Source organism: Microplitis demolitor, chromosome 5, assembly GCF_026212275.2.
Source record: "Microplitis demolitor isolate Queensland-Clemson2020A chromosome 5, iyMicDemo2.1a, whole genome shotgun sequence".
NCBI classification, from domain to species: Eukaryota; Metazoa; Arthropoda; class Insecta; order Hymenoptera; family Braconidae; genus Microplitis; species Microplitis demolitor.
In genome coordinates this window covers 11,051,916-11,196,094 of record NC_068549.1, presented here as the reverse complement: position 1 = coordinate 11,196,094, position 144,179 = coordinate 11,051,916, and the positions used below count along the sequence as shown (strand labels likewise).

The 144,179-nt window shown below is 30.0% G+C and overlaps 8 protein-coding genes, 2 long non-coding RNA genes and 1 pseudogene across 18 annotated transcripts in view; 6 read left to right on the top strand and 5 right to left on the bottom strand.

Moving 5' to 3' along the window:
* The first annotated feature begins 10,125 nt into the window (after positions 1-10,125).
* On the top strand, positions 10,126-12,313 carry LOC128667788 (uncharacterized). The gene is made up of 4 exons (XM_053739350.1): positions 10,126-10,686; positions 10,789-10,986; positions 11,150-11,501; positions 11,952-12,313. The coding sequence occupies exons 1-4, from the start codon at positions 10,636-10,638 to the stop codon at positions 12,218-12,220; spliced, it is 870 nt and encodes a 289-aa protein (XP_053595325.1). The 5' UTR covers positions 10,126-10,635; the 3' UTR covers positions 12,221-12,313.
* Positions 12,314-24,392: 12,079 nt separating this feature from the next.
* LOC106693120 (eukaryotic translation initiation factor 2A-like) lies at positions 24,393-28,693 on the bottom strand (annotated as a pseudogene).
* Positions 28,694-47,367: 18,674 nt separating this feature from the next.
* On the top strand, positions 47,368-48,361 carry LOC106693937 (transmembrane protein 258). The gene is made up of 3 exons (XM_014443570.2): positions 47,368-47,513; positions 47,881-48,120; positions 48,212-48,361. The coding sequence occupies exons 1-2, from the start codon at positions 47,511-47,513 to the stop codon at positions 48,118-48,120; spliced, it is 243 nt and encodes an 80-aa protein (XP_014299056.1). The 5' UTR covers positions 47,368-47,510; the 3' UTR covers positions 48,212-48,361.
* Positions 48,362-51,230, bottom strand: LOC103570397 (tumor susceptibility gene 101 protein). Of its 2 annotated transcripts, XM_014443569.2 has the most exons (9): positions 50,751-51,230; positions 50,535-50,634; positions 50,260-50,344; positions 50,108-50,173; positions 49,844-50,007; positions 49,625-49,742; positions 49,250-49,488; positions 48,809-49,170; positions 48,362-48,738 (listed from the first exon to the last, which is right to left on the bottom strand). In XM_014443569.2, exons 2-9 carry the CDS (start codon positions 50,586-50,588, stop codon positions 48,552-48,554), a joined length of 1,275 nt encoding a protein of 424 aa, XP_014299055.1. In that variant the 5' UTR covers positions 50,589-50,634; positions 50,751-51,230; the 3' UTR covers positions 48,362-48,551. The 2 variants fall into 2 exon arrangements, with proteins under 2 accessions (XP_014299055.1, XP_008546334.1); XM_008548112.3 differs by having other exon boundaries at positions 50,535-51,230.
* Positions 51,231-60,745: 9,515 nt separating this feature from the next.
* On the bottom strand, positions 60,746-62,568 carry LOC103570398 (uncharacterized). The gene is made up of 3 exons (XM_008548113.3): positions 62,300-62,568; positions 61,894-62,232; positions 60,746-61,826 (listed from the first exon to the last, which is right to left on the bottom strand). Exons 1-3 carry the CDS (start codon positions 62,327-62,329, stop codon positions 61,491-61,493), a joined length of 705 nt encoding a protein of 234 aa, XP_008546335.1. The 5' UTR covers positions 62,330-62,568; the 3' UTR covers positions 60,746-61,490.
* A 147-nt stretch (positions 62,569-62,715) lies between these two features.
* On the top strand, positions 62,716-108,970 carry LOC103570400 (acetyl-CoA carboxylase). 5 transcript variants are annotated; one of them, XM_053739648.1, is made up of 7 exons: positions 63,132-63,452; positions 64,904-65,089; positions 65,350-65,593; positions 100,620-100,743; positions 101,082-106,812; positions 106,880-107,160; positions 108,232-108,970. In XM_053739648.1, the coding sequence occupies exons 1-7, from the start codon at positions 63,425-63,427 to the stop codon at positions 108,847-108,849; spliced, it is 7,212 nt and encodes a 2,403-aa protein (XP_053595623.1). In that variant the 5' UTR covers positions 63,132-63,424; the 3' UTR covers positions 108,850-108,970. The 5 variants fall into 5 exon arrangements, with proteins under 5 accessions (XP_053595625.1, XP_053595626.1, XP_053595623.1 ...); XM_053739647.1 differs by lacking the exon at positions 63,132-63,452 and adding an exon at positions 64,257-64,644; XM_053739651.1 differs by lacking the exons at positions 63,132-63,452; positions 64,904-65,089 and adding an exon at positions 62,960-63,053.
* On the bottom strand, positions 108,775-112,763 carry LOC103570399 (SID1 transmembrane family member 1). Its single transcript, XM_008548114.2, has 11 exons — positions 112,696-112,763; positions 112,480-112,595; positions 112,184-112,374; positions 111,813-112,114; positions 111,577-111,727; positions 111,438-111,521; positions 111,045-111,356; positions 110,428-110,980; positions 110,063-110,331; positions 109,778-109,987; positions 108,775-109,688 (listed from the first exon to the last, which is right to left on the bottom strand). The coding sequence occupies exons 3-11, from the start codon at positions 112,358-112,360 to the stop codon at positions 109,401-109,403; spliced, it is 2,346 nt and encodes a 781-aa protein (XP_008546336.1). The 5' UTR covers positions 112,361-112,374; positions 112,480-112,595; positions 112,696-112,763; the 3' UTR covers positions 108,775-109,400.
* A 272-nt stretch (positions 112,764-113,035) lies between these two features.
* Positions 113,036-115,613, bottom strand: LOC103570402 (26S proteasome non-ATPase regulatory subunit 13). The gene is made up of 5 exons (XM_008548119.3): positions 115,427-115,613; positions 115,229-115,342; positions 114,813-115,139; positions 113,612-113,944; positions 113,036-113,520 (listed from the first exon to the last, which is right to left on the bottom strand). The coding sequence occupies exons 1-5, from the start codon at positions 115,540-115,542 to the stop codon at positions 113,253-113,255; spliced, it is 1,158 nt and encodes a 385-aa protein (XP_008546341.1). The 5' UTR covers positions 115,543-115,613; the 3' UTR covers positions 113,036-113,252.
* A 2,442-nt stretch (positions 115,614-118,055) lies between these two features.
* On the top strand, positions 118,056-123,405 carry LOC128667865 (uncharacterized). 2 transcript variants are annotated; one of them, XR_008403780.1, is made up of 4 exons: positions 118,056-118,349; positions 118,475-118,728; positions 122,080-122,307; positions 122,989-123,405. It is a non-coding gene; the product is annotated as an uncharacterized LOC128667865 (long non-coding RNA). The 2 variants fall into 2 exon arrangements; XR_008403781.1 differs by lacking the exon at positions 122,080-122,307 and having other exon boundaries at positions 118,057-118,349.
* Positions 123,406-126,848: 3,443 nt separating this feature from the next.
* On the top strand, positions 126,849-130,383 carry LOC128667785 (uncharacterized). Its single transcript, XR_008403744.1, has 2 exons — positions 126,849-126,939; positions 127,001-130,383. It is a non-coding gene; the product is annotated as an uncharacterized LOC128667785 (long non-coding RNA).
* A 7,504-nt stretch (positions 130,384-137,887) lies between these two features.
* LOC103578102 (rho GTPase-activating protein 32) overlaps positions 137,888-144,179 on the top strand; it is an 85,802-nt gene continuing 79,510 nt past the window's right edge. Inside the window, exons 1-2 of one of the 3 annotated variants that reach the window (XM_014442931.2) lie at positions 137,888-138,352; positions 142,702-142,814. The gene's annotated coding sequence lies outside the window, so the exon portion shown is untranslated. The remainder of the gene's footprint in view (positions 138,353-142,701; positions 142,815-144,179) is intronic. The other 2 variants (XM_014442930.2, XM_014442932.2) reach the window with 2 other exon arrangements.

The window sequence follows — 144,179 nt, the reverse complement described above, 5'->3', positions numbered from 1 at the left end:
AAAAAAAAATAAAAATATGCACATGTAGAAAATTTAAAAAATTTCAGGTGCAATTTTTTAAAATATATATTTTTTTGTATAATTTATCGGTTTTAAAAAAATCCATTCACTATTGGACGTCTGTTAACTTCAGTATCATGAAAATCAACTACGCAGTTATAATTTATAAGCGTAATAAAAAATAAAAATTTATTCAAGTTCGTACATGTACACTTTACGGGGATAATCAGCCACTTAACACAATTTATGTAATACTTGTAATTAGATATAAAACAACCATTTGCACAATACTTACACATAATTACTTCCTTTTGTAACTCGTGGTTCACCCCCTCCTTCGCATTTGTACTCAACTGAATAGTATTTTAGTTTTTTATCAAAGCCATTAAATTTTTCCAGCGACACAGACCTTTTTTTATTAAAAATATATCCAGATTCGAGCTCGAAAATTCTTTTTTTTTTTTCGAAATCTTGGAAACTCTCGAATGTCGCACCATTTTTAAAATATGACGACATAATTAATAAAAATTGTAGATAACTACAGAGTTGAATTATTATTTTTTTTTTATTTATTATTTTTATTTATTATTTTATAACAGGGCTATGCTGTTACTCTGGTCGTCCTTAAATTACCTTTTTAAGGGCGCCACTGGAAGTGATAACGGCCTCCCAGAACCGGATCTTAGATCATCAGGGTCGGTGTAATTTTATTTAATTGTAAGAGAAGGATGAGGAAGGATAACTTATAAATAATTTACTATTTCAATTCACCAATTAAACCTTTTTATTTTCTCATGACCTAATTGACCTTTATAATTTTAACTTCACTTATAACCTTTTTATAAACCTTATTTTATACCTTTTTAAACCTTATAACTTCTTATCTAAACCTTATGACATTAAACCTTATAACCTTAGAACCTTATGACCTTATAACATTAAACCTTATGACATTAATTGACCTTAACATAAAACCTTATAACCTTTATAACTTCATTAAACCTTATAACCTTTTATTTATTTACCCGCAATAATTTTTATTAAAATCAGCCAACTACCTTTGGCGTTACCACACTCTCACACTCTGGTTAAAAATCGCTTTACCTTCGCGACACTTAATTACTAAATTAGCCAACTACCTTTGGCATTTCCACACACTCACACATACAATGATTAAAAATCGCTTAACCTTCGCGATACTTAATTATTAATATTTCACTAAACAGCCAACTACCTTTGGACTTATAATTAAAATCGGTTACCTCCCGAATTATTTCTTAACTAATTACACATTCAAAAATTTATTTCCTACACTCATACTGCACTCGAGTCCCCTGGACTTTTCTTCACGCACTTCTTAAATTAATTTTCCGCAATTAATAATTTAATTAATTTAGAGAATTATATAATTATTAACTAATTTATTAATTGATTTTTCTTTCCTAATTTATTGAGTACTATTTCCTTCTCATTTTCTTATCACTTATTTTATCTCCTTAATAACACGACCTTGATTCATTAATTTAATACCACGTTACTTCAGGTACTTTTATCACCGCGATAATTATTCTTATATTAATTCTGCCTTCTTTTTAATTAATTATAATTTCTTTAATTGCTTAATTTCCTAATTAATTTTATAACGTCTTCGACCACGGACTTCTCTTATTTTCCCGAGACAATTTTAATTGATTTTCTTAATTTATTATTTTATTAAATTTTATGTATAAGTAATCACTAATGGACTAGCGTCTATGACTAGATTCGACTGTTCCGGTGCGCGCGTCACTCGACCCACCTGGAAACTTCTAGAAGAATTCCGGCTACCTGCCTGGAAATATTTTATACACGCAATGGCTCCGGCTACCTGCCTGGAGTTAATTAATTACTAAATCTTATAATTATCCGAATTTAATTTATTAATTTACTTTTGCAATTAATTTAATTCGCGAGGATTTTCTTTAGGCGCGACGATATTAACGTATGCCAAGTATTTAATAAAATTTTCCGGCTTCCCGCCTGGAATAAATTTTATAAATACCTCTCCAGTAAAAATCTCCAGATCTTTCCGTCGTGTCTCTGTCCGGGTTTTGTCTGATTAATTTCCTTGTTCTCGTAATTGTCTGGTCAAATTTTTGGTTCCGTCTCTCTCTCTGTTTTACTTTCTCTCTCTCTCTCCTTTCTTTCTTTCTCCTCACTCTCCTTTAACCTGTTACAATCAGACGCAATTAGTAATGTTTTATATAAAATACCGGCTAACTGCCTGGTATTTATTATTAATAATCGGGATTTTTATCGCTTGGTTCCACAATAGACTCAAGCTAATTATTAATTAATTACCTGGTTAATTAATTTAACGGCGTCTGTATGGCGTCGGTTGTCTGGTTACTTCGTCTCTCCACCTCTCTACTCGGACGTCCCGGTGGTTAATGCCCGATTCTCGTTCCGGTCCCCGTTTTTAATTGCTCGCTCACTCTTGACTATAGTTGTCCTTTTTCCACTCCTACTTAACTCTAGGTGGGGTCGACGGTCGAGCAAGTGAAATTTCCATTTCCGGACGACTAGTCGCTACCTACCCGGAATACCCGAAGTGGTAATGTCACATGACCGACAGTGCGCATAATAGATTTTATTTTAAACTTAATTGAACGCGGTAAATACAAATTTACCCCGTTACACTCCCCCCTGCCAGACTGTCGCCCGGGTTGGAAATTGCAGATGTTCGTCGTCCAAGGATATAGGAACAGCAAGTTAAAACGAATGATCGGTACACGAAAATAGCAAAATTTGATGAATTTATTTTAGATAAGGACACGATAATTATAATTCCATATTATCATCTGGATCATTTATAACTAGGTCATCATCGGAGTTGACCTCCAGTTCCAGGACTTCTTCACGGTCATCAAATGCCGGAATCTCTTCTTCACAGCCTGAGTCCTCGGAGATGAAACCTCTTCCATAATGCAGGCGGTCTAAATCGTCTGGTACCACCCAGTCCATTTGGGCCATATGTGGACCATTTGGACCCTTCTTCTTTTTATTCTTCTTCTTCTTCTTTTTCTCAGATCCAGTCGCTTGAGCCGCAGAACCACCAACCTGGACAACGGGCCTGGTTTGGACTCGCCGTCCGGTTAAGTCCTGAGCTGCTGCTGGATTAGGCCGGCTGGTTGATGTTGTCGCTGACGATGTTGATGGAACAGCTGGTGTTGTCGGTGTTGATGGTCTCACGGCCTCAGCGACTCCCGCGACCTCCATGGGGCGGTTGGGGACAGTTGGTCGGTCCCTCGACACCACTGGACCCAATCTTTGGAGTGCAGACTGGCGTGGCGTCACTGGTGTTGGATCCTCCGGTATCCACAACCTGGCTGGTGGATTTGAAACCAACCGGCCGGTTATTCTCCTACCTGGAGGGCCATAAGGCCTACCTGCCCACCTGGTTCCCTGGTAAATTCTCCGGGTTGCCTCCGTCCAACCCCGAGCTCCCTCTCGGGACCTTCGTCTTCGATGTTCCATCTGAAATATAAACGGGTTAGTCATACGTCCGGGTTGAGATCGATATTAATTTTTATGAGAAATTTTGTCAGCTAAACGACTACTACGACGCGGTATTTTTAAGTCAGGTATATAATGCGTACCGAGAGATTTTCCGGAATCATTTTTAAGTTCTACTACAAGCGGACTTATGATTTTACTAATTGTAACTGGCCCGAGATATTTCATGCCTAAACTCGCGCTATATTTTTGATTTTTACTACTTAATTTACGATTCGGATAGAAAACCTTGTCGCCTAATTTTACTTCCGGTATTTTAAGTTCTGAATTTTTATTATAACTAGATTGTCTCTCATTTTCAGCCCTCATGATACTCTCGACCTTATGTCTAAGTTCGTCTAATCGTTGGACGCGTTGTTTCCATTCTTCGTTCTCAGGGAAAAAATCCTCCATCTCCAGTTCTGTCAGTTTATCGGACAACCTGGGTTCCTGTCCATGTACCAGGAAATATGGAGACAGTTTTAATGATGCATGGTATGAGCTGTTGTAGGCTAGTTGAAATTCACCTAGATGGTCATCCCATCTGGTCTGGTCTTTGTTGATGTAAGCTCTGATCATCGGTTTTAATGTGCGATTTATCCTTTCCACTGGATTGGCTTGTGGATGTGCGACAGCCAACGGTGTAAATTTTACTCCAACAGATTTCAGATAATCTTGTACAGTCTCATTAACAAACTCCCTGCCATTGTCTGTTACCAGGAACAGCGGGTAAGATCTCAAAGAAAATGTACGTTTGAAAGCTTCCAAGACAGCAGCTCCAGTGTGTCGACGTAACGGATAGAGTTCAATGAACCTAGTATATAAATCTTGTATGACTAGAATATATTGATGACCTTTTCTGGATCGAGTAAAAGGTCCAGTTACGTCTGCTGCCACGATAGCCCAAGGTCTTATGGGTTGTCTGGTTTGAAACGGAGCTTTTGATGACGATTGCTTGTATTTGACTTGCTTACAGATTTCACAAGCTTCCACGTAACTTTCGACGTCTTGATACATACCAGGCCAATAAAATTGGACTTTTATTCGCTCATACATTTTTTCCCTCCCTAGATGTGCAGCATCTGGGTCTTCATGATGTTTTTGGAGTACTTGTTGAACTTCAGGATCTCGTAAAACTGTCTTCCATGCGTTATCATCTCCAACGATAGATTTCAACGGGTCTGGACGATAATATTCAAGTCTGTCTTCAACAATGCGCCAATCCGGATACCTTCCTGGATTGCGACGCACATTGTTGAATTTTACAGCATACCAATTTGACACTTGTAAATGCAGGCAACTATCCGAACCCAGTTGTTCTTTGATTCCCAGCCAATCTTCCGGAACAAAATCTTCATAAATACGAGACAATGCATCGGGACCTTCATTTTCTGTTCCTTTACAGTGTTCAATAGTGATTTGGTGTGACAATAGCTCCATGGCCCAACGAGCTAATCTGCCATTCGGATCTCTTAATGAATGCAGCCATCTTAACGCAGCATGGTCTGTGACGACAGTAAACGGGGTACCTTCAAGATAACAGCGAAGCTTGCGAACCGCCCATACGACAGCCAGGCACTCTTTTTCGGTGGTAGTATACCGAGTCTCGGCACCCTTGAGTTGACGACTGAGACATATGATCAGAAATTCTTTTTGAGTTTCTGGATCTCGTTGAACTAAAATTGCTCCCAGTCCTGTATCACAGGCATCGGTATATAAATAATACGGGAGTCCAGCCTTGGGTACTGATAACGGATGAGCGTCGATAAGAGCTCGTTTTAAACGCTGGAACGATTCTTCTTCCAGATCTCCCCACTTCCACTCGGTGTTGACTCCAGTCAATTTATTTAAAGGACCCTGAGCCTTTGCTACATTTTGAAGATGTCGATGATACCAATTGACTAGTCCTAAGAAGCTGCGTAGTTGCTTTCTGGTTGTTGGCCGTGGATAATTAATTATTGGTGCTATTTTCTCTGGATCCGTATGCAGACCATCTTTATTTACAACAAATCCAAGGAATTTAACTTCAGGTCGACAAAATTTACTTTTCTCGGGATTTATGAGTAACCCAGCATCTCTAAAAACTTCAAACACCAAACTTAAGATTCTTTTGTGTTCTTCTAATGTTTCACTGATGACTATCCAGTCATCTAAATATGCAAAGACTTGTTCGGCCCATTTCGGCGGTAATTCTCGATCAACTAGAATTTTATGGAATCTTTCTTTCAATTCATCCATAGCTTTTTGAAAAGTACTTGGAGCACCTACTAGTCTATACGGCATCCGTAACCACTCGAATTGCCCTCGTCCTTCCACAGAAAAAGCGGTGAGAGGAATCGACGCAACTGCCATGCGGATTTGATGGAAAGCTTCTTTTAAATCCATAGTACTTATATAAACTGCACCGTGTAATGCGCTCAATATGCGTAACATATTAGGTAACGGCTGAGCTGGTGGTATTGTCACTCGATTAATAGGCCGATAGTCTACACAAAATCTCCAGGTGTTGTTGGGTTTAGCTACCATGACCGGTGAACACGACCAAACACTGTAACTTGGTCTTATAAATTTCTTCTCAAGTAACTCGTCGATTTGCCGATTTAATTCCTCGTTGATCACAGGACTGCGTCTATATGGTTTAATCCTGACTGGTCTAGCGTCCGGTTTCAAGACAATTTCGTGCTCGATGATGTTAGTTAATCCTTGATTCGGCATCGCTTCAAATTTTTCCATTTCAGTTTTGATAAAATTTTTGAAATTTGATTCTTCATCAGCTGTCATTGATAAGCACCTCGACGAATTTTCTTTACATGATATAAGTTCAAATTGATGTATTTCAGGATGACCACTGAACTGCCAAGTTTTCTCTTTGCTGTTTATAATGACTCCAAATTGTAATGCAAAGTCCATTCCTAGGACCACAGAATGTCCAAGATCTTCAAGTACACTTAAGTATTGTTCACCAGCGACCGATCCTATCTGTATAATAAACGGGGCACCGCCAAGGCTTTTACACAGAGTATAATTGGCCAGTAAAACACCTCGCTTTTGTGTATCATCAGGTCTTAATTCACCTGACGCGTACTCCTTGATGTCTTCATATACTTTTGCATTGATGTAGGATCTCTCACTGCCAGTGTCCAGGATACCATTGAGTTTTATACCAAAAATCCAAAGTGATACTGGTATTCTTGCTGTATATTCTGGTGGCTTCGGACCTGAACCAGGAATAAAAATTTTTCTTTCCGCTAGACGGTATTTTTGAGCAGCTGACAATGATTTATTTTGAAGAATTCCAGGAATGAAAGCTTCTCGAGATGTAGACGTTGTAAATGTATCCGCTACCTGCGAGTCTGGGGACTGGTTAAAAGAACTACCTAGTTCCAGAGGACGCGGTAACGATACATTGAAGTCGAGATCAACTGGTTCCAATCCAGGTTGAAATTCATCTTCCCATTGGGTTTCAGGTTCATCATCATCTGGTTCTTCTATAGATGTAATTGAATTCAGATTAATATTCTCGTCTGCTTGATTGAGATCTTCAACGATGCAATTTGGATCTTCTAAAAATTGAATTAATTGATTAATAATTTCTGTAGAATTACTTGACAGGTCTGCTTGAGTTAATGAAATTATATCCTCTACGTATATCGTTTTCACGGACATGGTAGACAATTGTAAGTCACTACCTGGAATGGAGTATCGCGGCGAACCTACCTGCGATATATCATTCCGGTCATCAGGTTGAGCTACACTACCTGGTTGAGAATAGTGCGGTGAAACTACCTGCACAACCTCTTGCCGGTTAATTTTATTATCTTGTTTTGGTTTATTTAACCCCTTAGTTACTCCAAAATTATCCTGAGCCGACGGGGAATTCGGTCCAGGTATTAATCGTTTTTTCGATTGTCTTCAGGTACATTATTGTTCTCCTGACGTCCTTGAGGTGGATTGTCAGGTGAGGTTGAAGCATTTGGTCTATTATCATTACTATAAACCGCTAAGTTACAATTATTGCGGGTATGACCAACTTCAAAACAAATATTACAGACTTCCTGTCTGGGGTTTTGACATACCTCGAAAACGTGACCTGGAACTCCACAGTTGAAACACGGTCTGTTGTATCTTGGAGCGACTACTGGATTCTGATTAAAGCCGGATAACCTTCCTGGCTCCTGAATCAGACGAGGTCTAACTTGTTGTTGCTGTCTGTTGTTGTATTGGTAATTTTGAGGTCGGTAATAATTAGTATTATTCCTCATTTGCACTCCATATCTGTTGTTATAAGTTGCTGGTGGTGGTGCAACCATCAGATTACATCTGGACGGTTCCAATTCATCTTCTTCATAAACTGCTTCATCAGACGGAGATTGTATCAAATTAAATCTGGTTTTATCTTGGAATTTTACAGTTTTATTCACGACAGCAGTCGGTTGTTGAGCCTCCTCTATGCACCTTGTAGCTTCATGTAACGCATTTAATAGGTCTTCATACGTATAGACTGATCTGGCGAATACCAGAGTACGTAACTCATCTGTCAGATGATTACGGATAGAGGCGACTTGTTCCGATACTGGTGGAAGTATCTGCATTGACTGATACTTCTGCTGGATTTTTAATACAAACTCAGTCACGTTATCCCCAGGTTTCATCCGCATCTTACTGATTTCCATAATAATCTGGTGGTCTGTGGCTGAGCTGCCGAAAGCTTTTCTAAATTCCGTCTTAAATTGCATGTAATTTTCCCAGCGAAGATAGTTTGCGTCAAACCACCGTGCTGCAGCTCCTTGGAGTATATAACTCATCGCCTTGAGCAAATCCCACTCGGACCATCCTTCACGGTGTGCTCTGGCTTCAGCAGCATACAAGAAATCATTTACAGTCATGTTCTCCTGAGGAAAATGTAAATTTCCCATTTTCAGACTCTGCAAAATATCCTTCCATCGTCTGTCGTCGAAATTCCTGCCTTGGTTTTGTTGGAAGACTGGATTCTGAGCGGGTCTTCCCGGTATGTCGTGGAGATGACCGTCTACCTGGGGTTGACTCCCTACTCGACCTCCCTGGTCGTTATTTGGCACTGGAATCTGGCTTTGTTGTCCCATTTGAAGTTGACGTAATTGTTCTTGCAGATAATTGATACGATCTGCCACTGATGGATCACGATGATTATTTTGCTGAGCTTGTGGCTGATGTTGGTGTTGTTGGGGACCCAAGCTCTGAGGTCTATGAGCAGCTGTTCACTCCCCCCTCGCCAAACGTTGACCCATCGGGGAAATGTTTGCACCACTAAGCTGGAACTCAGCTGCTCTCCAATCCACTGGTGAATTTGATCGCCATGAATTATCACCTGAATTTAGTCTGTTGTTAATTTCCCGTTGTTGGTCTATGAGCTCTCTCATCATTTGGGACAGTTGATTAATCGTCACAGCATTTTCTTCATTTATATTACGTTGATTATTTGACATTCGACGTATTTGCTGTGTGCTGTTGTCCATACGATTAAATATACGTCTCATATCTGATGGAATATTGTCCTGAAGATGATTGAGACTTCCAGCAAAATCCATTTGATTATCAACTACTCTCTCCTGCCTATGGAGATCACCCACCTGCGTTCTGGGTGGAAAATTCCATCCATCTGCGGTTCCGATCGTCCCGTGATTTCCTAGCAGTGTGTTTGTAAGTATTGGATATGGCGGTGGTGGATCCAATGTCAGTGAATTTGTAACCGTACTAGTTGTAGTTGTAACTGTTGGCGTTGTTCTGGTACAAGTAGTGACTGTTGTGACTGTTGTTAATCTTACTGATGCACCAGGATTTGATTGAAGGTCTATCCAGAAATACAAAAAAAAATGAGCAGCCTTTAGCGACTAATATTTCTTGTAATAAACCAAATGTCATCGAAGCTTTTGCACAGTCTTTAATGTTGAATATAAATAAAAGTGAATTAGCCTATGGGAGAGATAACCGGTGGAAAATTTCTGCCAGTTATGAAAAATTTACTTTTATTACTAACAATATTCACAAAGAAGCTCAAAATGTTTATCTATTTGATGCAGATTTTCTAACTGACATAAGTGATTCCGTTGAAAATATTTTTATTGACGCAACATTTAAAGCTGTACCACATTTTCAGAGAAATAATTTACAATTATTGACGATAATGGCCAAAGTTGATGGACAATGCCAAAGTAAAAGTGCTGTGAGTATTATAACATTTTGTGTTACAGAAATATATATGAGATTATAAAAATCCTACATTTATGATCGTATTATCAGATGATCAAGCTACAGCTGTTGAATCAAATTTACATGAACAAATTAATTATAGGCTTCATTCCTAATTACAATTATCAGTAATTAATGCTACTTACATTCAATGAATTAATTATAGGCTATTTATTCAATAAATATTACCAGGTAATTAGACAAGAGCAGTCTATTGAATAAATGTACATGTACAAACTAATTGATAGCAATTGATTCAATAAAAAAAACCAGGTAATTAGACAGGAGCTGTCTATTAAATAAATGTACACGTACAGACTAATTAATAGTAATTTATTCAATAGAAATTACCAGGTGATTCGGGAAGACCTGCCTATTGAATAGATGTACATGTACGAACTAATTGATAGCCATTGATTCAATAGAAATTACCAGGCTATTAGAAAAGAGCAGTCGATTGAATAAATGTCCATGTACGTTCTAATCCTTAGCAATGTATTCGATAAAAAATAACCAGGTCATTAGACAGGACCTGTCTATTATATAAATGTACATGTACAAACTAATTGATAGCCATTGATTCAATAGAAATTACCAGGCTATTAGAAAAGAGCAGTCGATTGAATAAATGTACATGTACGTTCTAATCCTTAGCAACGTATTCGATAGAAAATAACCAGGTCATTAGACAGGACCTGTCTATTATATAAATGTACATGTACAAACTAATTGATAGCAATGTATTGGATAGAAAATAACCAGGTAGTTAGACAGGAGTTGTCTATTAAATAAATGTACATGTACAAACTAATTGATAGCAGTTTATTTCATAGAAATTTCCTGGTAATTCAGGAAGAGCTGACTATTGAATAAATGTACATGTACGAGCTGATTGATAACAATTTGTTCAATAAATGTTACCAGGTAATTAGACAAAAGCTGTCCATAAATTAAGTGGACATATACGAATGACTCTCGATATTTGATTTCATAAGAAATATATAACCATCAGTATAATTTTTTCAGGCTATACCGATCTTTTGGTCCATTATGACGAATAAGGGTGAGGAATGCTATTTGAGAGTTTTTAATTTTATTAAAGAGAAATTTCCATCTTTTAACCCTAAGACCTACATGTCCGATTTCGAGATTGGCATGCATAATGCTGTGGAAACTGCATTTCCAGATATTGATGCTAATCACTGCTATTTCCACTATGCTCAAGTAAATAATCAAAAATACTTTTAAAAAAATTTCGTATCTTTATAAAATAATTAGCTACAATTGTTGCTATTGCCAAAAAATATTAAAAGTAGTAATAGTGATAACTTGCTGATTTATTTTATCGTAGCTATAAAGATTAACTTTTGTTCATTTCTGTTTCTAGGCAATCAACAAAAACGCAAGGGACTTAGGGTTAATAAATAAAACAACCATTAAAGTCACGACACACCCCGAAATCTATGTGACTATAAAGCAGCTAATCGCATTGGCTTTGTTACCACCCAAATTGATTATATCAACTTTTAATAACTTAAAAGAAGTGGTGACGCAGGATTTTGGACAGCGATTTGATCGTTTATTCGATTATTACGAGCGATTTTGGATAAAAACGATTAAACCTCGAGGATTTTCAGTATACAATTTGAGAGAGGACAAAACTGACAACTATGAAGAATCTTACAATAGAAATTTAAATGATTTACTAAAAAAAAACCCGCATCCCAATCAATTTATAGGTAACGACAACTTCTGGTTTGTTAAAAAGCATTCAAAAGACTTAACTTTAATAATAAAAAAAAAAAAAAAACGATCCAAAGCTAATTCCTGTTAAAAGAAAATCGGATTGAATCCAATATATTCTCATGAATTCTCAAAGAGGTTTTATGAGAATGAATGAGTGCTATGAGGTGCTATAATTAAGTATAGGCCCTATACATACAAGAATCTATCGAATTTTTTAAGCACACGGAAAAAAATTTACTGCTGTTGCAACAAGAGGCAGTCACGTTGCAGCCACAGGAAAAATCCTGTTGCAGCAACAGTAAATTTTTTTCTGTGCACGATACCTACTGCTTCCGATTGAAATAAATTATTTTGAATCGTTTTCACCAATCTGAAATATATATTCCCGAATTATAGCCTAATTTGAATAATTGCACTAACATATATTATAATTTTTATAATAGAAGTAATAAAGTACTTGGCATTAGATGCCAGAGTGATTAGGAATTCAATAAAACTGAATAAATATATCGCAAGAAGACCAATCACACAAAGGACGGAAAAAAAGTTAGAAATGGAAGATTTTTGGGACATGTTGGACGAAAAAATTGAAAATGTAGGTGAAGATAATATCAACGGGTTAGAGTTAATCAATGGACTGAGTTCTATCCAACATCTTCGACTTTTGGAACAGGAAATAATGTTAAAAGAGATGGACAAAATCCTAAAATAAATAAATAAACAATATAATATTGAGTAATATCAATACCCTACGTAAAAAATCCCATAGAATCTACTTTGAAAGGTCAAAAACCGCAAAGAAACCAATGCGTCTATTGGATTCTATGCGGTTTTTGACCCATTTCAGTGGATTCTATAGAAACGTTTGGATTAGGTAATCTTGTGCAACAGAAAAAAATAAAATTATTTTTGTTATTTACACTGTTAACCTATATTATTATTATTTTTATTATTATTATTATTATTATTATTATTATTATTATTATTATTATTATTATTATTATTATTATTATTATTATTATTATAATTATTATTATTATCGACAATACATAAAGATTTTTCTCATGACTTGCTAGTATGTATGTGTACTTTGGTATATGTACATTGTATAAGAGATATTCTCAACATTTTGTTTTATATGATAAAATTTAACAAAAGACTGAATACATGGAAGAAACACTCTAGGTAAACAGGAATATTTTTTAAATTTATAACAATGAAAACTAAAATAAATTTTTCGTAATGTAAAACGAATGATTAGGTATTTGTTTTATTTCAATACTATATGCATGAAATGATTTATAGCAGGTTTTATATCAAACAAGAATAATCAGAACATAAGTGACAATAATATTTGAGATTGAACGTTCCTAAATGAGTTAATTGCAAAAATTAAATCTACCAAAAATTATCAGTACTTCAAACGTAGCTTCGTCTACAATTGATCGTACAAGTACAAAACGACTGTAGGATATTTGTTCAATAAAAATTACCAGGTAATTATATAACAGCTGTATATAATTTCAAATAACATGTACGTGCTAATTGTAAGCTCCTTATTGAATAGAAAGTACTAGGTATTTACACGTGACATTATTATTAAATTAAATGTGCATGTTCGAATTTATTGTAGGCTTGACATGTGATAAAATAATTAAAATTTTGTTGTATTTTATTTGGGATGTGCAATTGCAGCCTGAACAAAAGCAATTACTAGGTAATTGGACGGGAGCTGCCTATTAAATAAATGGACATGTACGAACTGAATAATAGCAATTTATTCAATAGCAATTACCAGGTGATGAGACAAGTGCTATGTATTGAATTAATGTGCATGTACGAATTAAACAATCGCAATTACCAGGTAATTGGACAGGAGCTGCCTATTAAATAAATGTACATGTACCAACTAAATAATAGCAATTTATTCAATAGCAATTACTAGGTAATTAGACAAGTGCTATCTATTGAATGAGTGTGCATATACGAACTGAACAATAGGAACTGAGATTATTATTAAATTAAATGTGCATGTACGAACTGAACAATAGCAATTACCAGGTAATTGGACAAGAGCTGCCTATTAAATAAATGTACATGTACGAACTGAACAATAGCAATTACCAGGTGATTAGACAAGTGCTGTCTATTGAATATGTACATGTTCGATCTAATTCTTAGCAATTTATTCGATAGAAAATTACCAGGTAATTAGACTTGAGCTGTCTATGAATTATATATATAAATATATACATATATACATACATACATATATATATACGACCTAAAAAGCAACAATAAGCTAGCTCTCGATTTGTACATATAAATATTATAAAAAAATTACAACACCAAAAATTTAATTATTTTATTGTTTACAATAGATTTGTACATGTACATTTAATTAATAAAAAGCTCTTGTCTGATTACCGGTTGATTTTTTTTTGAATATGTATTCTATATTTACTTCTTACTTGTACATTTATTCAATAGACAGCCCTCGCCTAATTGCCTAGTGATTTTTTATTGAATAAATTGCTATCAATCAGCTCGTCGTGTACAGCTATTCGATAAACAGCTTTTGTCTAATTACCTGATACTATTATTAGAAATGTAGCCTTGAATTAGTTCCAGTATGTACATAGAATTTATAAACAGCTCTTGCCTAATTACCTGGTACTTTTTATTAAATACATTGCTATCAATTAGCTCAGATATTTAGATTCATCTGAAAGACAGCTCTCAACTAATAACGAGGTCATATATTATTGAATTAATTACAATCAATTAGTTCGTACATGTACATTTATGAAGCTCTTAACTAATAACTGGTAATTTTTTATTGATTAAGTTACTATTTATCAGTTCGTACATGGTCATTTTTTTTACAGATAGCACCGATCTCATTGGCTCGTATTTTTTTATTGAATAAATTGCTATCAATTGTCTCGTACATGTACAGCTATTCGATAGACAGTTCTTGTCTAATTACCTGGTACTTTTTATTGAATACATTGCTATCAATTAGTTCAAAGATTTAAATTCATCTGAAAAACAGCTCTCAACTAATAACGAAGCCATATATTATTGAATTAATTACAATCAATTAGTTCGTACATGTGCATTTATTAAGCTCTTGACTTTTAACTGGTAATTTTTTATTGATTAAGTTACTAATTATCAATTCGTACATGTACATTTAATTATATAGACGGCTCTAGTTTAAGTATTCACCATTTTCTATTGATTAATTAGCTATATATTTATTCGAACATGTAAATTTAAATAATAAAAAAAAAAAGAAAATAATAATTACATATAAATAAAAAAAAAATCTGGGCGTTGGTTGGCTCTGCAGGCCAGCCCCAAAACTTCCCGCTGTTTTCGACCTCAAAGAGCTCGAAAACATTAGTGTAGATATATTCTCGAGCTCTTCGAGCTCGAAAATGCTATCACATGCGATTGTTTTTTTACGATCTTCTTAAGCTCTAACAAGTTACCTGTTATGCCGAAGTTTGAAAATTTAAGAATCAAAAATCGTTAATGAAGCGGTTTTTAAAATTTAATCCCTGCTCATGTTCAATAAAATAAGTGTATTGAGGTAGAAATCAATGCCAGGGATTCAAATCAAGATTTAAATAAGTTTTAACTCATGTGAGAAACAATCAAATATGAAATATCCGAGAAAAATATTAAAAACTACGTTTTATCGATTTTATTGTTGGTAGTGTAATTTAAACTAAAAACCAAGTTCGATGACATTATGTATCGAAAGTAACCATATAAAGGATGAGTTGGTATGATTTCAGACACATTTCAGTAGGTTATATTATGATTTATCCGGGAAAAATAACATAAAATGTTATTTTTTTAACTTTTCAACGCCGATATCTTTCAAACTAATTAATCGATTTCGACGTTTGAGGTGGCAATCGACGCGTTTTATTGAGTACTAGAGCTGATTAAATTTTGAAGTCGATCGTATAAGTCGTTTCTGAGAAATTAATAAAAAACTAAAAAAAAATTTTTTTTTTTTCGTAATTCGCAAATATTTTTGAGTCTATTTGATCATATGACCTGGAATTTTCAGGAAAGTTGATGGCCAACAAACTCTTTCAATTGCCGCCTTAAACATCCAAATCGATTCATTAGTTCAAAAGTTACAAAGAGTTTACATACATACACACACACACACACACACACACACACACACACACTCGGACATCATTCCGAAAATAGTCAGAATAGCTTCCTAGGACCTCAAAACGTCGACATCTGATGAAAACTCGATTTTCGAAAATCGGGATGAAAACAATAACTTCTCGAAATTTTCGAAAATCGTCGATTTTCTTAGCGGGAAGTTAAAACAATTAGTAATTATTTTATAAATGTTGTTAGATATAAAGCATGCAATTAAATCGCATATATACATCTGATTTAAACAGCACTAGGGTCTGATTACCTGAGAATCTTTATTGCATAATAAGCTTGAATTCAATTCGTGCATGTACATTCGGCTTAAGAGACGGCCCAACTCTAATTGTCGGATATTTCCTATTAATCAATTAGCAGCTAATAAATTCGAACATGTACATTTGAATTAATAAATGACTCTAGTCTAATTAAATACCATTTTCCATTGACTAAATAGCTATCAAGAAATTCGTACATGTACATTTAATTATATAGACGGCTCTAGTTTAAGTGTCCACCATTTTCTATTGACTAGTTAGCTATCAAATAATTCATGCATATTCATTTGACTTAATAGACGGTTTTTATCTATTTATCTACGATTTTTGTTTTACTACATAGATCCCAATTAATTCGTACATGTACATTTGACTTAAGAAACGGCTCCAGTCTACCATTTTCAATTGACCAAATAGCTATCAATAAGTTTTTACTTGTATATCTTATTTAATTGGCGTTTCTGGTCTCATTACGTAGTAGATTTTTTTAAATTAGTAGCTATTTATCAAATCGTACATGTACATTTATTCGATAGACAGCTCTTGTAACAAATAGCTCTTAACTAATTACTAGGTAATTTGTTATTAAAATAATTGCAATCAATTAGTTCGTACATGTGCATTTATTTGATAAGCAGCTCTTATAGTTGACTAGTTGAATAGTTGTACATGTATGAGGCAATTAGACTAGTACTATCTGTAAAAAAAATGGCCATGTACGAACTGATTAATAGTAATTGAAGCAATGAAAAATTACCAGTTATTAGTTAAGAGCTTAATAAATGTACATGTACGAACTATTTGATTTTAATTATTTCAATAATATATGACCTCGTTACTAGTTGAGAGCTGTCTTTCAGATAAATCTAAATATCTGAACTAATTCATAGCAATGTATTTAATAAAAAGTACCAGGTAATTAGACAAGAGCTGTCTATTAAATAAATGTACATGTACGAACTGAATAATAGCAATTTATTCAATAGCAATTACCAGGTGATTAGACAAGTGTTATCTATTGAATGAATGTGCATGTACGAATTAAACAATAGAAATTACCATCAGGTAATTGGACAGAAGCTGCCTATTAAATAAATGTACATGTACGAACTGAACAATAGCAATTACCGGGTGATTAGACAAGTGCTGTGTATTGAATAAATGTGCATGTACGAACTGAACAATAGAAATTGCCAGGTGATTGGACAGGAGCTGCCTATTAAATAAATGTACATGTACGAACTGAATAATAGCAATTTATTCAATAGTAATTACCGGTTGATTAGACAAGTGCTGTCTATTGAATATATGTGCATGTACGATCTAATTCTTAGCAATTTATCCGATAGAAAATTACCAGGTATAATTAGACTTAAATTGTCTATAAATTATAGATATAAATATATATATATATATATATATATATATATATGTATATATATAAATATGTATATTTATACGAACTAATTGATAGCAATTTATATAATAAAAATTACTCGGTAATTATATAAGAGCTGTATATAAGTTCAATCAACATGTACGTACTAATTGTATACTACTTATTAAATAGAAAGTACTAGGTAATTAGACATGAGATTTTTATTGAATCAAATGTACATGTTCGAATTTATTGTAGGCTTTACATGTGATAAAATAATTAAAATTTTGTTGTATTTTATTTGGGATGTGCAATTGCAGCCATCTGTTCGTTTTCGCAAACAGCGCTCCAACGCGGTCAAAGACTAAACGTCGTATAACCATAAAAATATACCTTTATGGACCAATATTTTTCAACATTGCACGCCTCACAACGCGAAGCGATATGTATGTACATATTTATCAGCCTGGCTAACAGCGCTCCAACGCGGCCAAAGACTGAACGTCATATAACCATAGAAATATACTTTTATTGACCAGTATTTTTTTTATTAATTATAATTAAACGACACTGAATTAAACCATCGTTTTCAATAGCAAATAATTCGATGTAATTCTGAAGCTAATAAAAAAGGATTGGTCCTGATACGTTAAGTTTTTCGGGCGTAATCGTGGCACATCCACACGTACAGACATCCGGACGTCCACGAACAATTTTTTTAAATCAGATTTTTTTTAATATTAAACAAAATATATGTGTTTAAAACACATCGAATATGATAGTCAAAGTATTTCTCTTGATAATAGTGTACTTGTATTATTTTACAAATATGAAATAAATGCCACAGAGGCAATTGAAGTCTGCAAAATTGCTTGAGTTAGACATGTTGAGAGTAATGCACAACCTCAACGCTTCGCGTTATGAGGCGTTCGTGCAATTTATATTCAATAGAAACAGCTATTGATTAGAAACATAATTATTTAAATGAATAATTTATTCAGATATCAATAATTAAACTTAAAATATTACGTTTTTAATTCATAAAATAATTTAGTAACTCACTAAATTATAATTTCGTACATATAATACATAGTGAAAACATTAAATCATTGAATAGCTGGAACGGCATAGTGTTTATAGGAATATTTGATATTTCGGTGCAATAAGAAATTTTATCTCATGGTATGGTCATGTAAATCATACGATAGTTTGTGACCGGAAGGAAGTTAGCGTAGAATATTTTTTTTTTAAACTATATGCCAATTAATTGCTCCTCAAGTGCTCTTCTAGAATCCACAATTGCTCCAGGTGTATAATTAATAGTTAATTAATAATTAATTTTTTTAATAATTGCTAACTTGGAAAATTAAAATTGTTATAATTCAAAAAATAATACACTTTATACAATTTTTTTTTACTCAAAAAATTGCTCCCCACTTGCTCTATTGACTAGGCAAAAGAGTTGTCGGATTTTTGCCGTATTGATAATAATTAATTGCAATTAACTATTTGTACGTGTGAATTGCTGTGCTATGACGTCATCAATTGTCGTTGGAATTTATAAAGGCCATATTTACATGTTCTACTGCTATAGCTATTTCATGTTCGCCTTAATGTTTATTTATATTTTATAAATAATTCTAGTATTATTATAAGAAAAAATCCAAATATATATTTGAATCAGATAATTATTCTATTTTGATTATAAAAATCATTCATATTTATCGTGATCCTGCCCAAAGATTTTGTTTCAAATTGAGTTCTTAAGCTAAGATTGCCAGTCTATAATATTATAATTTATAGATAGTTATTGTTAACCTCCATTTGATATTTGAATGTGCTGTATTTCATCGAATGTTCCATAATTAAGTTGATAATCGAATTATCAAAGAATAATGTAAGTGTACTCAACTCATTTTTATAATTATAACTGAGTTAAAGTGGAAAATGTATAAACTTTTACGGTTATGAAAATGTAATCAGCAAACATATTATAATTTCTTAGGTTTTTTTTTTAATTATTGAATCATTATAATGTACTATTAACACTAATTAATTATTATGAAGTTTTTTACAATAAATAGTTTATTAAAAAATTAGAAAATCGTCAAATGTATGCTAATTTCACTTTTATAAATTTTTGTACACTCATAAAGTAGATTTTAATATTGATTTATGATAATTTTTCAGTAAATTATTACTTGGATGCTATGCCAAAATTGAAGAATATCATTAATTTTCATCAAGCATTTATTATTCCAACAATATTATAGTCAATGATCAAATATACTGACTATTTTCATAAACAACAATCCTCAAATTATTGTTCTGGTAATAAGTATTCTTATCTTTAACTTAAAATTTTTTAAGAAAAATTGATACCCTTTTTTTTTTGTTTCAGGATGTCAAGGAGTAAAAATAATGAGATATATGTAAATTTATTTTTATTACTGAACTTTATTTATAGATATAGGTTTTTACATATAATAAGGGAAAAATAAAAGTGTAAGTTCTGTTTGATCCAGGTGTTATTAAATATTGCTTATCATTACAAATCAAACTCTTTAATTTCTAAACTAGTACATAAAATAATAAAAACGCTTTAACTTCTCTTAATTTTGGTGCAAACTTTTGTGATTTCTGTTGCATATCGTTAATCTGTGTCCATACATTATTTATGGATCGGGTATATGCAATATAATGTGGTATACTTAGTGGATTGTCAGGTGGAGCGAACTCTATGACACCAGACAACAGAAATGACATTTCGAATACCTCCAAACGGTGTGGTATTTCCTCCAAATAATATCCTGTTCGTTGTTTTATACCGGAATTAGCACAGTATATATTCGACTCATAAAAGTGTTCAATATTAAGACATAAGCATGAAGTAACGGTAGTTTGTTTTTTGGCAGATAAAGTTTTACACGCGTCACATAAATAAAGATGTTTTTTTCTAACTTCTTGACGGATACAATGTTCCAAAGATTGAAGTCCATTTTTCCAAACTAATGTAGCATTTATATTCAACACTGGTGCTTTTACAGATTTCAAGTAATTACATTTATTGTTGGTACAGTATCTTTGTTCAGTGTTACAATTTGACTCGTTTATAATCCACGAGAAAGTTCTTGAAACATCATCACGACAGTTAATAGAATAATTTTCTTCTGGGTATTTATTACTATTAAATAAATAACTCAGTCGTTTTTTACTAAAAGATGCATTCGCGCCGAATTCAGTATAATGTAATAAACAAGAGAAGAAAGAGTTGGGTTTGATTTGACAATCTACAAAATTTTTAAAATTACTAAAATTTAAGTAACTAAACGATACAACCTCCATCAAACTATCGAAAAGGCATGGATTGTACAATCTTAATTTCTTCCCTTTTATCGGGTATGCACGGATAAATTGTCCATTGCGAATAATTTGTTTTGTCTTTATTGTCTTGTTTTTAGGTAATTTATTATTTGCTTTAGCATGAAATATTTGCACTTCTGGGAAAGGTGTTACATATTTACCTCGTTTAGACTTAGGACTTGACTTATAAGTAACTTTATCTATTCTTTTCTCTCTTATTTTACTACATTTTAATTGAAAATTGGGTATTTCTGATTCTAATTTTATAGAAAAATTTTCATCAGAATTTTTTTCTAAAGAAAAGTTAGTATCATTAACAGATGACAGTAACAAATATTTAGGATTAATAAGGTCTGTAAGCTCTTCATCAATAATTTTACTTTCAACTTTTAAAGGGGTTGAGACAAATATTGGTTTAGATAATTCATCTTTGTCAAAAATTAAATTAAGATCTGCATTTAATTTGTGAACTGGATCGAATAAACCATTATTATAATTAAAAATTGAGTTTAAATCTTCTGAACTATGAACTAAGTCGAATAAATCATTATTATTATTATTATTATATTATTATTATTATCATTAAAAATTGAGTTGGAATCGTCTATTCTTTGAACTGGATCTGATGAATCATCATTTGAATTTTTGTTCAAATCTTCTGAAACTTGAACTGGTTTGTCTGGTAAAATATCACGAAAATGTAAATTTGAATCATCTTGTTTCGTAAATGACGTGTCGCTTTCTTCAGAGCTTAAACTAATAGGCTGGACTTGATTTCTCCAATTTTCCTGTAATTTAAACATACTGTCAATGTTTATTTTATTCTGTTTTTTACCTTTATCTTTTTTTAGCTGTTTTTCTTCCATTTTTAACTGTTCAAGTGCCGCTCTTGCTTCTTTGATTTTTGAAAAGATTGATCTTAAATGCTTAACTAGAAATTTATCCACTCGGACTGGCTGATAATTTTCCAATTGATTGCTTTTAATCAAATTAAAATAATTTTCAGATCGTGCTGATGTTGGAACCAGATTTTTGCAACCATAAGGACCTTTCATAACGTTTGACCACGATGGAAACTTTTTAAATATTATCTTCAAACTAGGTAAAATAGGACAGTAGTAGCTATTAATATTACTATAGTTTATGGATGCATTGGAAGATTTATCTATGCAAGTTTCGATAACCAATCTCTCAATTTAGTCATCAAGTTCATTAGGTTCTTTTAAACGACATTCAATGTCATCCATTTCGATGAGCTCTTCATGACAAGATAAGTGATCATCACAAAATTTTTTTTCTTCACAGGGAGTAGCTTTTTTTAAATTCTTATAATTTATACTGTCATCAAATTCAAAAGTTTTAATTTGATCTAATAACGATCTAATATCATCTGTGACATTATAATTATTTTGAGAAATCTTTAAAACGGCTCTCATTAATTTTTCTAATACTACCAAATTTTCTGCCGTAGTCATCAGTCCAAAAGCACGTAGATAAAAATCCTTAACTGCAGCATTAACGTTAGCAAAGCAACGCAAACGCGAAACCCAATGAATAAAATGGGCTATGTCAATCCGCAAATAAGGTTTTAATAAAATTTTAGTTTTATTAGTTAGAAAGCGATAACACATTAATAAGTATTGATTATAGGTGATATTATTCGTAGCTAAGCAGATGGCATTTTGTAGTGGTTTCGACATGTCTGTTACGATCTCCAGTGGAATATTAGCATTATTCGAAAACCAATCTTTCAACCAGAACTCTATGATAGCAGTATCATGTCGCTCAGACAGCATTTGAGAGACCGGAACGATTAATTTATCAATGTACGTCACGATCTGATACAAAAAAATCGGACCATTAGAGTAATTGTCTTGCCGGGGAATTCGTCTAGCTATGCTTCCTGTAGCATCGACGGTAACGCAAGGATTCAAGCTCAATAAATCATTAAAAACATCTATTTGTTCAGGTGTCCAATAAAATTGAAAAAACTTGTCTTTTCCAAACTGTTGAAGGGCTGATTGAAACTCTACATTTTTTTTAATCTGTCCAAAGATTCCCATAATGTACCTTCTATTCCTAATTCTTCGTTAATTGCTTCCTGTCTAATTTTATTACAAACAACAGTGTTCGAGATAATCGGTGGCATTTGTTGCCCATATTCATGGAATTTGTCTATTAATTTCGCTCTAAAATTTTCTGTTTTTGTAGATTTTAGTTTTTGTTTAAATTCTTCACGTAGAGGTCCTGAAATGTGTCTTTTTTTTTATGAGGAACTTTTTTTGTGTCTAAGGTTATTATGTTCAAGGTGATGTTATCTTTTTGACTAAAATTAAATATTCCTTCACCATAAATAGCAGCTTTGCAATTTTTGTCGGTGCAAAATCCATTTATTTTAATAATAAAATTATTGTTATCAATTAAATTATCTTGAAAGATATTATGAGTTTTTAAATTAAATGCGCATGGTAATTTTTTACTTAAATATATTAATTCACAAACAATATGTGCCCAACCTTTCTGAAAAGTCCAATATGATTTTTTGTTTTTATCTATTTTTTCATTCGGTTTGATTGATGACCATTGTGTTTCCGAAAATGTAATATTAAAATTAAGAATTTTATTTTTGCAAGAATGATTATTATTTTGTGGGTAGAGAGGGAAATCTTCTGATATAGGTTCATGCATTTCATCGGAATCTCTTTTTTCATCAATATTATCCTCTTCAATGGAGTCTATATTTTTTGTTTTGAAAATTTCATTTCGATACTCTTTATAACTTTTGTAAATTGCATTTCTATTTTGGCTAACATAGAAATATAAGTTGAGCGGTTTCATTCGATATTTCCCAGTATCATATAACCAATTTGAACAAATTTCCACCCACATATGATTTTTTTTGACTTCAAGTTATCATGACTAGTACATAATTCGAAATTTTTGATCACATCAAAAATTTCAAAATGAGACACAGCTGCCCAAGACGTCATTTTTAAAAACTATCTTTTTATAATTAATGCATCACTTATTATTTAACAACACAATTTTTAATGATCATTCATCAAGTTACACCAATAATTGTTTTTCTTTATATATACTCTCTTATTATAACTGTTATTTTTTAAATAAAAATTAAACAATCATTATTATTTAAGAAATTATTTTTTTATTATTTAATAATATTATATTTCACAATAACACATCGAAACAGAGTAATCATTGTTTTTATCAGATGTACGTTATTCGCGACTGTCAATTGATTCGTTGCTATTATAAAAAGAAATATTTTTTAATAATTAATGCACTTTTAGTTAATAATTCTATGATATTTGACGAGAATAGCGCATTAAAACACAGCAGTCATTTTTTTGGGGTACATTATGTTTGACTTTCAATTGTTTCATTATTAATCAATATTATTATTATTTTATAAAACAAGAAAGGGAAAATTTTACAACGCAAAATAATAATGTTAAGCCTTTGTTACTTTTTTTTTTAATTTATTTAATTAGAATTTAAAATTTGCCTTAACTGAAATGAGTAAATCTAATATTTTGTGGCATGTTTTTCAAAGAGAACTATTCCAAACTTACACATTTATTATAAGAAGTTGAAAAACTTTATATGAAAGTTTTGTATTTAATATTATTCATCATAATTTATTTTATTAGGTTTATCTGTCCAACAATAGCCAAAAAATGTTCGGATGTCAGCTTATTTTATTATTAACATTATAATAAATTTTATTCAAAAAATTTTTCTACAAAAAGTAGTGAATGCAATTTTAACATCTATATAACAAAATGGATTGAACAATGGATAATATTACTTTAAACTTGGTAAATTTATTAAAAGAATATTATTTTATTCTTTGGCAGCTCCATTTTTACTACACAGCTAAGTGTCTACATTAAGAAGTTGCATAAAAACTTCTGAAGCATCAATTCTTAAATTAATAAAAATTTTTTTTATAGTTGATCTATTTGTATTTCGTAGTAAATTTATAATAATGCGAAGAACAGAAGAAAAATTAACGTTAGCAATAACGTTAATTACAGATTGAACTTATTGATGTTGATTAAAGATGAGACACAGCAGATGATGATAAACTTAATCCAATCGCACGATGAACTAAAACAGAAATAATAAAAGTAAATTATAAAGAAAAAATACCGAATGCTTATTATAAATAATAAAAATGTTAAAATTAGTAAACATAATATGATCCTTTTTAATGAATAAAATATCAACTTTTTTACCAATTATTTTAACTTTTAACTTCTAATTTTTCGCTACATTACTGTCATCTTGACATTTTTTAAATATTCGCATTAAATACCAGCTCAAATAATCTTACAGAAAATATATAATTGTTCTTTAATATATCAGCTACTTACATGTTGCTAGATAGATTAGCTGTCGTATACTATTAACACCGTTGATTTTCAATTAATATACATTTATTGATCCGTGTAAATTTAAGCCAAGTATTCGAGGAGTAACTGCAAAAAAAATGTGTAAAGCAATCAGTGATTAAAATGTTTTTAAAGATACAGAAAAATACAATTTTTGCTAATTGAAAAATTTTTTTTTACTGAAGAATTTTATTTCCTTGTAAATTTTTTTGAATCGATAAAATGTTTTTTTTTCTCTTGCAAAAATTCTTTTTTTCTGATGTATAATGAAAAAATATTAACACAAAAAGACTTACTACATTTTTTTTCTGCACATTAGCTTCCAACTCTTTTTTAACTTTTTTAAGCTTCGCACTTCTTCTTGGCCTTGAGCGCGGCTTTTGACGACGCGTTGGTGGTGTTTTTCTTGGAAGCATCGTTATCATCGTTATTGTCATTCAATTTGAAATTTATTGTACGACTACGAGCCGAGGAGGGTCTGTATACTTGCTTAGAAGCCTGGGTACTAGGTGCAATACCTTCAACAGCTTTGTAACTAATTGCTTGTTCCGGGAAGGAATTTACCGGAAGCCGTTGCCAAAGGACTTTTCACGATTCTTCTTGCTTGTTTCAAGGCTTTTAGTACAATGGAGTACCAGTGTAATGCCAAATTTTAAACCCATTAGCCTTATAGAACCTCGATGCAGTGGTAGCAGTCATAAAATCGTGACCGTCTGGTGACAAGTGAAGCAGAGTAACAATGGCCGTGTCACCCTTCGTATTGAATTAAAGCAGTGCTTGCTTACTGTAATACGAAACTCCAGTTTTGTCAATGTCTATACTGGTCAGAATCAATACACTTGTACTCTGACTTCCAGTAAAAATCAACTCTATCAAGCTGGAAAAAGCTCTTGGTTGCTAAAGATTGTAAACTGTCCAGTTTTGGGTACTCGAAGAGTCTAGCTAACGATTGTTGTCTAGTTTTGCCCGGTGTATAGATTACAATGTGCTAAGAAGCGTTTCCAGGTGCTATTTTAAATCTTTCGGCTTTGGTTACATCTATACGATGAACAAATTTTTCAAAATCTGCATTTTCGTAAATTACTATGTCCGTGTTGATCAAAATCGCGCAGATTTATTCATCGTCTGACCAATCGGGCTCCCAATCAATTTATTGTTTTTGGTTAAAACTTTGAACATGTTCGCCGTCTTTTGACCCAGATGTGGAGTTGAGGGTTTCCTTGAGGATTAGCTGCTGATACGATGAAAGGCTCCCTTATTATTTAAGATGTTTCAAGAGTTGAAAACTGTAGAGCACATACTTTAGGCTTTTTGATGACGGCGACCACAGCTCAAGTACTGCACGAAACAATTTTAGTAGTAGCTCCAGAATTGCAAACCGGGATGTTTACCATCTGGACTAAATGTCTTACCCTTGCAATTTTTACCGTCGTCTTTAACAAAGGAAAACACTTCCTCGTACCTTTGAGGACTTTAGCTCAAGCAACAACTCCATTATCTGTATCGGTGATGGTGAGATTCTGAGAATTTTCCACAAGACGTGTGATGAAAAAGGGAAAAATCCCAATTGCACTATTTATTATATCCACTACCTCCATATCTATCAAGTCGGACGGTTTGCTCGCAACATGAAAATGAATTCCTTAAATATTATTCTATTCAATATGCAATTTATTTCCAACTTACACATCAAATACTGACCAGTAATGTTCAATATTATAACGGTGACCTTGGCTACTTCGTGTCCAGTAGCCACGAACCACAGTTACAAAATAGCCCGATTAAATAATTAATTATTAATTATAAATATGAATTTTAATTATTATATTGCTGGTTCTGAACGCGGGAAATAGATCTCAGGGATGGGTCGACTCGTCTTGACCGGACACGCGGCTGAAATTTAACTTATTCTAAAGACACTGGTGATGAAAAGTAATTTCTTTCAGACTTAATTTAATTATTATATACAAATTTTATTTAACCAAATTCCCAATATATACAAAATTTCCCCTTGCTTATAAATTAATAAATGTTCAGCGACAACAAATAAATTTATTTAACGCACCAAGCTTAATGAACACGGGAAAATAAAGTCTAATAATCATTTACGCTAAATCGCGTTGAAGAGAGATAAATGTAAATAAATTTATTATAAATCTTATCTGGATTTTATTGAGTAGGACGTACTGCAGGAACTGGACGCCGCTGCATCATGGACCTCCTCTTCTAGATCCTGACTGTTGATATTTTGTAAACCAGTTTATATAGATAATAAAATTAATTTAAAATTTACAGTTTTCACAAATAAGGAAATCGAGTGAACCGAATGGCTAATCGCGAGGATGTCGTTGTCACTGCTTCGACTTGAGTGTCTCTTAAATTGATTGCCTGCACTTGAATCTCGAGTCGATCGCTTGGACTTGAATCTCGATTGAAATCTTGAACTTAAATTGATTGCCTGCCCTTGAATCGCCTCTTTTATCTAGTCGTCTTAGGCCCCAACCTCCGATGACCCCTACCTAATTATGCGCACATGACCAATTTACGGTCACCTGCTGCGTGGAATCATCCCCTGTGGTCTAACGCCTAGCTCAGCCAAACTCGGCAATCAGGCTGTAACGAGAGAGAGAGAGAAAGACCAAAAACCAACAAGGACAGCGAGAGAGCCACACTCTCACGTCGTACCAATGCTGCCCGGTTATAATATATTTTCCATTTAATATTGCCTTGCGTGAACATTATAAATTATGATAATGGTCAACATGACAATATCTGGTAGCAGAAACGGAGATGGTTTAAATATATAAAATTATTGAGCCACAATTCAATTACTCTTAAGAAATATCGAATTGCCAATTTATTGTTAATAACGGAATTAAACATTTATTTATTACAATATCTGGATACATTTAAACTTCAAACGTAAACTGTGGTTGCACTTGATCTAGTCTTGGGTAGTTCGCGAACGACCTAGGTCGGAAGAGCGCTCCTTTAGGTGAACTATGCGAACTAGTTCGTCGATGATCTCGCTCTTAGTTCTTTTTATATTTTTTTAGCGTCGGTTTAACTAGACACTGGCGCTATGTGACCAACCGAGTTATTTACTTTTTCTGTGCGCGCCTTGATATTGCGAGAGACTATTTTTATATATTAGATCATTACTCAACGAGACTAGCTGTTGACTAATGATTAATATAAATTATTGAATTTTTTCATTTTTACTTAAGTAAAAGATTTGATGTGCTATAAAAAAATGTCAACTTTAATTGTGATAATTAGCATTTTTTAAGTATTGTAATATAATTACGCATTATACTAGAAACGAGACTAGCTGTTGACTAATTATTAATATAAATTCTTTTATTTTTTCATTCTTATTTAAATAAAAAATTTTATGTTCCATAAATAAACAGAACCAGCATTAATCATAAATATATTTTTTTTCTATTTATTGTTTTTATTAAATTATTTAAACAAAAGAACTAATGAACTAAAAGAACGAACTAGTTCGCCATTGGATTATGAACTAAATTGAGCGCTCTCAGTGGTGACCGATTAGGCCCAAGACTAACTTGATCCTGGTGACAATAACCTAAGTTTAATATGTAAATAATAAACATTAGGGCGAACACGAAATAGCTATAGCAGTAGTACATGTAAATATGGCCTTTATAAATTCCAACGACAATTGATGACGTCATAGCACAGCAATTAACACGTACAAATAGTTAATTGCAATTAATTATTATAAATACGGCAAAAATCCGACAACTCTTTTGCCTAGTCAATTGAGCAAGTAGGGAGCAATTTTTTGAGTAAAAAAAAATTGTATAAAGTGTATTATTTTTTGAACTATAAAAATTTTAATTTTCCAAGTTAACAATTTTTAAAAAAATTAATTATTAATTAACTATTAATTGTAGCAATTGTGGATTCTGGAAGAGCATTTGAGGACCCGAGAAAAAATGTTTATATATAATCATACATAATTATATATGATGATATATATAATACAATATTTAAACGGAGAAAGTCATATGTCGCGTCATATATAATTATATATGATTATATATAATACTATTCCGAGAAATTTTTTTCATATAGAATCATATATAATTATATATAATCTTATATATATATCCATATATAATTGTATACAATTATATATGGATATACATAATTATATATGATTATATATAATGCAATATTTTAACGGAGAGTGTCATGTGTAGCTCCATATATAATTATATATGATTATATATAATACTATTCCGAGAAATTTTTTTCATATAGAATCATATATAATTATATATATCCATATATAATTGTATACAATCATTAGGGTGTTTAAAAAAAAAATAATTTTTTTTTTCATGGTATTCAAAAATTGAAAGTATCCAGTTTTTCAATCGGTTGAATTTCAAATAATTTTGTGAAATTATTCAATGTTTCCCAAAATTTTATATAAGTTTTTTTAAATTCCACATCACAACAGAAAATCAAAAAATTTGAAGAAACTTAATAAAATTTTATATAATTATCATCGAGGCCGACAAAAATTAAATTTCATATAAGTTCATGGAGTTTTTTTAAATTGTGTAAAAATCCATCACGAAAACTTATGAACTCGGTCTTTACCGGCATTTCACTCTAAATACATCAATTAAGCACATGACTTGAACTCTCGTGATGTGGACCAGTGATCAACGTTCAGGATTTCCAGCCGAAAGGAGCCGTGTTCGAACCCAGCAGACGCCCAGGAATTTTTCATCATTTACTGCTATCAATTCTTGTTTCTGAATTTGTAATGCGTTCGCGCGGTAATAACCAAATCAAAAATTTGGTATTTAATTTTTTTTTTTTTTTCAAAAATATTTTTTAATTATATATAGTTATATATAATTATATACAGTTATATATAATTATATATGATTATATTTGGCCATTTTTCAAATATGATTATATATAATCGAGTTATATATAATTATATATAATTTTATATGATTATTTATAAACATTTTTTCTTGGGGAGCAATTAATTGGCATATAGATTTAAAAAAAAAAAAATTATTCTACGCTAACTTCTTTCTGGTATATAAATTAGCGGCATGAAGCTTTCAAATTTACCCTGATAGCCAAGTTGGCGAGAAACTGACGAGAAACTTGCAGCCGCAACTGGAACCAAGTTGGGTGTCATCTTTTTGTCCTAACAACCAGTTCTTTCGAGTCGAAAAGTATTTCGATTGAATATTATTTCCGGTATAGTTAAGAGTCAAATGATCTTAATAATGACTGTATTTATTTCTAGTGGATGTTTGAGACAGATTTGTATTTAGTCAGTTGCATTTAATGTTGTTTCCTTTAAATACAGATGGCTGATAGTAACAGTACGAGATGGTGACTTAGTAATGTAGAAAGATGTCAAATTATGAACAGTTGTACATCTAACTGATGTTATGTATTTGCATACAGTGATTAAGTCGGACATAAAATGTTACATGTGTATTTGTTGCTATCATGAAAAATAGTCACTAATCTATTAAAAAAACGATAATTTAATGCATTAGTATTTTATACTTTTTTTAAAATGAGTCAAATAAATTGCGAGCAGTTTGCTGATAATGCCAGTTGAATTTTTGTCTAGCCTTATTTAAGTTTACAATAATTTCGAGTCAGCGATTGTATGTTGCCAACATACTTGGTAGCATCGAAAGTTGTAGCAAGTGGAGGTTTATGCTCGTGCAATTTAGTGGTAGCAGTATATTATACCAAATTAACTTTATACTAGAGTATACAGCGGTACCAACTTTTTTAATTTTTAAATCTCTGAAGGTAAGGTAGATCTCGAAAGGTAACTCTAACATTATACGCGGGTAGGGATCGGAATAAGAAAATTTAAATTCATATAAAATTTCTATTAAAACATTTATTAACAAAAATAAAGACATTAAAATTTACGACTATCATTAAAGATTGTTATTTTGATAACTGTATTTTATATTTTCTTAAAAATAGATAATTTAATTAACATATTTTTTAATAATTTAAAATATTTTATTGTCATAATATAATTTTTACTTTATTTGAAAAATTTAATTATTTACACATAAGTTACATAACAAAAAAATAATAGTTAATTGAAAAAAAGAAAATTATAAATTATAAAATAATTAATTTACTAATTATATCAATATTATTCAAATAAAATATTAGTCTTCACTTTCTATCCATAAATAATAAATAAATTATTTAAAGAAAAAAAAAAATTCGGCAACAAAATGCCCAACATTATCAAAAAAATTTACTTAAATCATTCCTTTAACGATACAAAAACATAAAATAAATTTCACAAAGTGTAACATTTTAATTTCTTAAATTATTCGATTTGGCGTGAAATACGCTAGAATTGAACACTCTCCAAAAAAAGTCTCTTATCGCTTTTTGATACATCCATTCTTTTAAAAGTTATTTAAGCTTGATGTCTAATTTATATTAAATTTTTAGATGTTTTAACTTTTCCGGCGAAACTATCAGACTTATTACAAAATATAATGAAACCTTCTTTGTAGACAATTTTATTCTCTAAGAACTATTTCTAATGAAGTTCTTCGGATTCCGCATTGTTTTCTACTTCTTTTTATTTTAATGTCAAGCACGTAAAAAAATAGTCTTCTGTTCGATTTTAAAAGCTTGGCATAAAAACGAAAATAACTAGGAAACAATGCGGAATTCGAAAAAACTTTATTGGAAATAATTTGTAAGGCATAGAATTGTCTAAAAAAAATGTCCCGTGATATTTTGTGATAAATCTGATACTTTCGCCAAAAAAATGACAAAATTCTGAAAATTTAATTTAAATTCGACTTCACGCTCAAATAACTTTCGAATAATTGGATTTATAAAAAAAAAATGATAGATTACGTTTCTTGTAGAGCATTCAATTCTCAACAAAATTATGTCTGCAGATTTTTCCTACGGCGAATTGTTAGCTAGTAGGACTGCACATCTAAATCAGCATAACCGATTAAAAAAGTTAAGTAGGCTAATTAGCTGGCTTGCTCGTCAGCTTAGCTAATTTAACAGATTAACTTCATTAGCTTGGCTAAGCAGCCAAATGCTTCACCGGTTGATGTATTTCCAATAGATTTTCTAAAATAACTCTTAGCTAATAAGCCATGGAAATTTGAGTTAACCGGTGAAGCATTTGAGCGTGAAGTCGAATTTAAATTAAATTTTCAGAATTTTGTCATTTTTTTGGCGAAAGTATCAGATTTATCACAAAATATCACGGCACATTTTTTTTAGACAATTCTATGCCTTACAAATTAATTCCAATAAAGTTTTTTCGAATTCCGCATTGTTTCCTAGTTATTTTCGTTTTTATGCCAAGCTTTTAAAATCGAACAGAAGACTATTTTTTTACGTGCTTGACATTAAAATATAAAGAAGTAGAAAACAATGCGGAATCCGAAAAACTTCATTAGAAATAGTTCTTAGAGAATAAAATTGTCTACAAAGAAGGTTTCATTATATTTTGTAATAAGTCTGATAGTTTCGCCGGAAAAGTTAAAACATCTGAAAATTTAATATAAATTAGACATCAAGCTTAAATAACTTTTAAAAGAATGGATGTATCAAAAAGCGATAAGAGACTTTTTTTGGAGAGTGTTCAATTCTAGCGTATTTCACGCCAAATTGAATAATTTAAGAAATTAAAATGTTACACTTGGTGAAATTTATTTTATGTTTTTGTATCGTTAAAGGAATGATTTAAGTAAATTTTTTTGATAATGTTGGGCATTTTGTTGCCGAATTTTTTTTTTTCTTTAAATAATTTATTTATTATTTATGGATAGAAAGTGAAGACTAATATTTTATTTGAATAATATTGATATAATTAGTAAATTAATTATTTTATAATTTATAATTTTCTTTTTTTCAATTAACTATTATTTTTTAACTTCCCGCTAAGAAAATCGACGATTTTCAAAAATTTCGGGAAGTTATTGTTTTCACCCCGATTTTCGAAAATCGAGTTTTCATCAGATGTCGACGTTTTGACGTCCTATGAAGCTATTCTGACTATTTTTAGAATGATGTCCGCGCGCGCGCGCGCGTGTGTGTGTGTGTGTGTGTGTGTGTGTGTGTGTGTGTGTGTATGTAAACTCTTTGTAACTTTTGAACTAATAAATCGATTTGGACGGTTGCGGTGGCAATTGAAAGAACTTGTTGGCCATCAACTTTCCTGAAAATTTCAGATTATTTGATTGAATAGACTTGAAAATATTTGAGAATTACGAAAAAAAAAAAAATTTTTTTTTAGTTTTTTATTGATTTCTCAAAAACAACTTATCCGATCGACTTCAAAATCTAATCAGCTCTAGAACTCAATAAAACGCGTCGATTGCCTTGTCAACTATCAAAATCAATTGATTACTTCGAAAGATATCGGCGTTGAAATGTTAAAAAAATAATATTTTATGTTATTTGTTCCGGATAAATCACAATATAACATACTAAAATGTACCTGATATCATACCAACTCATCTTTTTTATAGTTTCTTTTGATCATATAATGTCATCGAACTTGGTTTTTAGTTTAAATCATATTATCAACAAAAAAATCGATAAAACGTAGTTTTTAATATTTTTATCGGATATTTCATATTTTATTGTTTCTTACATGAGTCAAAACTTATTTAAATCTTGATTTTGATCCCTGACATTGATTTCTGCCTCAATACACTTATTTTACTGAACATAATCAGGAACTAAATTTTAAAAACCGCTTCATTGATGATTTTCGATTCTTAAATTTTCAAACTTCAGCATAACAGGTAACTTGTTAGAGCTTGAAAAGATCATAAAAAAACAATTGCATGTGATAGCATTTTCGAGCTCGCAGAGCTCGAAAATATATCTACACTAATGTTTTCGAGCTCTTTGAGGTCGAAAACAGCGGGAAGTTTTGGGGCCGGCCCGCAGGGTCAACCGACGCCCAGATTTTTTGTTATGTAACTTATGTGTAAATAATTAAATTTTTCAAATAAAGTAAAAATTATATTATGACAATAAAATATTTTAAATTATTAAAAAATATGTTAATTAAATTATCTATTTTTAAGAAAATATAAAATACAGTTATAAAAATAACAATCTTTAATGATAGTCGTAAATTTTAATGTCTTTATTTTTGTTAATAAATGTTTTAATAGAAATTTTATATGAATTTAAATTTTCTTATTCCGATCCCTACCCGCGTATAATGTTAGAGTTACCTTTCGAGATCTACCTTACCTTCAGAGATTTAAAAATTAAAAAAGTTGGTACCGCTGTATACTCTAGTATAAAGTTAATTTGGTATAATATACTGCTACCACTAAATTGCACGAGCATAAACCTCCACTTGCTACAACTTTCGATGCTACCAAGTATGTTGGCAACATACAATCGCTGACTCGAAATTATTGTAAACTTAAATAAGGCTAGACAAAAATTCAACTGGCATTATCAGCAAACTGCTCGCAATTTATTTGACTCATTTTAAAAAAAGTATAAAATACTAATGCATTAAATTATCGTTTTTTTAATAGATTAGTGACTATTTTTCATGATAGCAACAAATACACATGTAACATTTTATGTCCGACTTAATCACTGTATGCAAATACATAACATCAGTTAGATGTACAACTGTTCATAATTTGACATCTTTCTACATTACTAAGTCACCATCTCGTACTGTTACTATCAGCCATCTGTATTTAAAGGAAACAACATTAAATGCAACTGACTAAATACAAATCTGTCTCAAACATCCACTAGAAATAAATACAGTCATTATTAAGATCATTTGACTCTTAACTATACCGGAAATAATATTCAATCGAAATACTTTTCGACTCGAAAGAACTGGTTGTTAGGACAAAAAGATGGCACCCCCAAGTTGATCGCCAACAGTTGGTACCTCCAATAGTTGATGGACATTTTCTGAGAAAGTTGGTGGCAAAAGTTGTAAATCCAAAAAGTTGACGATCACTTTCTGAGAAAGTTGGTGGCAAAAGTTGCTTGCAAAAGTTGGTGATCATAAGTTGAAGGTAAGTTTACTTTCAATTTCCTCAGAAACTTGCATTCCAGTTGCGGCTCCATACTGCCGCCAACTTTCTGAGAAAGTTGGCGGTAACTTGTAGCCAAAAGTTGCAAAAGCTGAAGTTGTCGATAACTTGTCGTCAAGTTGGTCATTCATTAGTTTCCGACCAACTTGACGACAAGTTATCGACAACTTCAGCTTTTGCAACTTTTGGCTACAAGTTACCGCCAACTTTCTCAGAAAGTTGGCGGCAGTGTTACGTCCCAGCCTGCTCGTCAGATGTCTCTGACTATTTTTAAATACTAATTATTAAGAGACCGATCTGAGACCTAACTAATTAATTAAGATGTATATTGATAATTTAGCAAGTTGCATAATTAATAAGTTACTCTATATTATAGGATATAATATAATGTAATAATATAGCATAACATAATAATATAAAATAATATGATATTATTTAGAATATTTGAAACATATTGATAAAGTTATTTTTCTCTTAATATTTGTTATGTATAAATAAACGCTGACGCCTCGAGTAAATCCTCGAGACGTGCAGCTGCACAAACATCTATTTTGTTCTAAGATAACTTTTGTTCATAGATAAGTGACTCATTTGTTAATAATAAAAACGGAGAGAGCGTGAGAACGGAGAATGGATCATTCGAGAATATTGCTTATCACGATCCACCCCTCTATATCGAACGATGCGCGGGCCTGATGCCCAAGCGCCTCGTATTGATAAGAGACTTACTCTAGTTTTTCTCGATCTAGAGAAGTCAGTCTAAAATATAGAATCATAGAGAGCAGTCAGGCTCAATATTAAATACTCAACTTCTTTCTCACCCTTTCGAAGTTATTGTTAGACGAACTTTAACAATTTATAAATTGATTCAATTGTATATTTCCACATTATTGAAATTATTCTTTTACAATTGAATAAATCGGATTGAGATATAAAATAATAACCAGTTTATTTCAACCACCGAATGGTGGCTGTTCAACCCCTACTAAATAATTATTTATAATTATATGTAAGTTCTCATTACGTCCAATTCAAATCGACCGCTCAACCACGCCAGCGCCAAAACATCAACCAGGACGTAACAGCTTATTATATAATTAAAATTGGTGGCAGCGACGGATTCGAACAGCCCCCGAATACACTGGTAAAATCTCAACAATCCGAAAATTTTTTTTTACAAAAATTAACATCAAGTTCTCAAAGTGAAATTGAGCAACACAAAAAAAATATATTACAAATTTTTTTTGTCGACATCGGAAATTTTTTTTTCCTAAATAAAGAAAAAAAAAGAAGTAAAATTGTGAAACAGAAGTGAAAAGTTAAGTGAGAATTGAAGTGAGTGAAATAAATAATAATAAAAATCTAAATAATTGAAATTAAAAAAAAAAAAAATTCAAAAATAATTAAGATAAAATAACAAATTTTTTTTTCTCGTCGAACATTTAAATTGAAAATTGAATTTTTATTATTCAAGATCTGAAATTAAATTTTTTTTCTCTGCTCTCAAATAAAATAATAAACAAAAAAAAAGTATATAAATTTATAAAAATCATATACATCAAGAAAAAAAAAAAAATAAAATTTTGTGAATTAAAAATAAAATTCATAATAAAATTCAAGTGAGTGAAGTTAATGAAGAATTAAAATTTAAAATAAAATAAAACTACCAATATCATTCACGACACCCGACGGACGCAGCTCAACATCAACTACAGCTGAGAAATCTACAGTTATCGCACATTCTGCTCAACGTGTTTCCATCAACCTTCCGACGGCAACGAAGATCTCCATATCAACTACAATTACCGATTCATCTGAAATTCAAACCTGTAAACAACTAAGTAGTAAGTCAATTATATTGTTAAAAGTTTTTTTTTCTGTCTTTCGAAATATCTACATAAACAATAATGAGTCTTGAACAAATGGAAGTTTCCCTTACGGAAACCCAAAATGAAGTACTAGCGTTAAAAGCTCAAATCGAACAATTACTAGCAGAAAAACTTGAAATGAAAAATAAATTTGAAGAAAATTGTCAAGCAGCTATTGCTCAACAATTAAAAACACATTTCGAAAGAAATCCACCCGTGGGTACTTCACACCAATTACCTCCCAATCTTAATTTAACGAATAATTTAAGTGCAAATAACAAATTCGATTACAAAGAATTTTTCAAAACTATACCAGACTTTGACGGTATAAGTTATCCAGTAGAATCATTCATACAGGCATGCAAAGACGCGAAAGAATATCTAAGAGAAATAAACGAGGACGCGCTCGTTAGAATATTAAAATCCAAATGTAAAGGCGAACCTTTAATTAGAGTAAGCGGGTCAAACGTAAAAACAATAGACGAATTTATTGCATTTTTAAATTTAAATTTTAGATTAAGCAAACAAGTTTCAGTTTGGTTAAAAGAATTTAATGACTTGGAGCAAAAATCGAGTGAACGCGTAATGGACTTTTACCATAGAGTGAATAAACATTTACAGGACACTTGCTCAGAAATCGCGGATACAGGCGGTAATAGTAAAGATGAAAAAATAGTTTTGGCTAAAGAAACTGCGGTACAAGCATTTATTTCGGGTTTAGAACCAAGACTTGCTTTATTTTTACACAATGACGAATTTGCGGATCTTGCTACAGCCGCTACCGCAGCAATTAAAGCGGAACAAAAATTACAGCAAATGAAAAATATAAATAAACTTTTCAAGCCATTCGATAATAATTCAAATAAAAATTGTTTCGCAATCCAAGACCCAAACCCACACAACACAATTAACCCAAATAATCACCACATTCGAAATTTGAATCCTTATCAGCAATTTAATAAAAATTATAACAGAAACAGTCGTGAAAAATCGGAACAGGTTAATAATCAAAATCGAAACAACCCAAATAAGTTTTGTAATTTTTGCAAAAGAAACAATCATAATATTGAGGAATGTAGAATTTTAATTCAAAGAAAGAATATTGAATCTAATCAAATTATAAATAAAAATATTCTTCAATGTGATTACTGTAAAATGAACGGTCATTCAGTAAACAATTGTCGTAAAAAAATTTATAACGAAGGAAAACGCGACGGTTTAAATGCAAAGCCGAGTACAGGTACGGGAAACGACCAAGCGTTCCCTCGAGTCGGCGCTCCGATGGGAAACGTAGCAATTCAGCGCCAAAATTTAAACAAAAACTAAGAATACCGACAAAAACTTATTCCGTGGGTGCCATGTCAATTGATTATAAACCTACGTCAATTATGTTCAGATCCAAAGATATAATATCTAGCTATGGGAAAATTTTAGTAGACACCGGATGTAATTTAAATTTAATAAAATATGGGGAATTAAAATATAAAAAATTAATCGACGAATCATATTGTTACAAATTAAACGGTGTTTCCGAAGCTATCACTTTGGGTAGAATAAAAATACAAATTTTTAATAAGGACACTTATTTTCATATAATACCGGACGAATTTCCTTTAGATTATACGGGCATACTTGGCATGGAATTTTTACGAGAACACGGCGGAATAATAAATTTAGTAGACAATACGGTAACATTTCAACATTTAAATAATCTACGAATATCATTAACAGAAGGAGAATATTTCGTTTTAAAAGCTCGAACGAAAACGGCAATGTTTGTTCGAGTAGATAGTAAACTTAAAGAGGGTTATACACCTCGTATCGAATTTGAAAACGGTATTTACGCGGGCGAAGCTTTAGTGAGTAATAATAACGGAATTGCTTATTTGTACGCAATAAATACTCTTGACAAAGATGTAAAAGTAAAAGTACCCGTAATTCCTCTGTACCCATTCGGGACAAGCGAAGACGAGGATACTACTTTGACGCATGACGACACAGACAATTACGATAAAAGTACCACGGCCGGGGAAAATCGTGTCAACAAAGTGTTAAAACTCTTGCGTTTAAAACATCTGAATGAGGAAGAGCGTAAAGCAATAGTTTCTCTAGTAGAGAAATACGCTGACCTATTCCACATTCCAGGAGAACCACTGCGCGCTACAGACACTGCGACTCATACTATACCCACTACCGATGACGTTCCCGTAAATACTCGACAATACAGACACCCTCCAGCACAGAAAGACGAAATAGAAAAACAGATAACAGAACTAATGTTAATGGATATTATTGAACCTTCGACCTCACCATATAATTCCCCTTTATGGATCGTACCCAAAAAGGCTGATTCTAAAGGCAATAAAAGATGGCGTTTAGTTATAGATTATCGTAAATTAAATGATAAGACTGTTAAAGATGCATATCCACTACCGTTGATAAATGATATTCTTGATCAATTAGGTGGTGCGATTTATTTTTCAGTATTTGATTTAAAATCGGGTTTTCATCAATTAAAAGTAGATCCTAAAGATAAGCACAAAACAGCATTTACAACTCCTCATGGTCATTATCAATTTAATAGAATGCCATTTGGACTTAAAAATGCTCCAGCAACGTTCCAAAGGTTAATGGATTTAGTTTTACGCGGGTTACAAGGAGCAGATCTCTTTGTTTACTTAGACGATATAGTCATTTACGCACGTTCTCTAGAAGAACATAACACTAAATTCGAAAAATTAGCCGAACGTTTGCGAAGTGCGAATTTAACTCTACAAGCCGATAAATGTGAATTCCTAAAAAAAGAAGTAATTTATTTAGGCCATCTTATATCTGCCGACGGTGTCAAGCCTGATCCCGATAAAATTAAAGCGATCAAATGTTTCAAAACACCTGAAAACACAACACAAGTGAGAGAATTTCTTGGACTTGCTGGTTACTATCGGCGATTTATCAAGGATTTCGCAAAAATCTCTAAGTGCCTATCCGATCTTACAAGCAAAAACGCAAGATTTTCATGGGCGCCTGAACATCAGATAGCTTTTGAAACCTTGCGCGATAAACTATGTACAGCTCCGATATTGCAGTATCCAGATTTTTCGAAACCATTTATTTTAACGACCGATGCTTCGGGCTATGCAGTTGGAGCAATTCTCTCACAAGGCAAAATTGGCGAAGACACAATTGTTGCAGCAGCTTCTCGTGTGCTCAATAAACACGAAAAAAATTATTCGACCACCGAAAAAGAAATGGTCGCAGCCTTATTTGGTATGAAAACATTTAGACCGTATCTCTATGGCAGAGAGTTTACTCTTGTCACCGATCACAGACCGCTGGTGTGGGTAAATAATATGAATGACCCAACATCGCGTGTAATGAGATGGAGAGAACGGCTTAAAGAGTTCGAATATACCGTGTTATATAAGGCGGGAAAAATAAACACAAACGCGGACGCTTTATCGCGTAACCCAATAATTGAAAACCGCGAAGTTTATCCAATTAAAATTAAATGGCGACCTGGAAAACCCGGAATCGCTAGGTTGAGGACTTCAGATCCTTCAGACGATGGTAAAGTCTTTAAAAAGAAACCTAAATACAAAACTAATTCAGAGTCAATTAGCTCGAATAACGATAAAAATAAATTACCTACAAATTTTAACAAAAATAATAATTCAAGTTCAGAGGAAATTACTCCAAGTAAGAAAATAATTCGCGATAAAAATAAAATTGCGACTAACTCAGTCGACGGAGTTAGAAAAATAAATTTAAAAATTCAAAATCTTGAGCAAAATACTCAAGCGGTCGGTCTAGAAGATTCGGTCGAAAAACGTCAAATTCTTGAGCCAAAAACTCAAGCGGTTGGGCCAGTCAGTAACAATACTATGGACCCAGTCGTCAAATCTGCTAGCGACGGCAATAGGATTAGCTACCCTAGCGACCGGCGATTAGTTAAAAATAATAAAAACGGATATATCGGTAAAAATAAAAATTTTAAAATGAAAAGATCTGACGTCAGACGATATAATCCATATAAAAAATTTTCTAGCACTGAATCACTAAGCGAAGATGATTTAAGTAAAAATAAAAATGATAAAATATTCACAAACTTGGAAACAAATAATCCTCAAGAACTAAATTCAAATTCAATCAATAAAAACTTCAATTCTAAAAATCAAAATGAAAATAATAAAAATAAATTATATTCTAACGGAAATTCAAATCGCATGCGTAATTCTAACGAGAATGCAAAATTAAATAAAAATTCTAAATGCAAAGTCGTATCAAATCCAGAACCAGATAAATCAATAACTCTTCCTGATTATTCTGACGAATCGTCGTCATCAGGAGACATGTATGATGCTGTAACTCTGAGGAAAAAACTCATTAAAGACAACCCTTCGTATTTAAGTGACGAATCTGATATGACAGATTTCGGTTTGTCTTATATTTCTAATAATTCTATAAACTCTCCAAAACATAAAAATTCACGTAATTTAACACCATCACCTCAATCTCCAAATCCGCAAGTTGAAAGTGGTAAAACCACGAAAACTCCATTGTCATTACCACCCAACGTACAAACACAAGCTACATCTACACACCCAAATCCAAAAATACAGACAGATAAGAAAAATGTAAAAATTAATAAAAATAAATTTAATCCTTCTCAAATCAAAAGGACAACTAAAATGGCAGAGTTTACACCCTCTCCTACAATACGTTCACGTAGAAAAATAAATAAACAAAGTAAGAAAATTGAAAAAATAATTATTCCAAAAACTTCTGATGACGAATCAAACACTGACGAGACAGAAATGACTTATTCAAAAATATATTCAGAAAATTCAAATGACATTAGTACTGAATCACCTGTCGAAACAATCCCTATCACTCCAAGAACTCCTATCACACCCAAATCCGTAAATAAAAAAGACATGGGAGTTGCAATTCCTTGGTCTTCTGACGAAGGAGGCGATTATCCAAAAATTATGGACGTCTCTGCGGTAATTCATAATGAACCAGAAAACAACATAAACATGTCAACTAACGACATAGGAGAAAATTCTTTTGTAATTGAACCCATGACAGTAGAATCACCCGACGAAACAAAAACCATAAAAACTAACACAATAACACAGAAAAAAATAGCCAATAAAAATACAGAAAAGACAAAAACAAACACTACAAAAATAAACCCAAATTTAACAGACGCAGACAAGAACAGACCTCACGGTACTGATGCAGAACAAACACATACTAATAAACTTACACCAGAACTACGTAGATCGACTAGAAAACGTAAACTCAAAACATGTTCATGCTGTACAGACTACGACGAACATACACATACACAAAAACAGATTCCGAATAAAATACAACATCTTGCGAAAAATTTTAAAAATAAAACAAAAAAACCAAATAATAAAAATTCACAACCCAAATTACCAGACATAATGGTTACTCTAAAAGCAATTAAACGTCAACAAAATTTAAATAATAAACGAACTAATGATAGATTGTCAATAATAAACGAAAATACAAGCCCAGAAAATTCACAACACACTACATCACGTAGAGAATCACAAAACCCTACACTAAACTCACCTGCTGATCGAAATTCAAAATCGCCTGAACGAATAAATTCATTCAACGACCTGAACTTCGATCAACAGATAAATTCAGCTGACGACGAAAATTTCGAACAGATAGAACAAATAAATTCATTTAATGACCAAAATTTTGACCAAATCGAACAGATAAACTCATCTGATAATGAAATAGACATACGACAAAATTCGACACAATCAAATTCGGACAGAAATCAAAACAAATCAAACGACAATGCGATCATAATAGCAAACGACAATTTATCTAACGAGGAAATAGACTCTGACGGTAATATATCTATAATTTCAAATACTTCAAACGACTACAGTAACGAGAACGTACACGAAACAAGAGATAACTTAGAAATGCAGAAAAATTGTTATTTATGTTTCATTAACGCTGATGGTACCGTACCAAGCGAAATCGGGAAACAGTTTTTAGTGTCAGGATATTTAAAATTGAGCCCTTTAACTAATTATAAAACAGGTCAAGTAATCAAAATGGGAACATCTAAAAAGAAAGTACTCGCGTTGGTAACTCAAAGTGATAGTCGAGATACACCAACTGAAAAAGATTATTGTAAAGCTTTCAAAAATTTAAAGTTATATATGGAAAAATCAAAAATAAAATCAGTTAGTATTTCTCAAGGTAGAAGCAATTTATCAAAAACAATTTGGACGAAAATTAAAAATATTATTGCTAAAATTTTCAAAGGCAGCGATTTAAAAATAATTATTTGCAAAGATGAAATAATAATACCTCCAGTAGAGGAAAGAGAAAAGATAATAGCCGAAAATCACGAAACTTCAATAGCAGGACGTAAAGGAGTAACTAAAACTTATAATAGAATTAGACAAAAATATTTTTGGGACAATAACAAAAAGCATGTTGAAGATTTCGTTAGGAAATGTATTAGTTGCCAGAAAAAGAAATTAGTTAGAATAAAAACAAAACAGCCGATGGTCATTACAGACACATCCGCAGAAGTATGGGATAAATTAGCATTAGATATAGTAGTACCAAATAAAACTTCAGCTAACGGATATTCATATATTTTAACGATGCAAGATGATCTTTCAAAATACTGTTTTGCAATACCTTTAGTGTCCATGACGGCCAAAGATATCGCGATAGCATTAGTCGAGAATTTTATATTAAAACACGGTTGCCCGAAAGTAATTTTAACAGACCAAGGTCAAGCTTTTATAGGTAAAGTAATGGGTTGCGTAGCCAAAATTTTCAAAATGAAACAAATTAAGACAACAGCTTTTCATCCTCAATCAAATGGTTCTCTCGAGAGAAGCCATCAAGTTTTAACTGATTATATTAAACATTTTACAAGTCACGATGATTGGGATAAATGGTTGCCTCATGCCACCTTTGCTTACAACACGAGTGTACATGAAGGTACGAAATTCACGCCGTATAAATTAGTTTTTGGTAAAGAAGCACGATTACCATCAGAATTTTCCTATCTAGACGAGATTCCTACATACGCAGATTTTGTTAAAGAACTTGCAACTAGATTATTAGAATCACGGAAAGAAGCAAGACAAAATTTAGAAAATTCAAAGCAAAGATCCAAAGTACGGTATGATAAAAAAATTAATCCAGTAAATTTCAAAATAGGCCAAAATATATTCTTAGTAAAGAATCAGAGAGATGGTAAATTTGATGATAATTATTTAGGTCCGTATAAAGTTACAGAAATATTTCCTGATAAAAATGATATAGAAATCGAATGTAAACCGGGAAAGAGAAAAATCATTCATTGTGATAGAGCCAAAATTGCTTATAAATAAATAGTTTTTTTTTCCTCCCAGACACATGCATCTTTTTGTAGATACATTGAAATCTGTACCTCTCATATTTCTTTCTTTCCTGTTCTACTCTTTTCTTTTTTTTTGCCTTCTCACACAATATATATATATAAAAAAAAAAAAAAACATCATGTTAATAACTTTTATAATTAATGAATGAATTTACTTTCTATACAGAAATTTTAATAAGAATGATAGTACCAATATTATCTGCTATGAATTGAAATTGAGTAATAATGCTAAGAAAAAAAAATAAGCTTCCAGTCTATAAACCTCATCAAAAAAATTAAAAATAAAAAAAAAATAAAAAAAAAAGACAAAAAAAAAATAATTTTTTTTTAACAATATATAGACTCAAATAGAATTTTAATATAAAATTAAGAATTCGTAGATTAAGTTTTTCTTTATATATTATTTAATAGATAATTTTAATGCAAATGTATATAGAATTTTAAGCAAAAAAAAAAAAAAATAAACAAGAAAATATGCAAAATGCAGGAAAACAAAAAAATTATATGCAAATACACAGGATTAGCACATGAAGGCAGAAAAGTCGTAAGTAATACTAAGAAATAAATATATACAAACATTTAGATATAATATAGATACATCATTGTAATAATATAATAATACTTATTAACATTAATAAACAAATTCAGAAAACAATACTAAAAACTCAAAAAAAAAAAAAAAAAAAAAAAAAAAAAAAAAAAAAAACTAACTAAATAATAGAAAGAAGAAGAAAGAAATAAAGGAATTTTTATAAGCTACGATAAAATAATATATTTTAAACAGTTAAAAAAAAATTAAAATCATAGTAATAATTACACCAAGAAGACCGAAAAGAAATCACATTCAAATAATAGTTTGAGGTTTTGGAATTTCTTTTCTCCTTAGCATAAACTTCTTACAAACATTATATCTTAAAGTTTTTTTTTGAAAAAGAACATATTAATAATTTAACAAGAAAATTTTATGAATTTGTCCTATTCGTAAAATCTTTTTTTTTATATACGCATATAGTCTACTTTTAAATAATTTGAAAAAAAATTAAATTCAATAAAGAAAAAAAAACACGGTAAATAATTTTATGAATATATAAAATATTTTTTTTTTTACAAAAAAAAATATAAATTTTTACATAATTTTTTTTGGCCACAGATGCGGCATACGTGACGCATAATTTATCTCAATCGTCAAACAAATAGGATTAGGAAAAAAAAGAACATCGTCATTAAAATAAAACCATAAAAATGTTTACCATGGTTTACAAACAGACGGATTAGAAAGAGAATGGATTTTTTTAAATGTCGACACTAAAAAGGCAGGCGTCGAGTCATAGGTCACAGGTCGGTACTTAGATTTCTTAAACTCGAAGATGGGTAAAATAGAGTTACAAATAAAACAATAAAGAAAATAAACTACATTTACAACAAGAGCTAAGGCCCAGAACAAGCGGGGCGCTTGTCTACCGGGTGGGGAGGTGTTACGTCCCAGCCTGCTCGTCAGATGTCTCTGACTATTTTTAAATACTAATTATTAAGAGACCGATCTGAGACCTAACTAATTAATTAAGATGTATATTGATAATTTAGCAAGTTGCATAATTAATAAGTTACTCTATATTATAGGATATAATATAATGTAATAATATAGCATAACATAATAATATAAAATAATATGATATTATTTAGAATATTTGAAACATATTGATAAAGTTATTTTTCTCTTAATATTTGTTATGTATAAATAAACGCTGACGCCTCGAGTAAATCCTCGAGACGTGCAGCTGCACAAACATCTATTTTGTTCTAAGATAACTTTTGTTCATAGATAAGTGACTCATTTGTTAATAATAAAAACGGAGAAAGCGTGAGAACGGAGAATGGATCATTCGAGAATATTGCTTATCACGATCCACCCCTCTATATCGAACGATGCGCGGGCCTGATGCCCAAGCGCCTCGTATTGATAAGAGACTTACTCTAGTTTTTCTCGATCTAGAGAAGTCAGTCTAAAATATAGAATCATAGAGAGCAGTCAGGCTCAATATTAAATACTCAACTTCTTTCTCACCCTTTCGAAGTTATTGTTAGACGAACTTTAACAATTTATAAATTGATTCAATTGTATATTTCCACATTATTGAAATTATTCTTTTACAATTGAATAAATCGGATTGAGATATAAAATAATAACCAGTTTATTTCAACCACCGAATGGTGGCTGTTCAACCCCTACTAAATAATTATTTATAATTATATGTAAGTTCTCATTACGTCCAATTCAAATCGACCGCTCAACCACGCCAGCGCCAAAACATCAACCAGGACGTAACAGCAGTATGGAGTCGCAACTGGAATGCAAGTTTCTGAGGAAATTGAAAGTAAACTTACCTTCAACTTATGATCACCAACTTTTGCAAGCAACTTTTGCCACCAACTTTCTCAGAAAGTGATCGTCAACTTTTTGGATTTACAACTTTTGCCACCAACTTTCTCAGAAAATGTCCATCAACTATTGGAGGTACCAACTGTTGGCGATCAACTTGGTTCCAGTTGCGGCTGCAAGTTTCTCGTCAGTTTCTCGCCAACTTGGCTATCAGGGTCAGGGATAATAAACAAAAATATTACTATTTGCTGCTTCTTATTTATCGCGCTTGGTTTTTACTTTCAATTACCTATAGAGTACAGATCCAATCTCTGTAGAGTATTGAAAATTCATCCAAATGCTTCGGGAAAGCTGATTGGTAGACCAGCATTTATCCCTAGAAAAGGACCAGCGACAAAATTTAATATTGGAATAATGGTTGACCCAACCTCCCTATTCTAGTAACCCAGAAAAATGGCCAATACATATCCGATCTTCTGTATTTTATTAATTTAATGTTCTATTCGTTGATTCCGTGTCGATTTGTATAAATACATATAAATACGTACCGGCCACGTCAAAAGATAATTTAAAAAAATGGTAAATTAATTATTAATATTTAATTATTTTAAAGTAAAAAATGAAGTTATTTATACTTAATAATAACATCAAAATTATAAAATATAAGTAATATTAGTACCAGTACAAATTTTTTATCCTAATAGTAAATTTGTTGTCACAGATTTTGATCATTGATCAATTTATTTATATTATTTATAATATTTATAATTTACTTGTCATAAGATTAGTGAAAATTTGATCTTCAATCATAAATTTTATGTTATTAAAATATACCATCATTTCAATCCCAATAATTTTTTTTTTTATTTTTTTTTTTCACTTACGATTACTCTTTATTGAGTTTTAAGAATGATATCGTTTATTCAAATAAAATTAATTATTTCAGATTGAGATAGAATCAATGACCAGGTATGTCTCACCAATTAATCCAACTGTATTTCCAGTATTAGCACTTGTATTACTTGGAATCGGAATTTTTTTCACTGCCTGGTTTTTCGTTTACGAAGTAACGAGTACGAAATTTACTAGAGATGTATACAAAGAGTTATTAGTATCTTTTGTTGCTGCATTATTTTCTGGTTTTGGAGTTCTATTCTTGATGTTGTGGGTTGGAATTTACGTATAGGTAAATATCAAATGTATTATTAGTACTTGAAAAAATTAAATCTCATTAAATAATTTTCCTTCAATAATTGTTTTGTTTTCTTCGTTTTCAGTCTCAACTTTATTACTCATTGCCAAATGATTTTTTTTCTCTGAAATACTGTTGTTTCAACATTCCATCGCTAATATATAAAAATGAAATGCAATAAAATATATTCTAATCTTAATTTTAATACACAGAAATAAATGTAATTATACCATGATTAATTGTATTATAACTTTTTATCCTGTATTTATTGGGCACGTGAATTAATTACAATCTTTATAATTTTTGTTTTATTTTAATACAATTTTTTTAGCTAAATCCATATTTTCTGATAATAAAATAAGATATGAAGTGTAATTTTAAAGCAAGTTTGTTTCAGTAATATGTAAATAATAATATTTTGCGGATCAACCAGCTAACCCGGCTTTTTGTCGGCAACGTAACATCAATGCTCGAAGCATAAATTGTCTCCGAGATAGTTGTCGCACATGTTTTAAAAACACGTCTAAATCTATCGAACCTTGTCGAAGACCTTCACCAAGATAGTAAATTGCATCTTCAGTTGCAGCCTCTTCAGCAAAGGCATTGAGCATTCTGTAAATAAAAAAATAAAATAATAATTTAAATTCATATATTTAATAATTAATATAATTGACAAACGTACTGCTTATATAAAGGTGCAATAGTTGTAACAGCCTCATCAACATCAATAGATTGATTTTTCGACAATTTTTCAATTTCTTTCTCCAATTCACTTTCTTTGTCTTGAAGAATACTTATATTTTTCTCAAGTTCTTGTTTTTCTTTCTGTAATTTATTAAATATTTCATTAAGTCGTGATGATCCACTCATTAATTCTTGTTGTGTACGACGTAATGTCTCAAGCTCAGCTTGAAGTTGCGAAAATTGTTCACAAAGCCGACGACGAAGTTGATCACCAACAGCAGATACCAATGATGCTCTTATATGCTCTTCAGTAATCGTATCTGAGTTACCACTAGTCATTACCCCTCCTACTGGTGGTGACTAAAAAAAATACATCTATTGACTATTTATACTTGAATTATTTTAATTTTACTTGCAAATATCATTAAAAACAACTTACGGGTTGATTTGCGGGCGGATATGGAGCTGGAAATGAACTCGGATATCCTGGAGTTGGATACGATGATGATGGAATTCCAGGCATCGAAGGAAATCCTGGATAACCACTAAATCCTGATCCACCTGCTGGTGGATATGGACTGTATCCAGAATTGCTACCAGAATACTGAGAATTTGTTGGATATGGTGGAAATGAACCACTTGCTGAATTAGATGCAGATCCGGGAACTGGCATAAAAGCTGTAAAAAAAATCAAAATTTATTTTAAAATTCAGTTTTTTTATATAATTTATAGTTTAAGTAAACAAGTAATTTTATTTAATCTTTGTTACTTGATTAACAATATATATCATTAACTATATAGTTATGTACTTACGCTGTGTAGGATAAGGAGTTGTTGTTTGAGTATTTGGATATCGCTTGGCAAATACTGGTGGATTTTCGCCGAAAGTTACAATCATAATTTGAATCAAACTTAATAAATCAGAAGAATGCTAAAATACGATAAAATTTTGTATTGTAACTTTTTCAATATGAAATAATTAATTAAATTAATAGATTTTTTCAACTATTTTAATGAATACGTAAAACTCACAGGTACCCAATCATGTAAATACGGTAGATAAATTTTCCCATTATGATCTACATACATACTGACTTTAATTGTCATATCTGCTGTTGGTCTGACATAACACATTGGAGCATTATTTGGATGAGTGTCCATTAGCCATATGCATATTGGAATGTTATATACATTGCCTGAAAATAATGAACATTTATTTTAAAAATTCTAAATATACTCAAGTTGTAGAACATTTATAATTTTATATAAATATTAATTCTTATAAAATTTATTTACCTTTATAATTCACTGGTATTGTTCCTTGTAAATTAAATAAATCTTGGCAAGATCCATCATTGAAAACTATCAACAAATACATTAATCAATTAAATAAATAAAATGAAATATTAAATTGTAGTTTTAAATTATTAAACTGACAAAAATATTACCAAAACGTTCGCTAGCAGGTTGTAGACCTTTGTATTCTTTTAAAACATTTATAACTTCTCTTCGTGTTACTACTGGATTTTGATACTAAAATTTTAATTAAAAATATGTATTACTCAATAAAAATATAAAACTAATTTTTATAAATTTAATACTGTTATGTGATAATTAAACATAGTTATGAAATTAAATATTAATTTTCCTAAAAATAGTTCAATTATTTATTAAGAGTTGCGGTGTAATTAAATATGAAATAAATGTTAACATATTAATTTACCTTATTTAAATACTGTTTTATCTTTTCTTCATCACTATGATTCATTTTCACCATTTAATCTTGAGGTTAAGTTAATGATTTGACAATAAAAATGGGTTTACTAGCAAAAAAAAATATAATATATAAATATACTTTGTTTACCTATACAAAAAATGATTAGTCTAATAATTTCCACTCAATTGTTAAGTGGATTTAATTAATGAGATATGATAGTACTTTGACACAATAATTGTCTAGCAAAATATAAAACTATATTAAAATTAAAAATAATATGTTTATCAGTGTTATCGCCACCTCCGAGCAGTTGGCCGGAGGTTTTTTTTTTAAGTTTTAAATTTATCGACGGAGTCGATTCACTCGGGAATATTAAAATATTCGGGTGCCATCATTTTGTCCTAACAACCAGTTCTTTCGAGTCGAAAAGTATTTCGATTGAATATTATTCCCGGTATAGTTAAGAGTCAAATAATGTTAATAATGACTGTATTAATTTCTAGTGGATGTTTCAGACAGATTTGTATTTAGTCAGTTGCATTTAATGTTGATTCCTTTAAATACAGATGGCTGATAGTAACAGTACGAGATGGTGACTTAGTAATGTAGAAAGATGTCAAATTATGAACAGTTGTACATCGAACTGATGTTATGTATTTGCATACAATGATTAAGTCGGACATAAAATGTTACATGTGTATTTGTTGCTATCATGAAAAATAGTCACTAATCTATTGAAAAAACGATAATTTAATGCATTAGTATTTTATACTTTTTTTAAAATGAGTCAAATAAATTGAGAGCAGTTTGCTTATAATGCCAGTTGAATTTTTGTCTAGCCTTATTTAAGTTTACAATAATTTCGAGTCAGCGATTGTACAATATTGGCCATAAATTCACGACGGGTGGCGTTCAAATCGGTAAAATAAATAAACTAAAGATAAATAAACATTTAGAAAATTAAATTTAAATAGATAAAAAAGTAGATAATATAAAAAATTTATAAAAAAAACAAACAGTAAAAAAATACTTAGGTAATAATTTAAATGGATAAAAAAATATATCGGTAATAAAAATAACAGAAAAATGAAAACTACTCTAAAAAAAAAATTAGCCAATTACAACTGAGGATAAAAAAATAGCGCGCATTTTAAAAATCGGCTAACAAAAAATTGGTATAATTATAAATATTGATATATGAAAAAAACAATATAAAAAATACATGATAAAAAAAAACATATGGTAAACAAAGAAACGGATAATTTAATTTAAGAAAAAAAAAAAATTTACAAATAAAAAAAAAGATAAATATACATTAATCTATTCGATTAAGCTAATAATTATAAAAAATTGCAAAAACAAAAATTTATAATTATATAAATTGATAAAAAAAATTCTGTATAATTAAAAATATAGATGAAAAAAAAAAAATAAATAATTAATTTCCTGAGTAAAAAAAATTGCGGATAAATATAAATAAGAATAAATATATGATTGTAAAAAAAAAAACACCAACTTTTAAACATTTGGATGAATATAATTATCTATATTTAAACATATAGATAAATAAACAATTGCACAAAAGATTTGATTTCAAAATAAATATTTATAAAATTAATCTGCTGGGCTTGGAATCTGTGTCCTTCCGATAACAAGTATACTTTTTTCATAACAAGTATACTTGTTATGAAACCCAGTTTTCATTTTTCTGTTATTTTTATTACCGATATATTTTTTTATTCATTTAAATTATTACCTAAGTATTTTTTTACTGTTTGTTTTTTTTTTATAAATTTTTTATATTATCTACTTTTTTATCGATTTAAATTTAATTTTCTAAATGTTTATTTATCTTTATAGTTTATTTTACCGATTTGAACGCCACCCGTCGTGAATTTATGGGTGCCTAAGAGAGATCCGAACGAAAATGTAGCCAACGCAACGAATGCAAGAAAATTTAAAAGCAAAATTGGTCAATGTCAAAATATATACATTCCACAGCTTATACAATACTGGCCAATAATTCTTGAGGGGTAATGTAGAATCGGGAAAAAAAAAATGTCACAAAATAAAAATGTATATGACTACTTTCATACAAATGTAAAAATATAAAAATAAAAAGTTGTAAAAAAAAATTCAATAATTAAAAATATATATACAAATAATAAAATGTAAAATTATGAATATGTTTTGTAAAATAAATAAATAAAAAAAAATCCCTATAAAAAATGTTGTTATGTCCTGGGAGGTTACTAGGATCGGAGCTGACGCCACCTCCTGGACAGTGGGCAGTTCGTTGTCACGCGGGACCAAATTTTGAATTTGAAAACAGTGGATAAATTTATTGTTTACTACGATGATGATGATTATGATTGTTATTTAATGAAATAATTTAACTATGATTAAGGATAGATGTAATTGATAAAATAACTTTTATCTGAAGACTGAATTTTATTATAAAGTATGGATAAAACTTGATCAGTAATAACAGTTGTATTCGTAAAGAGTTCTCAGAGAGAAGTAAAGTTACATCAGACGGCAGAGAGATCTCGGACCTCCACTCTCCAACTTCTCCCCACTACTCTCATGTTCACACTCATGCTTATATGTATAAATACTTATATATCTATGTTCTTTACTAAATATTATACTTATACATTTATACTTTCTACTAATACGAATTTGAGATATAAGCTTATACATTTACGTTCTTTACTTTATCCATTCTATATCTTCTTATTACTTATATTATTTATATTCTATTTTCCCGTACTTGGATACAATCATTCGGTTAAATATTCTAGACTATCAGAGGTGTGTTCTATAATTATTCTATATTTAGTTATTCGTTACAATTGACATTATCATTTATCGTGAAACATCATTATAATTATTCTAATGCTATATTTCAATATTTCTATTAATTCATTTATTATATGAATCACTCTTTATTTAATATAAAAATATATATATTAACAATAATAGTTAAGTTCCTGTGATATGGTTTTCATTTATAAATAAGATTTATTTATTATATATTTCCTTTTCTTGTTTGCTTATAGAGTATGTATTTGTTTATAACCATATTTACTGTGAACTATAGAACGAGGGCCTATTCATGATTTTTATGCGTGTGTTTTGTTTAGGTTTTAAGTATCAGGTGACAGAAAACGTTCCAAGACCACTCAAACTGTATTTATGTTTCTCTAAATATAAAATAAAGTTTATCCATCTATTTATTTAACTTTCTTATAATAAAAATATATAATTTAATGAGTATGTGCCACGACGATTTGTGATTTAATTTATTTACTTCATATTGTTAAGACGCAATAAGTGTTGTAGGATATTAATATATTATTTCAAATGGAATTTAAATGCGCGTTTCTTATATATCTTGAGTTTACTAATGAATTAACAGGTGGAGGCACCTGAGGCTGTTGAGGACATAACAATGTTTTTATTTTGATTTGTACTTCATTTAGTATAATATATAAGCTGTGGAATGTATATATTTTGATATTGACCGATTTTGCTTATAAATTTTCTTGCATTTGTTGCGTTGGCTACATTTTAGTCTTGGGTAGTTCGCGAACGACCTAGGTCGGAAGAGCGCTCCTTTAGGTGAACTATGCGAACTAGTTCATCGATGATCTCGCTCTTAGTTCTTTTTAAATTTTTTTTAGCGTCGGTTTTACTAGACACTGGCACTATGTGACCAACCGAGTTATTTACTTTTTCTGTGCGCGCCTTGATATTTCGAGAGACTATTTATATATTAGATCATTACTCAACGAAACTAGCTGTTGACTAATGATTAATATAAATTATTTAATTTTTTCATTTTTACTTAAGTAAAAGATTTGATGTGCTATAAAAAAATGTCAACTTTAATTGTAATAATTAGCATTTTTTAAATATTGTAATATAATTACGCATTATACTAGAAACGAGACTAGCTGTTGACTAATTATTAATATAAATTCTTTTATTTTCTCACTCTTATTTAAATAATAAATGTTATGTTCCATAAATAAACAGAACCTGCAATAATCATAAATATATTTTTTTCTCTATTTATTGTTTTTATCAAATTATTTAAAAAAAAGAACTAATGAACTAAAAGAGCGAACTAGTTCGCCATTGGATTATGAACTAAATTGAGCGCTCTCAGTGGTGACCGATTAGGCCCAAGACTACTACATTTTCGTTCGGATCTCTCTTAGGCACCCGATCCCACTGCGTCACAAGTATTAATGCGCATGCGCGACATAGCTACACTGGTAATGAGATGTTAATTAAAAAAATTGATAATAAAAGGCGATAAGACGTTAATTATGATCGTACAAACGAAGATTATGAAAGAACAAACGAAAATGAATATTAATTGATTGATAACAGGAAGAAATGAAATGACGATAAGTTAAGGGGGGCTAAGTTGAGGTTGAAGATTTAATTATTCAATTATAAATAAACAACAAGCGAACAAACAACAACAATCGACGGACAATCACGAACAAGCGACGAACAAACGATTAGAGCATTGAAAACTTAAAAAAGTGTGAAAATCAAAATTGATGGGGGCCAGCTTCAGCAAGCCGCTCTACGAGTGTGTAGCGAAACATTTGCGGCTAACTTAACGAGGAAGTTTCTGGCAAACCTTGGCTGGATAATACCTTCCTTTAAGTTGGCTTCAGAATACGGCAGTAGCTTAAATGTAACTTGCCCGAAAAACTTGCCGTCAATTTGAAGTGAAACTTTCAATCAACTTAACGTCATTGTCTGACGTTAATACTTGTAGTCAAATTGAATCAAAAGTTATAGATAATTTACTGTCAACTTAAAGGTAACTGCTTGCTCTACAACACTTTCCTTTAAGTTATCTTTAAAATACGGCAGTAGCCTTGAAAGCCAGTTGAGCTCAACCAACAATCAAATTACGTGTAAATTCGACGTCAGATTAAAGCCGCTATTTAACGTACTCGAGACATCAAAAATTGAGTAGCAAAATTCGACTGCAGAAGTAGCTCAAATTGACTTAAATTGTTTAGATTCGATTTTACCGTTTGATACATATTAAAGAAAAGTCAGCTCGTGACATCTAGCAACTATTCAACAAAGTTAATTCAGTGATCAAAAAGTAAAAAATATCTCTTTAATTGAGGTCTTGTTGACGTCATTTGTTGACGTCGTTTTTTGCGTCTCAAATTTTGATGTCCCACAGACGTTAAATAGCAGTTTTAAACTTACGTCAAATTTATATAAAATTCGACGTCAAAGAGAGCTCAAAAGTCGACATTGAAATTTTTTATGTATACCGTACGTCACTGAGACAGCAAAAGTTTCAGCTCAAAAATTGCGCTGAAGCTCTGATTATCTGGGAGTTTGTAGTTAACTTACGATTAGGGTGGCTATCAAGGAATTATCAATCGCTCAATTAATCATTGTGGCTAAATGTAAACCGTAGCCTATCACAAATGTTCTACATAGAGAAGCGGTAACATTTTAAACTGACGACATATATTGTAGGTACAGCCAGAAAATGACAGGCAATAAAAAAAAGGACCAGCGACACAAACTTGTCCCAACCTCCCTATTCTAGTAACCTTGTATGTTGCCACTTTAATATGTTGCCGCTTTTCCATGTAGAACATTTGTGATATGTTACAATTTACATTAAGACACAATGATTGGTTGAGCGATTGATAATTTGTACATTTCTCATAGTTCCACTATAAAACTTACCCTAATAGCCACTTTAGCTTGAAACTAACGGTAATTCGATGTTGAAATTACCTGAAATTTGCTGCCTGAATCTGCTGGCAATTTGACCGCAAAAAGTTGAAAATAAAAATTTGCGGTTAATTTTCCTTCAATTTAATGGTAGCTTTTTACGAAAAAAGAAAAGTCGGTAATGTTCATTCTTACCATTGGGTGTCATCTTTTTGTCCTAACAACCAGTTCTTTCGAGTCGAAAAGTATTTCGATTGAATATTATTTCCGGTATAGTTAAGAGTCAAATGATGTTAATAATGACTGTATTTATTTCTAGTGGATGTTTGAGACAGATTTGTATTTAGTCAGTTGCATTTAATGTTGTTTCCTTTAAATACAGATGGCTGATAGTAACAGTACGAGATGGTGACTTAGTAATGTAGAAAGATGTCAAATTATGAACAGTTGTACATCTAACTGATGTTATGTATTTGCATACAGTGATTAAGTCGGACATAAAATGTTACATGTGTATTTGTTGCTATCATGAAAAATAGTCACTAATCTATTAAAAAAACGATAATTTAATGCATTAGTATTTTATACTTTTTTTAAAATGAGTCAAATAAATTGCGAGCAGTTTGCTGATAATGCCAGTTGAATTTTTGTCTAGCCTTATTTAAGTTTACAATAATTTCGAGTCAGCGATTGTATGTTGCCAACATACTTGGTAGCATCGAAAGTTGTAGCAAGTGGAGGTTTATGCTCGTGCGATTTAGTGGTAGCAGTATATTATACCAAATTAACTTTATACTAGAGTATACAGCGGTACCAACTTTTTTAATTTTTATATCTCTGAAGGTAAGGTAGATCTCGAAAGGTAACTCTAACATTATACGCGGGTAGGGATCGGAATAAGAAAATTTAAATTCATATAAAATTTCTATTAAAACATTTATTAACAAAAATAAAGACATTAAAATTTACGACTATCATTAAAGATTGTTATTTTGATAACTGTATTTTATATTTTCTTAAAAATAGATAATTTAATTAACATATTTTTTAATAATTTAAAATATTTTATTGTCATAATATAATTTTTACTTTATTTGAAAAATTTAATTATTTACACATAAGTTACATAACAAAAAAATAATAGTTAATTGAAAAAAAGAAAATTATAAATTATAAAATAATTAATTTACTAATTATATCAATATTATTCAAATAAAATATTAGTCTTCACTTTCTATCCATAAATAATAAATAAATTATTTAAAGAAAAAAAAAAGTTCGGCAACAAAATGCCCAACATTATCAAAAAAATTTACTTAAATCATTCCTTTAACGATACAAAAACATAAAATAAATTTCACAAAGTGTAACATTTTAATTTCTTAAATTATTCAATTTGGCGTGAAATACGCTAGAATTGAACACTCTCCAAAAAAAGTCTCTTATCGCTTTTTGATACATCCATTCTTTTAAAAGTTATTTAAGCTTGATGTCTAATTTATATTAAATTTTTAGATGTTTTAACTTTTCCGGCGAAACTATCAGACTTATTACAAAATATAATGAAACCTTCTTTGTAGACAATTTTATTCTCTAAGAACTATTTCTAATGAAGTTCTTCGGATTCCGCATTGTTTTCTACTTCTTTTTATTTTAATGTCAAGCACGTAAAAAAAGTCTTCTGTTCGATTTTAAAAGCTTGGCATAAAAACGAAAATAACTAGGAAACAATGCGGAATTCGAAAAAACTTTATTGGAAATAATTTGTAAGGCATAGAATTGTCTAAAAAAAATGTCCCGTGATATTTTGTGATAAATCTGATACTTTCGCCAAAAAAATGACAAAATTCTGAAAATTTAATTTAAATTCGACTTCACGCTCAAATAACTTTCGAATAATTGGATTTATAAAAAAAAAATGATAGATTACGTTTCTTGTAGAGCATTCAATTCTCAACAAAATTATGTCTGCAGATTTTTCCTACGGCGAATTGTTAGCTAGTAGGACTGCACATCTAAATCAGCATAACCGATTAAAAAAGTTAAGTAGGCTAATTAGCTGGCTCGCTCGTCAGCTTAGCTAATTTAACAGATTAACTTCATTAGCTTGGCTAAGCAGCCAAATGCTTCACCGGTTGATGTATTTCCAATAGATTTTCTAAAATAACTCTTAGCTAATAAGCCATGGAAATTTGAGTTAACCGGTGAAGCATTTGAGCGTGAAGTCGAATTTAAATTAAATTTTCAGAATTTTGTCATTTTTTTGGCGAAAGTATCAGATTTATCACAAAATATCACTGCACATTTTTTTAGACAATTCTATGCCTTACAAATTAATTCCAATAAAGTTTTTTCGAATTCCGCATTGTTTCCTAGTTATTTTCGTTTTTATGCCAAGCTTTTAAAATCGAACAGAAGACTATTTTTTTACGTGCTTGACATTAAAATATAAAGAAGTAGAAAACAATGCGGAATCCGAAAAACTTTATTAGAAATAGTTCTTAGAGAATAAAATTGTCTACAAAGAAGGTTTCATTATACTTTGTAATAAGTCTGATAGTTTCGCCGGAAAAGTTAAAACATCTGAAAATTTAATATAAATTAGACATCAAGCTTAAATAACTTTTAAAAGAATGGATGTATCAAAAAGCGATAAGAGACTTTTTTTGGAGAGTGTTCAATTCTAGCGTATTTCACGCCAAATCGAATAATTTAAGAAATTAAAATGTTACACTTTGTGAAATTTATTTTATGTTTTTGTATCGTTAAAGGAATGATTTAAGTAAATTTTTTTGATAATGTTGGGCATTTTGTTGCCGAACTTTTTTTTTTTCTTTAAATAATTTATTTATTATTTATGGATAGAGAGTGAAGACTAATATTTTATTTGAATAATATTGATATAATTAGTAAATTAATTATTTTTTAATTTATAATTTTCTTTTTTTCAATGAACTATTATTTTTTAACTTCCCGCTAAGAAAATCGACGATTTTCAAAAATTTCGGGAAGTTATTGTTTTCACCCCGATTTTCGAAAATCGAGTTTTCATCAGATGTCGACGTTTTGACGTCCTATGAAGCTATTCTGACTATTTTTAGAATGATGTCCGCGCGCGCGCGCGCGTGTGTGTGTGTGTGTGTGTGTGTGTGTGTGTGTGTGTGTGTGTGTGTGTGTGTGTGTGTGTGTGTGTGTGTGTGTGTGTGTGTGTGTGTGTGTGTGTGTGTGTGTGTGTGTGTGTGTGTGTGTGTGTGTGTGTGTGTGTATGTAAACTCTTTGTAACTTTTGAACTAATAAATCGATTTGGACGGTTGCGGTGGCAATTGAAAGAACTTGTTGGCCATCAACTTTCCTGAAAATTTCAGATTATTTGATTGAATAGACTTGAAAATATTTGAGAATTACGAAAAAAAAAAAAATTTTTTTTTAGTTTTTTATTGATTTCTCAAAAACAACTTATCCGATCGACTTCAAAATCTAATCAGCTCTAGAACTCAATAAAACGCGTCGATTGCCTTGTCAACTATCAAAATCAATTGATTACTTCGAAAGATATCGGCGTTGAAATGTTAAAAAAATAATATTTTATGTTATTTGTTCCGGATAAATCACAATATAACATACTAAAATGTACCTGATATCATACCAACTCATCTTTTTTATAGTTTCTTTTGATCATATAATGTCATCGAACTTGGTTTTTAGTTTAAATCATATTATCAACAAAAAAATCGATAAAACGTAGTTTTTAATATTTTTATCGGATATTTCATATTTTATTGTTTCTTACATGAGTCAAAACTTATTTAAATCTTGATTTTGATCCCTGACATTGATTTCTGCCTCAATACACTTATTTTACTGAACATAATCAGGAACTAAATTTTAAAAACCGCTTCATTGATGATTTTCGATTCTTAAATTTTCAAACTTCAGCATAACAGGTAACTTGTTAGAGCTTGAAAAGATCATAAAAAAACAATTGCATGTGATAGCATTTTCGAGCTCGAAGAGCTCGAAAATATATCTACACTAATGTTTTCGAGCTCTTTGAGGTCGAAAACAGCGGGAAGTTTTGGGGCCGGCCCGCAGGGTCAACCGACGCCCAGATTTTTGTTATGTAACTTATGTGTAAATAATTAAATTTTTCAAATAAAGTAAAAATTATATTATGACAATAAAATATTTTAAATTATTAAAAAATATGTTAATTAAATTATCTATTTTTAAGAAAATATAAAATACAGTTATCAAAATAACAATCTTTAATGATAGTCGTAAATTTTAATGTCTTTATTTTTGTTAATAAATGTTTTAATAGAAATTTTATATGAATTTAAATTTTCTTATTCCGATCCCTACCCGCGTATAATGTTAGAGTTACCTTTCGAGATCTACCTTACCTTCAGAGATATAAAAATTAAAAAAGTTGGTACCGCTGTATACTCTAGTATAAAGTTAATTTGGTATAATATACTGCTACCACTAAATCGCACGAGCATAAACCTCCACTTGCTACAACTTTCGATGCTACCAAGTATGTTGGCAACATACAATCGCTGACTCGAAATTATTGTAAACTTAAATAAGGCTAGACAAAAATTCAACTGGCATTATCAGCAAACTGCTCGCAATTTATTTGACTCATTTTAAAAAAAGTATAAAATACTAATGCATTAAATTATCGTTTTTTTAATAGATTAGTGACTATTTTTCATGATAGCAACAAATACACATGTAACATTTTATGTCCGACTTAATCACTGTATGCAAATACATAACATCAGTTAGATGTACAACTGTTCATAATTTGACATCTTTCTACATTACTAAGTCACCATCTCGTACTGTTACTATCAGCCATCTGTATTTAAAGGAAACAACATTAAATGCAACTGACTAAATACAAATCTGTCTCAAACATCCACTAGAAATAAATACAGTCATTATTAACATCATTTGACTCTTAACTATACCGGAAATAATATTCAATCGAAATACTTTTCGACTCGAAAGAACTGGTTGTTAGGACAAAAAGATGACACCCATGGACCCTATGGATGCGCGCATACGCGGGAGAATTTAAATAAATTAATCTTTGTTAATAAGTAATACATTATATTTATTTCAACTTTGTCATAATTACTGCTGTGAAAATCAACATATAAAAACTATTTTCTTAAATTATTAGTACATAAACTGAATTTTTTTAATTAAAAATAATTTTAATTACCGGTTATTTTTAAATTCATAATTATTATTAAACAATTCAAATAATTTAATCGTCATAGCACTATTTAAATTGCCACTTTGCATAGTACCCAGTAATTTAGAACATTCCAGACGAAATTCATCATTAATACTTGATATGATAACCTTTTCAATTGCAGAACTCATCAAGTAACATTGACTGAAAATTTCGTCCAAACTCACGAAATTGTTGTACAGTAACTGATCATCACATTGTAATGTATATTTTAAATTCGAATAAATTTTATTCAAATTATTAAGCTCTTGCGGTAACTTTATTTTAAATAATTCATATTCTTCTTTTTTTAATTTATGCTGTAAAGATAAAAAAAAAATTTTTTTAATTAAATTCCAATAAAAATAGCTTAATTATTCAGTTTACCTCAATTTTTATCCCTAAATATTCTTTTAGATGAGGATGACGTATAAATGAAGAAATTTCTCGATATTGATTTAATTTATGTATATTATAAGTAAATTCATGATTACTATGATTAGATTTGAAGAAAATTAAAGTTGATGTATTTTCAACTGACGATTGACATACAGCTTTACATAGAACATCAATCCAATCAGAATGGTATAAATTTGTCAAACTACAGTGTGTTATTTGAACCCAATCAAATTTATCATCTTTTATTAATTCAATGTCAATATGCTTGTATTTTTGAATTTTTGATTTTTCGACATCAAAGTTAACCTCTGAGAGTTTAATTACGAACTGCAATTATAATAACAGAATAATATTTTATTTTTTTTTTTTTTAATAAATTAAATCATTTTATTACCTCTATTACATTATTTATTAATTTTTCCATAATAAATCACTTTTAATTATTTATTGCTTGAAGATCAAATAACTTGTCTTTTGTCTTAATACTACGTATCGATAAACTTAAAACTATAATAATGTATTATTGATGTATATCATGTTTAAATTTAATAATTTAAAAGCTATTATTGTCGTGTAATGCCCTCTAGAAAAGATAGTCCGGAATAATTTTGTTCGTCTCTATCGATAATGTAAAAGAATTAGATGTTTCTCTCTCACAAAACAACTTACCCTTTCCTAACGTTTTTTTTTTTTTTTTTTTTTTTCCGTGACAATATACATCTATACATGTGATTCATATATGTATATACCTAGAACCTAGATTATATACACGTAACTATCTATAATATAATAGATACTGGCACATGGCACTTGAGGGCCGTTAGCCAATAAAGGAGGAAAAAAACTATCTATAAAGAGAAGAAGAAGGTCATAGTAAACAGCGTGGATAAAAAACAATCGATATAAGAAAAACTGTTTAGATAATTATTTACTAAAATTGTATTACTGCTAATGTTAAGTTTAAATTTATTTTCAATGAAATATCAAATGTTTGATTAACATATTACTACACAGATATTAAATATTTGTCTTTAGTATATGTAGTGGTAAATAAAACAAATATATCGAATGTCAGCAGACGAGCACAACACTTATCCTAACCTCCAGCAGGAGCGAGGGACTCAACCTCAACGAAAAATTCGTCACCGGTAAGTTAAATTTATTTTAACATGATGCAAAAATTAATTACTTTTATACTTTATATTAATCAAGCAACATTAACTAGGTCGTGTAAGCTTTTGGTTATTCAATTTTTTTTTAATTTATACAAAAAATAATTTTATTTGAGACGCATGTGCTTTTGATGTTATCTCATAGCAATGATCTGGACCAATCGCTGCGTTTCTTTTTGTGGCCTGACGATTTCATTGACCAATCACGTTATTCTTCATATAAAACTATTTTTTTTTCTTATTTCACTATATTTGATTTTTTATTTTTTTTTTACTTTAATAATAGCCTTTTTTTTTAATTTTTAAATACATAAACATGTAATATAAAAATGATAAAATAATTATAAATGGGACAAATTATTAGCATATTCAATGGTATGTAATTATAATGTTTTAACTATGATTTTGTGTATCAATATAGATTTTTGTTAATCTTATAATTTTATAAAATTATAATAAATTAAAATTTTATCCAAATTATATATACAAACATTAAGGATAAAGGTCACGTTGATATGTAATTGATAAAAATATATTATCGTTAACACGTGTTTTCATCTATATTTTATTAGACGTTATTCGAATTTGAAAAATAAATTTTTGGAAACAATAAAAATTAACTATTACCGAGATATTTATGGGTAATAAAACTAAAAGATACAATAATCAGTAATCAAGTATACAAATAATTCCTGGTATGAAGATATTGATGTCCTAAAAAAGTAACGCCGTCGTATATTATTTACGAAATATAATATACAAGGTCAAGTGTACTAAACAGAACTTTTTTTTCATTGTTAGATAAGACGTTAACTTATTTTCGATCAATTTAAATAAATTTATTCATTCGCTTATCTCATTTTTCATGAGATTAATATCATTAATTTTGTACAACTATTTAATTATTATTAATTGTTGATTTTAAATGAAATACTAAAAATATCATATGAATTACAGGCTACAGTAATTACACGTGCTTATGAATATGCACATAAAAATACATAATAAAATATTTAACTTATCTTTAAATAAATGTATATTAATTAATTTATTTTTTTAAATGAATAAATTATTAGTTATAATCAATAATAGAGTTGCAATTAAAAAGTAAAGTTAATGTCAGTTGTTATTATATGTTAGTTTCTGATTGTCTCTAGACAAATGTCTCTCTATGTATCCAAATTAATTAGTGTCATATAAAATGAACAAGTGTTAAGCTATTTATCGTTTTGTACACACATTAAACGTGAACGTTAAAGAAGTAAAGTTTCTTCCCGACCCTTGAACTATATTCCGGTCATTCTTTTACAGCCGATCAGTTTATCATTTCGTTGAGTAGCTATTTATCTGTGCTACAGACAACTACGTTTTGTCCAGAAGTATTTTTTTTTATACTCATAGCATTATTTTGTCTTTTTTCTTTCTCCTTAAGATTTTTTAAACAAATAAATTAATCAATAATAATACCAAAACATTGACTAAATTACGTGAATCAACTACTAAAGATAAAGTGCTGAAATAAATTACATCGGCGGTATGTTGAGAGAACTTTTCGACTTTACTATTGGTACAAAAAACTATTTTCAAGTCAATTTTTTTTTTTTTTTTAATTATATTCAAGTTTAAGAAAATTTTAATCATTCAATATTTCAACTAGTTTGATAAGTTTGATAACTATCTTTTTTAGAAAAATATATTTTTTTTTTGTTATTTTATTGTACATGAATTATTTAAAGAAAATAATGAAGTTATTAAAAACGAATGGGAGTAATAAAAATATATTGAAATAATACAAAAGAACCTGTAGCTGCAAAATTTAATTCAAGGTTTTCGTACGTGTTGTCTCGTGATTGTACTTGCTGTTTGGTCATTTCAATTCATCATTCAATTTGAATATGATGTCAAGCAACTTTTAGGTTTATTGGCTTCTCTACTATTATTGTTATTTCTGTCATCTTGTATAATTTATCTAAATTTAAAAAAAAATTATTCTAATTTAAACACTGATTTAGGTGAGTATAAGAATATTGAAACATATGAGATAAGCTTTACTTGGATTCATAACTAATTTTCTTTTCATCTAATTGTCATTTTAATAAAAATTAATTATAAGTTTGATTCTCGTGACTAAAATTGCATGGGGATTTTACAATAAATTGCATCTCTTGCGTTACACTCAAGAAGCTTTCGTATAAAATAAGATTTAACCTGCTAAAGAGATCTTTAAAAAATATTAAATTAAAATTTTATATCGACTACATTCATTTTGAAGGTAATACCGACAACGAGAACAAAACGCTGCAACAAAAATTTTTAATACAAAAAAAAGAATTACTAAAAAATTTAAATAACGGTGACAAGATGTCCGAAACACCTGTAAGTTTTGTTGTTGGTGGCTCAGATCCAACTGAAGAACTTGAATTGGAAACTGAGGACAGTTTTCCTATTGAAGGATTTGATGGATATCAACAAATGCCAACGATGCCAAGTATTAATGAACATCGAAAACGGTTAAGGTGAAGCTGTTTTCTTTTTTTTTTTTTTTTTTTTAATTTAATTTATTTTTTATTGTCTAAATTTATAGTTGGATTAGCGAGACTGCGTTTCGGATATTTTCGGTTTTTACCCCTACCATAAAAATTTAATACCTAAAGCATGCGCCTTGATGGTGAGGGTAAAAACCGAAAATATCCCAAACGCTAAGTCTCGCTAATCCAACTATGATACTTTTTCATTTATTTTTATTTTCCTTTATTAATGATTATACATAATTTTTAATCGCGATAATTTTGGGTTTAGTACTCAGGCTACTAAGCAAATTTGCTAAAAATATTGAAAATAAATTACATTAACGTATTCATTTTGTTGACCTGGAAGCGCCCTCCTACAACCTATAAATTTCAATATTCGAAGGACAAATGAAGATAAGGTTAGGCTCAATTCTAGTCTACAAATTAAATAAACATATTGACGTCAATGAATATTGAAAATATAATCGAGTTTCAATGATAATTATTTATCAAAAATGCTATTCATTATAAAAAAAAAATTAGTAAATCCAAAAGTGCACGACTCTTGATGCTTATTTCATCGTGGAAAAATATATAAAAAACAAAAAAAAAAGTCGTGCAAAAAAAGAAAATTATACGATAAAAGTTTCAAGGACAATTTTTATTTCTTTCCGTTACACTAGAAATTTAAATTTTGCTCCGAAAAATAATTAGATATATTGTTTCGCGCAGGCACGACTGGTGTGATGAAAGTATATGTAAAACCATATATAGATATATAAAATTGGTTAAGTTATTTTTATTAATTATAATTAAACGGGTCCGATTTTGATGGCCATTTGTGACATACTTCTTCTTTGGCTCTAAAATAATCTTTAAAAAAAAAAAGGTGATCCAAACAATGGTTTTTTTCTCGAGTTTTTTTGTTTACGGGTTACGGACACTTTCTCGTGCTTGACGGGAAATTTTTTTTTTACATTTTGATCTTTTTTTAGTTAATTAATACATCAACTTGGTCTTGATAAGTCATAGAATTAATCCTTATTAAATTCTCTATCCGATAATGTGTAACTTGGTTAAGCTCTGTGGACTAACAAGAGTGGAAAAGTAAAAGCAATAGCAAAAAAAAGTCAACCAGAATTTTTCGATCGTAAATCACACTCTAATACTTCGCATTAAGAGTCGCGCACTAAAAACTTTAAAAATTGTACAAGTAAATAATCAATCATAAAAGGAATTAATTATTTTTCAACATAATTTTATGTTCATTAACTCATGCCAAAAATAAAAGGAACAGAAAAATTTTTTAATTTTGTTAGTGTTTTTTGCACGGCTGTAACTTCGTAAAAAATAATCGTATCGAGATTTTTAAAAAAGTATTTTATAGCTTGAAATCTCTAGTTTCGGTGCATTTTGATTACAAATTTTTTACACAGAAAAAAAAGGAAATCTTGAGCCAAAAAATAAAATGTCTTCGAAATTTTTTTCTTGAACCAAGCGAAATTTCTTACTTTATTGATGTAAAAAATTATTTGGATCGAGAAATTATTTCTTTCGCGGAAGACATAATTTTCTTAGTTTGAAACATAAATTATTTAAACTAAGAAAAAACTTTCTTGGTCCAAAAAAATTTTTTTTTTTTGGTTTGAGAACATTTTTTTTTCAAACCGACAAATTTCTTTCTTGGCCAAAAATTGTTACGTTTTCGAGTCAAGAAAAAATGTCTTGAGTTGAAACGAAAATGTTTTTGAACCATGAAAAATCATTTTTTAAACCAAGAACAAACTTTCTTGGGACAAGAAATTTTTTTTTGTCGCAAACAAAAAAAAAAGTTTTCAGCCAAGAAATTAATTTCTTTAATTGAGCAAATAAATTTATCGAGTTAAAAAAAATTTCTTTTTTTTTGTCATTTTTTTATTGAAACAATTTTTTTTTTTATTTTAATATTATAAACAACGCTATGAAGCAAATAAATACTTTATCAGAAGCATTTATTAGGTATAGGGAAGTTTCGAAATAAGAATAGTATATTCTACAACTAATGCGGTAAGTTGTCGATTGCCCATGAGAGCGGTTGAGCGCTCGAACGAAGTGAGTCATTTCTTAAGTTATGTGCTTATGAGAAATGATATTCTACATAAAAGAATATAATTTCGTACAAAAAAAAGTTATCATTTTGCTTTTATTCATCTAAAAAAAAAAATGTTAAAGAATTTTTTTAGTTCAATTGACCCCACCCTCCCCTACATTAAGCTACAAAGTAGTGGTTTATTTACTAAAAAACCAAAGAAAGACATTTTTTAGTGCTTCTAATGAATGTTAAAAATAAAATTTTCCAAAAAATGATACAAAGGTCTTGTAGAGAATAATTCAAGCTTTTAACGTCGCCCTCTAATTTACTGTGCGATTATTGGTACTTGAAGTATCGATGATCAAAACGAAAAGAATCATTTTTCGTTTTAAGGCTGGTATCTCAGCGATAAGTTGTCGTACAAAACTCTAAAGAAATGCATATTAAAGCTGAATAAATTTTCTAATCGACCTGTGCGTTGGTTTAGCTGAAAAAATGTTTTCACAGCCCGCGGACTCTGAAAGAAAATCAAAAATTTCTGTCTCGCGTTATTTCTCATGTTTGCGCAATAGCCGTAGCCCTAAACAAATTTTAATCAGAATGCCCCGAAACTAGAGATATCCAGCTATAAAATACTTTTTTCAAAATTTCGATACGAATATTTTTTACAAAGTTACAGCTTTGCAAAAATCATTAAATAAATTTCTAAAATCTTTCTGTTCTTTTCATTTTTTACATGAGTGTATTATTATAATTAAATATGTATTCTGATAGTTTTATTAAATAATAACAAAAATTCACGAGTAAAACATTTAAAAATAATAGGGGCGTGCGAATCTTGTTCGAATCGAGTCGAATAGTTAGATTCGAGTCGAATATCGAACAGCTCGAAGGATTTAAATAGTTCGAAGGATTCAAATAATTCGAATAGTTCGAAGGATTCGAATAATTGGAAAGATTCAAATAATTCGAAGGATTCGAATAGTTCGAAATTTTTTCGAATCTTCGGTAAATAGTGTTATTGCATCTAAGAAATTTCGTATTTATGGCTTTATTAAATTAACAAACTATTAGGGGAACCTGGAGCACGAAGGCCCCCTTCGAAAATTAGCTAAAAAATTTTTTTTTATTTTCTGTCGTGATGACCTTTATAATTTTTTAATTATATTTCAGAGCAATATGTAGGGTAAAATGGACCAATTAAAAAAAATTGCAACGAAAAAATTATTATTTTTTTTTTATTTTCCAAATTAATTTTTTCGTTACAATTTTTATTTTTAATGGTCTATTTTACCCCACATATCACATATTGGCTTAACATACAATAAAAACATTATAGAGGTCGTAACGACGAAAAATTAAAAAAAAAAAATTTTCTATAATTTTATGGGGAGTTCTTTCGAGCTATTCAAACCTTTTGAACTATTTGAAGCATTCTAACTATTCGAATCTTTCTAACTATTCAAATCTTTCGAACTATCCGAACTTTTCGAATTATTCGAATCTTCGAGGCGAATCTCGAATCGAATGTTCGATTCGATTCGCCTCGAATAATTTGAAGTTTCGAGCATTCGAGCACCCCTAAAAAATAATAAAAACAAGTTAATTTACAATTAATAATTTCATTGATTTATATCCTATACATTTATATATTATATATAAATTTTATGAGGAACACAAAATTTTCAACTGTGCACTTATTCTATGGGCGATTATCGCGGTCAAGTTTGAAGATGGGTTAAATCGGTCGATTAGTTTAGAAGTTATGGCTGTTTGAAATTTCCACGATTTTTCAAAAAAATCAGTTTTTATCCATTTACAAGTTCATATAATTTTAAAACTAATACTCACAGACAATTTCCGTAAAAAATATCTGAAAGCTTGTCTGAAGAGCTTTAATTTATGACCTTCAACTTTATGTTTTGACCATTTCTTCCAATAATTTGATAGCCTTGAAAGTTCTAATGGAATCAAAAAATGTTGAAAATATGGTGTTTATCTCACATAACTTATCCATGTCCCATTATAATCCAGTTTCATCAGTTGTATTTTATTGTGCACATAATAACCTGTAAATTTCACAGCTATTTTATATTTTAAAACTATTTCTTTTATTACTTATACTACCTCTACCTTCTATGATTATCACTGGTCTTGTCATTACGATGGCACTCACAGTTCTTTTCGGATCTTAATGAAATTTTTCACGCTTATTCTATAGACGATTACCTTGATCGAGTTAAAAAATGATCTGAATCATTTGAATAGTTTTGCAATTATGGCTGTTTGAAATATTCATGATTTTTCGTGAAAATCAGTTTTTACTCACTGTTGAAGGTTTTATAACTATTAAACTAATATTCATAGACAATTTCCGCAAAAAGTATCTGAAATCTTGTCTAATAATCTTTTATTTACGACCTTAAGCTCCATGTTTCGACCATTTCTTTCAATAATTTGATAGCCTTGAAATTGCTAAGTAATTTAAAAAATGCTGAAAATATGGTTTTCATTCCACATAACTTAGAATAGTAATGGACATATTTTTGATGATATATTAGCCAGGGAATATTATATATTTCTTCGGCCATAATTTCATAAAAAAGTACTAAAATTTTGGATAAAACAGCGATATCTCAATTTTCGAGATATTTAATTATATTTATCTCGGAAACTACTAGCTCGACGGTAATAGACTAAATAACCTTTTTTGTAGAAAATAAAATTCTCTACAAAAAAAAAAATCCTGTACAATTTTGTTCTAAAATTAGTGGTTTGCGAGTAAATTAAAAAAAAACCATGAAATTTGAGAAAAAATTGGCTTAAAGATTTTTTACCAGTGAGGCCGGTTACAAAACGTAAATTAGCCACAAGCACATTCAAAGAGAAAAGATTCCTCTGTAATTTCCGCCTAACAGAGACTAAATATTATAAAATGCCGCGGAGATATTGATAATTGGAAAAAAAAAATCAAAATTTACATGTTAATTAAATGGGAAAATTTCAAATTCGTTTAGCGAGTACTTTAATTAAAGTTAAGAGCTCATCTTTGGTGAGAATTTTTTTTTACATCTTTAGAACATTATTCCGTCAATAGATTATAAAAAAAAAATAGTCCTGTTAAACGAAGCACCCTTATATATATATATATATATATATATTATAACAGGGCTATGCTGTTACTCTAGTCGTCCTTAAATTACCTTTTTAAGGGCGCCACTGGAAGTGATAACGGCCTCCCAGAACCGGATCTTAAATCGTCAGGGTCGGTGTAATTTACTTAATTGTAAGAGAAGGATGAGGAAGGATAACTTATAAATGATTTATTTCTCCGATTAACAAATTATACCTTTTTATTTACTCAATAACCTATTTAAGCTTTATAAACCTTATTCACTTATAACCTTTTATAAACCTTATACATTATACCTTTTATAACCTTAAAACCTTTTATAAACCTTATGACCTTTTATAAACCTTGTAACATTATACCTTATAAACCTTAAAACCTTAATTAACCTTTTATTTATTGACCCGCAATGCTTCACTTAATCTACTAATTTATTTATTACCCGCAATAATATCTTTAATAAAATCAGCCAACTACCTTTGGCATTTCCACACACTCACACACACAATTGTTAAAAATCACTTAACCTTCGCGATACTGAATTACTAAATTTTTCCACTAAATCCTTATCTATTTTCTCTCACACACTCACTCAGTCCCCTGGACTTTATTCTTTTCACACACACTGAGTTAAAATAATTTTCCCACAAAATAAATTAATTAATTTGGAAGTTTAAATAATTATTAATTAATTTATTGTTTACTTTTAACTTTTCTTAATTTATTATTATTCTTTTATCACTTTTATTACCAATAACTTATAACTTCACTACCACACGACTTTTTCTCAGTCATTTCCTCGCGACGTTACCAAATTTATTCGAACTAAAGTTCCGCCATTATTTTTTTCCGCTTTTATCACATGTTCCTTTTCAGGTACTGGCTCATCGCAATAATTATTCTTATTTTTATTAATACTTTTTTTTTAATTATTTCCTCTATTTAATTAATTATAATTTCATTAATTAACTTAGTTTTCCTTATTTAATTTTTTCGTGACTTTGACCGCGGACCTTTCTATAATTTTTCCAGAGACCATTACTTATTAATTTTATGTAATTTTAATTATTTTATTAATTTTACTTCTAATTAATTAATTTTTGACTAGCGACTATGACTAGATTCGACAGTTTTCCGGTGCGTGAGTTCCACGATTTACCTGGAAACTTCTAGAATAATTCCGGCCACCTGCCTAGAAATATTTTACTAACGCAGTGGCTGCGGCTACTTGCCTGGAGTCAATTAATTACTTAATTTTAATAATTACGTCCGAGTTTAAATTGTGAAATTTTATTTACGAAATTATTTTATTTAATTTGCGAGTAATTGGTTCCGAATGTTAAGACGCGACGCTACTAGACGTATACTAAGTATTTAATAAAATTTTCCGGCTCACTGCCTGGGATAAATTTTATAAATACCTCTACAATCAAAACATTCCAGATCCTTTCCTCGTCGTGTCTTTGTCCGGGTCTCGTCCTAGTAATTGTCCTCGTAAAATTATAGGCCTTGTTGTCGTCTCGTCTCGTCTCCTCTCTCTCTCTCTCTCTCTCTCTCTCTCTCTCTCTCTCTCTCTCTCTCTCTCTCTCTCTCTCTCTCTCTCTATCAAAAAATAATAAGATACTTATCTTATCTTGTGAATGGTATCTTGTGAATGGTTGAATTTATGGAAAAATCATAAAAGACCTTTTTTGTAGATCAGTAAATTTGCTCTCAAATGTTTGAGGAGAAGTTTTTTGTATCTTGATTTTTTCGAAAGTTATGTATTTTTTACCATGTTACTACATGGAAAATCGAAAGTTATTAACAGCCACCTCTAAATACCATTATTAAGAGCTCAAATATTAACTGTCACCATATTTTAAGATACCCTTTAGATTTTTCAATGTTCATCAAAAAAATAAAAATAGACCCCTAATTTGAAACAGTCTAATATATACATTATAACGACAAAATCTAGGTACGCTAGTATGCTAAATTTTGCGTTACAACTTCGTTCTCTGACCTTAGCCTCCAGTCTCAATACGAATAGGGCGCCAGATAATTTTTATCACTGGAATCACCAAACCAGTAATCATGAAAATTAGATAATTTTTGATTTGTGGAATTATCTCAAAACCACGCATGAAATTTGGATAATTTTTAATTTGTGGAATTATCACCAAAACCACGCAGAACTAAAAACTAAAACTAAAATGCTCAGAACTTATAAGCAAAAACAAAACAGAGACTGAAAAACTAAAAACAGAGTTACGGTATGCCATGGTGTCGCTCAGTGTGTAAGTTTATGGAGAGAGGGTGGTCCGGGTTACATCACTCCAAATTCATGTAGATTATTAGCGAATTTGCAATTTTTATTAAACAACAAATTAACTCAAAATCTCTATTTAACAATAACATAATACTGTAGCATCGTACAAATAATTTTACTTTATAGCAAAATAATGAATCTAATAATAATGAAATTTAATCTTAATAACAAGTAAATTGGCATCTAAATGATACGTATGGATAGATTATAAATTAATCAATTCATTAACTAAAACTAAACGGTAATCAAGTAATATTCGGTAACTAGAACAATAAATTATAAAAACCGATACTCTAGAACATTTTCTTTAACAAACTAGTAAAACTAACGTACATGGGCCTCATATTGATGTTAATTAGACAGTAATTGATTTAATAATTAAACATAATTCTTATAATTATTTTATAGAATAATATTAACAATAAAGCGTGAACATGACTCTAAACTTTAACAATATTCTCATAATTCTCTTAGTTCTTAAATCTTTTCTTTAATTAAACAGTAGCATATTCTCTCAAGACTCTGACTCGAACTCAATTATTAATAATTATAATAATTATTTCATACCTGATTACTGAGAAATAAAATATCAAGTAACGTCTTATCCTGTTTTAAATAATACTTCTGTAACAATAATCTGAATCTGTAGCTTTCCGCAATGCCATGAACTTGAGCGCCATTACTAGACACATCTACTCGCTTCGAGCGACCAGCGCTGAATGCTCACGTCCGTACTCTTCGAAGGTCTCCCTTCAGCTTCCTTTTCCCAATAACCCAATATCCAAAACTTAATCTTATCATTATCAATAACTGACCTATATATTCTAAATCCATAAATCAATTCCCAAACTCTACTATATCAGTAACTGGAGGCTTATACCTCACCAAACGTACTCACTAAAGCTGATTCTGAGTATGGAATCCTTGGTAGTTACTCTCCTGTAACAGACTTTAGCTAGGATCGTAAAACTTATAAACTAAGTGACCTATGACTTCCTCAGCGGTACAAGTGGTCATAGCTTGTCCTCTGAGGCCTGTCAGACTAAATAATTAAAAATGACCAAACGGCTTCCACAACAGCAATGGTCACAAAATTACTGTTGAGGCCTGCCAAACCAAAACTCCAAAACTGATCCCATTCTGTATCCATCAGATTTCTTATATACTGGAGCGCTAGCATTTCAGGTAGACCTCTGCAATCTACCAAGAAGTCTCATAGGGATAGAACTAGGTTCTATCAACAGATGATACCGGGTGACTAATTCAAGTCCCGCTCCACGGTAATACTGACTTCTCCACATACTCAAAATTCCAAAACTGTAAACCAAAACTTTATCATTATCTCAAACTTTAATCTTAAACGATATTCCATATTCAATTTCCATATTTCTGATTCTAATTCTTAATTTTCTTATTAAAAGCCCATAACTGTAGATAGACGTTACTCCATTAAATAAGAATTAAATATTCTTAAACTATAACTTAAAAATCTGTATAAAAATCGTTAACTACTGTAAGCTAAACTATAAATCTTGAGTTACCATGCTCGCAAGTACAATAAAATCAGTTGGTGCTTGTAACGTTCACTTTGATTTGATCCCCATACGAAAAATAACGTATATATATACATATATATTGTAACATGATGAAAAATTCGACATCGACTCGTGGTTTGAATTTATTTCGAATAATAAATAGTTACCGGATGAGCAAATCCTAGTGACATTTAGAATCGAAAATTTCGACTTCGACCGAGCAATAGATCGACCGCATGGACGGTGACGAGAGATCCGGGATAGACTTCGTACTGAACGGATGCGTTTTTGTACTTTGAACAATTCGACTCCGACCAAACGACCAATTTCGATTCCGAGTTTTGAACAATTCGATTATTGATCAACGATTAATTAAAGTGACCGACAAATAAATTCCGAGTGAACGATAGCCTAACGACTGTGAACAAGCCGAAGCCTCGGCGCGAAACCTGAACAAAGTGTGCAACCAATTTGTAGTGAACGAGTGAACCGTGGTCGTGTAATAATTATTAATTAAATAGTTAATTACTCGTGACAACTGTATGATAGTGAAATTACGCGTTACCGAAATAAAATATTATTTTATATTTTATTTTATTTCAATCGAGCAATTCTGAGAATTACAGATTATCTCTTTCTCATTCGTTGCGGCAGCCGAGTCTTGCTATGTAAAATACTCTGACGTCACCAGTCGAGTATTTCGTTAAGAACTACGTCGTGTGTGTTTGTAAAATCAAATAAGTGTATTTCTATTTCGACAACTGACTGTTATTTTTTTTTTTTTTTTTTTTTTGAGCAATGAACTGACTGTTTTCGATCAACTACGTTTTTTTTAATTTTGTTTATATCGAGTCAAGCCGACCACGGCATTTAGTATTTTTTTTGTAACCGATAATTTGTGTGAACCCGATCAATTATTTCTTCTGTTCAATATACGATTAATTACTTTGTTAATTCTGATCAATTAGTTTATCGTAATCTTAAGTACCTGTAAACCCGTTACAATATATATATATATATATATATATATATATATATATATATATGTATTGTAGTGACTGGTATCTTAAATTAATATCACTTATAAACTACAATAATAACACACTTATATTAGAAATAATAACACCACAATTAACAGCAGTAAAAGAAAGCAAAGAGATATATAGTTTAGTGATATACAGATGTTTGCTGTTAAGATGTCAATATAAGACTGACTGACTTAGTCGCGCATCTATATAAAACAAGAGAAGAAGGCATTTGTTTTCTAGTTATTCAAATATTTTAAAACATCAGTTTCACATTCGTTACACTACCCCCTTTTCAATAAATTATCGTCCCGATAAAAATTGTATTGGGCGAATCGAACTTAATTGAAATTAAAATCATTTGCAATTTTGGTTCGATTCCACTATGGTCCCAGCACACCCTATCTATCACCCTACAGGGGAAAAAACACCATAGCAGAAAAAACAACCCTGTAGGCTAACGCAAAGATAAAAAAATAACAAAATAGTCTATAATTTAATTGAGCTAAGAATTGATAAAATAAATTAAATATTCTGCTAAGAAGTTAATCGATACGCGTGACTCTATTTTCCTAATCAACGAATCAAATAAATAAAATTACAAATGTAACCCTCCTCTTGAATAATGGATCCTCAATGGGAATGGGAACAGGAACTCCTTCCTCTCCTCCTTGAAGGACTAGGAATGAACTCCTTCTCTCCTTCCCCCATGAAATTGGAAATATTATCTGCACATAATAAAGGAAACAAAACGAGTATCTCTAAAATTTTATTAAATTTGATATTTAAACATATTTCATCGTTACATCTTATTATTTATTAGTTGTTAATTTATATACTTTTAGTGTGCGATAAGCTAACAGGAAAAGTGGTAACCATTTATCCCAGTCTTTATGATTTTTTGAGATAAATTTTGAGAGGTATTGAAGAATCGTCCTATTCAATCTTTCAACCAAGCCGTTTGATTGAGGGTGCAAAGGAGTAGTTCGAGTTTTCTTTATTCCTAAATATTCCATCAATTCTTTAAAAATTAAAGATTCAAATTCTCTACCTTGATCTGAATGAATTTACAAAGGAAGACCATGACGACAAATAACATGACAAACTAATGCTTCAACGATTGTGGATGTTTGATGATTTGGAAGAGGAATTGCTTCTGGCCACCTAGTAAAATAATCTGTGACAACTAAAATAAAACGAATTCCTGAAGAGGATTTGGTAATTGGACCGAGGATGTCAATTGCAATTCTTTCAAATGGTGACCCTACATTATAAATCTGATATTCTGCTTTAGTTTTACGATGAGGACCTTTTTTCGAGAAACAAACTTTACAATTTTTACACCATAACTCAACATCCTGCTTACAAGTTGCCCAATAAAATCTTTGACGAATTTTGTCAAGGGTTTTATTGATTCCAAAATGTCCACCAGACGGAAAGTTATGTGCTTCATGAAGAACGTCGTTAACTTTATTTTTTGGAACAATAATTTGCCAAACGATTTTCGAGAGATTAGGAGATTCCCACTTTTTATAAAGTATATCGTTTTTCAATTCTAAAGAATCTCAATAGAGTAGATAAAATTTCAAGGTGGAGTTGTGATGAGAAATAGACTGTCAATCCGGTACAAGATTTTTTTTCTTAAAATCAATGATAACTTTCAGTAATTCATCTTCGATTTGGGGTTTATCCCAATCAATAGGATCTGCAATTCCTAAATTTATTTGTTTGATATAAAGACAATCTTCTGAAATTTTTGAATTTAATTTTTGATATTTTTTACAATCGCAAGGACGGCGAGATAATGCATCAGCATTTTGATGATTTTTACCGGGGCGATGAACAATCTCAAAATTATATTGAAATAGAACCTCTAACCAACGAGCCATCTGACCTTCAGGATTTTTAAAAGATAAAAACCATTTTAATGCAGCATGATCTGTTCTAATGATGAATTTTTCTCCTATTAAATAATGACGAAAATGTTCAATTGATTTAACAACAGCTAATAATTCTTTCCTAGTAACACAATAATTTCTTTCCGCCTTATTCAATATTTTGTTATAATAAGCTACTACTTTTTCAACCTCTTACTCCTTACCATCAGGAGTCTTAATTTGATGAACTTGAGACAAAACTGCACCTAATTGGAAGTCGGAAGCATCAGTATCTAGAATGAAAGGAAGGTTCGGATTTGGAGGTGTTAGGTCAGGGGCAGTACTTAAAGCTTTCTTTAAGTTTTCAAAGGCTTGATGAGCTTTATCATCCCAAATAAATTGTACTTTTCCTCAGTTAATTTATGGAGATCCTTAGCGATTAGGGAAAAATTTTTTATAAATCTCCTGTAGTACGAGCAGAGTCCTAAGAAACCTCGAAGATCGGTTTTATTTTTTGGAATAGGCCAATTGGTAATTGACTCAACTTTCTTTGGATCGCATTCGATTTTATCTCCGGAAATTACGTGACCTAAAAATGGAACTTTGTGTTGGAAGAATACACATTTTTCGTATTGATCTTTAGGCCTGCTTGAAGAATTCTGTCAAATATAATTTCTAAATGTTCGAGATGCTCTGAGAAAGTTTTGCTACGAACGATGATGTCATCAATATAAACTTCACAAATTTTTCCTATTAATCCTTCTAAAACAATATTTATTAATTCGATGAAAGTAGCTGGGGCATTACATAGCCCGAATGGAAGAACTAAAAATTCCCAAAGTTGACCTCCTATACAAAACGCTGTCTTTTCCCTGTCCTTCTCATTCATACGAATCTGCCAATATCCGCTTTTAAAATCGATGACTGAAATCCAAATTGTGCCTACTATAGAATCAATAATTTCCAATTGATGAGTAATTGGAGTAACTTTTTTCTTAGTCACTGAATTTAATTGTCGATAATCTACACAAAATCTAAGAGTTTCATCTTTTTTCTTTTTAAATACGACTAGAGATACCCATAGATTAGAACTAGGTTGAATAACACCTTGACTTTTCAGATTTTTTAATAATTCGAAAGCTTCTTTCCTATAATGTAATGGAATACGTCTAGGTGATTGTTTAATGGGCTGAGCATTTCCTGTGTCAATATCATGTTTAAGAACGGTTTTCAAATAATTTTGTCCCAGCTTTTCTCTGAAATAAAAGCTCTAAACGCAAAATAAAGACACAGGCCCGATGCTTTACTCTATGAACTAGCGAAGTGCACTTGAATTTTTTGATAACTTCCATTCGTTTACAAGAAAAGCTTGGACAAAGTTCCTATTTAATGTACAAGTGCAACAGAGATAGTACCGTTTATCCAGTTGAGTGCGAATAGAGAAACAAATGAAAACGCGTCTTAATATAATTACAAACGCCAATGTCATTTGTATTTTTTTGCAAAAATATTTTGATATTTTATCAGAAATTTATTAAATTTTTCTTTTTGTGAATCATTTAAATTTTTAATTGATGAATCGTAAATTTCTTTAATATCTAAATCAATGGAGAAATTCGAAATTTTAATCTGAGTTTTGTGAACAAATTTATATGAAAATTCGTCACCGGATGCAGTAAAAATTTTATAAGGTTTATATTTATTGTTTGGTAAATCTTTAAATAAATTAACATTAGCAATAGTAATATCAGCTGCAGTATCAATATTCATTTCGCAAGGAATTTTATTAATAGTCCCATGTAATTTTGAATTTATATTAGAATCTAAATTATTTAATTTAATTTTTTTAATAGAATAGGTTGATTAATTTAATTTCCCTGACGCTGGATAGTCGTATTATTTTGGTTAAATCTAGGTCTCTTATTTTGTTGATTATTAATTTGTGGACTTCTACCATCTTTCATAAAGTGACCTTGTTTATTACAATTCCAACATTTGCGATTATTATTATCAAATTCTAGTTTTCTTTTTAAATTAGATTTATAACTATTTAATTGTTTAAAGTTATTATTTGGCTGAATTGTATTTTTCTTTTCTCCATAAACTAATTTTGATATTGATTCTGATTCTAAAGCTCTTTCTAAAGCTTTATTTAAAGTAAAAATTTTTTCGAATCATAAAGAAAATTGTAATCTCTTATCTAATAACCCACTATTATAATGTTGAGAGGATTGACGGTCAACTACACTATCTGTTAAATCAGGAAACGCGAGGCGAGCGAGTTTGTCTATTGTTTCAGCAAAGCTGTCAAGAGATTCGTCAGATTTTTGTTTCTTATTTTGTAATTCATTTAAATAAACATAAGAAAATTTGCTTTCTCCAAATCGCCATATTAACATTTCTTTATCATAATTTTTTAATTCGTCTGTTGATAATTTTTCTAATATTGTTTGAGCTTTTCCTCTTAATGAAGCTCCTAAATATGACGCTTTAATTCAATCTGTCCATCCATTATGATTTGAAACGATTTCAAAATGTTTCAAATATCTATTGGCAGACATAGAAGCATCAAATGTGTCTGGCTTAATTGAATCAATTGGTCTGAAAATAAATGACGGGTTGGATGTCGCGATTATTCTCGGTTTATTATTATTAATTTCCTCATTTGATTTATTTTCCGAATTTTTGTTTATTTCCGCGTCTATATGAATTTCCGCGTCAACATTGATGTTCCGAAGAGGAACCGTATCAAATGTTGTGCCATTATTATTATTATTATTATTATTATTATTATTATTATTATTATTAATATTATTATTATTATTATTAATAAGGGGTACATCACAGGATTTAGTTCCTCTTGGTGTGTCTTCTAATTTATCCGTGATTCTTCCGAAGAATCCTTCCATTCTGGAGAATTTGGATTCTAAGCTGTCGAACCGCTTTCCGTCCTCCTCCCTCTTCTTCTGTAGATAGCACGCAATGTGCTCGCGGAACTCCTCCAGTTTGTCATTAAGCTCGTTCCTTATTTTATTATCCCGAGCGTCTCGATGATGGCCGAAGTATCATCGGCAACCGTTTGCCTTGTCCGTCGCGGCATTTTTTTTTTCTTTTTAAATATTCACTTATCACTTTTCACACACTTATGACACCAAATTGTAGTGACTGGTATCTTAAATTAATATCACTTATACACTACAATAATAACACACTTATATTAGAAATAATAACACCACAATTAACAGCAGTAAAAGAAAGCAAAGAGATATATAGTTTAGTGATATACAGATGTTTGCTGTTAAGATGTCAATATAAGACTGACTGACTTAGTCGCGCATCTATATAAAACAAGAGAAGAAGGCATTTGTTTTCTAGTTATTCAAATATTTTAAAACATCAGTTTCACATTCGTTACAATATATATATATATATATATATATATATATATATATATATATATATATATATATATATATATATATATATATATATATATATATATTTATTGGGCCTATATACATAATTAAATATTTATAGGTTTCATATCAATGAAGTTTGATCAAATCTGATCATACATAGACATATATAACTACATATAAGTTTATATCAGTCATGTCTGATCAGATCTAATTATATAAATATACCTATATCTGATTATATATGGGTTTATATCAGTCAGATCTGATCAGATCAAGAACTGTAAATAAATAAATTACACTCAATAATTTTATAATATTTAATCCATTTTGTAACGAAAGAAAAAAAATAAAAATTAAAAACTAAAAGTAAATAAATAAATTTTAGTTTAAAAGAAAGGGAAATAATTTATTTTTGCAACAAAATTAATTATTTCTCTTTCTTGTAAAATTAAATTTGTTATTATATATATATATTTTTTTTTTTTGCTAAAATTAAAAATAATAAAAATTGTTTTTAATTATTTATTAAAAATAAATATGTCTTATGAAATATTCAATGACTTATTACTTAAATTAGTAATTATTCTATTAACTTATTAAAAATAATACTTACATAAAATAAACTTCAAATTTTTAAAAGACTTTTAAAGTTTTGACACAATTTTTATCACTGATAAATTTTTCACACCATAATCTAGGAAAAATTCATAAATAATATTTTTATTTTTATATATAAAATTCACAATTTATAATTAATATACATGAAATGTTTTTCATAAACTGGCTTTTCTGTCGATTTCAAAAATAACCACGTGTTTTGTAATAAGTGTGATAGTTTATAGTGATAAGTATGACAGTTTTGCCGGATGAGTTAAAAGATTTTGGAATTTACTACAACTTGTCTTCAAGCTCCAATAACTTTTGAACAGATGGATTTATCAAAAAATGATAAGAAACTTTTTGTAGAACGTTTAATTTTCTACGAAATAATATCTCGTAGTTCTAAATGAAAATTATGAAAATCTAACTTATTATACACGTTACTCAGACGTAAATAATGGAAAAAAAAATATGTGGTGTTTAATCCAATAAAATATGTTTTAGTTATAGAATGTAATTATAAGAATAACGATTACTGATATTAGTATATTGACTACTGCTTAAGTTATTTAATGACTTAAATTTAACCTAAATATTGTAATCTTTAGCATTATCAATATAATTAATATTATTATAAAGGCTGTTTTGTAATGTTTTTATGTTTTGATAACGTGGATATCGTAAAAAAATTGGAGTTTAGCTACACAGCGGTGTATGGCTGCCTGAATTTCATTGAATGTTTCTACGGTGAATTTATCGCATAATAATTGCGAAACTGTTGAATTATCATTGACAAACTTCTACTAAACCGTGGTATATTTAGCATATTTTCAGCATTACTACACCATGTGTTTGTCGTAGAATGACTGTGGGAACACCATGGAAACACATCAGGAAAATTGGGGAAACGTAGTCAAATTGCTATGGAACTACTGTGGTTTCGTCGTGGAAAAATGGAACAAATCCACGGTGTTCCCACCGAGCATTTACGGTGGGTCTATAGAGTTTCCACGGTGTTTCCACGGTGGGCTCAAGATTGCGAGGGTATTTATTAATTCAATTTTTTACAAAAAAGTTAAATTAATAAATAATAAAAAAAAATAATTCCACGCGAGTATGATTATTACCATGTTAATAAATAAAGAAAATGAACAAGAAAAATACTTTATACTTACGATTTTAAATTGCAGTACATGACAACCACTGAGCCCGGGCTTGCACGCGCCCTTTAGCTCAGTTTCTGCAGCTCTGTTACTGACAGCGTGACTAAATGTAAACAACTAATTATTTTGTTTTTTCAATTAATTTTTTTCGCGAACATAATAAACCCCGGGAGATTGGTTTGTGACTTTTCTTATTCAGAATTTATTGCTTTTTGATTTAATACCAGTCATCATAGGGCTTTACATTAATAGATTGAAGTTTTTTAATAAAAATACACGGTGTCTCGGCATCCCTATTGTTATTTTATTATTTATTTTAAAAAACGCGACCGAATTGAGCTTTTTTATTATTATTTTTGTAATCTATGGATTTTTTCACATATTATCAATAAAAAAAAATCCATTTATTAATTTCCCCTAACAATGGTTAAGAGTAAATTAAGTGGACTATATTGTGATCTTGTGTCTAAAAATTCAATGTAGTCTAGTCAAGGAATGAGTTTTCTGCGAAAAATCGTTAGACCGCTCTTAAAAATATAGCGATTGGTGCATTGGATTCAGAATTTAATTCTGAGAAATGGGTATTTTTTAGTTTATCTGCCATTAAAAATTTCATTTGTTATAAACAAAAAAAGAAGAGACAAAAAGGGAGTCTCCATTTTGTAGTTATAACTTCAAAAATATTAAAAATATCTAAAATTTTAAAAAAGACCCTAATAGAGGAGAAAATTTCAATAATATAAATCTTGACTCCCCGAGTTGTAGCTCCATTATTTATAATTTTAATTTAACGTTGAAAGTTTGGCTCCGTGCGGCCGTTTCGGTGCCTAGGTGTGTCGCCGCCAAGCAAAGTATGCAACACAAAATAATTTTTTTATAATATTCAATATTAATTTAAAAATCTGAAGAAAAGTTATTTAATTGTTAATTAACTAATTTTTCGGAGTTTTTATAAAATCTCTTAAAAAAGTTTAAAAAAGGTGTTTATAAATTTTGTTTCTTTTGAGAGCTCTTGTTATATAAATAATGAACAAGATTCCGTTGTAAAAGCTCATAAAAGTTTTTTCATTTGTTTATAATGATTTTTCAAAGTCATCAAAAGATGAAATATCCGGCTGTTATAAAAAAAATTGTTTTTCCTAAATCTTGAATATTGGTTGTTTTTGTACTAATATATTGCTCAGTAGCTTGGCTACAAAATTTTTAACATTAATTGTTTCGAAATTTGATATAAACAAATAGACAAATTGAATATTTTTGAAATATTTTTTTTGTCATTTTGTTGTCTTAATGAAAATAATGATTTTTGAAAAAAAAAATTTTTCTTTAAAAAAATTTTTTAATTGTTTATAATTGTTTTTTTCATTTATCCACCATTTAAATTATTCATTAAGAAATCTTTTTTTTTAATTATCATTTACAATTCTCAATATAATGAGGGCAAAAATTTTTTTTTTTATTTGAATTTTCATTGTTTATTTTATAAACAATTTGTGTTATAAACAAATTTCTGTTTTCATTATAATTTTTTTCCGTAGCTTTGAAAAATTACAAATACAACCATGTGCATAAAAGTTGTAAAAAAAATTGTTCTATATTTTATATTGAATTTTAAAATACTTTACCCCACCAAAGTTAAAGTGATTAACTATTATATCAATTTATAAATTGTTATAACTTTTAAACTATTGATAAAACAGTCTTTGACATTCAAGACGATCTTTTTGACAATTTATTGATTTATATAATAAATTTTTTACATCCTCGATATCTATTATGGTTCAATTTTTGTAAACATTTGTTTATAAAAAAATGCATTACTTGAATTTTTAAATAATTGTATCTTGTAAAAATATTGAAGTTACGGCTTTTATGATTCAAAACAATTTTATAGTGTAATTATTGGACTACTCAAAAATATTTTTTTTATATTTTTAATTCCATTTGTTTATCATTTTTTTTTTTTATTTATTCAAATTATTACATGGTTAAGGGTACATTTTCTGGATTCCATTGACCTTATATTCCTACCTAACGCTGAAAAGCTCGAAAATGTATTCACAACAATTTTTTCGAGCTCAACAAGCTCGAAAACAGTAGGAAGTTTTGGGACCGGCCCGCAGGGTCAACTGATAGACCGATTTTTTTTAGAAGGATATATAATAATTTAACTGTAACTCGAATTGTTTTATTCGTGTCAACCACGAAAGTTCATAGTTTACGAGTTGTAGAAATTATAATAGTTTTAAAATAAGATATCTTGTTTGACAAAAAAAAAAATTTTAATTGTTTTAATTCTTGTAATTCGTAAACTATATAAACTTTTGCGGTTGACACAAGTAAATAGCTCGAGTTGAATTTACTATAAACTTTTTTGAAGAACACAAAATTCCTTACAAATTGTGACAAACAGCTCTTTAATGAATAAAATGTGGTAGTTATTGTATAAAGAATAAAAAAAAAGTAGTTTGATTTGTATTCTATTTCAATAGAAAAGCTTTAAGACTTTACTGCTGGCAGTATACGGGGAAATTATTATTGTTTAAAATTCCGTGGTATCATAGGAATATCGGATTATGCTGGCCACCTGTCGAAAATTGAAACAAACATGTTTCAAAAATTAATGTGAATGTAGCCGACATATGATAATTTAAAAGTTTAATGATCGATAACTCTGCGAGAAAAAGAAATTTAAAAAGCGATAATGACGCGTATTCAAAATATCTTTTCATGTATCTTTGACTCTTCATCCATTGTTTTTCTATTGCTATAATTTTCAAATTAAAACTTCAATAGGTTCTCTCATATATATATATTTATATATTTATATATATATATATATATATATATTGTAACATGATGGAAAATTCGACATCGACTCGTGGTTTGAATTTATTAGACATAATCAATAATTACCGGATGAGCAATTTCTAGTGACATCTAGAATTCCAAAATTTCAACTTAGATCAAGCAATCGATCCACCGTATAGATTGAAAAGAGAGATCCGGAATAGACGCCGTACTGAACGGTCACGTTTTTACGATTCGAGAAATTCGACCCGACTAAATGAGCAATTTTGATTACGACTCTTGAACAACGTGAATTTTGTTCTTTAAGAACAATCCGAGTGATTAACGAACAAGTCATTGCGATAAGTAAATTTTTGTGAACAAATAACCGCCGTCGTGAACAAGTGAATAAGCCGAAGCCTTGGCACGAGACTGATCAAGTGTACGACCGATTGATTTGGTTTAATGAACAAGTGCAACGCGTTTTGTGGAAATAATAATTAATTTACTAATTGATTATACGTACTAACTGTATGATAGTAAAATTTCACGCGTTACCGAAATAAAATATTGTTTTATATTTTATTTTATTTCAATCGAGCAATTCTGAGAATTCCGGATTATCTGTCTCTCATTCGCCTCGGCAGTCTTGTAGCTTTGCCGTGTAAGAATACTCTGACGTCACTAGTCAAGTATTTCGTTAATACGTATGCTGTATGGGTGTCTCCGGACAATAAAGTTATTTTATTTTATATCGTCAACCGACTTTTTTTTGAGCAATGAACTGACTGTTTCGATCAACTACGTTTTGTTGTACTTTGGTTTATCTCGAGTCAAGCCGATACCGGCATTTATTGTTTTTGTGTGACCGATAATTTGTGTGAAACCGATCAATGATTTTGTCTATTGAATATACGACTGATTTGTTTAATTCTGATCAATTATTTTATCGTAACCTTAACTGTCTGACCTTTCCCCGATCTACCACCCTGAGCCGACATTTTATTAATTCTTTATTTGGTGACTATAAAATCACCTGGCGTCCAACTTGAAAAGTTCTGACCAAGGTTGTCAAATAGTAAGTGTACTCGGGCTTCACTCCGGTAGATCCCCGGTGGTGAAAAACCCGTTACAATATATATATATATATACATACATATGGGTCATTCCATGTCAAATCGACCAGTAGTTGGAATCGACCCCTTCCAATTTGCACGAAATTTGGTCAAAACTTTTCTTTTGCCATAAAACAGAGATTAGCCAAAGGAAAAAAATCAGAAAAATTTTTTGCGAAAGTTATTCAAAATTCAAAATTTTACTATTTTTCTAATTTTTCAACTTTATTTTTTGAATATCTCGAAAACTATGATAGGTACAGCAATGGTCTTGGTTTAGTTTTGAATAAGACACTTGGGGCTATTGGAAAAAAATTTTGAAAAATGAGAAAGCTTACGAATATAAAATTTTCAAAAAATCGTCAAAATCATATGGCGACATGAAATTTTGGGCTCAAATTTTTTACAACATTACCATTAAACAATCTTACGAGATCCTGAAAATTTCAGAGAAGTGTTTTTTTTTTGTTTCAAGATTATGAATTTTTTAATTTTGGTAAAAAAAAAATGTTTTTTTCACCCCTGAGTCTAGCATAGTTAAAAAAAAATGTCATTTTGAGAAAAAAAAGATTATTTCACCACGTTTTCATTAACGCGCTGTCATGAATTGTTCGGGTGGAATTTTGTCATCGTTTTTAAACTAACTTTCTGACAAAACATAAATTTGAAATTTGAAGCATGACACAGAACTGAATGACAGTGCAAGAAAAAAATAATGAAAAATAAAAAAACGAATAAAAAATTCGTATCCATTTGTTTGTATGCTCGGTATGAAATTTTTATAATCATTTTAAAACTAACTTCTGGATTTGACTTATATTCTTGAATATAACTCACAATTGGATGACCGATAAAAAAACACCGTTTAATGAAGATTTAATGAAGGAAATGGAAAGAATGCGACGACTAGGACCTCCAGATGTATTTAAAATTTTTAACTACAAAGATCTGACTTTAATTTATTTTGATATTTTTAAGAACAAGTTTCATAAAACATGGTTTCGTTTGCTTCTTAATTTTATTTTTCAGAAAAAAAAAAAAAACAATTAACTAGTTTGAATGTTTACTGGTAGGTAGACATAACGATTTCCTATTTCAGATATATTAGGTGTACAAAAAAGTTCTACCCGTTTTTCAAAGATGGAGTTATCTAACAGCTATTTATAGGTTAGCTATGAATACGTATATGTACATGCACAGCTGTTTGTACTCTTTAAATTCATCAAACTTTTAATATATTAATCTTCGATATATATATTTTTTTATTAAGTTAAAAATGGAAGTAAGTAATGAGCATATCCGCCATTGTCTTTTATATGAATTTCATCAAGGAAAAAGTGCTGCTGAAGCTCAAAGAATAATCTGTGCAACTTATGGTGACAGTGTTATTGATGACAGTACTTGTCGAAGATGGTTTCGGAAATTCACAAACGGAGATTTTAATTTAAATGATAAACCACGCTCTGGAAGACCTTCAACAATCAGTGACGAGAAATTGGAAGAATTACTGAATCAAGATTCTGCACAAACACAACAAGAACTTGCGAAAAAGTTAAACGTTACTCAACAAGCTATTTCTGAAAGACTACATGCTTTAGGTAAGATTCAAAAAGAAGGAAAATGGGTACCTCATGAATTAACTCCAGAACAACGAGAGAGACGAGTTGACACCTGCCTGTCGTTGCTTTCACGACATAAAAAAAAAAGTTTTTTGTGGAAACTTGTAACAGGGGACGAAAAGTGGGTTTACTATGAGAATCCTAAACGTCGAAAACATTGGGTAGACCCAGGAAAACCAACGACATCAACACCAAAACGTAATTATAACGGTGGGCCCTGGCTACTTCGTGTCCAGTAGCCACGAACCACAGTTACAAAATTTCCCGATTAAATAATTAATTATTAATTATAAATATGAATTTTAATTATTATATTGCTGGTTCTGAACGCGGGAAATAGATCTCAGGGATGGGTCGACTCGTCTTGACCGGACACGCGGCTGAAATTTAACTTATTCTAAAGACACTGGTGATGAAAAGTAATTTCTTTCAGACTTAATTTAATTATTATATAAATTTTATTTAACCAAATTCTCAATATATACAAAATTTCCCTTTGCTTATCAATTAATAAATGTCCAGCGACAACAAATAAATATATTTAACGCACCAAGCTTAATGAACACGGGAAAATAAAATCTAATAATTATTTACGCTAAATCGCGTTGAAGAGAGAAAATATAAATAAATTTATTATAAATCTTATCTGGATTTTATTCAGTAGGACGTACTGCAGGAACTGGACGCCGCTGCATCTTAGACCTCCTCTTCTGGATCCTGACTGTTGATGTGCGACTTGCTAACTTGATCCTGGGTGCACTCACACAATTCACTTATATATTCCTTAATGAAATTTGGTTTTATGAACCAGTTATATAAAAAAATAAGATTAACTTAGAATTTATAATTTTCACAAAATCAAGCGAATTTAAAGACGAGGCTGTCGTTGCCGGCACTTCGACTTGAGTGTCGATCGCTTGGACTTGAATCTCGATTGAAATCTTGAACTTAAATTGATTGCCTGCCCTTGAATCGTCGGACTAAATGACTAGATATCGTTAGGCCGACTCAAATAAATTGTTATGAGTCCTGGTGCTAGAGTGGGACCTCGCTAAGCGTCCTCAGTCCACTCTAGCTGATGGCCAGGGCCTAAGTCTCTGAGCAAGTGCTTGCTGGCCCTTTTATATCTTAATTTTGGAGGGGTGGAACTACCCCACTGTCGTCTAAGTTCGAATTCGATCTAGGTGGCCTCTAACATGGCCCCCAAGTGACTAAGGAAGTGTTAATTAATATACAAATTATTCTAATAGATGGCCGTAGAATCAGTTAGACTTTGCGCTCGATTTTCAAATCGTAAAATCAAAACGCACGTTTACACTCCCCGTCGCCAGACTTGAAGATCGGGCGCAATTTCACAACATGGCTAGTCCTTCAAAATGTACTCATCAGTCTTCACTTGAACCTTTTTGATAAAATCTCCAACCTAATCCTTCAGTGCATTAAATATTACAATACAATTTATAATACAATGATTATCGCCGATTACAATACAAATTTACACATTTTAAATATACAATAGTCAATTTACAAAAGCCAAATAACAATATACAATATACATTTCACAATAACATAATTTAATATACAAAATTTCAAATTCGTATTACAAGTTTATTCTAAATATCATACAATTTTATTTTAAATATTATTAATAGAAATTCAAATCACCCAAATTTCCTAGACTACATGGCATACCGGGAACGTCTACGAAACTTGGTTCTTCGGATTCGTCTGAACCAATTGACACAATAAAATCGCTAGTAGCCTCTAAAGTCTCTAAGATTTTCGGATGTATTTCGTTCGGATCATTTTCAACCGAAAGAACAGAACGATCAAGACCGGCACAAATTTCTTCAAATAAATTATTAGACATTGGTAAATTAACCATGGGCGGTGCTTCTTCCCTCAAGCCTTCCCAGTGATTAATTTCGTCAGAATTCAAAATAGAATAAATATTATTTGAAACGGACAATTTATTATTTACAACAGACAAATTATTAAAAATCGATAAACCGTTCGTATTATCATATATATCGCAAAACTGCGTAAATGGATTTTCTTCAACATCCAAATTTTCTAAATTACTACCACTACTAAATTCATTATCAAAGCAAATTAAATCTTCAGTAACATAATTTAAATTATTTTCAAACGATAGTGGGCTGCGCAGGTCAATTAAATTGACCTCAGTCCCAAATTCATTTTCATTATTATTTGAAACGGAGCTCGCTATTTTCGCTATTTGATTTTCTAATACTACATCACCTATCAGTTCACCATTAGTTGACACGACCGGACCGATAGTACGCTCTAAGCCGCCATCAGGTCTCGAAAATAAATTTTTCTCAATTTCATAATTAAATTCTTTATCTGGACCGACAGTACGCTCTAAGCCGCCGTCAGGTTCCGAATTAAAAATTATTAAATTATTCGAATTACATTGTTCGATCTGACCGACAGTACGCACCAAGCCGCCGTCTGGTTCCGAACTAAAATTTATTACATTATCTGAATTGAATTGTTCGTTCTGACCGACAGTACGCACCAAGCCGCCGTCTGGTTCCGAACTTAAATCTATTAAATTTTCAATATTACTATCTACAACTGGACCGACAGTTCGCTCTAAGCCGCCGTCTGGTACCGAAATTAAATCATTTACATTATTTGTTGAAATTCTTTTAAATTTATTTGGTTTGTTCAACCAGAACTGATGTGAACGATAGCTACTAGGGCTCCGATTTCCCCTTCTTATTTGTTTTAACGATTTTCTAGCTTTCACGCCCTTTTTCCTCGGGGAATAGGAGGGCGAAGCTAGTTTTTTGACAGATCAGTGCGACTAATCTCGCCAGCACTGGTCGGTTGTACCTCGACACAATGGTTGTTTACATTATCAATATTATCATAATTATTATTAACATTATTATTATTACGAACAAAATGATTAGAACGGTTTCCACGATTATTACGATTATCATTTCTTTTAAAATTATTTGGATTTGAATTCGGGTTTCCCCTATTAAGATTATTTACATTTGGTTGCCCACGATTTAGGTTATAATTGTTGCCATTATTATTAAAATTATTATGATTTGAATTAATATTTGACCGAACGGGAACGTTTGACGGACGTAAATTTGAACCTGCCGTAAACCCGGACCTAAATGAATCGGCATTTAATTTAAAACAATTTTGTCTTACGTGTCCTATTTTAAAACAATAATTACAGACATCTACTCTGTTATTTATACACTGTTCAGATAGATGACCATTTTGCCCGCAGTTAAAACAAAAGTATTGGTCGAAATTACGACCAGCAGTAACTTCACTAAACGTACGCGATATGACATTTGAGTTGCCACTATTATTCGCGTTGTAGGAATAACGTACTCGATTCTTTGGAGATTTATTTGATGAAAAATTATTTTGAGGAGTTTGGACAGTAGCTGTCGATGCACAAACAATTAATTTGCCGTCATCACCCTCTCTAATTTCCTCGATAACGAGTGGTTGTTTATCATTCATCATATCAACCAAAATTGGAGTACGCGGGAACGAATGCACTGCTGAGAATCGCGATCTTTCTTTTGTCTTAGCGTGCGACCTATCGGATGGCTCAGACACACGTTTATTTTCTTCTAATAGCGCGGCAGCCTCATGTAATACCGATAAGAGGTCATCGTAAGTGTTCACTGACCTAGAGAATACTAAGGTGGAAAGATTTCTAGGCAAGTGATTACGGATGCACGTAACCTGTTCCGATTCAGGGGGTGGGTTACGCATCTCACTATATTTTTGTTGAACTCTAAAAGTGAAATCAATTGACGATTCACCAGATTCTGGTCTCAACTGACCAATTTCCATCAATAACTGAGTGTCCGTCTTTTGTGAGCCAAATGCTCTTAAAAATTCCCGTTTAAAATGGTCATAATCAGACCAATGTCTGCTGTACACGTCGTACCACTTAGTAACTTTCCCAGTAAAAACATATCCAAGAATTTTCACGAAATCCGTTGTGAGCCAACCTTCACGAAACGCCATGGCTTCAAATGAAGTCAAAAAACTATTGGCCGTTAAATCGCCTTGCGGAAAACGTACTGGCCACGCTCTGACAATTTCTCTTATATCGCGCCATTTACGTAGCGGAACCGCAGCGGCGTTTGGTATTAACAGATTATTCGCCCTAGGTTGGTCATAGTATTCTTGGTGTCTTTCCTGACCATTATTAATCCGATATCCAGCGTTTCTTTCATCAAAATTATTATTATTACCAGCAAGTGAATTATCCCGTAATATTTCGAAATTAATATCATAATTATTACCGTAATTATTTATTGGTGGATTATTATTTTGAATTTCGCTGGGGGTATTGCAACAATAGTTATTGCCGTTTAAATTATTATTTAAATTATTGTTATGCACTCCACTAGGATTAATAACGGGGTGATCGTTACTATTATTGTTTAAATTATGATTATAATTATTGTTACTGAGACCGACCGTATTGTTACGAACATTATTAATTCCACTGGTACTTGGTTGTAAATTTACCGAGAGGGCTGAGGTCGTAGCAGCCCTATTTTCATGATTCAAGTGACCTGTACTACACTCCCCGTCGCCAAAACTGTGAGTTACCTCGCGAACAGTTTGTGTATTTTGTTGTACAGGCACTTGTGAATTGTTTACCGGTTGCGCGCTCATAGCTAAGGTCAGATTTTGTAGACAATTTAAAATCTGAGCCAGGACAGCTTGAGTTGTCGCTTGATCAGCCTGTCTGGGAACTGAAACGGTGCCAGGAAGAAAAACGGATCCCGTATTAGGCTGAATTTGTTGAGAAAGTACCGGTGGGGGGTTTTCTATGGGTACTTCACCCATAGACGCCCGTAAATTATCATTAATATTTGTCGAATTAAAATTTGATTGTTCATTTGTATTAACGGCCTGTGGGTCGCTCGTTTGAATTGACCCAGACGAAGTTGTAACAGTAATAGGTGTAGTAACGACGGTACTGGGTAGAGTCGCGGTAGTGATTGGTATAGTGGTGGTCATTGTCGTGACCATAGACGTAGTAGTTGCTACCGTGTTCCCCAAGCTGCGCCTTACTGGCGGTCTAACCTGTTGTGGGGTGTCTGCAGTCACGGTCAGATTTGGTATGACGGGTAATGGACTAGGATTTGACATCGTCGAGTTCGCTGACAAAACCGTAGTGCTTGACGTTATCGTACAGGTAGTCGAGGGTGGTGAATGCACTACCCTGTTCTGATTCCTGCCGTTTGAGGAACTAATTCCTTCGAAGATTATCTCTTCACTTTCCCGCCTACCCGATTGTTGGACCGAACGCTTTGAATTTTGACGCGTCAGTGGTCGAGTATTACTCATAGTATGATTATTGGGACTTAATTTAATTTATATTGGCTGGTAAGACAAGCAGCTTACGAGCCCCAACAATATTTAAATATAAAATTTAATTACCGGTAGTAAATTCAAATAAGTTAAAATATTTCTTTTGTAACTTATTAGGATTAAAATTTATTTACCGGATTAAGAATTTATTGTAATTACTAGGTGACGACTGTTATGACTCGGTAATCCCTAACAATGACAGTTTTTTTTTTTTTTTTTTCCAAATAAAATTAAATTTAATTTAAATTAACTATAATGGTTTAAGTAATAAACCACAAATCTATTGAATTTTAATTTGTTTAAAATTATTATAAAGAAAATTTTAGACGATGGCTAAAATTTTAAGCTACTGTTTTATTTTATTTATTAGCTGATAATTTCTAATCTTTCCGACGCTTAAAGCTTCAAGCCCTGCGTTCTATATTAAACGATAAAGATTTTAACTATTTAATTTAATTTATTTAATTAAAAGATTTACCCAGACTTAAGTCTAGTGAGTAAATTATTTTAAAATTTGAATATAGTATTATTTTTATCAACAATTTTATTGCAATGACTCATTCACTTAGTAAATTTTACTTAAAACTTATTTTAATAATTCAAACGGTGGTTTATTTTAAACCAAAGTAATTAAAATTATTTGTCTTTGTTTTATTAAAAATTTAACTTGTAATTTTACTAATGAATTTTCTTTTACGATTTTAATTCAATTAATTTTATTATAACAAAAATTTACTGTCACTGTTAGTCTAAAATGTATAAATTTTATTTACTAATTTATTTTATTTTACTTAGTTTATTTTACCCGAGAATTTACAGCAAAACTAACAAGCGATTTTATTTTATTTATTTCTCTGGGCTTAGTATTGTACCTATTGTTTGTACTACGAGTAACGCGTACGACCAACGCGTAAGACGATGACCTTGTCTTGGTCTTCACGAGACCACCGGAATTCTTCGATTTTTTTCACTACCACGATTTCAATTTTAATTTTATTCTTTTCACTCGGTATTTTATATTTTAAAATTTAAGTATTTTACGCACTATTTAGCCAGTAAATATTTAAAACAAATTATTATAATTTTTATAGATTTAGTTTAAATAATTTTGGGCAACCAATATATATATAGTTTAGCACAGTCAATCCAATTTATAATTTATAATACCAGTATTTCTCTCTTCAACGGTAAAATATTTAATTAATTTAATTTTTCAAAATTTTCAAATTTAATTTTTTTTTTTTTTTTTTTTTTTTTTTTTTTTTCACCAGGTCTAGAATTTTCCAAAACGAGGAACACGAGTTGGGCGCCAAATATAACGGTGGGCCCTGGCTACTTCGTGTCAAGTAGCCACGAACCACAGTTACAAAATTTCCCGATTAAATAATTAATTATTAATTATAAATATGAATTTTAATTATTATATTGCTGGTTCTGAACGCGGGAAATAGATCTCAGGGATGGGTCGACTCGTCTTGACCGGACACGCGGCTGAAATTTAACTTATTCTAAAGACACTGGTGATGAAAAGTAATTTCTTTCAGACTTAATTTAATTATTATATAAATTTTATTTAACCAAATTCTCAATATATACAAAATTTCCCTTTGCTTATCAATTAATAAATGTCCAGCGACAACAAATAAATATATTTAACGCACCAAGCTTAATGAACACGGGAAAATAAAATCTAATAATTATTTACGCTAAATCGCGTTGAAGAGAGAAAATATAAATAAATTTATTATAAATCTTATCTGGATTTTATTCAGTAGGACGTACTGCAGGAACTGGACGCCGCTGCATCTTAGACCTCCTCTTCTGGATCCTGACTGTTGATGTGCGACTTGCTGACTTGATCCTGGGTGCACTCACACAATTCACTTATATATTCCTTAATGAAATTTGGTTTTATGAACCAGTTATATAAAAAAAATAAGATTAACTTAGAATTTATAATTTTCACAAAATCAAGCGAATTTAAAGACGAGGCTGTCGTTGCCGGCACTTCGACTTGAGTGTCGATCGCTTGGACTTGAATCTCGATTGAAATCTTGAACTTAAATTGATTGCCTGCCCTTGAATCGTCGGACTAAATGACTAGATATCGTTAGGCCGACTCAAATAAATTGTTATGAGTCCTGGTGCTAGAGTGGGACCTCGCTAAGCGTCCTCAGTCCACTCTAGCTGATGGCCAGGGCCTAAGTCTCTGAGCAAGTGCTTGCTGGCCCTTTTATATCTTAATTTTGGAGGGGTGGAACTACCCCACTGTCGTCTAAGTTCGAATTCGATCTAGGTGGCCTCTAACATGGCCCCCAAGTGACTAAGGAAGTGTTAATTAATATACAAATTATTCTAATAGATGGCCGTAGAATCAGTTAGACTTTGCGCTCGATTTTCAAATCGTAAAATCAAAACGCACGTTTACATAATGTTTTTGGGAAAAAAATATTGCTTTGTATTTGGTGGGATGAGTGGGGCGTGCTATATTATGAGTTACTCAAACCAGGAGAAACCGTTACTGGAGAACGCTACAGTTGTCAATTAAAAAAATTAGCAGATGAAATCAACAGTAAAAGACGATTTGCGGGACAAAAACCTCGACCAGTGATACTGCAGCATGATAACGCCAGGCCTCATAGAAGTTCAATCGTCCACCACACTATAAATGATTTACAGTGGGAAGTTTTACCGCACCCGGCGTATTCACCAGACCTTGCACCGTGTGATTTTCACCTATTCCGTTCATTGCAAAATTACTTGGCTGACAAACACTTACAAAATGAAAACGAAATGCAAAAAACAATAGATGATTTCATTTCGACAAAAGATCAAGCCTTTTATCGCCGTGGGATCCATCAGTTGCCTGAGCGTTGGCAAAGGGTAGTAGATGCTGATGGTGGTTATTTTGATTAAAATTTGTATTTTATTTAAAATTTTTAAATATATTTTTTTTTGACAAAAAACGGGTAGAACTTTTTTGTACACCTAATAATTAGGTGTTATCAAGGTATTCAAAATCATTCGAAAATTTCACACATATAATATTAAAAAGCAGAAAATAATGATCGAAATAAAAAAACTTATTAATATACCACGTTTTTAAAACAGACTCACAACTGTAAAATAATATCTCTGAGGCTCATCAAGATTTTGAACCACATGCAGATTCCGAATTTCTTCCAGATCTTCCTAAAAATTTATGACTGTGAGTTTTATGAAAATACTTGTAAGATCTAAAAAGATAAATGTGGGACACATACAACCGATAATTGATACATTAATAGTTTGACTAACAATTTCATTGCACTGCAAATAAATTGAATCGATGTGTGAGTTTTCTCATCATTTGCTCCACTCTTAACTCTTACAGTTATGTATAGCATGCGTTCCACAATTTCGTTTTAGATCGTACAAACTTTCTTTTACATAAAATGACATTTTTTTTCTTCCCGGGAAAAAATGATCAGACCTGATCAGACATGAACAGGCATGAGTATTCAGGCCTGATCAGGCATGTTTAGGTCTGACCAGGTATGTTCATGTCCATTCGGGAAAAAAAATTATATATAAAAAATGGCCCTATATAGTTATATATAATTATGTATAACTATATTATATTATATATAATTATTGCTATAAAAATAACAAAATAAAAAATTCGGGCGTGTGCAGGATTTGAACCGTGGAACTTGCGCTCGAAAGTTTAACACGCTACCCACTGACCTAAGAGATTTAGTTGAAAAGTAAGTTTCGTATGAACTTTAAGTAATAAAAATCTTATATGTGATAGATTCTTGGCCAACAAAATTTTATATCTATGAGCAGACATGAACAGGTATGATCAGGCCTGATCAAGTCTTATTTCAGACCTGATCATACATAAACAGGCATGATCAGGTCCAATTTCAGGTCTGATCATAGATGAATAGGCATGATCAGGTCTGATCATTTTTTCCCGGGTTAACTATGCTAGACTCAGGGGTGAAAAAAAAAATTATTTTTTGCCAAAGTTAAAAAAATCATAATTTTAAAATAAAAAAAAACACCGGTCTGAAATTTTCAGGATCTCTTAAGATAGTTTGAAGGTAGTGTAGTAAAAAATTTGAGCCCAAAATTTCATGTCGCCATACGATTTTGACGGTTTTTGAAAATTTTAAATTGGAAAGCTTTCATTTTTTAAAATGTTTTTCCAACATATTTTTTTTTCAATAGCCCCAAGTGTCTTCTTCAAAACGAAACCAAGACCATTTCTTTATATCTCATAGTTTTCGAGATATTCAAAAAATAAAGTTGAAAAATTAGAAAAATAGTAAAATTTTGAATAACTTTCACAAAAAATTGTTCTAATTTTTTTCCTTTGGCAAATCTCTGTTTTATGGTAAAAGAAAAGTTTTGACCAAATTTCATCCAAATTAAAAGGGGTCGATTCCAACTATTGGTCGATTTGACATGGACCCATGTATGTATAAATTTTTTCACCAATAACATTTTTGGAACCTATTCGAGTGAATTAGATAGAAAATGTTACAATTTTTGTAAAGTTGTGTCATGAAGACAAATACAATAGTTAGATTCTTATGAAATTACTAATATTCATTTTCGTAGGATAGAAATTGTTAATTTGTAAACAATAATATTAAATAATTTTGTCAAAATATACATTAAAAAATTGTAAGTATGAAAACACTCAAAACGGGATCCGAAACATTGTTTTCGAGCTCAATGCAGAGAGTAGCAGGAAGTTTAGCAACTGGCCCGCAGGATCAAGTTCTTAGCAAATTTGTTTGTAGATCATTTTGGTGTATTGGAATGATTACCATAATATTATGGTAATGTTGACTTCAATATTACGGTGATCATTACGATATCGTTATGGTAACGATTCCCATAAAATTATGGTAGCCATTAGCATATATTATGGTAATCATTACTATGCATTACGGGAACTAGTATCATAAAATATGGTAATGGTTACCATAATTTTATAATAATGGTTAACATAATATGATGCGAACGATTACCATACTACTACAAGAACAATTACTATAGTGACATAGTAACGATTACTATAATTTCATAGGAACTATTCCGATGTATAGGAATGAAGCCCATATTAATAGGAATGATTACCATAATTTGTATGGTTGCTGTTCCTGTATGATAAATTTCTCTCCGTGTACAAATTGTTTCATTACTCCAAAATCTTAAAATTCTACTAAGTTATAATCATTAAAAAAAAGTAATTGGATCCACTATTTCGACATATATTTTGTAAATGGAAAATCTTCGACTCGACCGAAAGCACTTAAAATTGAAATTAAGAGTTGAAATTTCCCAGGAATTTTGATTTCGATGGAAACAAACAAACTCTAGTCTGTCAGCGCAGAAAAAAAAAATTGTTCATTTCAAAAGATGAACGTAAATATATATATACATATTTTTTATGACTGAAAGTAATCAATTATGTCTTGAAAGAATGTTTTTTTTATTAATTAATTTTTTTATTAATACATTTATATATATAATGCCTTAATTGATTATTATGGAATAATCGAACAACACTAGTAATGCATTTTTACTGTATTGGTCCTTTATTCCATAATTGCGGTAAGATTACAAATTAACTTTCGTTATAAAAATTAAATTAGCTGGTATGCTGGTACCTCAAGAAGCTTGACTTTCTCATGTCCAACGTCATAAAAAGTTATAAGAAGGGGAATCTGTTGTCACGAGGAAAGTTTTGCTGGATATCCTGACAGTATTTAACATTCTTTCCACCTATCTGTTTCTTTTATTATTTTAATGATTTTATTAGTTTTTATGAATTAAAAACGATTGTTTTGGATATTAATAAGCCGACAAAATATTTGTCCGTTACTAAATGTGTGTTGGATATTTTCTAAAGTTCTCCAAATTATTAAGAACAAATCTAGATTTTTCAATTGATTGTTTAACCGTATTTCGAATTTCTTATACATATTGGATATTCTTAATAATTACTTTATCATTTGATTATTCATCATACACTATGAGAAGAATAAAAAGATTCGTTTTGGCTCAAACCAACGCAAAAGATATAACTTGGAAGAGTTCTGATAATTTCTGTACTGAATCTACAAATGGTAACAATGAAAAGAATGATTATAGAACATCTTTCGAAGGCTGTGATGCAGTATTGATCCCAAATGAAAGTCCAAAATCTAATCTCTCAGTGTCACCGACATCACTTCAGTAATTTCATTTCACAATCATTTTTATAGAATATAATTTCATTGATAAAAAAATTTTTTTTTTAATCCAAAATAAGTATAATATGAATAAAAAAATGTTAATTAATATTGATCTTTCAGGATAATTTTTTATCTTTATAAATTTAAATATATTTGAATTTTTTGTCGTTTGAAAATATTAAAAAAAAAAAATTTTCTTTTTCTTCAAATAAAAATGTAATTAATCTAACTATAAAATAATAAATTATTGATTTTTAATAATTGTAGGTATTAAGATTTCATGTAACATAAACAAAATTATTTTATTTGCCTATGATGACTCAATATGACCACAGATTTTTCCAACATGTATAAAATTTCTGCCGATCAATTTAAATTGCTGTAATAAGTTCCATTGAAAGTAGAGTATTGACATAACTTTTTTTTTTTATTCAAAATTTGTCCCAATAATTTTTGGACAGTACTAGTTTTTGCTTAATAATAATCATCTAAAATAAATACTATTTTGAAAAATTAATAAATTAGAAATTAACTAATCAAATACAGAATCGGAAGTGAAGAAAGTAGTATATAAAATATTTTTGTTTAATTAATTGGTTAACTTTCTCTATTGCGTCGTTTCAGCGGTGTATTGCATTGTTATTTAGTGCGTTTAAAAATTTTTCAACTTCAATAATTTTTATTTAAATGTTAAAAGAGACCTTAAAAAATTTAGCGTAATAATATTTTGTTTCCTTTTTATTACAGGCCTAGCATGTCGCAGGGTACGGTAATGATTATGACGCAAAATCGTTTACAAGAAAAAGATTTTACTGTTGCTACGCCTGAAGAATTCGTTCACCGTTTTAATGGTACCAAAGTTATTAATAAGGTACATACTTTTTTTTTTTTAAATAAAAAATTTTCATATATAATAATTATTATCACTAATTTGAATTATTATAAATTCTATTGATGTTTTGTTGAATTGAAATTTAACGTTTGAATCCAATGTGCTGTATTTAAATTTAAAATTATCCATACTGATCAGTTAAACGTCTTTAAAAAAATGAAAACATTAAATTATTCAAGTTTTATAATCAATGCTTAGTTTTTTTCCATTTAAATGACTTTGAACCTTGTACTTTGTCTACCTCAATATTACTTTATAATGTAAGCTAATATTTAAATGAATGGAATTGTGATGAGTATTTTAAATAATTTTTACAGATTCTTATAGCAAATAATGGTATAGCTGCAGTAAAATGTATGCGTTCAATACGAAGATGGTCATATGAGATGTTCAAGAATGAGCGAGCTATAAGATTTGTGGTAATGGTAACACCTGAAGATCTTAAAGCCAATGCGGAGTATATAAAGATGGCTGATCAATATGTACCTGTACCTGGAGGAACTAACAATAATAATTATGCCAATGTAGAATTAATTGTTGATATTGCTTTACGTACTCAAGTACAAGCTGTTTGGGCAGGATGGGGTCATGCATCTGAAAACCCTAAATTACCAGAGCTATTGCATAAACAAGATATCTCATTCATTGGACCATCAGAGCGAGCAATGTGGGCTTTGGGAGATAAAATAGCCTCTAGTATCGTCGCTCAAACTGCTGACGTTCCAACATTACCATGGTCTGGATCCGAATTAAAAGCTCAATACAGTGGTAAAAAAATAAAAATATCATCAGAGCTTTTTAAAAAAGGTTGTGTATCAACAGTAGAAGAATGCATGGCAGCTGTCAATAAAATTGGATTTCCTGTTATGGTAAAAGCTAGTGAAGGAGGTGGTGGTAAAGGTATTCGTAAGGTAGAAAATGCTGAAGAATTACCATCACTTTTCCGTCAAGTTCAAACCGAAGTTCCTGGATCACCAATATTTATAATGAAACTTGCTAGATGTGCACGTCACTTAGAAGTTCAGTTACTTGCTGATAATTACGGTAATGCAATATCTTTATTTGGTCGTGACTGTTCTATTCAGAGAAGACATCAGAAAATTATTGAGGAAGCGCCGGCTGTTATTTCAAAACCTGAAATATTTGAAGAAATGGAAAAAGCCGCAGTAAGACTTGCTAAAATGGTAGGCTACGTTAGTGCAGGAACAGTAGAATACCTTTATGATACCTCAGGATCTTATTATTTTTTAGAATTAAATCCTCGATTACAAGTTGAACATCCATGTACCGAAATGGTATCAGATGTTAATTTACCAGCAGCACAATTACAAATAGCAATGGGTTTATCCCTTCATCATATTAAAGATATACGTTTGTTGTACGGTGAAAGTCCTTGGGGCGATAGTCCAATAGATTTTGATCAGCCACAGCATAAACCTCATCCTTGGGGACATGTAATTGCCGCACGAATTACTAGTGAGAATCCAGATGAAGGATTCAAACCAAGTTCAGGTACAGTTCAAGAACTTAATTTTAGATCATCAAAAAACGTCTGGGGATATTTTTCTGTTGGTGTATCTGGTGGTCTTCATGAGTTTGCTGATTCACAATTTGGTCATTGCTTCTCATGGGGTGAAGATCGTAATCAAGCACGTGAAAATCTTGTAATTGCACTAAAAGAATTGAGTATACGAGGTGATTTTCGTACCACCGTTGAATACTTAATTACATTGTTAGAAACAGAATGTTTTCAGACTAATAACATTGATACCGCATGGTTAGATGCTTTGATTGCTGAACGTGTAAAAAGTGATAAACCAGATGTTTTACTTGCGGTAACTTGCGGTGCTCTTCATATTGCTGATCGTACTATTAATGCAGCATTTACTGGATTTCAAACAAGCTTAGAACGAGGTCAAATTCAAGCAGGCAATGATTTAAATAATATTGTTGATGTTGAATTAATTAATGATGGTATTAAGTATAAAGTTCAAGCAGCTAAAAGTGGTCCAAACAGTTATTTTCTTGTAATGAATAATTCTTACAAAGAAGTTGAAGTTCATCGTCTTTCTGATGGTGGTCTATTACTTTCACTTGACGGTGGAAGTTTTACAACATATATGCGTGAAGAAGTTGATCGTTATCGCATTATTATTGGCAATCAAACATGTGTTTTTGAGAAAGATAATGATCCTTCTCTTCTACGTGCACCAACTGCTGGTAAGCTTATAAGTTTTCTCGTTGACGATGGAGGTCATGTAGAGCAAGGTCAAGCGTATGCTGAAATTGAAGTTATGAAAATGGTTATGACAGTAACAGCTAGTGAAGCAGGAAGTGTATTTTATGTTAAACGACCAGGCGCTGTTTTAGAAGCAGGAACATTAATTGCTCATTTAGAATTAGATGATCCATCTTTAGTCACAAAAGCACAAGATTATACAGGTCAATTTCCTGCTCCTGTTGTTCCTGCTATACCAGAAAAGTTGAATCTTCTTCATTGTAAGTACCGTGCTGGTTTAGAAAATACATTAGCAGGTTATTGTTTACCCGATCCTTATCATTTACCACGATTACGTGAATTAATTGAGAAATTTATGAATTCATTAAGAGATCCTAGTTTACCACTTCTTGAACTTCAAGAAGTTATATCAACAATTTCCGGAAGAATTCCAGTATCGGTTGAAAAAAAAATACGTAAATTAATGACACTATATGAACGAAATATTACATCCGTTTTGGCACAATTTCCAAGTCAACAAATTGCTGCTGTTATTGACAGCCATGCTGCAACTTTATCTAAAAGATCTGATAGAGATGTATTTTTCCTTACAACTCAAGCAATTGTTCAGCTAGTTCAACGATATAGAAATGGAATTCGAGGGCGTATGAAAACTGCTATGCATGAGTTATTACGACAATATTACACAGTAGAAAGTCAATTTCAACAGGGTCATTATGATAAATGTGTTTCTGCACTTATTCAACAGTATAAAGACAATATGGCTATGGTAACTAATACTATATTTAGTCATAATCAAGTAACAAAGAAAAACGTTCTTGTTACAATGTTAATCGATCATTTATGGGCAAATGAACCAGGTCTTACTGATGAATTAGCTAGTACCTTAACTGAACTAACAAGTTTAAATCGTGCTGAACATTGTCGAGTTGCTTTACGAGCACGCCAAATACTTATTGCTGCACATCAACCGGCTTATGAATTGAGACACAATCAAATGGAATCAATTTTCTTATCAGCAGTTGATATGTATGGTCACGATTTTCATCCAGAGAATCTTCAAAAACTTATTCTGTCAGAAACATCTATCTTTGACATACTCCATGATTTCTTTTATCACACTAATCGAGCTGTTTGTAATGCTGCTTTAGAAGTTTACGTAAGAAGAGCTTATATCAGTTATGAATTTACTTGTTTACAACATCTTGAACTCTCTGGTGAAATTCCTTTAGTATATTTCCAATTTTTATTACCAAGTAATCATCCTAATCGTCAAAATCAATCACTAATAAATCATCGAACTGGTGCAGTTGCAGCATTTCAAGACTTGGAACAATTTAGCCAGTATGCTGATGAAGTTTTAGATCTTTTAGAAGATCTTTCATCACCGAATTCTATTTCTGCAAAAGTTCTAGAGGCTGTTGATGCTGCAGGCAGCGAATCACGTCATAGTACGTCAATTAATGTATCACTGAGTATGGCTGAAACTGGTGGGCCAGCAGAAATCGGAGAAAAATCAGCAGAACCAGTTCATATTTTGAGCATCACTGTACAAGATAACGGTAATCAAGATGACGCAGCAATGGCAAGACTTTTTGGTGATTGGTGTGCTTCAAATAAAGAAGAACTTGTATCGCGTGGTATCAGACGTGTTACTTTTGCAGCTCTTCAAAAACGTCAGTTTCCAAAGTTTTTCACATATCGTAACAGAGATGGATTTGTTGAAGACAGAATTTATCGTCATTTAGAACCTGGTTGTGCTTTTCAATTAGAGCTTAATCGAATGAGAACATATGAATTAGAAGCATTACCTACATCTAATCAAAAAATGCATCTTTATCTTGGCAAAGCTAAAGTTGCAAAAGGCCAACAAGTTACAGATTATCGTTTCTTTATACGTTCGATAATTCGTCACTCAGATTTGATCACAAAAGAAGCAAGTTTTGATTATCTTCATAATGAGGGTGAACGTGTTCTTCTTGAAGCAATGGATGAGCTTGAGGTTGCTTTCTCTCATCCTCTAGCGAAGCGTACTGACTGCAATCATATATTTTTAAACTTTGTACCTACTGTAATAATGGATCCCGCACGAATTGAAGAGAGTGTTACAAGTATGGTCTTGCGTTATGGTCCAAGGTTATGGAAATTACGAGTTCGTCAGGCAGAAATTAAAATGACTATTCGTCCAGCACCTGGAAAACCAACATCAACCGTACGTCTTTGTATTGCTAATGACAGTGGTTATAGTATTGATTTACATTTATATACAGAAACTACTGAACCTAAAACAGGAATTATTCGATTAGAATCATACAGTTCAGCCAATTCCAATAGAAGGCCTGGTCCTATGCATGGTATGCCAGTTTCTACACCTTATTTAACAAAAGATTATCTTCAGGCAAAAAGATTTTTGGCTCAAAGTGTAGGAACAACTTATGCATATGATCTTCCTGATATGTTCCGTCAGGAAATTGAAAAAGCATGGATAAAATATTTTGAAGAACGTCCATATATAGAAAATCAATCAATTCCTAGTCCTGTAATGGACTGCGTAGAGTTAGTTTTAGATGGTGAAAATCTTGTTGATCAAAAACGATTGCCGGGTGAAAATGATGTTGGTATGATTGCTTGGAAATTGACAATTTTTACACCAGAATTTCCATCAGGCCGTGAACTTATTCTTATCGCAAATGATGTAACACATTTAATAGGTTCATTTGGACCTCAAGAAGATCTTGTATTTTATCGGGCGTCTGAACGAGCAAGACAACTTAGAATACCACGAGTATACTTTTCAACAAATTCTGGAGCACGTATTGGACTTGCTGAAGAAGTTAAAGCATTATTTAAAATTGCATGGGAAGATGATTCAGTACCAGAAAAAGGTTTTAAATATATATACTTGACTCCAGATGATTATGCTCGGTTATCACCGCTTAATTCAGTAAAAGCATCACTTATAGAAGATGCTGGTGAGGCACGTTATAAAATTACTGATATCATTGGTAAAGACGATGGTCTTGGAGTTGAAAATCTTAAGTATGCAGGTTTAATTGCCGGTGAAACATCTCGGGCTTATGATGAAATAGTTACAATATCTATTGCAAGTTGTCGTGCAATTGGAATTGGGTCATATTTAGTACGACTTGGACAACGTGTTATTCAAATTGAAAATTCTCATATTATTCTTACTGGTTACCGTGCACTTAATGCAGTTCTTGGTAGAGAAGTTTACGCTAGTAATAATCAACTGGGCGGAGTACAAATTATGCATCACAATGGTATATCTCATGTAACTGAACCAAGGGATCTTGATGGTATTGCTACAGTTTTGAGATGGATAAGTTTTGTACCAAAAAATAAAGGAGGGTCTCTACCAATTATAACACCAGCTGATCCAGTTGATAGAGAAATTGGATACATTCCAACAAAAACGCCTTATGATCCCAGATGGATGCTTGAAGGTAGAAAGAGTACGGTAGATGCTACAGTATGGGAATCAGGATTTTTTGATTTTGGTTCCTGGGAAGAAATAATGAGGCCATGGGCTCAAACTGTTGTAACTGGTCGTGCTAGATTAGGTGGTATTCCTTGTGGTGTTGTCGCTGTCGAGACTAGAACAATGGAGATTCACTTACCTGCTGATCCAGCAAATCTTGATTCTGAGGCGAAGACAATATCACAAGCTGGTCAAGTTTGGTACCCGGACAGTGCTTACAAAACTGCACAGGCAATTAAAGATTTTAATAGAGAAGAATTACCATTATTTATTTTTGCTAATTGGCGAGGATTTTCTGGTGGTATGAAAGGTAAATATTGATAATAACTAACTAACTAATCAGTAAATATAATCTTAATTCATATTTTCTTTTAAAGATATGTACGAACAAATAATGAAGTTTGGAGCATACATTGTTGATGGTTTAAGAGAGTACAAAAAGCCAGTATTTATTTATATTCCACCGAATGGAGAGTTAAGAGGAGGTGCATGGGCTGTAGTAGATCCTACAATAAATCCACGTTTTATGGAAATGTTTGCTGACAATACAAGTAGAGGAGGAGTTTTAGAGCCAGAAGGAATTGTAGAAATTAAATTTAAAACAAAAGATATTTTAAAAACTATTCATCGACTAGATCCTGTTATTCAAATTTTGAAGGTAAATTCTTATCAATCACAAAATATTACTTAATAAAAATTTATTATTATTATTATTATTATTATTATTATTACTATTATTATTTTTTTATTTATTATTGTTAACAGTGTATAGTATTTTCTGCCTTTTACACTTCTTGCCTTTAATCGCAATTACTACCTTTTCCATTCCCTCCTCTTTTTTCATGCGGCTGTGGCCTGACTTGTGCTTATACTGTACTTGACCATTACGGTGATACCCTACCTCCCACCTTTGGCTGTGGGAGTATAGGGGCAAGGGAAACCACAGAGAAATCCATTGCCAGTACAGTTCGGTTTGAGTGAGGCTCTAGTGATCGATAAACTTCCCATTTTACCGATCACTAGATCCTCATCTCGCGCCTAACGACCAGAGACCTCCGATCGAGCTTAACGCGTGGCTAAGCGGTCACCCATCCAAGTAGCAATCATGCTCGATGCTGCTTAGCCTGGGTGATCGCCCGAGCCACTCGAGAACCGATCGGCTGCCTCTGTCCCCTCCTATTATTACTATTGCTATTATTTTTACTATTATTATTATTACTATTATTATTATTATTATTATTATTATTATTATTATTATTATTATTATTATTATTATTACTATTATTATTTTTGTGTTAAATTTAATAAAACGATCAGACTTTTATATTATTTAAATGAAAGAACAACGGCTTTACTGATCTACTTAATTGACATCAATTTATTTTTCGGGTAACGTTTCGTTAATGGTAATTAACATCATCAGACCCATATATAATTTTGTTGATGTCAATTTTTCTAATAATTTAACAATTATTTATAAAATTTATAATATATTTGAGGTTATATATGTTTCTTTGGTAAAATTTTAAGTTAGTATGAGTTTTTATAAGTGCTGACAATTTTGTTTTTAATGTTTTTATTTATCGACAGGTTTTTTTTTATCCATTATTAACTTCATAATTATTATAATGTTAATATTGTTATTACAGAATTTTATAAATAATTTCTTGTCTATAAAATTGTGTCATTATCATTATCATTAATTATTTATTATTATTATTTATTGTAGGAAAAATTGTCACACTCATTATCAGCAGAAGAACGAGCGAAAATAGAAATGGAAATTCGTTCAAGAGAGCACATACTAGAGCCAATGTATCGTCAGGCAGCTGTACATTTTTCAGATCTTCACGATACACCGGAACGTATGTTAGAGAAAAATGCAATAAATGATATAATACCATGGCGAAAAGCACGTTGTTTACTTTATTGGCGTTTACGTCGTCGATTGTTAGAAGAAGAATTCAGAAGTGATATTTTGTCAACACAACCAAGTCTTGATGTAAGGCAAGTTGATGCAATGTTGAGACGTTGGTTTGTTGAGGATAAAGGTACAACTGAATCTTATCTTTGGGACCAAGACGAGAGTGTAGTTGATTGGTTACAAAACCAACGTAATAATGAAAATAGTCTTGTAATGCATAATATTAATTGTGTAAAACGTGGCGCGGTAGTTACCCACGTTAAAGATTCTCTTGAAAAGTGTCCTGAAGTACGACTTGAAGCAGTACTTGAAATTGCTCATCGACTTAGTTCTGCAGAACGAACTGAACTTCAACGCACTCTAGCACAATTAGAATCATCACCAGTTCAAGAGCACCACAATGACTCGAGTGCCTCATCGTAACTGTTTTTACGATAATTATCATGCACACACGAGTACCTGTTGAATAACAAATTCAAAAATATTCTTCAACAATTAAATTTATATTTTTTTTTATCTAATAAACTTTTTAATCTTTGTCATATCTTCTCGTGAAAATGCCATAAACTTAACAATATTTAATCTCACCATTTATTTGTAATTAATCTTTTTTTTTGCCTATTTTTACTTGTTATTGTAAATTTGTGTGGGCATATTGTAAATTATGAAATCAAGATTTAAACCGTAAAAATATTGAATAAATTTGATAATGCTTACAATACATTGTTCAGTAGTGGAACAATAGATAAATATTTATTTTTAGATACAAATATGGTGTTTCATTATAGTTTGTTATTGTTATCAAGTGCTCATTAACCATTAATGTAAAAAAAAAAAAAAATGAGGATTTATAATTATATAAAAATTTATTTATAACTAATCAACTATATACTGCCACGAAAAATGTTATGAATATCACAATAAATATTAATTATTTTTTCATTATAAATTATAATTTAACGAACTTTTTTAGATTAAAAAATAGGTATTTGACTTCTATGAGTATCTTCTAGATCGTCATCAAGTGTCAATAATACCATAAATGAAAAGAACATTGCAAGAGCAGAAAGAAAGTGCCAGATATCATGAAAATCAAAGAAATTTAATAATTTACATGGCATATTAAAGTGCCGTGACTGTGCCGGTAATAATGACCATGAGACTGATTTGTTAATAAAAAAATAAAGAGCAAATCCCCATGTTATAAATGACAATACTATATAACACAATGGTTGAAATAAAATTCGTTCGCGATAACACACCTGTAATAAAATTTTTTTAATTATATTTTATTGACGTTTTTTTTATTATTATTATTTTCTGCAGTATATTTTTTAAATTAAATACTTACTTTCATAACAATATAAAAAAATGTATAGAGAAGTAAATTAAGCATGAGTACAGCTAATAAAAATGTTGCGAAATCTTTTTCATGATGCATATTACCCAATACAGCTATTGCAACATTACAGAAATTTGCAATTACAAGTAATATCAATCTTCCAGCGTACATTGGTCTTAGAAGATGAGTAACACCAGCTCGTGCATCATGTTTGAATGTCTAATGAAGTGATTGAGCAGTAGATAATTAATAATAAACTCATAAATGAACAAAGAAAAAATTATGTATACTCACCATTATTACTCGTTGAGTTAAACCTCTATCAAATTTCCATCTACCCATATAATAAATTTGAGCCGTTAATAAAAGACATATTAATAAATGTAAAATTGTGAAAATAATCCAAAAATAATCAGAGCCATTTAATACACCAACAGTTCCCAAAAAAATCATTAAAGCAAGTACTGCAAAAGTTACTGTAGCGCGAGCATTTATATCGGGATGTCGAGTTTGATAAATTTTTACCATACATAGTACAGAAATAATATACATAAAACTTGTATCTTCAAATAAAAAATAATTTGGTTATAAAAAATTTTTGTTTTACTTGATTAATCATAAAATTTATAAAAATATTTAAAAATAAATTTTATAATTACCAAATTGAAAATTAGTATGATTTGGACACACGTGATAACAAGCAGAAAGTAATCCTTCCATCATAAGAGCTGTACCTATTGCATAAAATAATCCATAATGTTGTGGGATACCATAACTTTTTTTCTTCTCTTCATGTTCAAGATCGTTTTGCTCTCTGACGTACGTCAAAAGAATAAACAGTAGACCCAATAAAACATAAGCGAAATTTGAGAAGACATGATTAAAATCGGAAAACCCAAAAAATGGATGTGAGCAAAGGAAGTTATAATAACACAAGTCTTGATTTCCAGTAACGTGCAAAACATTTTGATAAGTCGCGACTAATTGAACTACAGGTAAAGCATAAAATACCGCTATTGTACCAAGATAATACAAGTAAAGTCGTGATTTATGTCGAAGAATCTTTGGATCTTTTCGAGCTAAATCAGATACAGCCAACACTCTTTTTGTACGAATTATTTCTTTATCTGAAAAAGCATCATCTAACATGTCTATATCATCTTCATCTAATGATGAATCCTCGTCAAGGGTATCATCATAACGAGGACCAGCCTATAAATTATTATTATTAGTATTATTATAATTTTACTTTAACAATAATTAAATTAAAAATCACCTCTTCTATTTCAGGAGTAAGAAGTTCCTCTGGTCGGGGAAGAGTTTCTGACTCGCTTGTTAATTGTCGACGTAATTGTCGGCGGAGACGAACATTGTGCGTTACAACACCAATTATGTAACAACAACAAAAAGCTATTCCAATAATCAAAGCAATCGATGCGGCTTTTATACCTTCTTTTTTTGTTATATTAGGTGTTATTGATAATTTAAATTTTTTATATCGCATTATTGATCCTATTTGACCAACACAATCTATGTCATCCCCTTTCAATACAAGCACCACAAAAAATCCATTTGGATAAATTTCTTTCTAATAGGTATAAATATTTTTCTGTGAATTAATTTATATAGAATTATTTAAAAAAATAATAAATAAATTAATCAGACTTACGGGGACTGTTATACCACCTAACTGTGATACAGTTTGCCAGTATCGAGAAAATTGAATATTTCTTTCTAAATCAAAAACTGGACACTGTAATAATAATAATAATAATTTAAAAGAAATTTTAATAATTGTTAATACATACAGTTGTGTCTTGTATCGAAACAGTCATACACGTATCACTTTCGGATTCAATTTTCATTAAAACTGATCCACTTTCAACTTGATCAGAAAAATTATACCCATAATATCTTGGTTCAGACGGAGATATAGTTACTTCTCGACTCTCTCCCAAACTTAAAAAAATAATAAATTATATGACTAAATATAAAAACATATTTTTGCACATCTCAAACGTTAATTTTTTATTTATAAACTTACGTCAAATAAAAATCATTTTCTAGTACAACAGTAAGATTAAAGTGTAAAGGTAATTCACTACTAGTAAAAATACTGACAATAACATTATCAATATCCAATTCAATTTCATTTAATTGATTGTAATATTTTGATGAACATAGTGTTCGGCTAGTTTTATTGTACCATAGTGGATTAGTATTTTTGCTGTCAATCAGTAGTGGTATTTGCCATGATAAAATACCTTTTTTTTGTTTTACAACAACTAATAAAGGCTTTTCGGAAGTGGCATTACTTTGTACATTTATTCTCGCCGTATCATTATTCTAAAAATAAAATAAAATGAAATAACAAATTTAATTATTTATATATTATAAATTATTATTTACACTTACATCTGTATCAGGGTAAAGAAAGACATACTCTAGTGATGAATTTATTACTTTTATATTTTGATCTCCATAGTTTGCTGTAATAACTTCAGGATTAAGTGATGATATTAAATTTTTGGAGGTAACATCAACTGCTCCAACCAGAAAAAATAAGCTGGTGAGCATCAAGAAGATATACATCTTGATAATTTAACCTATTACAAAGGGACATAAATATATAAGTATATATATTGATTTTTAAAAATTACCATTTAGTATTTATAATAACTATTACAGTATATTAATTGCTTAATAATTACCATTCGAAATTTAAAAATGAATTAACAAATAAACATGTCAACATTATATATTTTTGAGTGAATAAGAAATAATTACTCCTTTTTAAACATTATTTATATATAGATAAAATAAGAGACTAAATTGATGAAAAATAATTTTATTAGTATTTATTACTTATTATTTTTTCACACACTATTATTATTATTTTTTTAAATTCAATAGTGAATTATAAATACTTTTACTCAGAGTTAATTTGTAGAGAAATAAGATATTGTATTAACTTATACAAATGACATTTATGTCAGCTGACCGAGTAAACATCCGACTAGAAAATACTAGTTGGATTAACGAGACAATACGATTCGGATATCTTCGGGTTTGCAGTACAATGTTCGGGTTCAATGTTACTTGATGTTATCCCGTTTTTTTTCTTTTATACACCTTAGACACAAAGCATTGATAGTACGATATATTTTTGATTCAGAATACAAAACTGCTGATGAATAAATTTTTATAAAAATATAATTATTTCTATAAATACTTATTTTAATAATTAAAATTAAAAAAAGAAATAAATTATTTTTTTAACATTTTATTATGAGAAAAATTTTCAATACATCAAAATTGGCCATAAAACATTTTTGCTTCATGATCTGTTAATATTAAATTAAGTATTGAAATGAGTTTTAAGCTCGAGTACTTTAAGATGTTAGTATTAAGTTATTCGATGAAGAAAAAAAAGTTTCACAATGAATGAACTGCATTTATTAATATTAAAAATTATATATTTTTATTAAAGAGTTAAGATTTCTGTTGCACGGGATTCAAGTAGATTTTCCATTGTATTTACGTCTTTACACCAATGATCTAGTTTTTGAACCATACTAGCAATTTGAGTACGATCTAGTACACGTGGTTGAACCCAAGTCATATTGACAGTGCCTGCTACCTGATCAATAGCACCACGAACAAGACCTTGAGCAAGTGCTTTCATAACTAATAATTCAACTTCATTGATTGGTAATCGAGTCTCTTGAGAAATTTCAGCAAATGTAAGTTGACTGATATTAAAAAAAAAAAAATTATAATTACTATTATTACAATATAACTTTAATCATAACCAATTATATCAGTAAATATGTTGATAGTTACCGATTATTGGCCTGTCTTTTAAATGTCATTTCCATAAGACAAAGAAGTGAGATTTTTTGCCTTAGTTTTAATTCTTGTGCTGCTAAATCGGCTACTTTAGCCCATTGTGACTTTAATTTTTCTAATGCCACAATGTCACCAGCATTAAATGCTTGAAGAAGATCAACAAGCCAAGAGTTTGGTGTACCTTTGAGTGATTGTAACACTGGATGAGCTAATAATTCACCGATATTATAAACTCCGTCTCCTAGAAGAGCAGCTAGACCTAAGAAAAATGCGTGCTGCTCTTGTTCTTGTTTGGTTAAAGTACTTAAATCAATACAGCCTAGATATCTAAATAAAAAAATATTTTTTATAGTAAAATCTTATTTTATTCAACACTAGTTTTATTTTTAAAATATATTGTCCAATACTAGTTCAGGAACCTTAAAGGATTGGATCGCCTAAACTCTCATTTTGAAAGGGAAAAATCATAGAAACTGTGAACCGAATTTCAAATCAAAATATTGAAAACTTTCTAAGTAATAAATTTTCAAAGTCGAAATCACAAATTAATAAACAATAGATCATATCTATAACAATTATTAACATTTTTGTATGGTTATGCGCATATTTTCGAGGCAATAAAAAGACGCTTCTTTTGAGCGGTGGCTGAAATCAATAGCTCAATTTGTACAAAATTTATTGCAAAAAAACTTTTTTTTACGAATTTGTAACTCCTAGAGAAAAAATTGTAGCGACAAAAAGTTTTTTTTTACAATAACTTTTTCGCAAATTCAGATATCGAGCTCAGCCAGAGCTCACAAGAAGCGCTTTATTCCCTAGAGAAATATTAATAATTGTTATAGACATGATCTATTGTTCATCAATTTGATTTCAACTTTAAAACTTTATTACTTAAAAAGTTTTCAATATTTTGATTTGAAATTTGGTTCAAAGTTTCTATGATTTTTTCCCTTTCAAAATGAGAGTTTGGGCGATCCAATCTGATGAATAGTTTTGATTTTAGAGCTGTTTGTTTACGCGGTCGTGGTGAAAAAATCGGTTTTTGTTTACAAAAAATAGTCGCACAGGATTTTTTCCGGTAACAATTCTTTTTCGCGTTATTTATATTATTAAGAACGACTCTACAAAACTTCAAAACGTTTCAAATTTATCCACCTCAGCACGCATCTGATATCCTTATTTGACTGGACTATACCTTAGTGCTGTGCGATAATATTCGGCATGTTTTCCTTGCAATCGATATAATCTGCTAGCTAAGAGATAAAATCTTCCATGAACTGTAGTAATACCATCAGCGTTATCAAGCATTGTCTCAACATCATCGATTATTTTTTTAGTTCTATCTTCATCATGAAGTTTATCCAAAAGAATTTGTCCTTGTAATACTTTACATAATGCAATTGCTTCATTATTATTGGTTACTTTAGGCTCAGTTTTTTCTAAAAATTCAACAGCTTCTTCTTTATTTGTAAATTGTTCAATAACATGGGCTAATATCTCCACAAAAGATAAAGCATTTATTCTGAAAATAAATTATTACATTTTATATAGTTTTGTTTTTAAAGGTCATGGTATTTTTTATAACAATCAAATTAACTGTAAAATTCTTACTTATTTTCGAATGTTGATAAGAAATTTTTATACAATTGTACAAGACTGTCGCCTTTGTGGAGTGCTGGATGCTTGACAAAAGTCTCTAATTTTAAAGTAAGCTGGTGCCAAAGCCTAAAAATTACCCATCATATTGTTTACTGGTTACTTAACTTAACTAGTATTATTATTATTTCATGTAATGCATAAGTTACTTACTTTTTATTATAAAGCTCTTCTAATTGAGCCCAATCAGCGGCTAATTCTTTATCTGTGACATTTTGTCTTTGATTTAAAAATGTATTAACATCTTTAGACGCTGAAGCGACTGCCATGTTTATGTATTAACTAACGATGACCGGCACAATCGTCGAAACTATCTGTACATACCGTTGCGTACCGTGTATTGTGATATCTTATCGTGGTTTGTACGAGCGATTAAAGCGACACCGCGTAGACTACGAGATAAACAGGATTCCGCGGGATTATTTAAACATATCAATACTTAATTTAATAATGTAATATACTCAATCCTATTTTATTTGTAACGTATTATATTTTTGGGAATTTCCAAACCATTTATTTAAGCTAGGCCCTGGTGGGAGCCAGAGACGTCTCTTCCCGGAATGTAGATTAAAGGGTAATTTACATGAAAGGAAAGCAGCAGACGTATACTGTAATCAAAAATTGATTATTCAAATAGATTTAATGTAAAATTGAATTAATTACAAACTTTGGTCTATAGAAAACGTTATACAATACTGGCTAATATTTCTTGAGGGGTAGCATAGAATCGGTAAAAAAAAAATGTCTCAAAATAAAAATGTATATGACTACTTTCATACAAATGTAAAAATATAAAAATAAAAAGTTGTAAAAAAAAAATTCAATAATTAAAAATATATATATATTAATAAAATGTAAAATTATAAATATGTATTGTAAAATAAGTAAATAAAAAAAAATCCCTATAAAAAATGTCTCTCTATTAGAAAATCACTAATAAAAATATTGTTATGTCCTCAACAGCCTCAGGTGCCTCCACCTGTTAATTAATTAGTAAACTCAAGATATATAAGAAACGCGCATTTAAATTCCATTTGAAATAATATATTAATATCCTACAACACTTATTGCGTCTTAACAATATGAAGTAAATAAATTAAATCACAAATCGTCGTGGCACATACTCATTAAATTATATATTTTTATTATAAGAAAGTTAAATAAATAGATGGATAAACTTTATTTTATATTTAGAGAAACATAAATACAGTTTGAGTGGTCTTGGAACGTTTTCTGTCACCTGATACTTAAAACCTAAACAAAACACACGCATAAAAATCATGAATAGGCCCTTGTTCTAAAGTTAACAGTAAATATGGTTATAAACAAATACATACTCTATAAGCAAACAAGAAAAGGAAATATATAATAAATAAATCTTATTTATAAATGAAAACCATATCACAGGAACTTAACTATTATTGTTAATATATATATTTTTATATTAAATAAAGAGTGATTCATATAATAAATGAATTAATAGAAATATTGAAATATAGCATTAGAATAATTATAATGATGTTTCACGATAAATGATAATGTCAATTGTAACGAATAACTAAATATAGAATAATTATAGAACACACCTCTGATAGTCTAGAATATTTAACCGAATGATTGTATCCAAGTACGGGAAAATAGAATATAAATAATATAAGTAATAAGAAGATATAGAATGGATAAAGTAAAGAACGTAAATGTATAAGCTTATATCTCCAATTCGTATTAGTAGAAAGTATAAATGTATAAGTATAATATTTAGTAAAGAACATAGATATATAAGTATTTATACATATAAGCATGAGTGTGAACATGAGAGTAGTGGGGAGAAGTTGGAGAGTGGAGGTCCGAGATCTCTCTGCCGTCTGATGTAACTTGACTTCTCTCCGAGAACTCTTTACGAATACAACTGTTATTACTGATCAAGTTTTATCCATACTTTATAATAAAATTCAGTCTTCAGATAAAAGTTATTTTATCAATTACATCTATCCTTAATCATAGTTAAATTATTTCATTAAATAACAATCATAATCATCATCATCGTAGTAAACAATAAATTTATCCACTGTTTTCAAATTCAAAATTTGGTCCCGCGTGACAACGAACTGCCCACTGTCCAGGAGGTGGCGTCAGCTCCGATCCTAGTAACCTCCCAGGACATAACAATATGGTCACTATTTAAAAATTTCTAAATAATTTTAGTGTGTATATTAAAATATGAATAATTAAAAAAAACTAAATTAAAAAGTCAATAAAAAATGATTACTATAAAAAAAAATATATCTCTATATAAATTAATTTATAAAATTTAATTTCAACAAATAGAAACATAAATAATTAAAAAAAAATAAAATTAAAAAAGTATAAAATCATTTAAATCTATTTAAAATATACTCTGTAATTAAATAAATGAATAAAAAACGGAAGTAATTCCAAATATCACTAAAAAAAAATTACTATAAAAATGAAAAATCCTACAAACCAACATTTGCATAACCAAACGGATCCGTGACGATTTGCACAAAACTAGACTAGTGTTGGTAGCTGGTAGTCGTAGGCATATAGTACAAGTAGGGACTAAGAAGGGAGAACTAGACGTCATATAATAATACAAGTGCTGCCATCCAGTGTTTACATGTTATAGATTAAAAATATTACTAACTATAATTCTTGTTACCGAATAATGTTAAGATAAAGTAGAGGGTTTATATTAATGTCACGTTTTTCTGAGAGATGGCAACTAATCCTTGAAATTGACTAATTTACAAAATTATTTAGATTTTGATGTATTAAGGTATATTGTAACTCTTTTCTGTTTTTCATTTGAAAACAAAACGATTTGATGGTCAAATTTGATTAAATAAATAATAAATATGTTGAGAAGACATTGTTAATGATGTGTTAATAAAAAAACAAATTTTCTCTAAGTAATTAACATAATGACTTAATGGTTACCTTTTTAAATATAAGTAGTCAAGTTAATAAATCTTAAATAGTAAGATAATTATAATTTAACAATTTTGTAGGCGTTAATGTGGAAAATTTAGTTTTAAAATTGATAAATAATGTGAAGGTAAGTAGATAAATTAAATGAATTGCATGATTTTTTTTAAGTATTTGATGGTAGAAACATCAATGAATATAATTTCAATTAATAATAAATTTTGTAGTTATCTTGACAAATGAAAAATAATAAAGTTTTTCAGATGCCATGATGATGAACAATATCATTTTGTTAATTAAAATATAGCTGCTATAATAAAAACAGTGAAATGACTTTCTTGGCTAATTTAAACTAACAAAAACATGTTTAAGGTTAATGCGATTAATTATGCAAATTATATATCCTCTATTCCTATGCAAAAATTTATATTTAAAAAATGACAATACAAGTGAATGTGGATGTAGCTAATGATACGGAATTTATTTATTTTGAGATGAATGAATAAAATGTAAGTATAGTAATATTAAAAAATGCATCTTTAAATAAATGTATGACTTGTAAAATCATTGTTTCCAATTCCATTATTTTCATTAATTGATTTGTTGGAAATTTAGAAAATTTTGGAAGTCTGCAATAGTAACACTTATCCATACATAAAATACTTTAATAGAAAAATTCATTTCAAATAGTTCTCATTTTAATGGTTAGTTTGACTGATAATTATTGTTAAGTTAAAAATTCAATTTTACTGGAATGTATGTTCGGAATATGAGATGGTAAATTGGATGCGAATATTTAAAGGAGAAATTTGTCGTAAATTTTATCTTGTTTTGTATTACATATATTTCACTTTTCATCTAGCCACATTTGAAATTAAAATCGTGTGTAGGTGTAGAGAATACTTTAAAAATACATTATATTTTGTCTGGGATAAAATGATAGAGTAAAAGTTATTGAAATTTTTTTTCTTCTAACCAAATAAACTTACTGTATAATAATCTATATCGAAACATAAAAATTGTTAATTCAGTAGCAGCCTAAAAGTAGGCTGGAAAACTTGAGTTGATTCGAATCGAAACGAAAAGACAAGTTTACCCCGTTACTGTAGAAATGCTTGGCAAAAGTTATTTTCTGAGTTGGGGTATAGAAATGTTCTCGGCGCAAATTAAAGATTTTCACAAATTGTTTGAAATGAAACCCGTTTGAAAGTATTGGAATGCAATGTCCATGATACGGTGAATTTGGTTCTATGAAGTGAGAATTTTATGATTAATGATATATATCGATTAGCAATAGCTGCGAATTCTAAAAAAGCTAGTGAAAAATCTAGAAATTCTGATTAAAGTTAAATAAGAAAACAAAACCGCATATGTAGTCCATTGATTCAAAATTATCTGCTAAAAGTTTACTCCTTAGCACAGTTTCTTCGTAATGAAAAAAGTTTCAAGGTATATAATAATCTTATTAAATATCAATATTTTTAAAAATTCTACAATGTTTTTGTGCAGTGAAAATTAAATATATTAATGAAAAATAATAACTGTAAATGCGTTAATAGAATATCAATAGACTATAAATCCTCATTCAGGCTGAAACAAACCAAAGTCCGTTCTAACACTTTCAAATTAGCTGTAAACAATTCGTACACCACTTAGCATTCAAAAATGATCAACGACAGAAATAAAGCTTTGCAGAGATTGTCCGTCATGCAAATCCTGTAAAACTATATAATTTATTTATTATATTTGAATATGTATCAAAATAATAGGATTTCTCAGTCATTCAAGTTGACCATTCCGTGGTTATTAATGTATATTGAAAAATAACAACGGCAAATTTATAAACAACACATATATTGAACTGAAATTTACAAATGATGGAACCCGCAGATACTCTAACAAAAAACTATCAAATTGACGTCAGTAGTCTAACAATTTTTTTGGCGGTCAAAAATATAATTTGTTGGAGTTTTATATTTGCACAGTTTGTTCGTGGTAGGAATCGTCTATAAATGCATACTTTTTATTCCAAACATGAACATTTTTCAAAATATCAGGATTTTCTGTTCATTCCAGCGAAAAATTTCATGTTTATTGATCTCTATCGACAAATAACAACAGCAAATTGACGAACAACACACGTATTGACATAAATTTCACAATTCAATAGAATTCGAACAGATTCCGAAAAAAAACTACCAAATTGACTTCAGTAATCTACCAATTTAGTTGGCGGTCAAAAACGAAATTTGTTGGAGTTTTAAATTTGCACAGTTTGTTCGTGGTAGGAATCGTTTATAAATGCATACTTTTTATTCCAAACATGAACATTTTTCAAAATATCAGGATTTCTTTTTCATTCCAGCGAAAAATTTCATGTTTATTGATCTCTATCGACAAATAACAACAGAAAATTGACGAACAACACACGTATTGACGTAAATTTCACAATTTAATAGAATACGAACAGATTCCGAAAAAAAACTACCAAATTGACATCAGTAATCTACTAGTTTATTTGGCGGTCAAAAATGAAATTTGTTGGAGTTTTATATTTGCACGGTTTGTCCGTGGTAGGAATCGTCTATAAATGCATACTATTTATTCCAAACATGAACATTTTCCAAAATATCAGGATTTCTTGTTCATTCCAGCGAAAAATTTCATATTTATTGATCTCTATCGCGGGACGTTAAAAAAATTGGTAACTGCTATCGAAAGCATTGGTAGCGGCTACGGATTGTTTCGGTCACTGTTACCGGAATAATGCGTAGCTGCTACCGATTATTTTTTTCTGTGCATTAGTGCAAAGAATATTATAATTTATGAGCTTATACTCTGGTTTCTTAGGTGCTATGCGATATGTTTATTATCATATTTCATGAGCATTATAAACTGTTACTTTATCACCATAGTTAATGTTTTTTTATTTTCAACTAATTTTTGCACACCTCAATCGTTATGAACAGTTACGTACCTCTAATCCCGATGATTATCACTGCTCTTATCATTACGATAGCACCTACAGTTCTTATCGGAGCTTAATGAAATTTTCTACAATTATTCTATAAGCGATTATCTTGATCAGATTCGAAGATGGGCTGAATCGATTGATTAGTTTTGAAATTATGGTTGTTTGGAAAAATCAATTGTTATTCACTATTTAAGTTCATATAACATTAAAACTAAAACTGATAAACGATTCCAGTAAAAATTATCTTAAAGCTTGTTTGATATGCTTCAATTTATGACCTTTAGCTTTATGTTTTGACCATTTCTTTCAATAATTTAATAGCCTTGAAAATTCTAATGAAATCAAAAAATGTTGAAAATATGGTTTTCATTTCACATAACTTATACATGTCCCATTATAATTTAGTTTCGTCAGTTGTATTTTATTGTGCATAAAATAACCTGTAAATTTCACAACTATTATGTATTTAAAAAGTATTTATTTTATTACTTTTAATGGTTCGTACGTACCTGTACGTCTGATAATTATATCTGATCTTGTCATCGTAATAGTAATTACAATTATAATCTCATACTAATTAAATTTTCTATACTTTGCTTATGTGAAAGTTAGTTTGGTACATTACCTATATAATGTTTAGTCAAATCAACTATCTGAAGTTCTCTATAAAAAATTAGTCGTTCTCTTTTTTTACTCTCACTCTTCGAAAACGAGCCTAATTTTATATCATTACTATACACTAATGTATATCACAAGATATATATGAATGTATGAAATTTTTTGAACATTTTTTAAATAATGGGGATTTAAGTTTGATTGATAGTTGACAAAATAAAAAAATAATTAATTAAATTAAAAATATTTTATAAATTTTTTTCTATTATAGATTCTCCTTATACTAAATTGGCCCGTGTCAGCCAAGTACAATCTATCATCACTAAGTGATTGATAATTTGGGAGGAAAAAAAAAAAAAAAAAAAAAAAAAAAATGAGAATTTAATAAGATAAACTTATCCTGTAACCGTCATACACGACCTGAAATATTTCCACAAAATAAAACAATACTCTAATGAATACTTCAATTAATTCGAGAAATTCATTGATATTGAAAAATGTAAACAAATATTTTTATTTTACCACGACCCAAAATACATTTTCCCTTTTAAATATACTCTTGCCAAAAATTAAAGAAACCAAAAAATTCTTAAAATTTTTTAATCATTTTTGCAAAGCTGTAACTCCGTGAAAAATGATCGTATTAAAATTGAAAAAAATAACATTTTGTAGCTTAAAATCTCTTATTTTGGTGCATTTTTATAAATAATTTTTTAGAGCTATAGCTATTGCGCAAACATAAGAAATATCGCGAAACAAAAATTTTTAAAATTTTATTTTCCAAAGAGTCTATGGGCCGTGGAAAAATATTTCCAGATAAAACAATGCATGAGCCAGTTAGCGAATTTATTTTGCTGCAATCTGTATTTTTTTAGAGATTCGTACAACAACTTGTCGCTAAGATATCAGCCGTCAAACGAAAAATGATCCTTTTTGTTTTGACAGTCAATATTTCAGGTACTAATGATCGCACAGTAAATTGAAGATCGGCGTTAAAAATTAGAATAAATTTCTTACAAGAGCCTTTCATCATTTTTAAAAAAAAAATTTTTTTATTTATTTTTAACACTCATTAGAAGTAAATACAAAAAAAAATACCTTTTTTTGAGTTTTTCCGTAAATCAAACGTTATTTTGTAAATATCAATGAAAAGACTAATGTTTCTAATTTCTTTTTTTAGCTTGATGTACCCCCAATAACCCTGTAAATTTTTCAATTGATGTATCGAACCGTTTTTTTCGGGGTGATTAAATAAAGTTTTGCAAAAGAATTGAAGGAACGAGTTTTGTTTCTTAAAAAAAGTAATCATCATCAAAATAAAAAAATTATTTGTTTTGGACTTTTCTTATATTTTTACGTCGGTTACTCAGTAAATGTGAAGAAAAGAGAAAAAAAAATCTGTGTACCGGTAAACCCTGCAGACCAGCCCCAAAACTTCCCACTGTTTTTGAGCTCCTTGAGCTCGAAAACATAATTACTTGAAAATTTTTCGGCTCTTCGAACTCAAAAAACTATTAGACCGTCAAAAACATGCATTTCTCGCGTGGCTCTGATGAAAACTTTATTTTTGAAAATTGGACCGAAACCAATAATTTTCTTTTTTTTTTAATTATCAATTTTCATAGCGGTAAGTTAAAAAACAACGATTAAATCTTATTTTTTTAAATTAATTTCGTACCTTAGAAAAAAAACTCATATCAATATTTATTTTAAACTAAAAATTGAAATTTTAAAGAAAATTTCAATCTCGGACAACTCTCAAAAACCGACCAAAATTACACAACTGTATGACCTATTTTTTTGTAGGTTTATTTTCAATTTACATTTGAAAGAACAAAATTTTCTGAATAAAAATACACTTATTCATCTTGAAAAAAAAAAAAAAAAAAAGAAAAAAATCGATGAACCGTTAACCGTACAAACCAACTTAAAAATTTCATACGGTTTTGGAGCTCGAAAAGATGTTTTTGAATACATATTAAAAAAAAAAAAAAAAAAAAAAATTTCAATACCCGTTTTAAATTAAACAGTACACTTGGTGTTGAACTCGTTTAAGAAGTAAAGAAAAAATATCTTTGAATAATTAAAGAAACAAAAATTAAAATTAAAAGAATTAAAAATATTATTAGCTTAAATTATTATTTACCGTAAGATAAAAATTTGAAATTCAATCAAATTTAAGAAGTTAACAAAACATTTGAGTGAAACATAAATTCGATTAAAATATTACAATATTTGTAAATATTTACTTAAAATTTAAAATAAAAATGGTTGATAAAATAAATGATGTATCATTTTTTTTTATTTTAATAAACAATCGTTTTTTTATGGATTTCATAATTTTTTACATTTTTTAATAAATATGAAAATTTTAATTGCCCCATTGGTGTTTACAAAATTTTCAAATGCCATTAAAGTAATCTAAGAGGTAAAACTACAATTAATAAATTGATATATTTTGCTCGTTGCATTAAATATCACGTTATAACTATCACCAAATTGTTTATTTTTGAGAAATGCATAATATTAGTCACAAACTTAATGTATATATTAAAGTAAAATATATTTACGACTGTATAAATAATACAATTATTTAGTTATAATTTATATATACATATATATGTACATATTATACGATTTAAAGAAATTTATATGTCAATAAAGATTTTATTTTTTATTCCAAAGACGTTAAAATACATAATTTATCGATAATGTTATTTTTTACCAACATTGAAGTTATTTACTTTGATTATAATTTCCACTATAAATACTACTACATTAAGTATCAATTGATACTTCTTTTGAATAAATTTAAAAAAAAAAATAATAATACTATTATTAGTTATTTAAACAGTTATGTTCACTTTTATGGCATATAAACAATTTATATATATAATGTTTTATTTATAAGGATAACTACAAAATGTATGTATCAATTAAAATTACTCGTCAATACAACTACAACAAAAAATTAACTCGTAACAAACTTCTCATCAACTGACTTTGACATTATTTATTTATAATACATTTTTTATTGTATTAGTTTAGAAGTTATTTGTCATTTTTTTAATAAAAAACTTTTCACTTTAACAACTACAAAATAATTATGTTATTTCATTATTTAATATTATTGAAATTACCCACTTAAATTATATTATAAATGAATAGCAATTGAATTAAACATTCAGTAAATATTTTTTTTCTTTATTTACCACTATATCAATGTACAATATACTTAATTCACGTATATTGAATATACATATAATTATCAGACTTAACCACGAAAATATTTGTATTTTGTTATTTATTCAATTTTACAGATTTACTCGCCATCTATAAAAAAAATGTAACATTGTTATAAGAACTCTATTTTATCTCAACATATGATAACAATTATTTCAGATTTCTAACTTTTTGACACTTCATGAAAACACTCAGTATTATTTTTCTTGTAATGTAGTCTCTCTTACTATTTTACTATTTCGTAGGTTGGAAACATTACTATAGCAACCTCGATCTAGGGACATTAAATCTAGTTTTGTGCAAATCGTCACGGATCCCTAAATTAAGGAAAAATCAACCGTTAATTTTCTTTCCAAGTTTTGATATTAAATTGTCGGCCAATTCGGACAGCAAACTTCGATAATTTTAATTATCAAATTACTATCAATTTCAAGCTAAGGTTGTTATGTCCTGGGAGGTTACTAGGATCGGAGCTGACGCCACCTCCTGGACAGTGGGCAGTTCGTTGTCACGCGGGACCAAATTTTGAATTTGAAAACAGTGGATAAATTTATTGTTTACTACGATGATGATGATTATGATTGTTATTTAATGAAATAATTAAACTATGATTAAGGATAGATGTAATTGATAAAATAACTTTTATCTGAAGACTGAATTTTATTATAAAGTATGAATAAAACTTGATCAGTAATAACAGTTGTATTCGTAAAGAGTTCTCGGAGAGAAGTCAAGTTACATCAGACGGCAGAGAGATCTCGGACCTCCACTCTCCAACTTCTCCCCACTACTCTCATGTTCACACTCATGCTTATATGTATAAATACTTATATATCTATGTTTTTACTAAATATTATACTTATACATTTATACTTTCTACTAATACGAATTGGAGATATAAGCTTATACATTTACGTTCTTTACTTTATCCATTCTATATCTTCTTATTACTTATATTATTTATATTCTATTTTCCCGTACTTGGATACAATCATTCGGTTAAATATTCTAGACTATCAGAGGTGTGTTCTATAATTATTCTATATTTAGTTATTCGTTACAATTGACATTATCATTTATCGTGAAACATCATTATAATTATTCTAATGCTATATTTCAATATTTCTATTAATTCATTTATTATATGAATCACTCTTTATTTAATATAAAAATATATATATTAACAATAATAGTTAAGTTCCTGTGATATGGTTTTCATTTATAAATAAGATTTATTTATTATATATTTCCTTTTCTTGTTTGCTTATAGAGTATGTATTTGTTTATAACCATATTTACTGTTAACTTTAGAACAAGAGCCTATTCATGATTTTTATGCGTGTGTTTTGTTTAGGTTTTAAGTATCAGGTGACAGAAAACGTTCCAAGACCACTCAAACTGTATTTATGTTTCTCTAAATATAAAATAAAGTTTATCCATCTATTTATTTAACTTTCTTATAATAAAAATATATAATTTAATGAGTATGTGCCACGACGATTTGTGATTTAATTTATTTACTTCATATTGTTAAGACGCAATAAGTGTTGTAGGATATTAATATATTATTTCAAATGGAATTTAAATGCGCGCTTCTTATATATCTCAAGTTTACTAATTAATTAACAGGTGGAGGCACCTGAGGCTGTTGAGGACATAACACCTCCCCCGTTAATGAAAATTCGACATATCGTTCGTCGAATTTTTCTCTCATATATACACATGTATATAACGATATATAATAATAGCTAAAGCTAATTCTGAATGAAATATAAATTCTGCAAGACAATTACCTATATAAATAATACCATTACTGGTTGTTAAATCGTGGTCGCACATTTACATTACAAGTTACAAAAATAATCATTTTTATGATTTAAAACAAACAGTAAATATTAACTCAGGTTACGCACAATATTTATATAACACAAGAATACATATTTTTTAAGGGTGAGCAGCACTAACCGGATGTTCGAATTTATTTTTCTAATTACGTTTGGAATAATTACGTCACTTAAATGATGAAAACCTTCAAAAAAAAAGTTTATCTTAAACATTTTTCGGAAGCTATAAAATTTTTGTAATAAGAATTGATCAATAAATTCAAAGAAAAGTAAAATTTAAAAACTCGTTTAGTACGGCCCAGCCTTATCATTGAGGTCACGGTGTTTACATTTTAGCAAGAGTTTAATCTAGACTATGAAGTATTATACGGATCAACAAGGTAATTTAATTTTATAGAGTCTTTTGACGAATTTAAAGAAAATTTGATTAAAGTTATACTCGGAAATTCTTATTACTTATGTTATATTATTCCAGATATATTAATTTCAACTTGTTTGTATGTACGACTTGGTATGTGGTGGGGTGAATTAGGTAGCTACATTTCATTATTCCAGGTTTCAGTAATTTTATAAGGGCCTATATAGTTACGATCAAGTTCGTTGGTTTTCGCGTCATTTACCAAAAATACCCAATTTCCTTAAGAAAACTTATTAGGGTTTACCCGACAGTCACAATATTCCTTTGATTTGAATGTAGCTCTGTCTGGATTTTCAGCAGCTTTTTAATTGTGTTACTTGACTTATAATCGGCAGACTAGAAATTACACAACAAGTAAGATTGATTTTCTGATTCTTTTCGTCAGCCATTCAGGGTTTTTAGGGTTCTTGTCAGGTTCATCGTCTGAGGAATAAACGTCATTTAATATCGGTTCAGGAAAAGTATCATTATCATTAAAAGAATTGGCAGGGAGGTTGGTTTGAACCGGATATAAGAAAACTAGATATTTATGACTACAAACATTTGTTGCTGATTCCGGAATATTTAAATATAAACTAGTTTCACTTCTTTTAGATAACTTCAATGTTAGTACTTAAGCATGCATTTCTATAATGTCTCTTTCATTTTCACACATTTCAGGCGAGGACGTCCTCTCTGGCATCTCATGCATGGGGGACTCAAACCCCCACACGACATCCGAGCTCGGTACAACAACTGCTGGGTGGTCCAACCACCCAAGGGACAGGGCTAATAAACCCCTCTGAAGAGGGCTGCCACTCATCCAACAACTCGTCTCCCTGGGAAGAGAGTACTGTCCTCGTTCGAGTCTCGCTTTCCGCCTCAACGTCAGGTCGGCGAGTCGTCGGGAAGGCATCTCTATCCTTCAGATATGTGCACAACGTGCCAAGGGTGGCCATAAACTTGCTGTTTACGCCACTATATTTGGAGGGGGTTGTCCAACAACCCCAGGGAGTCGATGCCATAATTTTTTTTTCACACTCTCTTTTTTTTTTATCTTTTTCTGTTTTTATCCATGCTAATACTCAACCTACTATTTCCTATGAGTTTATCCTCAAGAAGCGGTTTCCCAAGCTTTGTGTTCTAAATCAATAATATATTAAGTAATTTTATGTCAATGGGGTTTCGAGAGAGCGCATCAACATTAGCGTTCAATCGACCTTCCCTATAATTGACTTCATATTCATATTTCCGTACTTCAGCAACCGATGTAGGAGTTAAGATATAGGAATTTTTATTCTATGAGCTCACACCAATGATTTATGATCTGTGACTTTCAGGAGTTCAGGGGCAGAGTAGTAGGAAGGTATTTTCTAATGTCTTCTGGCTGAGAATTGCACCGAGGGCATAAAAAGAAGTGTTTGTTGTCGTGACGAAAAGTTTTGAAAGTGGGGGAACTGGAGAATAAATTAATATCAACTTATAATTAATATCAGAATCTATCGTGAATTAAAATTTCTCCAAATTAAGTAGTTCATCACTATTAATAGTTATACACGGTGAGGTAATATGCTTGTTGTTGTGAGTTTTTATGGAAGCGTCATTTTGAATAAGTTTTGTTTCATTTGGTCTTCTGTGTGGGCTGTATTGTCAGTTTGTTGGTCGTTGTATGCATTGAAATTTTGGTTTGATGTTGTGTTATTTTCTCTAACCCAAGTAAACCTATTTTTGCAGATTTGTGCGAAATGACCAGGCTTAGAACATATTGAACAAATTACGTTCATGGAGTTATTACAGTCTTTTTGTAATGTCCTCGTCCTCCACAAGAAAAACAAATAATCGAATTACGGTCAAGTCGTCTTATATTGTCATTGTTATGTGTCTGAGTTACCCGTACAATAGCCTGGTTATTAGTTGATGATTCCTGTGGCAGTCTGTTATTGTTATGATTTCTTCTATCTCCATAATGATTGTTCGCAAATTTGATATGATTTTGGGAACTACTAATGGAATATTGGCTGGAGTAAGGATTATTACTACAGTGGGAATGTATTTTAAAAAGTGAATTTCTTTGTTCCAATTCTTTTTCTAATTCTACGGCAAGATCTACTGCTCGCGACAGAGTAAGAGGTTTTTGACTAGCAGCCCACAATCCTAACTCTCCCCTAAGACCCCGTACAAAGCTATCTCGAGCTCCTTCTTGGGTACTAGCTAATAACCCGGTTCGTATTTCACCCGAATGCTTATCCATAATTACTTCTGACGTTCCTTGAACGATTTCGTTGATTCTAGTAACGTAATCTACGATGGTTTCACCATCCTTTTAATAAATATTCGAAAGTAACGACTGCCATTGAGATAGAGTTCTACTCGGCACTAAAGCTCTTTTAAGATTTCCCAAAATCCCTTCAAATGCTAATCCCGATTGATTTGAAATATATTTGCTGGCTTTACCCAATATACGAGATTTTATCAACTGAGTTAAATACAATTTACCAGATGGATGTATTAGATTTAAGGTTTGATTATAAAGTTCAATAAAATTATTAACTGGCATATTTTCTCCATTGAATACGGGTATAAGGTTTATAGCGTCTTTGATACTCAAAAATTGGGAATTACTTGTATGAACTAGATTATTGGTAGCATAATTGTGCTCATTATTTCCGTAGCCCGCGAGTACCGGTTCAATTGGTACGCGATTCGAATTATGAACTGGAGTAGCTGGAATGCTAGGGGTTATAGAAGGAGAGATGGTGGAAAAATTGTCATTATTAGTGTTCTGAATGTCAATAGAACTAATCACCACTTCAGTGCTCGCGTCCGAAATGTGTTCGTCTGTAGTCACTAAATTAGACATTTTCGCCTCAAATCATGTTAATGCTTCTATAGTCTTGATTCTATTTGATTACTATATTCAATATATTAAGGAAATACTATATCAAATTACAGTTGAACTTTTAATTATAATTATTAAGATTATGGAATTGTAAATAATACAAAATATTATAATGTGTACTTATTTCGACTGAAACTTATGTCTGATAGCAATTTAAAAGTGTTAAATATCAAATAATCGTCAAATTTCATACATGAATAGTTATAGAATTTCCTTTAAAACAAAATGCCTTTAGTTTTGATATAAAATAATACTTCATAGAATGACTTACAGGTTGCAGAATTAATACAAATAAAATACCTTAAAAAAGAAAATAATCACTTTTCACTTTTCACTCGCGAAATTGCCCTTATTAAAATCGCACTACATAATTTCACTTCACTAATATCTTCTGTCAGCATGAAGTTTCCTCCTAGATGACCCTTCGCAGTTGAATTGACCCTCTGGAATTGGAAGATCGCCGATAAACTTACTGGAACGCCGGAACAGATGCAGAATAATACACTCGATGATGCTTTTGAATTTCAAAACGCTGATGGACCAATCAGGATTTTCCAGAACGCTGTTGAATCTCCAGATTTGCGTTGAACCCAATTGGTGTGACTATCCCACCGCTGTCACCAGTTGTTATGTCCTGGGAGGTTACTAGGATCGCAGCTGACGCCACCTCCTGGACAGTGGGTAGTTCGTTGTCACGCGGGACCAAATTTTGAATTTGAAAACAGTGGATAAATTTATTGTTTACTACGATGATGATGATTATGATTGTTATTTAATGAAATAATTAAACTATGATTAAGGATAGATGTAATTGATAAAATAACTTTTATCTGAAGACTGAATTTTATTATAAAGTATGAATAAAACTTGATCAGTAATAACAGTTGTATTCGTAAAGAGTTCTCGGAGAGAAGTCAAGTTACATCAGACGGCAGAGAGATCTCGGACCTCCACTCTCCAACTTCTCCCCACTACTCTCATGTTCACACTCATGCTTATATGTATAAATACTTATATATCTATGTTCTTTACTAAATATTATACTTATACATTTATACTTTCTACTAATACGAATTGGAGATATAAGCTTATACATTTACGTTCTTTACTTTATCCATTCTATATCTTCTTATTACTTATATTATTTATATTCTATTTTCCCGTACTTGGATACAATCATTCGGTTAAATATTCTAGACTATCAGAGGTGTGTTCTATAATTATTCTATATTTAGTTATTCGTTACAATTGACATTATCATTTATCGTGAAACATCATTATAATTATTCTAATGCTATATTTCAATATTTCTATTAATTCATTTATTATATGAATCACTCTTTATTTAATATAAAAATATATATATTAACAATAATAGTTAAGTTCCTGTGATATGGTTTTCATTTATAAATAAGATTTATTTATTATATATTTCCTTTTCTTGTTTGCTTATAGAGTATGTATTTGTTTATAACCATATTTACTGTTAACTTTAGAACAAGGGCCTATTCATGATTTTTATGCGTGTGTTTTGTTTAGGTTTTAAGTATCAGGTGACAGAAAACGTTCCAAGACCACTCAAACTGTATTTATGTTTCTCTAAATATAAAATAAAGTTTATCCATCTATTTATTTAACTTTCTTATAATAAAAATATATAATTTAATGAGTATGTGCCACGACGATTTGTGATTTAATTTATTTACTTCATATTGTTAAGACGCAATAAGTGTTGTAGGATATTAATGTATTATTTCAAGGTGGCTTTTAGGGTTATTTCGTACATCTAACATCGTGGCGCTACCTGTCAATACCTTATTAGCAAAATTTGAAAATCGGGTTTTTAACGAATGGAAACATATAATTATTTTTAATCGGAAGATTAATTATCGTTATACAAAAAAAAATATTATTTTCATTGAAGACTACTAATGGCAAATCTAGTTTCTTAATTACATTTTTATTATAAATAAATTACTGTTTTCTTTGTTTTAACCGGCAATTATCGACAAATGATTTCCTAGTGATTTAAATGGAAAAATTAATAAAATATCGAAGTAGAGGGGTCAAATGGAAAAAATTAAAGGCTAATTTTTATTTTCTTTTTCATAATTAAGCAATTAACTCACAAACAACTTTGATAGACCGACATTGATCGACAAACGACCAAAAAACGATTGCAATCAGAATAAATCAGATCGGTTTACATTGAGTTTTTTTATAATGAGGAGTTAAGTAAGTGGAGCTGAGATATACAACTTCAGCCATAAGCGATTTCTGATAATCAAGTTGGAAGCGAGCTAGTGGCAACCAACTGCAGCAACTTGTTATCAAGTTGGCCGCAAAGTTTGTTGGCATTTCCATAAGTTGACGGCAATTAGTCGCCTATTTTCTGAGAAAATGTGTGCCAGCAGCTGGCATTCCCTTAGTTGACAGGGTTGACAGAAAGTTAACTTCAATTTTCTCAGAAAGTTGGCGTCAGGTTGCGGCAGTCGATTATCGTCAACTTTCTAGGAATGTTGGTAACAACTTGTAGTCAATAATAACGTCAAAATTTTGAATTTTGTTCTGTTGTATATAAAGTTATATCCGCTAAACAGTACCAAAATCGGGCAACTTAGTGCTATATATATATGTATGTATAGATATAAATGTAGATCAGTTGAAGTATGTTTACGTAGTAATTGCTTCAAAAATACGTATAATTATCTCTAATTAAGTAATTATTATTGACTAACAATTAATGATGCATCAGATAATTTTAAAAATTTTCAAAATATAATCCGTGATTAACTTTCTTATGTTCTATCTAGCTACCCGCAATGTCTATATTTAAAAACTAACTCTTTAATAAGGGATCTACAGTGTATATATATATAATTTAGTGCTATCTACAGATTAATTAAATTATCATTTTTATTTAGTAATTGCGTTGAAAATATGTATAGATCTCTAATTAATACTTTATTATTGACAAACAATGAATTATGCGTCAAATAATACTAAAAATTGAAAAATATAACAACACTACAAAAAAAAAATAAATCCTACCAAAAACAGATTCTCTGTATAAAGTCGCGCCAAGTACACGTTTAAAATTTTTTAAAAGTAAAAAAAAATTATTTTTTACAAAAAAAATAGTCAAATCGAAAAAATACCAAGTACCTAGTATGATGCAAAATCATAACAAACATGTTCATAAAATTTAAAAATAAATTGTATTACAAAATTTCAATGTACTTGGTGTGCGTTACTACATGTACTCAAGCAAAATTAATTTCTAATAAAATCAAATATGTTTTTTTTTTACTCCTTTGTAAGCACACCAAGTATATTGAAATTTTGTTATACAATTTATTTTTAAATTTTATGAAAATGTTTGTTATGATTTTGCATCATACTAGGTACTTGGTATTTTTTCGATTTGACTATTTTTTTTGTAAAAAATAATTTTTTTTTACTTTTAAAAAATTTTAAACGTGTACTTGGCGCGACTTTATACAGAGAATCTGTTTTTGGTAGGATTTAATGTTTTCCTTAATATTTTTCCATAATAATAACTATAACTTTTATTATTATTATTGTTGTTTTATCATTATTATTAATACTTATATTTTATAACATAAACTTAGTCACTATTATGAGTACATGGTAAAATTCTTCAATTTGTAGGTTATATTTTATTCAGATATTTTATTATAGATATTATTATTTTTAGAGATGTTTATTTTTACATAATTTTTTTTATATACGTGTTTGGTTGGATCCGTGACGATTTGCACAAAACTAGATTTAATGTCCCTAGATCGAGGTCACTATAGTAATGTCTCCAACCTATGAAATAGTAAAATATTAAGAGAGACTACATTACAAGAAAAATAATACTGAGTGTTTTCATGAAGTGTCAAAAAGTTAAAAATCTGAAATAATTGTTATCATATGTTGAAATAAAAGGCAGTATGACAACTTTACTCAGGATTTCTTTACTCAGAGCCATCTGTACTCAAAAGCAGTTCTTGAACCACCAGTTTTGTTTTAAAACTGTACTCAATTCTCTCTTTATTCAAGGACGACTTTACTCAATGACAACTGTACTCAATGACTCAGCCAATAAGAGAGCAGGCGTCGGTAAGAAAGAAGTATGTAGGTCGGTCATTATCATGTGGCGCTGAGTGAAGATTCTAAAATTATCTCAGTATTTAATTAAGATAATGAGATATAATTCAAATATTATATAAAAAATAATTTATAAACAACGTTTATACAATAAAAATATGAAATGTACGGATGTTTTAATAGTTATATAATCATTATAATATTATAATTATGAATTTAAGTATATTTATGTTTTAATTGAAAAAATTTGTTTAAAAAACGTAAAATGTTTATACATTAAATTTTGAAATTTATAGGCAAGGTGTTTTAATAGCTAATTTAATAATTAAAAATAAAACTGCAAGAAATTAATGGTTGTTTAAATTTATTATAAATAAAAATAAATATAAAATGAAATATTAAGGATCCTGCAAAATGAGGTTGAGATGTTCGATGTTGCCAAGATTTGGTAGTTCACCTGTTCACCTGCAAAAAAAAAAAGTAATAATTTCTATTAAAAATCTGGAAAGGTTCAAATATCTATAATTTTCAAACTGTCTATACGGAAAAAAAATTATGGGAATCATTCCTATAATAGTATGGGAACGATTCCCATAATGATATAGGAACCACTTCTATAATATTATGGGAATCGTTCCCATACTATTATAGGAATGATTCCCATAATTTTTTTTCCGTATAGACAGTTTGAAAATTATAGATATTTGAACCTTTCCAGATTTTTAATAGAAATTATTACTTTTTTTTTTTGCAGGTGAACAGGTGAACTACCAAATCTTGGCAACATCGAACATCTCAACCTCATTTTGCAGGATCCTTAATATTTCATTTTATATTTATTTTTATTTATAATAAATTTAAACAACCATTAATTTCTTGCAGTTTTATTTTTAATTATTAAATTAGCTATTAAAACACCTTGCCTATAAATTTCAAAATTTAATGTATAAACATTTTACGTTTTTTAAACAAATTTTTTCAATTAAAACATAAATATACTTAAATTCATAATTATAATATTATAATGATTATATAACTATTAAAACATCCGTACATTTCATATTTTTATTGTATAAACGTTGTTTATAAATTATTTTTTATATAATATTTGAATTATATCTCATTATCTTAATTAAATACTGAGATAATTTTAGAATCTTCACTCAGCGCCACATGATAATGACCGACCTACATACTTCTTTCTTACCGACGCCTGCTCTCTTATTGGCTGAGTCATTGAGTACAGTTGTCATTGAGTACCCTGATAGCCAAGTTGGCGAGAAACTGACGAGAAACTTGCAGCCGCAACTGGAACCAAGTTGATCGCCAACAGTTGGTACCTCCAATAGTTGATGGACATTTTCTGAGAAAGTTGGTGGCAAAAGTTGCTTGCAAAAGTTGGTGATCATAAGTTGACGGTAAGTTTACTTTCAATTTCCTCAGAAACTTGCATTCCAGTTGCGGCTCCATACTGCCGCCAACTTTCTGAGAAAGTTGGCGGTAACTTGTAGCCAAAAGTTGCAAAAGCTGAAGTGGTCGATAACTTGTCGTCAAGTTGGTCGGAAACTAATGAATGACCAACTTTTTCTCGATCAACTCGTGTTATCAGGGTAAAGTCGTCCTTGAATAAAGAGAGAATTGAGTACAGTTTTAAAACAAAACTGGTGGTTCAAGAACTGCTTTTGAGTACAGATGGCTCTGAGTAAAGAAATCCTGAGTAAAGTTGTCATACTGCCAAATAAAATAGAGTTCTTATAACAATGTTACATTTTTTTTATAGATGGCGAGTAAATCTGTAAAACTGAATAAATAACCCTGATGACACGAGTTGATCGTGAAAAAGTTGGTCATTCATTAGTTTCCGACCAACTTGACGACAAGTTATCGACAACTTCAGCTTTTGCAACTTTTGGCTACAAGTTACCGCCAACTTTCTCAGAAAGTTGGCGGCAGTATGGAGCCGCAACTGGAATGCAAGTTTCTGAGGAAATTGAAAGTAAACTTACCGTCAACTTATGATCACCAACTTTTGCAAGCAACTTTTGCCACCAACTTTCTCAGAAAGTGATAGTCAACTTTTTAGATTTACAACTTTTGTCACCAACTTTCTCAGAAAATGTCCATCAACTTTTGGAGGTACCAACTGTTGGCGATCAACTTGGTTCCAGTTGCGGCTGCAAGTTTCTCGTCAGTTTCTCGCCAACTTGGCTATCAGGGAACAAAATACAAATATTTTCGTGGTTAAGTCTGATAATTATATGTACAATGCTGGTCATTAATTCCTTGCGGGTAGTATAGCATCGGGAATAAAAACATCTCGAAAAATGAACATATGCATACTTTTTTTATGCAAATGAATAAATATAAAAATAATAAATTAATAAAAAAAAAAAATGCAATATTTAAAAATTTATGTATATTAATAAAATGTAAAATTATAAATATATATTGTAAAATAAGTGAATAAAAAAAAGTCCCTATAAAAAAATCTCTAGATTTATAAATTACTAAAAGAAATATGAAAATATGGTCAATATTTAAAAATTTGTAAATAATTTTTATGTCTATATGAAAACATTTATATTTAAAAAAAACTAAATTGAAAAGTTAATAAAAAAAATTGCTATAAAAGAAAAAATTCCTACAAAGAAACAGTTGCATAAATAAACATGTACTTAAAAAAAATATGTAAAAATAAACAACTCTACAAATAAAATATCTATAAAAATTCGCCTGTTATTGAACATCTCTATAAATAATCACGTATACAATTAAATATTTAGAGAAAGCATAAATTCTAAAAATGACAGTAGTGTCACCACGTGCTCATAATAATAAATAAGTTTATGTTGTAATATATAAGTATTTGAAATATTAGTACTGATGACAAAAAAGATAGATTTTATTTAAGAATGCAATAAAATAATGATCATTTATTTTATAATTTGTAATTTTTTACCTTCCTGCTAAGAAAGTCGACGATTTTCGAACAATTCGGGAAGTTATTGTTTTCACCCCGATTTGCGAAAATCGAAATTTCATTAGATGTCGACGTTTTGAGGTGTTTTCAGGTCCTAGGAAGCTATTCTGACTATTTTCAGAATGATGTACGTGTCTGTATTCGATTTCCGCAAATTTTTTTTTTTATAGCAATTTTTTTTATTAACTTTTTAATTTAGTTTTCTTGAAATATAAATATTTTCATATAGACATAAAAATTATTTACAAATTTTTAAATATTGACCATATTTCTCTTAGTAATTTATAAATCTAGAGATTTTTTTATAGGGACTTTTTTTTATTCACTTATTTTACAATATATATTTATAATTTTACATTTTATTAATATACATAAATTTTTAAATATTGCATTTTTTTTTTATTAATTTATTATTTTTATATTTTTTCATTTGCATAAAAAAGTATACATATGTTCATTTTTCGAGATGTTTTTATTCCCGATGCTATACTACCCGAAAGGAATTAATGACCAGCATTGTAGTTCTACTATAAAACTTAGCCAACTTCTCATTTAGCTGGTTTACATTTAGCCACTTTCATTGGTAGGCTTCCTGATGGTGCCCTGCGTATGAAATGATGCGCAATGATAAAAGTGCTGCTGCAACGCGTTCATTGCAATGGGCTTGTACGACGACATGTATCCAATTTGTTTGCTTCCCAATCCCAATCCCTAATCTCCACTTGCATGGGAAGCAGGTCAGGTTGTGTTGGGTGTTGGGTTCATACAATTGACAGTACAATTATAAACATCAGTTTCTATGTAGTTAATAATTACAGTAAAAAGTTGGGTGTAAAAGTTTAATTACTTATTTAAGAATGAAGCATTTAAATATAACAATAAATATATTTATATCATGAGGATTATAACGTCAAACATTATCATCTGTTTTATTATTAATTATTGTGCATCAAGATCATGCATCAGCGACATTTATCATTGTGTCCGGTAGATATAGAATTTTCGTAGTTGTATGAACCAGAGATTCTCAACTTCGGAAAAGTAGCTCATGTCTCAAATCCTAAGGTATTAATTATAATATATATATGTTGCTGAATCTACTAATTTGAGATAAATTTAAAATATTGAATAACTTCTTTTAATCTATTCCAAAAAAAAAAACAAAAACTCAAAATATGAACACGTAGAAAATTAAAAAAACTATAGATGAAATTTTTTTAAATATTTTTTCTTATAACTAATCGTTTGAATAAAATTCTAAAACTATTGGACGTCGGTTGGCTTCAGTATCATAAATGATTAATTGTAAATTTTAAAAATCGTTCAATGTTAATTTTTTGATTGTGTATTAAATTAATTTGCAGCCGTCTTAAGTATAACAAATGTTTACTAGATATCTTATTTCTTTATTTGCATGAATGTGTGTAAATGTATAGATGATATTTTATATATAATCATAATGTATACACTTTTAGTTACATTAGTTAAATGAATTCATGAGAAATGTATACAATAAAATAATAATAATGGTGATTGTATACAAAATATTTTTTCCGTTATTTATAATATATAATGAAGGTTGATTTGGTTGCAGATACATATAATCTATATTATTGTTGATATAAAATGTCATAATAATAATGACATAATCATTATAGAACTGGATAAATTTACTTTACTGACGCAAAGTTGATTATTTGACGCCAGGTCATTCCGGGTTCGATAAGAAAGATAAAGCGCGCAGGAACTACTGCGGCCATTCCCATCCCCAACATCCGCTATAAAATGTTTGTTGATTTTTTTTTTTTTTTTTTTTTCACTTTTTTTATTCGCTTTTCATATTTGTTTGCTCTCGACAACAACATCTGGTGTCGATTCTAACCGCCAGCTTGTGAATTATATATGTGGATATCTATAAAAAAAAAAATATTTCATTTACAATATTACATAAATGATGATTTGTTGAAATCCTATTCGTTGTTTAAAAGAAAGTGAAGATAATAAGATGATTGATACTGCTTTATAGGTGTAAATTTTGCCTAAGGTAAATTACCCAGTACTTGAACAGTTTTTACAGTGAAATCCATTTAATCATCATTTTGGCAAATAAAAATTAATTAAATCGAAACATATGTGTTCCCGTGAAAAATGAATCATACATAGACATACCAGCTTTTTTAACATAGTCATGCATGGCCATACATGGTTTTGTATGACTGTATATGGTCATGCATAACTGTATTAAAAAAGTTTGTATGCTCATGTATGGCCGTATATGCTCCATGTATGGCCATATATGATCCATGTATGGCCATATATGATCCATGTATGGCCATACATGCTTCATTTATGGCCATATATGCTCTATGTATGGACATATATGCTTCAGTAATAAGTCTAGCGTTTTTTCTCTGAATTAAAAATTTCCATTTCGATTAGGAATTCAATTATTCGCATATCTGATAATCTCTGCGTCGCCAAAATTATTAAAAAAAAAAATTTTTTTTTTTAATTTAGTTAAAATTTCTATACATAGTCATATCAAGTCATATATGGCCTTATCAAGCTATGTATAACCATACATGGTCATATATGGCCATGCATAGAGCATTCATACATGGCCATGTATGATTCATTTTTCACGGGTTACTATAAAAATAGGGACATATTTCAATCTATTTAAAAAAAAATTAATAAATTATAAAATTTTTATATCTTTGCAAGGTTTTTAAAATTTACTAATAAAACAATAGTACTTGAACAATCTATTTAGACAAGCCGCAGTAGTTCAAAACTCTGTGACCAATACTTTAACAAGTATAAGATACAGATTACAGTCCAAAAATTACTAAAAACTCTTCCAACTTTTTTAATTTTCAATTTTATAAATTTAATTATACAATTTATTAATGACTAGTGTATAATGTTAATAAAAATGTATAATACTTCAGTTAATAGAAAATTAATAATTTATTTATTTATTTTGACGAACACAATGAATATTAACAAATAAATTTATTAAACAACATGGACATATAGATTTGAAAAAAAATTTTACTTGCAATTTTTCAGTTTATTTTTCTATTTTACTTGATTTATTGAATATAAAACACTAAAATTATCAGATGTTCTCAAATCTTGCTATCATTGAAAATGTTTATGTTACCCATTGCATGAATGATTAAGGTAGTTGTCCTGCTACAATATTGTCAAAAAGTTATGAGCCACATGCGTGGTAAGAGAAGGTTAGGTTAAAATGAGACATTACTTTTATTTGATACTGTATGCGTGAGAAGGTTACGTACACACTACTCATTACTCATATATAAGTACACACAAATAGTGTTGAACATTTTCTTAAATTATAATTTGACAACGTCGCATATGCTTCACCAGTTGCTGTATAGTGTACTAAGTATCTGTTTAAATTCACCGCTCAAATAGTCAATGCATACTCGCGTACAGCGTTGTCAGATTCTTTCTGTCCAATGCATAGACAAGTATATTTTTTATTTATTGTTGAACTTTGAATTGCTATATCTCAATAATGAGATGGTGAATCCTTTTTTTTTTTTTTTTAAATTTAGGATAAATTCATTAATTTTCTGTTAGTTTTTCAAAAATTTCTGACTGTTAGTTTTGTTATTAGAATCGAGAACGCGACTTAAAACGTATACTCCTTATTGCTCGTAATATTGATTATCCAAACTTTGATTATAAATATCTCGAATTAGAGATGGTCAATCGTCTTCAAATTTTAATGGTAATTGTATCTTAATACCCTTAATAAGTATAAAAAAATTTAGAACTTTCTGACACTATGTCCATCACCCAACAACTACCTTAAGTTAGAATGTTGTAAATAGTCTATTTTTATAAAACTTACAACTTTTCACTTAAGATAATTTTTATTCATAATATTTATCAATAACAAAAATTATTAAAACAATGAATTGATTGTTTTTATTTTTCAAAATCAATTAAATAACATTATAGTAACCTGTTCAACTTACTGTTGCATGTCGAAAAACATAGGACCTATGCTTGAATATTTTACGTGATCTTGTTCAAGTATCGGGTACGACTTAAAAAATTAGAAGGTATAGTTAGACGATGAAATTCAATTTCCAAAAATAATTATTTGACCTCGTAAAAAATATATTATGTTTAAAAAAGTCTATTTTATGTACTGGTAGCATTTCTTTTTACTAAATTATTTATGTCACATACTTTTTGACGGTTATTCAATCACTTTCAATTATTTTTATGAGAAAAGAAGTATCAATCGGTTATTCATTATACGGTAGTATTAAATTCATTAAAATTATTTCGGTATGAAATGAAAAGATATTTATTACAATTATTTCCTAACTTTTCAAACAATATTGCGATAAAAAAATTTCTTATTGTGTCATTAAATGTGAGTTCATACATTCCAAGTGTTGTGTATGTTAATTGTGAACTTAATTCATATTTTATTTGAAATTCAGTAAAGTAAAAGACCCAGTTATTAACCCTGGCCCAGTTTCTGACATTTTCAACTTTTTTCTTACTTAAAAAGAGCGCGTGTACCAGTGTGTACACGCAGTAGAAGTGAAACTTCTTTGGCTCATATTTATTAAATGCTATAATCAAGTTTTATTTCAAATTATTCTTATGTTTAGGTAACACATTTATAATTATTATTTTAAACAGTACATTGATATGCTATTAGAATGGAAAAGGTATCAGTATAAACTAAATTTGCATTTTTAACACATAATAAATTAGAAACATTTTATTATATGCACTTACAAAAAGTATTATTATTATTTTATTTCAGTTACACTTATGGGTGTTTCAGTGTATACTTTTGTTACTAAAGGCTTATGATAACTAACATAGGAAATATATGTTTTACACTGAATATCATCTAAAAACCTCTAGAACACTCCATTGATCGTTGCATTTGATCTTGTTGCTATCATTCTATTATTTTCTAAAGATAGATTCAAATTATCTTTCAAAAATTCAATTAATCGTAATAAGCTTTCTAATGCGAAATTGACATTAAAATTTCCACATAAAATCATATAGGTACTTTATCGTAATTCCTTTTGAGTATAGTGGAACCTTGCGAGGTATATGGTAGCAATGATCGATGAAGGAACTCAATGATATCATCTATCTTTTTATTCGGAGTAATATTTATTGCTGCAATTATAATTTTTGGTCCATTGTCTAATTTACATTCAGCTATGCACAAAACTGCAACGAAGATTGCATTGTACCATAGATATCAGGTTGAGTGACAGAAAAATTCATTGATGGAGTTATAATGTTAACCACATCGTTAGAATTTTGATATATCCCATCTCCTCCTGCTCTCATATTTGGATATTTAAATTTTACAATGCAATTAAAATTGGGAATAGGTATATCACTTTCATTGTCCAGCCAAGTTTCTGATAAAACTAAAATATTTGGATTCTTCACAACTGAATCTTCCAAATCTACTGCATGAGCTCTCAGACTTTAGCAATCAAAAGTAAATATTAGTTTTTTCATATTTATTGCATTACTATTTAACGTCCCGGGAAAAACGAATCATATATGACCATATATCGCCAATTTACATATATGGCTGTATATGACCACATATAGTGCTATATTTTTCAAAAAAAAAAAAAAAAAATGATAAAATAATGAAAAAAAAAAAAAAAAAAAATTCATGACAATTAGATCTCATGTATTCTAATAGTATCTAAAGTAGATCATTGTTTTTTTTCTTCGATGAAAAATCACGGCGTTGGCTGGATTCGATCCTGGGTCCTTTAGATTCGGAGTCTGGCGCGCTAACCACAGTGCTGAGGGATAAACATGAAATACAGTCTTTTTTATTTATTTAGATGCAGTCGCATAACCATATATGATTTGTTTTTCCCGGGATTCGTCAGAAATACTTTGAATTTTATTAAATTTTCAAAACCACATACATTTATAAATTCTTCTGTGTAAAAAAAATAGATTCCCAAAAAACAAATTTAGATCTAGCCAAATCTAATTAGAACAAGAAAAATCGGAATTTCTCATGATTTAGATCTGCATTGATCAAAGTAGATATGTTCAAATTATTTCAGACTTATGAGGATCTCTTTTATCTATAATTTTATAAAAGATTTTATTATAAGAGCTTTGAAATTTTCATAAATATCAGAATTTAGACTTTTTTGAGTTTAGGGATTTTCCATTTTTTGTCTTGATCTTCGTAGACAAAAAATAGAAAACCCATATTTTCGTAGATTTTACTTATGTGAAGGATTAGATCACCGTTGATCAAAATAATTTGTTTCTCGAGTTCTTGTGTGTATTACATACATAGCTATATACAAATCATTTATGGTCATAAGTTAAAATATATAAATTATTAATCTATCTATATAAATAAAAATCAATTGCTGTTCGTTAGTCTCGCTAAAACTCGAGAATGGCTGAACCGATTTGGCTAATTTTGGCCTTGAATTATTTGTGGAAGCCCAAAGAAGGTTTGAAAAATAAATAAATATGAGTTTAGTGTAGTGCCAGAAAGCTCAACTGGTAGAGCACTTGGCGTGATACCGACATGGTCTGGGTTCGATTCCCAGTTCAGGCTATCTATATTTTTCTAAATTTATTTATAAATTGTCTTATTGAGATGGTTTGCAAGTTTAGGTTTCCACTATATTAAATTGGTGTAATACCGTACGATGGATGGTGTGGCTCTATAAGTTATAGATCAAATTGAACGGAATATAGTAAAGTGCAGGATAGCTCAACTGGTAGAGCACTCGGTGCGATTCCGACATGGTCTGGGCTTGATTCCCAGTTCGGGCTATCTATATTTTTCTCAATTTATCTATAAATTATCTTATTG

What these genes read in the sequence shown, in the direction of transcription:
- LOC128667788 (XM_053739350.1), top strand. Translation starts at nt 10,636, where the DNA reads ATGTACATGTACGAGCTGATTGATAACAATTTGTTCAATAAATGTTAC. An exon ending in TGTTCAATAAATGTTACCAG is followed by an intron (nt 10,687 to 10,788) that starts GTAATTAGACAA and finishes TAATTTTTTCAG; the next exon opens with GCTATACCGATCTTTTGGTC. An exon ending in GCATCCCAATCAATTTATAG is followed by an intron (nt 11,502 to 11,951) that starts GTAACGACAACT and finishes TTTTTATAATAG; the next exon opens with AAGTAATAAAGTACTTGGCA.
- LOC103570397 (XM_008548112.3), bottom strand. Translation starts at nt 50,588, where the DNA reads ATGGTGAAAATGAATCATAGTGATGAAGAAAAGATAAAACAGTATTTA. An exon ending in TAAAACAGTATTTAAATAAG is followed by an intron (nt 50,345 to 50,534) that starts GTAAATTAATAT and finishes TTAAAATTTTAG; the next exon opens with TATCAAAATCCAGTAGTAAC. An exon ending in AACTCCTTATCCTACACAGC is followed by an intron (nt 49,489 to 49,624) that starts GTAAGTACATAA and finishes TTTTTTTTACAG; the next exon opens with CTTTTATGCCAGTTCCCGGA.
- LOC103570398 (XM_008548113.3), bottom strand. Translation starts at nt 62,329, where the DNA reads ATGGAAAAATTAATAAATAATGTAATAGAG. An exon ending in TAATAAATAATGTAATAGAG is followed by an intron (nt 62,233 to 62,299) that starts GTAATAAAATGA and finishes TTATAATTGCAG; the next exon opens with TTCGTAATTAAACTCTCAGA. An exon ending in ATTTAGGGATAAAAATTGAG is followed by an intron (nt 61,827 to 61,893) that starts GTAAACTGAATA and finishes TTATCTTTACAG; the next exon opens with CATAAATTAAAAAAAGAAGA.
- LOC103570400 (XM_053739647.1), top strand. Translation starts at nt 64,614, where the DNA reads ATGTTGAGAGAACTTTTCGACTTTACTATTG. An exon ending in GAACATCGAAAACGGTTAAG is followed by an intron (nt 65,594 to 100,619) that starts GTGAAGCTGTTT and finishes TTTTTATTACAG; the next exon opens with GCCTAGCATGTCGCAGGGTA. An exon ending in ATTTTCTGGTGGTATGAAAG is followed by an intron (nt 106,813 to 106,879) that starts GTAAATATTGAT and finishes TTTCTTTTAAAG; the next exon opens with ATATGTACGAACAAATAATG.
- LOC103570399 (XM_008548114.2), bottom strand. Translation starts at nt 112,360, where the DNA reads ATGTATATCTTCTTGATGCTCACCAGCTTATTTTTTCTGGTTGGAGCA. An exon ending in TAGGTGGTATAACAGTCCCC is followed by an intron (nt 111,357 to 111,437) that starts GTAAGTCTGATT and finishes TATACCTATTAG; the next exon opens with AAAGAAATTTATCCAAATGG. An exon ending in TTACTCCTGAAATAGAAGAG is followed by an intron (nt 110,981 to 111,044) that starts GTGATTTTTAAT and finishes AATAATTTATAG; the next exon opens with GCTGGTCCTCGTTATGATGA.
- LOC103570402 (XM_008548119.3), bottom strand. Translation starts at nt 115,542, where the DNA reads ATGGCAGTCGCTTCAGCGTCTAAAGATGTTAATACATTTTTAAATCAA. An exon ending in GAAGAGCTTTATAATAAAAA is followed by an intron (nt 115,343 to 115,426) that starts GTAAGTAACTTA and finishes GGTAATTTTTAG; the next exon opens with GCTTTGGCACCAGCTTACTT. An exon ending in TTATCAACATTCGAAAATAA is followed by an intron (nt 115,140 to 115,228) that starts GTAAGAATTTTA and finishes ATTTATTTTCAG; the next exon opens with AATAAATGCTTTATCTTTTG.